At 45.7% G+C, this 144,179-nt stretch overlaps 1 protein-coding gene and 1 long non-coding RNA gene across 5 annotated transcripts; one reads left to right on the forward strand and one right to left on the reverse strand.

The window, feature by feature from the left end:
• Positions 1 to 14,085: 14,085 nt before the first annotated feature.
• Positions 14,086 to 83,058, forward strand: LOC144142142 (uncharacterized). 4 transcript variants are annotated; one of them, XM_077673533.1, is made up of 7 exons: positions 14,086 to 14,204; positions 18,066 to 18,263; positions 19,110 to 19,194; positions 26,732 to 26,956; positions 30,646 to 30,723; positions 68,697 to 68,754; positions 82,878 to 83,058. In XM_077673533.1, the coding sequence occupies exons 3-7, from the start codon at positions 19,124 to 19,126 to the stop codon at positions 82,959 to 82,961; spliced, it is 516 nt and encodes a 171-aa protein (XP_077529659.1). In that variant the 5' UTR covers positions 14,086 to 14,204; positions 18,066 to 18,263; positions 19,110 to 19,123; the 3' UTR covers positions 82,962 to 83,058. The 4 variants fall into 4 exon arrangements, with proteins under 4 accessions (XP_077529659.1, XP_077529662.1, XP_077529663.1 ...); XM_077673536.1 differs by having other exon boundaries at positions 18,066 to 18,253; XM_077673537.1 differs by lacking the exon at positions 18,066 to 18,263 and having other exon boundaries at positions 14,122 to 14,204.
• LOC144142141 (uncharacterized) lies at positions 42,894 to 45,405 on the reverse strand. Its single transcript, XR_013316857.1, has 3 exons — positions 45,278 to 45,405; positions 44,423 to 44,623; positions 42,894 to 43,016 (listed from the first exon to the last, which is right to left on the reverse strand). It is a non-coding gene; the product is annotated as an uncharacterized LOC144142141 (long non-coding RNA).
• Positions 83,059 to 144,179: the final 61,121 nt, after the last annotated feature.

Raw genomic sequence — 144,179 nt, forward strand, 5'->3', positions numbered from 1 at the left:
CGAAAAAATGCCATTTTTTTACTAGTTGCCAGTAGAGACCGAATGCGATGTTTCTAAATTTATCTTACCGATTTTATTCTACGCTTAAATAAAAAAACACTCGACTGCTTTTGGAATAGTTATTTTGTGAACTTTTATGTTGTTCGTGCAATAACAAAAGTGCCAGGCACCTAATTTTATTTTAGCTAAAACTATTTTATTAGGGCAAAAACTTGACAAACCTATATTTTAGAAATGCTGTTGCCATAAAGCAGATATTTTTATTCGTCGGTTTTTTGCTGCAGTTTTTATTTTCTTGTTTCCATTAGAAAGCCCTGTTGGTCAACAAATTTGTGTGCCTAACTAGACCACATCGTTGATAATATGGCGTTTCTTTTATGAACAAATGCTCGTTTTTGATTACTAACTTGCAAAAAAATTATATTCACAAACGTCAATATACACACTAGATACACACTACACACTAAATATACACACTAGATAATTAAAAGCCTGCGCCGGTGTGCTAAACATAGTTACTCCGAAAGTCTTGTAGGCGCGCGCAGTTGAACGAAATGTCTAGAAAAAAATACATAAAAAAAGTCATTCCAACAATTGATACAGAGGAACAGCTTTTCTTTCATCCCTACGTATTCAAAAACTCCTATTTTATAAGTAAACTAAGCATTGTAAAACGCAAAGGATGTCCTCACAGCAAAGCAAACACAATTTTTAAATCACTATGACGATGATGATCATTGGGTTTTATGGCGCAAGACGGCTAAAGGGAAAAGAGCCTCCAAGTAAATGTATTTTGTGAGGACGAAGTGATAGTAAATGCAAAACATTTGAATAAAAATATACGTGAAAGGACATAAAAAAATAGTAGTGGCTTAGCTCTGCTATGCTAGGATATACGTAGCGTGAGCTAAGGTTCATCAATTCAGTCCAATCCAGTCCAGTCCAGTCCAGTCCAGTCCAGTTCAGTTCAGTCAAGTCCAGTCCAATTCAGTCTAATTCAGTCTAGTTCAGTGCAGTCACTCAAGGCTCCTGGGGCATGCTCAGCACGGATCTTCACAAGCCACGCGAAACGGCTATCAAGCGGCTCCGGTGCAGTGTCAGACTTGGCTACTGCGCTATTACGGTGCACACCTGGGCACGCGCCAGAAGCAGTGCGTCTGCCGCGGCTATGACGCAACACAATCTAACACAATCCACTTTAATCCAATTCAATCCAAATCCCATTCAATCCAAGCCAAGCCAAGCGAATTCAATCTAATGTCCCTCGCGCTTGCGTAGAACAGCCGTTCACTGCACATGTGAAACGGCTCAACCTCGGCCACTGTAGGTTACGCTGCAAAAACAATCGACATGAATGGTGTAAGCGGCCAGAGTGTCAACAAGTATGGTAAGTGATAAGGTGTAAAAACTTTACATCGCTAAGAAGCTTAAAAGTACCGTTGTGGGTAATTATAGGGTTGTCTCCTAAAACGTACGATGGGTGCAGTAGAATTTGTTCTTTGCATAGTTGCCAGAATTGTCTGTGTCGTGCTGTTTCTAGTGACTTCCACGGTATCAGGAAGTGAATCGCGGATAGGCCTCCTGCACACCTGCTACACAGAGGTCTTGGAGATTTAGACAGCAGGTAGAGGTGTGTTGCATGTGTATACCCTATCAGTAATCTATCTAAGGCGACTTCTGTGTATCTATCGCGTGTGTCAATGATGTATTGTGCAAGTGCTGCTTTATTACCTATAACCAGTCTGTTTATGCACTCCAGGGTGTTAGTATTTTTTGCGAAGTTGTCTTATGTGTGCCTTGATGTCAGTCTAGGGTAGTGTTGTTATGTCTACCCTATTCAAGAGTGTAGCAGCATCGGCCCTTTGATACGCGGCTTCGTTCCCGGCTATACCACATTGGCCAGGGTCCCAGCAAAGGACCAGTTCAAATTTGTGGGCATAAACCGACGTAGTTGCATTAAAGACAAGATTGAGTACGTGGTTTTTGGAATACGTTTGTGACAATAATGCACAAACAAGTCTAGGGGTATCTGTATAGATAACGGATTTAGGACTATTGCTTCGAAAGATATGATTAGCAACAAGAAGTGTACCAATTACTATTCAGATTTCTACTGACAATAAGGTCGGGTCACAAATGGCCCGAAGAGGCTGTTTTGGTGGCATGAGTATAAAAGTAGGAACACTGACATTTATGCTGCAGATCCAAGAAGTGTGCATGATGGCACATCTGGGCGCTCGATTTTTCTCTATATGTGCAAAAAAAATGTGTCGCATAATGCAGGGCGGAGATGCCACAGTGCTATAAAATCGGTTGAAGATGTTTTGATGGTACCTATAAACGCGACAACAAGCTCCAATGCTTCCCCTTTAACTCTGTAAGAGACGGGTGTAGAGAATGTCGGTTCATTTACAGCAGTTCAGTTACACATGTACCGTAACAATCTGACTTAAAAGAATATGTGCGGCATTGATGAGATTTTGAAAGCATAATTCACGTACTTGTTTGCCCGGTTGCGTTGCAGGTTTCATTTTTAACCTCCAAATATAGGGTTTCGACCGGGCTAGGGCGGAAGACGCCATATGCCAGGCTGAGCCCCACAGGAATCATAGGGTACAGCATTTTGAGGGATGCTTACTTGCTGACCCATAAACAACACTGCAATAGTCCAATCGTGAACAAAGAGGCAAGTAGAAACACGTAAAAGAAGTTGTTTGTCAGCACCATATGAAGTACCAGAGAACGTTGAGTAGCCATAGCCTTTAAGAATTTATGTTTAAGTTTCTTGATACGTGGGATGAATGTGAGCTTTTCGCCAAGGACTACACAAAGGAACTTGTGTTTATTTCTCACTGGAATTGAAACAAAATTTAGTTTGATGTCTGAATCCAGCCGAATGCCACGCCATTCATAAAAGAATACCTAAGGACACTTTTCTGAAATAAATTTTAAACCTTTGCTATCTGCACAGGCAGCGAGCTTGTTCTGACCAAGCCAGACTTGGTGCTCACAGATGGACCGTTTACAAGATTTAGAGAATAATTACATGTCGTCAACATAGATTTAACAGAAAACTCATGGTGGCAAGACCTTTCTGCATGAATTGATTTTTACAATAAACAAAGTGAAACTCAAAGCTTTGCCTTGCGGCACACCATTTTCCTGCACATGAACCATTGAGACTGCAATTCCAATACTTACAAGAAAGGTTCTTTCAGATGGTTAACGGGCACGCGTGTTTATTACGTTACCCGAGATGCAAAAAGACTCGAGGTAACTGAGGATGCCCTACCACCACGCGGTATCATGCGCTTTTTGCAGATCAAAAATTACTGTCATTTATTACCGCTTGTGGAGAAAATCATCTGTGAAATACGACTTTATTCCAACTAGTTGTTGCTTAGTAGAACGTCCGCCCTGAAGCCTGCCTGCAGCTCTCGAGGAGATCACTCTGCTCAACAAAGAACATCAGTCTCCTGTTTATCATCTTCTCGAAGAGTAGTTGTTGCTTAGTAGATCGTCCCGCCCTGAAGCCTGCCTGCAGCTCTCGAGGAGATCACTGTGCTCAAGAAAGAACATCAGTCTCCTGTTTATCATCTTCTCGAAGAGCTCAGACAGACAGCTTCTCAGGGCAATTGGACGATAACCTGTCGGAGAGGAATGTTCCTACCCCTCCTTTAAAAGCCACTATGATGGCCTAACTCCAAGACCGTTGAAGGCGCCCCAAAAGAAATATTTTGTTGTAGAAGTAAAGGAGTGTTGAAAGTGTGCCTGCATGCAAGTGTTTTATCTTAGTGTACGTAATGTTGTCTCCTCCTGAAACTGAAGGCTTACAATTACTAAGTGAAATCTTCAGCTAATGAAGTGAAAGGGGGGTGTTGTTAGAGGAGGTGGACTTATATTATTACGCACTTGTTCCCACAGGATGTTTTGTGTTTCATAAAAGTGTCGGTGTATTGTGCGGCATGTTGGAAGTGTTGTGCAAGTTTGTAAGCCGGGTCTTCCAGTGTGCCCCTGTTGTACAAACCAAGGGAAGGCTATGTGTTTGCTGCCCTTTCAGTTTTCGTAAGTGTGTACAGATTATGAGAGTGTCGGTGTATGAATATATGGATGTGAGGAAGGTGCGCCAACTCTCCCTTTTTGCTTCATGGCGCACGCGGTTCTCAAGTGTTTATGGCGTTTAAAAAGGCAAGGTTATCTGAAGCGGGCTTCCTTCGAAGGACACCAAATGCCTTGCTGTGGACCTCCCGGGCTCACCGGCAGTCCTCGTTCTTTCAGGGCCTCCTTAAGTGGCGCACGGCAACGGAAACCCGGGCAATGGACTTTTCGGCAGCATCGAGAATGTGTGCCGTGAGTAGTTGGGAAGCTTCTTCCTTGCGTAGGTTTGTAATGAATGTAGCTTTGATGTTTCTGTAAATGTACTCCAGTTTGCTCACGCTGCATGTAATTTTTTTAAGAAGAGAAACTGTTCTGGCATTTATCTAAGTGGTGTAATGTGGTTGGGAAGTGGTAACTGTCAACGTCACCCTCAAGAGATGGAAAGAGTACTGCAGAACCAATAGCCAACTCAGGATATGAGTAACTGTTGTGCCCAACGTATGTCGTGTAGTTTTTGTTAAATAGGCATGCTCTCCAATTTCAGGTCGCCTATGAGAATGAGAGGCTCGGGAAGCTGATATACAAGGCACTCGAAATCAGAGCTGAAAAGCTAGAAGTCAGGGGAGATGTAGAGGGAGCACACCGTTATTAACCTAGTATATATTACCGTGCGAATGGCTACAGCCTCAAGAACAGTGTTCAAACAGAGAGCATGGCATGCCAATGATCTCCGGGTGACAAGGCCACACCACCGGAAGAGTGTGTCAGCCAACCTTGTCCTCCAAGAATACAATGTACCTATATAGGAACTTTGTTCATTTCGGGTTGAGGTGTGTTTTTTGAAGAGAAATAACGCAAGGTTGATTAGCATGTAATATCTTGTAAACATCGCGACAATCTTAAGGAGATCTCTGTAGTTCCATGCACGATATTTTATATTCTCATTATTTACTTTAACTTTTAAGGATGACTGGCTTGTGTGTCTATGTGTTCTGTTCGGGGCTGTTATCCTGGGATTGGGCTTTTTTGGGCCATTCTGTTGGCTTGGACGTCGGAGGCCGACGTCCAAGGAGGAGCGCTCCTTGCGCTCCTTTGCAGGCAGGAACGACCCGACATCCATCTGCTCGTCAGATGTCAGAGGGGTTCCCGACGGACCGGGCCCTCTGGACTTGGCCCTCCTTCGAGGACCCTTCGTTTGAGCCGCCACCGTCGAAAGGCGTCAGGGGCGCCAGAGGTAGCACGGGCGTTGCGTTGGCGGTCGGAGTCATTACGAGGCCCTCGGGCCCTTCTCCCCGGCACCCTACAACGCACTGAAGGACGCGGAGCTTGTGGCGCACACGGATGGCTGACAGGCATGCCGATCCCAAAGCGCGGCCCGCCAGATAGTATTTTATTGAGAGTATGGTCAATACACGTGAGGTAGACAGAGCGCTAAGCGAACAACATGAATGGTTACCAATGCTAGATTACCTTGTTTAGCCTAAGAGATTTCAAATTGTGTTATCGCAAAGGGTTCGAGTGTTATGAAATTTTTTATTTATTTAAATCACGGTAACCTAGTTTTTGTTTCAGAAAAACGGTTTTAAAGAAAAAAATAAAGCGCGGTCAATAAACAAATCTGCAGACAAAAGCAAAAATGTATGCTTTGTTTTATGAAATTTTAAAACCTCTTCCTTTTGTGTGTATCAGGTGCAGGTAATATCAGTTTATATACACGTATCAAACTTGTGTCCGAATCCTTCATATATGTTCCAGTTATCGCAATGAATATAAAGCACCGTAACATCTAGCAATATACCCAGTCAAAAAACAAAGATTTTGCTAATGCTTCGCACATTGGATTGTAAAGCTGAAACAGTTTTTTTGTTTCCTACAAGCTTATAACGTTTGTAAATTAACTAAGGCGTTTCATTTTTTTTAACCGGGAAATTTTATTGTTCGATCAATGGCGTCCTGTCAGAAAAACAAATGCATTCCGTATAGAGTGGTTGTACACTCAAATATCTGCTTTCTGTGTCCATTGGGCGCGTACGTGAAAACAAACTCCCACTGCGCAAAAATGTCACTTGAAGAAAGAAAAAAAGGATTGGTTCAAGAAAAAGAATGCACGCATCGAATGTGGTGAAAGAGTTTAATAGTATACCTGTATCTTATACGCCAGGTATCGGTATACTATTGTGTCGTTCACTTATTGCGCAAAAATGGTCGCATTGTATATTTTGTTGTTTAAACTTTCTGTATTTGAATGTTTTACGATCAGTTCAACAGATTTTAAGCAATGTTTGGATGAAATTTTAGATTTTCCCTTCTCTAAACTTTCTTAACGAAGCGGTTGTAATTTTTTGGCAGAGGAGGTGTCTGCTATCTTGTGAGCTCATTTTCGCCAGCTCATCTTGAGACACGACACAAATTGCAGGCCATTTCTCCAGGTTCCACGTAGTTTCCAGGTATTCAACCAAGATTTACTTCAATTCTTTTTTTGGCGGAGTTGGCGAAGATTGGTTAGCAGATGTATTGGTTCGATAAAAAGGTGCTGATTGGTGCAAACATGCTCAAACCTTTGTACACCAAGAGCTCCGGAATTCCACCTTTTTTTTGTTAGTACCAAGAGAGGTATCTCGGGAAGCTCTAGAGAAAAACATCAATATTAGATTTGTTTTTTTTTTGTATTGTATGAATTCACACAGTGCTCAGCGTCAATGACTGCTTAAGTAAATGAGGAATCCTTGCAAGCAGAGATAGCGTTGACTGCCTTCCGTAAAAACTTCGCCTTCAAAAAGCTGCAGTCACTTCACTTCAACATTGATGTTACCACTATACAGTTTCAATTCTGAAATCTTCACAAATTTAAAAACATCTCGCAGTGTTTCATCGCAATGGGCATCCGTACCAATGTAGAGCTTCTCCGCTTGTATTCATAAGTTAGTGAGGGCTGTAAGGGCACGAGTCTGCCCTAGACGTTGAATATTAAGGCCACAATTTACATAAAATCGTCTTTTGCCCATGCAATAAATTTGTACAACCCTCTCAGCGTCCACCATTTTTCATTTGATTTTGTAATAAGGTTTCTGAATTAGGACCTGTGCTTCTACCCTGTTGTTATTTTCTTATGCGCCAATGATATTGTACACACACCGGTTGATAATGAGAATACAATTTCTGTATGCATTTTAGATTATTGTGCCTGTCGGTACGATTTACAGAAGTTGTCATTTGCTGCCGCTTATCAAACGGGGCCGGTGGGCCAGCCAAGCTTCTATATTGCGGGGTTTTGTTTTATGTTTCAACCTACGTACTGCACGAGCAAGCAAGCTAATTACAACCTTAACCCAATAGAAATAGAATATGCGTGCACCCAATAAGGAATGTGGGTTCTGCCAGACTGAAAATTCTCAGAAGGCGAGGAAGAACACCCCCAAAATGTGGAGAATGCACCAAGACTAAAGCGGCAACTGACTTGCTGCTCTTGGCAGGATCAGCCAGCGGGAGCATGCACTACGCGCAGCTAATACGGGTCTGGGGTTTTAAAGGGGAGCTAGCCGTCTCTCCCTTGAAAGAAGAAAGACGGTGAGCCGGAGGACCATCGGTTGCTTGAAGGAATGCGGAAAACCACGTTGTATACTTTTCTCCGTTTTTATAAAGTGTGTTCATTTGCACTTACTCAACAGAGTAATGGTGTGGATCGATGGACGACGAGGACCAGAAAGTTATTAGCCACCTTCTTCCACTATAACAATAGTGTTTCGAGACACGCCTTACGCAATAAAACAACGTTTGACTTGATAGGGTATACTTAAGTATCTTTGCAAACGGGATTGATAGACAGGAAAAATGAAATACGCTAGCTTCATGGCTTCTTACACTTCGTACAACACTATATCGACCGCTGCCACTCTTTAGGGGGCCTAGGCGACTTGCTACATAGCTTCCATCTTTAGAGGGGTGAGCAACTACATCCAACTACATCCAACATCTAACGTGAGACCACATCCAGCGAGTAACTACATCCAACGAGCAGATATATGCCAACGTATCTCACCACATCCATCGTGCTGTCTCATCCAAGGAACCAGCATATACAACGTTGGATGTAATTGTATGTTGGATGTACTTGCATTGTTTTTTCTGTTGGCACGTAATATCCGCGTTGTGAGTTTGGGGAAGGCTACGAGTGCACTCTACTTGCACTGGATGTGCAGCGCGATAAACGTTATCGGTGTTAAGACGATTGAGAAGAGAGGGAGAGAGATTAACGTAGAAGGCGAGTGTCAGTATAGCCCTACCCAAAAATTGTTGGGTTAGTTAGGACACAGCGGCGGCTTAATTCACGGGCCATCTGTCTACAACGCTCCATTCAATTTCACTCATGGCATGCCGTATGTGTACATCTACATTTCTCTACACCACCGCCGAGGAAGGAAGAGGCATTCGGCACCTTAGCCATCCTCACCACGCCGACGCTCTGTACAACATGATCCCTGTCTTTTCTGCCGTCCGACCGTTCTGCGGCTTCCCGCTGCTTGCCGTGAGTACAGTTCTATGTCACCCGGACGCGTACACTAAAAAAACACAGTAGTTATTTTTTTTTGTTTATTTATCAAATACTGCAGGCCATACAAAAATGGCCCAAGCCGGAGTGGTCGGTTGTACAGAGATAATGATACGGCCAATTACATAGTCGTATACGTGCATAGAAAAAAAAGAAAAAAAGAAAAAAAAGAAGAAAAGAAAAGAAGAAATAAAAAACAGACGGGTATACAAAATATTCACAAATAATGTAAATCACGCGTGAAAGTAATTTTTCAGAGATTTTAGTATATTTGCAGACTCAAAATGTGTTCCGGCTGTTCGTTCCAGTCTGTTCTTTGCGACGAAAAACAGAGTACCCAAAGGTGTTAGTGGGTGCAAAGATAGGTTTGAATTTGTAAGAATGGTATCGTCTGGTAGGACGTGAAGATAACAGAGTGAGGACGTGGGAAAGGTCTAGAATACTGTTTTACCTGATAGGTAAAAAATAAATATGTCTCGCTAGTTACTTTCGGGATTCAAAAGTTTGAATATTGTTATTATCTATTAGTTCTGTCGGGGAGTCAGACTGGCGGAAGCGACTGTAAATAAACCGAAAAGCTAATCTTTGGACCTTCTGAATATTGTGAATATATTTTGAGTGTGTGGATCCGAGACTTCAGACGCGTACACTAAACAAGGCCGGACTACTCTGTTAAATTCGAAGAGTTTAGTTCTAGGGGGAGAGCTTTGGAGGGTGTGCCTTAGTAACCTGAATTTTCAACAGGCAGATGAGCACATCGTTTCGATGTGGCAGAACCAAGTTAACTTGTCGGTGATTGCGACACCAAGATATTTATGATTGTGTCAGTAAAATGGGAGTTCCTTTATAACTTTACGAGTGAATTAGTGGTTGCTTTTTCTTAATAATGCACATAAATACAGTTTTCTCAGGGTTTATGTGCATGTCCCAGTGCTCACACCAGGTATTACTGCATCAATACAATGGTCCAATAATACTTGGTCATCTGTGGATTTGTCATTTGTGCTATGTCTAACCGAGACATAGCTCGGTTAGACATAGCACAATTCCGCTCAACTTAACGGTCTGTGCTGGGTTCACACGCGCAGAAAGTGCGGGCCAACACCCGCCCTTAGTGACACCACCTACCCATTTTTCCAGTCTGTGTACGTGCGTTTTATGTATTTTGTTTTTCGGTTTCCGCTTCATCACAGCCAGAGCAACCAGTTTTACGGGCTGTACAGACGTGCATTTGGCAAAATCGATATATCTCATTCGTCTATGAGAAGAACTTGAGGAGATTGAGTAATTTTATTTCGTATTTACCACTACCACTTGTTCTCATTTGTTAATAATTTTTTACAGGTTTACCATGTGCGCTTGGCACATGTTCTTCCTGTGAAATAATGTGAAATGTGAAATAATGTGAAAAATGTGGAATAATCCCCTCTCAATAAGAGAAAGCCTACAATTAAAGATAAACCATTGATTTTAAATTATTTATGCATGTTTAGATTTGCGTACATTTCGAAAATATCAGCCGGGTGGGGCGACTCTAACCCTACTTAGAAATTGTCTAAAAGCGACAATACGAGGGTCTTGCTTTGATGACTCTGGTATTGCATGTGATGTATTTTGAGTAATGGCATATCAAATATACGCTGCCGATAACCACTTAGAGTAGAGGGGAGTGGGCGGAAGATACACCTTTAACAAATCAAATAACCTCCGTTGTGCCGCATACGAAATGCGAAGAATACGCGTGTTTCGCGTTGTAGCCGGATAATTTGGCTGAGTGGTGACACACTTTTGAAACACAACATCAAACCGATTCAAAGCATGTTAACGGCCGCACATCACTGATATTTGAATACAACCAGCCTAAGCCACAAAAAAAAGCATTATGATAAAAAACTACGAATTTCTGCTATGTTGTAGCATTACTTAAGGGGAGGTTACTTGATTCCCAGGTATAACGCGTCAAAGCTTACCCTTGTCTTTAAGACGCGCCGTACACTAAATCAAAAACGACGAAACATTCGTATTCAGGCGAATCAACGGACTTTGCCACAATCACTTCAACGCCTAAGGACTAAATTAGAACAGACGAATGGTTTGTCCCCAACACGGTTGTTACGTTCCGCTGATCCCCTAAGGGAGCTGCTGGACACAACAGATAAAAAAAGAGCCCCAGCAGGAACCACAAATTCCCGCAACAAAAACCAAGTATTCCAACCACTACGTTACGTGGCCAGACAGGAGTTAAAGTAGATAACAATATAATAAAGTGTTATGCCCGCGGAGCTTTGCACCAGGAAACGTTTATTTTAAATTGAGCCGGAATTTCTATCCATGCAAGTGATAGGCAAGATGAGTGTGATTTCGGCGAGTACGTGAACGTTAATGATTGAAAATCAGCGGGGAAAAACGAAGCAAAAAAAAGGCAACGATTTATGTATATCACTAGTGATTCCTTCAAAATTAGGCAGTTGTGAGTGCAGCGGTGTCCTGTCTACTTGTCGTTCCCTTTTTTGTGATTTGTTTCTTTTGCCCAGATCTTCAATTTTGAAGTGATAGTGACCACACCCAGCGCTTTGTGCTCTGCTTGCGCTATGGAAAATCGCTAAGCTCGACTATAAGGGCAGCATCGCAAGCATAGTGTTTTAGTAAAGAACAATTAATTGAGTGGTCGCATAGTTCCGACGGCCGGGTGGATCAGCGGACCGATCACTTCTTTCGTTAAAAATTAGCGCAAAATAAGTATATTCGGTTTGTTAGCTACATATGTAAAGGGCTCTCGGTATCGTGCGGGAAAGCAGTCGATGTGTGAGCGTCATAACACGGAACCCGAACAAATTTTCCTACGTTGGGGAAAAAAAATTCGGCGTTTCTCAGCCTGAGTTTTCAAGTGGCTGTTGCTAGATGGTCCGGATTGGGTAATGAGGCCGGGTCTTACAGCAGTTGCAGCATTTTAATGCTTTTTTACATGTGGGTTTTGTGTACGGAGAGCAAATGGTAAACAGGAGATGCTTGCCTGTTGCGCGCATTTTTATTTTGTCGTTTGTTGTCATAAGCGCACTAATAGGCTTTTCTCGCCTGATTGGCATAACCATGTTTATTACGGTTAGGCAGCAACATTTCGTATCTCCAATACCACATGTCGCATCGTTGAAGTGCCTGAAATCTTCTATTGGCCTTTATAACCTACTGCGAATTACATACAACACAGCGTACATAACATAACCGATTAGAGTTCGTCCATCGCGCTTTGCCCTCGGTGCTTTTCTTATAATTACCGTTCTTTTTTCCCCATGGCACTACACCAATGACGCAGCGATTGCAATCACTTGTTTATTGGAAATCTAAAACTGTCGAAAGACTTATCATGCGAAAACCTCTGCATAAAAACTGCTCACCACTCAAAAGCAATATACCCACCTCACGCACGCACGACCGCCAATCTAAAGGAATTTCCCGTTTTGGCAGCAATCTAATGGAACTTCCTTTCCAAAAGTGTCGTTATTCAAACAAACCCGGCGCTGTTCAAAGCAGTCGTACAAAAACTTTTGCACTGGTTATTTTTGGGTCATGTATGCAATTATCTTTAGTGGTGGTATCTACTTTGTCGGTTGGCATTTTATGCCTTTTCTGAACATAGCGTGCTTGAAGCCCTCTGTATTCGTGATATGCTTGTTAGGTAGTTTTTTTCCTGTTGTTTGTTGTTCGGTGTTTGTGTAATTTTTGTGCTTCACCACCCTCATGTAAAACCCCACCCATTGGGGTCTTTGAGGTATCTGTAAATAAATAAATAAAAATAAATAAATAAACACATAAATAAATAAATAAATAAATAAATAAATAAATAAATAAATAAATAAATAAATAAATCGCAACGACGGCTCTATTACAAGGCATAACTGACGCAGCAATAGGAATAAATGTTGCATTAGGTCTTCCCATTGCTCTTTATACATCGGTGTGGGCCGCAAACCCTGATTTGCGGACGGGGCACACACTTTCCCGCACTCACTCTAATCGAGAGTGAACGGCTGCCCCCGGAGATTAATGGCTGTATTTATTCTCAATTTTGCTTCATCTTGCCTAAGAGTGAAGGGAAGGGCTCCATAATAATTTTGACCACCACGGGGTATTTACGTAAGCCAACATATATACAGACGTGCGTTCTGCTTGCCGCCTTATTAAGAAAATCTGACGCAGCAGCCAGGATAAAGAGCACTATACAAGCTCATCGGAATCAACGCCGCTAGATGAAAATCCAAGTAAATATAAATTTTACAAAGCATATTTACGCGGTGTTTCGCTGAAATATTATTGGCGCAACTTGTCCACAAAAATTATGATGATAAGCCTGAAAAAAACAACCAATATATGTAAGAAACTGTCTAGCACTTTCAGGGCAATTTCAATACATCTGCGCGTAATAAAAGCACTTAGAAAATGCTCAGCCGACATGCGCGCGGTGAGGGTATTTTGAGCAATCCGCTTTATCAGTGTGACGTTGGCATGATGGGGGATTGCCAATTCAGGGTGACCACTTCGCTTCTCCCTTGGTGTACCGCTTGTGCAGTGATGGGCCGATCTTCTAATGGCTGAGGATTGAAGGAAAAACTTCTTATGTGCACCTGGGAGACGTGCTTGTGCTTCACAGCTGAATATATGTTTTTAACTTTGTGCACTTTCAGTTTTGTAAAATTTTCATCAACCATCTTGCCTTAGTGAATTGCTGGAATTGACAAAACTCGGTACTGTTTAATATTTCTGCTGGCGAATGCCTGGTTGTAGCACTTTTTGGAAACAGGTAAACACAGCGGCACTCAGCTGGAGGAAACGTGTAAGGCACACAGAGTGCAAACATTTTGTTGCAAGTTGGAGGCTTGGTTCAAACACAGAAGCCACATGAAAGATGTAGGGTGTAATTCGTTTATTTTTAAGAAAACATGTAGAAAGATGACCGACGACAATCTAAAGGACAGTCGAACAACATAAAACTTGGTTGCCAATGTGAAAACAGGCCTACACAAGAACACTCGTTGTGCATTGCTATGGCATGCTCTCCAGATTTTGCTGACACAGTTTTTGTGAGGCCAAAGCATAATAATATTCAATCTAGTCAAAGCGCAGAGTTAGACAATTTTATCCTTTCATGTAGGTGAAAAATCAAGTACGTGACAATTATAACCATTGTTTAACTACGCAGGCACTGCACTCGAGCAGAAAATAAATATAGAACTGAAAACAGAATAACGCGACTTGGCATCTGTGGTTGCGCCGGTGTGACAGCACCTAATGAAGACATCCTACTATACGCAAACCCTGCATGTTCCTGTTTCCCCGCACGTAGACAGCGATCCAGCAATCCCCGTTTCAACACTTGCGGCGCACATTGTCTGACGTAGCGAAACAGTTTCAACGCCAGGACACATGATCACCGCCAGCGCCGCCATTCCCCATTGTTCCTTTCGGCCACTTAAAAACAACGCATCGGACGGATCGCCACTTAGCCGCTGTGATTGCGGCGCTGTAACAGCGCCTAATCAAGAGAATCTGCCGTACGCAGGTCTGTTTTGTGTACTTTGATTTGAATTCTTTGGTTTTCATTACAGCCGCTTCCGCTGCTGCCCTGTGCTGACGCGTTGTGTTGTCGCGGGTTTACGAATACAGAGTTAGCGAAGGATGTTGCTGAGTTACACAAAGAACTTGAAAGCATGACATCTAGCCTCAGCATGTTCAACACCATGGTAGAGACAATCAAAGCAAAGCAAGCTGTTGTAATAGAAGAAAACCATAAGCTGGTGCGTCACGTCGCAAAGCTGGAACAGTACTTCAGCATAAAAAATGTGGAAATCAAAGGCGTACCCTCAACGCAGGCTGAAGAATTCGCGCCAATTCTAAAGAAAATCACAGAAAAAATTGACTGCGCTGTTACAGCGTCCGATTTTGAGGTTGTCCACCGCATACCCGCAAAAGACGGTCCGCACAATCCCGCTCTGTAGCGCTCGCGGACAAAAAAAGCGGATTTCATAGCTAAGGAAAGAACAGAATGACTCACGGCTGGTTCTATTGGATTCACGTCAGAAATTAACAGTGTCAAGCCAGTCTTCATGAACAATCACCTGACAACCGAGAACATGCGACTGTTCGCGCAAGCATTGGCTCTCAAAAACGAAAAAGAGTGGCAGTTTCTCTGGGTGAAAAACTGCAAAATTTATTTTTTGATTTATTTATGATTTAATTACAAGCACCTACATCGCTCACATTCAGCCACATCCCACATATCCGTTATTCACTTTAACAACCATAGCCTACCTAAACATTACGATGGTCTTGTCAACTTCTTAATAGTCTCCAACTACAAATTTTTCGTAATTTGCATGTGGGAAACGTGGTTATCTTCTAGTGCTGACAGGCTGTTCTTGTTGTCGAATCACCATTTTTCATTTATTCACAAGCCGAATGACCCTCATGACAATACAGCTATATTCAATTCAAACGCATATAATTACAAATGCCGCAATGACATACCTTTTAGCAAAGCAAAAATTAAATCAGTCTGGAATGAATTCAATGGCGTTGCCTTTTCATTCGCAAGAAATACTATCATATCATTCATCTACCGCTCACCGTTCGCCGGTTACACTGACTTCTGCAAACAACTCCAAGAAATCTTAAACACATGAAATTTATAAAACAAAAACATAATAATGTACGTGACATACCCATTGACATTCCTGATGTAACAGATGGCAAATTCTCAGAGTACTCTAACTGCTTCGTTGGTACTGATTTAGGAGCTTTAATACAATCAGCTACACGGTGCATTCCACAAAGTCCGTACACGCCTATTGATCACATCTTATCTAACTTAGCTTCACCTGAAGTTAGAGTCTTAGTTCGTCTGTAGTTATCTAACTTTGCTTCGCCTGTAACTTGTAAATTGAATCGTATGAATTCTTGACTTTAACATGAACGACCATTATGCTTTTTTGTGTGCTAGAAAATAGTACCCAATCTAAACATCAGTCCTTAATTAGACACTCTTTTGACTACAGTAAATTTACCGAAATCATATCGCCCATTGACGGGAGGGACGTGTTGTGGGACCATTGCCAAGAAACGGCGTTCAACATGTTCTCTTCTAAAATAGAAGAATCAATTCAACTATGCATGTCACTGACTCCCGTCCATAAGCGATGTTCTGCCCCCAAAAACTCATGGATAACCAATAGTCTCCTACAAAACATTCGTAAACGAGATAACCTTTACGAGAAAGTAAAAGCTGAGCCCTTCAATATTCTTCTCAAAATATTTCATAAAAAGTTTTCGCCAACCCTCGATGCAGCGTTGAAACAGTCTAGAAAGAAGTACTACCAAAATAATATTCTTCAAGACGGAAATAACGCCCAAAAAACTGGCAACTGATCAAAAAATTTCTTAATCTGGACGACCAGCAATCCTCTATAACTGAAATTAACGATGATATGCAGACTATAACGAGTCCCATGAACATTGCTAACAAATTTATTACATTCTAAAATGAATGTATTACAGGCTAGTAACGTTTCATTCTACCTTTGATGTCCCCATAATTTCTACCGGCCTGCTACCTCAGTTGAAGAAGTTCATATAGTAATGTCAAATTAAAGTAGCACTGGCCCTGTGTTAGATATATATTCACTCTTTTAAAATTACGCTTGTTTCCTGTGACGTGTCCGTTGTACTTCCTAGAATAATCAGTAACATAATAACGACCAGCGTTTTTCTGTCTGAACTTAAACGTGCCAACTTGTTCCAGCCTTCAAAGGGAGACCGTAGTTTTTTCGCTAATTACTCTCGTATTCTTCTATTCTTCAGTAAATTATTGAGAAGCTCATTTTAGACCATTTATGCCATTTTTCACTAAATTCAACCTTCTACAAAAACTGCCAGTTAAGCTTCAGAAACATTTCCGGATATCTCAATACCAATTATTTATTCACACAAATTTTAATTACGACTTATCTTCATGGTAAAACACAAATTCTACTCATTTGTCTTGCCGCTATCATTTACAAAACCAAGCAGTAAACCTAATTCCATTCAGCCTTTACAACACATCAGCGCGTCCAATCTACACCAGTCTGACGAACCTGCCACTAAAATTTGCTTTTTAACTAAAACTGGGAGTCATCATTTTTCGGTGTCGAAAACACGACATTATCATTAGAACCTAACAAACACCACCCCTACAAGATTTGCCCAAGGCCTTAATTTACTGCTGCCTAAGATATACACTAATTAAGGCAAACATACAGGTATTTTTGCACGCATTCAACTTAAGAATGCATTTTCATTACAATTAAATTGTCTTATTTTATGCCTTTCTTCTTTAGTAGTTAAGAATCGTTTTTGCTTACAATCTTTCTCAATAATAAAGTCTCGCTTACTATATGTATAGCAGTTAGGCTTGTTTTTCCCGAGAATGTTGTATAATTTCTTGTTCTAGTGGTTGCATATTTTATTTGCGTTTTAACTGACCTGAGCCTAAATTCTATAATTTAGTACTTTACAGTTTATTGCTTTTACATAGTAAAGCAGTTTAAGGCCATGGTTGCTAAACATTTTTTATGCATAATCATTTTTGTGCTTTCCACTGTTTATTATAATGCTTTCCACTGTTTATTATAATCAAACCTCTTTTTCCAGAGAAAAATATTCCATAATTTCTTGGTATGAGGTTGGCATATTTCATCAGCGTGTTAGACTGACCCGTAACTCGACTGCCTCAGTATTTTAAACAACATTTTCACATTTATTACCTGGAGGTCCCCCCGGCAGTTTAACTTTGGGACTTTCTGTAATAAAATCTCTGAAAAAAAAAATCATGAAATCTTTATGGCCGCAATAAGACTGCTTAGCTAGTTCCTTTTTTCACGTGACTGTGACCACTGCTGACTGCAACGCATTTGACCTATTTTGCCTTTCATCGCCGTGGTGGACGGCAACTCCTATTATATAGGCATATATTATCTAGGCATGCATACCACAAACCGTGTTTGAAAGAAAGCAAAAGTATTAAAAATGGAAAAGTTGATTTCCGAGTACGTGAAAACCATAACCAGCGTTTAGTTATGCCCGCGCTCACGCGAGAAGAAAAAAAAAGAACCTAAAACAAAAGACTTTGATGCCGGCAGCCGCCCCCGGACTTTCCCAGCCTCAGAAATTCTAAACCGGTAGCATGAACACAGCTGCCGCAGAAAGGAACGCGCAATTACAAATACCTGACTGGCGATCAGCTGACTTCTCTTTTCTAGACGTCTGCGACGCGCGCCGTCTAGCATCGCAGAATATAAAATGTATCTATGAGCAAGAGGCCTATTATGTACGGGTTCTTACGTCATGTGGAGTTCTGGCCGAACTTAGTTGGTCGCTCTGGTTACAGGTGCTTTCCAGGCACTTTGTATTGTACAGCTTGAGGCGATAATAAAAAAGGCCATTCTCTTCTGAACATACAGCACAAAGAGGACAGTTGTGCTACAATTGGCACAGTATATGTGCATTTGTAAAGGGAGAAACGTTCTTACACCTAAAACGTTGTCTCTGATTGCCGTCGTGTATATACAAGTCTAGGTAAGCGCCGGTAAGTCATTTGGGTTGTCAATATGAAGATTTACGCTTTTATTTCGGCAGAGAGTTTGAAATACTAGAAAACTATCCTAAAAATAGGTAGTCTGTTCTGCTATTAACGTAGTTAGCGTGGACATTTTAAAAAAATTTGTTCTTTTAGGCATGCTTTAAAGCGATGAATGAGTGAACGTTTTGATGGGCAGCTGCAGTTTTTAATTTTTTTCAGTGGGTATCGGAAATGCTTTGTTTACTTCGGTACCTATAATATGTGTATCCAAGCACTTGTGTTAAAACAATGGTAGCCTAGTAGTCAAAATTTTGATGTTTACTAGTTGTTTGGCGGCTAGAAGAATCAAATTTTGCTGGAAAGTTTTTAATCATAATAACGGTGATATTAACCCGCAATGCATCTTCTGTAAGCAGATAATTTACCACTAATAAATATTGTTTCGTGTCGTAAGAACAACATACTGCTAAAAGTGCTGATTGAAGGAGAACTAGGTCACATCACTACCACCTAAACAAGCACGACAGCTAATTTTACTTGAAATCAAATTGTAGAGTTTTTAGTTAGCATTGACGCATCTGAAAAGTTTGAAATAAAACAGGCTATGAACAACTATTTATAAAAAAATTCTTGATGGTTCAAGCGCGAGAGCATTTAGTGTGCCACGATTATTCAGGCCAAATTGATGATTACCTTTTTCGTACAATGAACCGGAACTCTAGTTTAAAACTGTGTATTTTGTACCTAGAAAGCTTGAGATATTCTCGCAGTACTGCAACAGACACATTCTTTTTCCATTGCATTTGAAGAGATTGAATAGTAAAACCGCACATTTTTACTGGTCTTTTCAAGCTTGAAGATCGAAAATGAAGGTCAAGAATGCTGAAACATTATTTCATGTGGCTGCCATTTTCGCCTTCGTGGTTACAAGCGGCAAGTAAGTATTGCAAGTTTCGGTACCTGGTCTTTGTGCTTGTCTATTGCTTTCACTTTTAGAAAATAGACTGAAGTAAAATCTTTACACAAATGTAATGTAATAATCAGGCAAAAAATGCCAATGAGAAAAAAACTGGCTTACGGGGTCATACTATGATTTAGCAGATAATCCCTGCTAGTCGCATAAGAAGAAAAGGTATCATTTGAATCTCGAAATTGTCAGTTTTAATATCAACATATTCATTCGAAAGTATGTGTTATTGGCTTTTATTTGCAGCTGGACAACGTCTAACATTTCACCAGAATCTTGGTTTAGAAATTATGAAGTGTCGAGGCGTGCGCACAAAGGCGCTGAATTCCTGCCTTCACAAGTTGTTGAGCACTTGAAAAGCCTAACTATTGCTTTTGTGGTACTCTTTTTCACAATAGGCCTACCAGTGGCATACATTTTATTATAGCAAATACGTACCACTTTTGTACCAGAAATAGCCCAGAACTTGACTTGTGTGCAACTGTCGAGTGGTGCTCGTCGCTTTAATATACCGTACGATAAGTTGAGAAAAAAATGTGTCAAGGGTGCCCCACGCATCTTCTATTTTATTTTTTGTACTGCATGATTATTAACCGTTCCAACCCACCTTTTGCGTTGTGTTATCGTCGCCTGGGAAACACGCCCGTTACTTCTCGCTTTTGTTATTCCGATGTTACAGTACATGTTGTCCTTCTGGGAACTACGTCCCCACCTGAAACACGTCGCTTTTAATTACTGAAGCAGCACCCTGACGTCTACGCGTATAATATGTGGAGAAGTATCGCAATTCCTACATTTTGCTGTGCCGGAAAAAATGCATACAAGGAAAGGCAACCTTACACAATAGGTTTTAACAACGCACACGGGATACGTTTACAGTGGATCAAGCGCGAAGCCTTCTCAAAGAATACAAATTTAAAAACAGAATACAATCAGCCACTTCAGGAAAGGGAACATTACGCAATCAGTTTCCAGAAAAGGAACTTGTTATGACGATAAAGCGCAAAGATTTCTGGGATATAAATTAAAAGTCGACAATCTAATCAGGCAAAAATTAAATCAACGCCAAGGCTACGCTAACCGAATGATCATGCTAAAGAGGCTCAATCACAACGGAGTAGATAAAAAAAATTAATATCACATTTTTTTACATCAGCGCTGTCGTTAATTTTGAATTTGGCTGATTGCATTGTTGAGTTCGCATTTGGATAACGGAAAGCTTAGCATTTCAGCCATCTTCTTAAAAAAAGGCGTTCAGTTTTTACCTACCAAAGAAACAACAAGCAAACCATCTTTCTTGCAAAAAAAGTCTGCCCCACGCACGTAAACTCTTCAAAACCACCTTCCTTTTCTAATGGCAAACATCAGCCGGAAATGGGTATTCTTTGTGTGAGGAGGTATTGAGTACTCATTACTGATGATGATTTTGATAGGTTGCTTTGCCTCGTGTGAGGCGACCAAACGGCAAAGACCGCCAAATCATCACCTGTTTACTAATATGTACGCAATAATATTCAAAATAAAGAGACTTGTCTCCCCGAAGAATGGACCAAAATTGAATTTTCCACAACACAGAGGGAAGGTCCGCTTCTTATAGAGTCTCAATTGGTTCATTGAGTCTCATAGAAAATGATCAAATTTACCCATACTGACAAAACACTACACAGCTTTCTCACGCACCCAAATGGGGTCGTTTACTGCGAAATTGAATAAGTGGCGGATCGGCCGGCTTTTGCAGTGCTATCCAAGATGCACCTTCGGGGAACGAAGCGAAAAAAACTGGCACCTAACATGAGCAGTTGGCTTAAACTGTTTACACGCCACCCCTAAATGACCTTGGGGCCTCAGATGACTTCTTGTTTCATTAGTCTAGCTTCGCACTGTTTAAATCATGCCAACAACAGTAAGAGAGGACGTCTGCAGAGTATTGGACCAAAAAACACCATCGTGCAGAATACCTCGCTCGGCTCACAAACTGCGATCGTAGGCCAAAGACACATGAACGTCTAAGGCCGAGAGATCGATGCAGAACTGCTGCAGTTGGAGATTAAGAACAAGAGGGTTTTTCGACTGACGGCAAAAATACGTCTCCTTAATAGACGGAGAACAACACTAAAACACGGGTGAATTTCAGCTCTCCTTTCCACAGAGGCGTTTAATTAACGTTTGAAGGAGATAAGCCACAAGCGCAGAGTGTTAATATGGGTGGTTCCCACAGCTAAACAGGTTCATGGGGATTGTGCTTGATTATGCGCACCAGTATATTACAGAGAAGACGACAAAAATGAACATAATGTTCATGTATATTTCATTGTTTGTATATTTCTGGCTATGAGAACCTTAGAGGTAATATAACAATTACAGAGAACCTGTTGGCCACTAAGAACGAAGTTACTTCTCAGTCAGACTAATGTGTGCAAATGAAATATCTATTACAGGTGGCAGCGCGAAACACAACGTAGCATACCGTAGAACTTTCTGGATACCTGTTTGTGCAGAGTGTTTATGTGTTTATCGATATTGTAGTTTTATTTTAGGGGCGAATCTCCTCTTTCTCGGGCCTTGTCCCGGACGTACACGGTATATTGATGATCATTGTGGCAGGTTCCCCCTAGGAATGGCCAACCAAAGAATGGCCGAAAAGGTCATAACGTTCAACGCGTTCGTTGCTACACAACAAGGAATAGAGGAAGAAGAAGATGTCGTCGTTCGTCACCGTCGAGCTGAAGACACGTACCGGGGGTACGCGACACAAGCCGCTCTGCGGAAGGCGACGGCCAAGGTGGCTAAAATGTCACACACCGAATTCGCCAACTTACCCATAGAGATTCTCATCGTCCCAAGCAAGCCCTACATTATCACCACAAATATCCACGTCGTCGACGGGCTTGTCAACGTAGCGGTGGAAAGCTTGACGTGTCGAGTCCTAACATATTGTGTGGGCAAATGTCTCGAGGTTTTACCGATAAGCATTTTAGCTTCGCCCCTGTCATGATTATTCACTTTGTAGATGGCGGAATCTTTTTTATTTTTGACTTCTCAGTTAACCTCCCAGCCGTGATTTTGTCTAAAGATCAGAGGGTGTGTGCACTTTGTATGTTGTACAATAGTGGTAACTGAGTAAAATGGTAAGGGTCCCCAATCAGCCGCGTTCACAAAACAGAATCGCTTCTCAGAACATTGTTGTAAAAACACATATCAAGTGAGACCAAGCTCTCTCGACTCCACTTCGCAAGCATCTTACGTTAAACTAGCCATCGCGGCCTCAAAACAACGACAAGCAAGCAGAACAGCACAAATATTTGCAGTGAAGAATATTCTTATATATTATAATTTATGCGACCGAAATTTACGCATGCGGGAGCTGGCTTCTGATAGTTCGCTTGTTTCAACACTCTTGTTTAGCGGGAAATAAAAAAAGAAGCGTCTTCTGTCTTCATAGTGGTGTCCACGCAGCGCTAGTCAAGCCAGTGCTTATTTCTGCCAGCCATCTGAGCCTGCTTATCGGTATTTACCCAAGACGCGCACGGTTGAACTAGTGTTTGTGCCTGGCATTTTCGCCATTGTTACTGACGTCAGAAATTTTAAACTGGATTTAAAAGTTAAAACATGAACCAGTCAGGTATCCTGCACTACCTTATACAGAGTCGGTTGTGCCTCGGCCAGCACCATAGAGCTAAGCAAGTGCTCTGCGGCTTTATAGAGCTCTGTTTGCCGTCCTGTATTTACTGCATTTGACATGCGTTCACTGACATCATTTTAAATGGCACCAAAGCGTCTGTAGAATAAAAGATTAAACTTTTGGTGTAGGTTAGGGACAAGGTAGGTCACAAATGCACGGCTGCCTAATAAAAAGGCTGAAGGGAATCCTATATGCGATATCATAACCTGTTATCGCGTAATGAGCGCTATGACCAGAAGAGGTGGCGCGTTACCATCCTCCCAATTGCTTGTGCCAGTAGTGCAACGCAGCGGCTAATATTGACATTCCGCTGCCCTTCATTTCCTGGTTTTGAATGACAAAATGGTATTAAGTCCGGTGTCAAAGGGAGGTATCCTACAAGGCTTCATATATGTTCACCGATTATTCGGAAACCACTTTCAGTGCCAACGCATAGCATATACTTGCAGAAGGGGAATGCCCATACGTAACTCTTTGGATTGTTTGATTGGTGTCCCCCCAGCACTCACACAGCCTGACGTATCATGTCACGAGGTGACTCAACAGATATTCTCTAATGGTTACCAAACTCAAACTCTCTGTGTCAGAAAACATAGCTCGAATGTTAGTATTAGAATGGTACCAACCCCTTGTTTGTAACACAAGCTTCCTCCTATGTGCTCGTGCATGGCGTGGAATAGTGAATCCAAACGTTTCACATTTTCTGATGTTTGTAAGCGCCGTGAGGCTGCAAGCGTAATGTAAAGCACTTTCGGTTCTGCTGCAGCCTCAGCGGCTGGCTAGACCGCCCCTCTGAGCTGAGTGCCAAAATGCTCTGCACAGTGCAATGCTACAATGCTACAAAATGGAGGGCTGTGTTTCGTTGCTCACTCAGAAGCCAGAGTGGGAGCAGAGCCGAAATTGTGTTACGGTCACTGATTTAGCAGTGCAGGAGCAGTCACTTTAAAAGAAGGCAGCAGCGCTATATAGCGGACATCGTCGGCAGAGTTACCCCAATTGCCCTTGGAAAAAATTACCAAAGAATTTCGCTTGCTTATGTCGGGGTAATTTTTCGATAGAATAGAAGATTTACAGTTACACGGCCCTATATTTTGAGGCAGAAATGTCAGTGCCACCACCAAACTGCGCTCAAAAGCCGCGATCAAACAGAAAAGAGTTTTTGAGAGAGCAATTATCAATCACAAGGTAAGTAACCACATTCACCATGGTCTACGCGTGTGCGACCTCAGCCTAAATAAATGCACGCAGCACACAGAACGCTGTATGGTTCAGATCTTCAGATTTTCAACAAAAAATTTCCGTGTTTTGGAAGTAAAGTGCAAATGAAGACAAGAAGCTTTGGTTATCTTAGCAAGCTTCTTTGTAGCGTTTTTGAGAGAGGAAATGCTTATGCTCAAAATCTGTGGATAGCGCGAATTATAAGCGTGCAATATGTTAGCTAACCACTAGCAACGTTGCATACTAATCGTTTGACAAGTTCTCGTCTGACGAAAATGATGCCAATCTTCGAAACAAATGTAGTGTTTTCGAAGTATAAAGAGTTTATTATACATAACAACTTACAATAAACAAAAGAATAGTGTGCACAATAATATCCCAAACAACAAGTCTTATTCTTTGCTTTATATAAAGCTTATCCTGATTTAAACTCCCGGTGTGCAGGTGATCACGTCCGAACGGCTGCAAGGTATTTCTGATTTATGGTTCATAAATGCTGGAAATAAAATGCAGCATGTTTCAATCTTCCTTTACAGAAGTATGTACTTTCAGTTTCAAACACGTAAAGCAGTGAGCATGAACGAGTTTCTTAAATCAGCCTGACAAAACTATTTCTTTTACCTGAAGAAAAACATTGGAAGAAATTATTGGTTTTCTTCGGTTGTGCAATTGTTGCTATTGTGAGAGATTTAAGCTAAGTATCCCACGAGGGAAAACTAGCGAAATATTCAGGATGGCTGAACACTGCGTGCGTTGAGTTTCTCATACAAAATCTGATTATTTTGCATGTTTAAAATTTAAGATACTGACATATATACGCTGCTCTTGAAGATTTACTCCTATAAAAAAAAATTACACTCGATTCTTGTTAGGTTGGAAGGTTTGAGATTGTCTTTTGCGCTAAGGCGAGGTAATTTTTACTAAGCAGTGCTGGAGGACTGTGAAAATAAATTTAATAATATGTTGATAACATGGCTTTCCTGACACAAATATGTGTGCCGTGCCTTACCCAGGACTCAATGGAACATATTTTCCCCAAAAGCCCTCGGCTCTCTGACTGCGGACGAATGCTTCTGAGGGACCCAAAAACTGGATTGGGTTGAACACTTTGGTAGCAGTTGTATTTTATATTTGGCAACTAAACTGTACTATGACGAAAGAGATATAGATATATAGGCGTAGCAACACTTGCTTTTCTGCCAAAGGTCTCTTCAACTGCTATATATTCGATAATTATATGGAAGCCTGGTTTTTATTCACAGTGATCTCTCTTTCACTGGCTTTGTTTTTATTTTTGAAAATATACTTTTATGTTTATTATCAAGTACAAGCAAGAAGTAATCGCAGTCCAGTTCCACCTTGGGGGTACGAAAGAAAACATTGGCTTTTTTTGTGAAAATAATCATTTGTGTTTCATATGACGTACAAGCATGTAATAATCACAAGCCAGTTTCACCTTGTCGGTACGAAAGAAAACATAGAGGACATAAAAATTATCACCAGGGTGCCGCACACACTGGGAGCCGGATTTTTGTGTCTTTCACAAATAAGTAAAACCGCAATTTTGTTGGCGTAAATATTCTGCTGGAGCCTCCGTTCTCGGACTCAATAGGAGCCTAATTATTGTTCTTTTTTTTATTTCTAGAACAAACTAAAGAATGGCGTTGTTGGCCATTATTGGCCAAGAGATTATGTTTTTGAAAGGTTCTCGAGGCATGAATGTGCAATTTGCATCTGGATCTACAATTTCTGCGTCTAAAGAGCTCCCAAGACCATTAAGTGGCACTTTAAGATTGGGGAAGAATAAATAAAAAAACATTGTGCGGCCGCTTGTGCTATTGTGTTGGGTGTAAGATGTGAACGTCTTGCTGGATTAGCAGAGAACTGAAAATCCATACGCTCCAATTCCATAACCTCGCGACGATCTGACAACGGTTCTTTTTTATTCCAATGCCTCCTAAAGCGAGTCATGAAAGTTGGGAGGTCAGCGTAATCAATTCCACCCTTCATTTCCTGTCTGTGTCACGTTGATCCAGTGCCAAAACGTTCCAGGTGATGTCAAGGGAAACTTTTAAAGAAACAGCAAAATAGACTGAACGGGGGGACTATACACCAGATTTAAAAAAAGATACGTGAGGGCGTTTCATATTTTACTGTAGTCTTCGTGTATTTCAGTTCCTAGTGGGTACTAATATTTTAAAAATAACCTCCAGTAAACAGATATGTCCAATTATGCAGAGCAAGAGGGCCTAGTGATGTGTGGCGTATGATGAAATGGATAGGTTCGATAACAGCTTCATTTGTTAATTACCAATTAAAGACCAAACGATACAACTACTTCTTCGAAGGCTTCTATTCTGCCGGTTTGGTACCTCTGACTACCAATGCAGGTTTTGGAACCTTATAGCAACCATGCGCCGCCATCATACAAAAGTTTTATATGATGAATGCTTTACCAACCCGACTGTTTGTGAAACAAACAGGTGGGGGTTGCTCTTGTCGACTTGTTTGCCACTGATCTGTTAGAAGTAGAATCATTTGACAGGCAACAAAATCTTATAATTTTTGCAATATAGAAGCATGATCATTTGTTCGTGTCGGTTGCAGCAACATGCAGCTGGACACTGACACGGATAGAAAAGGAGCGATACATGGACGTGGAGAAGCCGCAATCTGGAACACAGGAAGGACACCCGGCTATATAGATGTGGTACCTGACTATCCTGGAGCAATGACGTGGGGCAGCGGAGCGCATCTGGGGTACCCAGAAGTGGCACCCGAGTACACACGAGGGATACCCTCGCACGGTGCCAGTTCTGGGGTTTTGAGAAGGTAACAAAAACAGCTCACCAAGAGTCACCCACTTTGCTAAAACTATCTCGCGGGACTTTAAAACACACAGAACAACACAAGTCACATATCGAAACTAAAAACACAAACATGAATAAATTTTGAAAAGGCATGTACCTGAAACATAAAATCTTTTCTATCTTCTACTGTAAATCTCAAAAGCAGAGACAGGAGAATTTGTTGTAGTAACTACGTTCTTCGCGTTATGAAATATTTATTTTGGATAATCAGGCTAGATTGTGAGGTCGTATTAAGTTTTTTTTTATTTTTGAAGTGGCTGTTTTAAAAAGAACACTATTATCACTATTCAGGATAGAGTAAAGGGGAAAACAGGCTAACGTTCGTGCCTTCCAGGTGGCCTTGAATTGGCCTCTCTAAACATGAACATTTCTTCTTTCATCGCATTAAAATATCCATTCTGAGGAGAGACTTAAGGAGAAACATTTTGTATATCAGTTGCTGCCTACCTGACAATAATAACGTGTTGTGTGCTAAATGATCTATGAAAGGAATAAGCGTCTTGCCATCATACAAGAAAAAACTACGAAAATTGCTGTAGGAATGGACTGGGAAATGCCAACCGAAGTGCGCCTACTATTATAGGCTATTACACAACTCGAAAAAAAACGGTGTAATTGCTAAAGTAAGTGACCGAGAACTGCCAATTAAACTGCGTATGCAAACAAAAAAATGTTTAGTTCTGCCGTTTGTGCTAAGTATCGTATTTCACCGTGGTAAACAGTAAACATCATTCGCACAAGATCGCAAATTAAGGGAGGTCCTATAACATCCAGCTCCATATCGGGAGTGCACTTTTTCTGCTTTATGAACATATCCATGCGGCTTAAATGTATATTTTACGTTGGCACGCAATTAAAGAAATATAATTTGTTCACAAGAGTGAAATGCGAAGTTTGTGAAGAGACCTTGCAACCATAAACTGGTTTTCAGAGGGAACCGAAAAACCATGACTAAATTTTATACTGTAGGCCCTGAATAATCTAAAGTACAATAAAAAATTGCATAGGCTCATGAAAAATCATTGGCTCTGTTAAAAAGTTTCCGCAGTGTTGGTCTTGTAGAGTGGGAACAAAAAGCAATTATAGTGAACCACGTAGCACGCGAGTGAAGTAAACGTCAAAGTGGAAAACTGGGGTAAAATACTACACTTCATAGCCGAAAAATACAAAATTATGTCTCGAGGATGCCTTACATTCAGCTACAAGAGAATAAAAATAAAATCGTCACGCTACAAATATTTGTATACGTAATTTTCCTCCAGTGTGACTGATACTGTATGTTAGCGAAGCTAAGATGCTGGATAGAACCCTGGACTTTCCACTGGCGGAATAGTTTACGATATCAGAAATCATGTGAAATGGCTGAAAAAGTAATTTTTTACCAATGAAAGCAATCAGCTTTTTAAAACAGAAGGCTTCTTCTAGGTTAACACATGCAGGACGGTTAGGCGATCCGTTCATTTGTGTGACCTTTTCCTCCAGACCATAACAGAGCTGCACTGAAACGAAAAGGTTTTCTGGAACTACCTTTGGTCCTTTGTTTACTGCTTCCACTCATGGGTGAAAAGTGTTTGTAATCCTGAGAAACAGACCACACCCGAAAACGAATTACTTTAAAATACCACTGTTGTACAAAATCTGGTAGTCACACAATATTTTTATTAGTTAGTACTGGAATAATGTCCCAACAAGATTTCAGGCAAAGTCAAACACAGTTGCAGATTCTGCGTGCACGCTGAAATTATATCTTTATAGTATACCGATCCGTACATGCATTTACCGGTCCTGGAACGATAGGAGTAGAACATTAGTTACCTTTTTTGTGCAAGAAATGGGAGTCACAACAGCTTCGTTTTAGGTATTAGACCAAAGTGAGCGATGAATGATTTGCAACACCTCCTAAGGAAATATATTTGAGGGCTCGTTAATCTGGGAAACGTAATACTGTACATCAAAAACAGAATGCTGAAAATGAAGCACTATTATATGGGGCACTTATACTGAAAATCGGGGTCTCTTTATTTGTGGCTCTCTCATAAAAAGTACTTCGAGGTATTATGTGTGTCCTTGTTTAAACAGATGAACGCTCTCTGTAGCTTCATACACATAATTGCTGTACCGCCAAAGTTTTTTGAGGTATCTGTAATAAATGTGGCTTTGTTTTATACTAATGAACTACCCTAAACTGCTCGCATCATTTGATCTTGGGTGGCTGAACAAAACCGGAAACATAAAATCTAAATGTCATAGTACATTTAATTACCTCTTAAGAATAAACAAAAAGCGGCAGACTGTCCAATTTGAACCATTAATTGCAAGAATGTCTGGAATTATATGAGCAAACTATTGCTGTCTTGTCGTACGGTGTTCGAAGATTTTATGCTTGTTGACTAATAAATTGTCTCCAATATCACGATGCCACAAAGTACTGTAGTGCTAACCACATTGTGGTATAGGGCGCTATCGGCACGAACACCAATTTTTTTTATAAATTTAGTGCTCCAGTTGGTGGCTTCTTAAAAATTATTCCTTTACAGCCCTTACACCAAGGCCTGCTTCTGTTTTGTGCTAGGTGTTTTCTTTCTCTTGCATTTCGAGGAAAATACTACGGAGTATTTAAACTAGAAATTTGGGAGAGTTGAAGTCATTGGCATACCACTGAATAAAAAACGACAGCAGTCAATTCGTATGAACGTACACAAAAAATATTTATGTCTTTTATGTCTCTTTTGTTATACGGGCCTAATACAGTCTGGAATAATTGCAGTTTATATGACCCAAATTTGAATAAAGTATACTTGCAGTTCAAATGCCCCAAATTTAGATAAATGAGGCAAACTGTATTATTGCAAAAAATTCAGAGATAGCTCAATGCAGTCACTGAAATATCAGAAAAAGCAAAAGCTTGTTTTAAGCGACATCATAGAGCCCGCACGTAGTGATGTAAAATTTTCAAGCGCCTTCAGAAATTCTTATTAAGGGCGTAAGGATGAAAAGACAAATTTGAAGTTGCGTTCAAGTGATGCCGGTATTAAGCATTTTGAAACAACCTAGCAGAGGTTTAGCGCAAGCTTCCTCATAACCGCGAAAATTACGTATGTTGTTTGTGACTTTTTAATATTGTCGTTGTGAGATATACTAGTGTATATAATTACTCTTCCCGACTGTGCCAGTTTTCTTTTCGGCTTTCTCAGACGGCCCCGTTTCTAAACCCAGTAAATTTACAAAAAAGAAAATATTTTGCCAATATATGCACAGAAATTAGGCAACTCTAATAAAGCGTTACCCTTTTTAAAGCACCAGACCCAAAAGAAAGCTCAGCCTGCTATATGGAGACATCACGGTTTTAGAAATGTCACTGATGCCTCCTTGAGAAGAGCCCACGCCTTTATTTCAAAACACTTAGCTGAAGATGTTTCACACAGGGCAGTGGTAAATGAAAAACCGACCATGTGAACAAGTTCTGATAGAAAAAGAGGGCAACGAAAGCAGCTTTTTATAAAAACCATTCGGGTGTTCACTGGTCTGCACAATATTGAATATCAGCGTGAGGCATGTTGCATACGATATCTTGTGGAGGCAATAACTTATTCTCTGAGAGTTTTGTTGCTACGTAACATGAGGGGTTTTTATTTTTGTTGTTCGCCGCAGCATGCGCCCCCATGGTGAAGCTAGCCAAATGGAAGCTTTGATGCATGGCGAAAGTGCTGCGGGAGCGTTCTACCGAAGGTACGACATTTAACTCGCCAGGTTTTTTCTGCTACTTTTGGGGATGATAATATTTACACTTTACTTCTGCTTACATGATCAACATGGCTGAGAAAGGCTCAGTTCTGCTTATTTTAAGCCATGTTTTGTACAGTTTTGTCTACATTGTTGACTTGATGCCAGTATTGAGTGAGTTGATAAAATTTCCTAGGATGGCCTGAACACCAAACTATCCGCTGGTGTTTTATCAGTGTAGTTGGTGAACCCTTCATTGTGTCTCTAAAGGAAGAAAGAAAAATTGTGTTAGCAAAATTTTAAACGCCAATTTGTGACTATCAAAATGAGCGCCTGGCTGACTGACCGACGGCCCGGCATAGGATGGCGATTTGGGCTAGTCGGTGCATATATATCTGCAATCAAAGCATCCCAAACAATTGCGGGAAAAATAGCAAATACACGTTACTCACTATCAACTGGTAGTTAATTGTCAATCCGGAACAAAGGAGGAAAGAAGGCCAAAAGGAACTACGTTACGAAAATGTTTATAAGGAATCTTAAGTTCAAGCAAATGCGTGATAACACCAATCAGGAGGTGAAATAAAGCCACTTACACGCAGGCCAAGCATTCATTTCAAGAATGAAGACACAGAATTTCCTTATTTTAAATACGGGTGCCACGCGTGCGCAAATATTTTCGGTCGTGGGAATTAGTTTGTAGGTTCCTGCTACCGGCATGTCTTTGAACCCTAGACACTACTTTCAGTAGCGGCACTGTACAGCACGATTGCAGCAAGCGCCAGTTTTGATTGTGTTTGCATGTTGAAGTGACTAATGGTTCTAAAACCACCATGCCAGGCAAATATAGATCGACACATCTAAATAACATGTTGTACAAACCACCGCAATTATCTTGTACACAATGTTTCGTGGGATGGTTTCTGCTTAAACGAGCACTGACACTAAATTTCTCGCTTTCTGATTTTATGCTATAAAAAATACGCGTTGACCCAGAATTACGAAAATCGAACCGAAAGCCGTCAGCCACCAACATGGAGTTAACTATAGCACGTTTATTGCAACCAGAAGAAGAAGAAGCTCCACCTCCGCAGACGTGGCTACTTCGGCTTCTGCAGTGTTCTGTCGCTCTAAACAGAAATTTCGTCCGGACAGGACCAATCAGCTCACCAGGCGAACGCTTCCGTCCCGTATACCGACTGACGACGCGAAAAATTCGCCTCCGCCCCTTCGGCATCGGCGAAGGACACCTGGCCTGGCGGTTAGGCCTAGTGTGGCCGGGCAGCGTGAAATAAATTGCCCGGACGCTCAGACGCGAAAGAGAGAAAAGGAGGAGTGCGAGTGGGAAAGGCGAAGGGCGCTTGGCTTTTCCGCCGTTGTGCACACTCCCTGCGCTCTGGGACCTGCCGGAGCCGCCGGACCTATGCCCTCTGCGCTAGCCTGTGCTCATGTTACGTGAAGTGTTTCAATCATGTTGTATTTCGCTTTCTGCGAATGCCGCGCTGTGGATTGAACGCCTAATCATTCATATTCTAACGAAGTTACGAGTGCTTCAACCGTGCCTGTGTTGGATTTCGCGTTCTCAACAGGTGTTTCCCACCGCTTATGCACTTACGTGAAGCGGCAAGTGTTTGGATCAAGCCGGTCGTGGTTTGGGTCACGACAGCCGGTCGTGGTTTGGATACACAGTGTGCGCTACCGCATTCGCTCCTCATGCTCTTACGTGAAGTGCTTCAACCGTGCCTCTGTGCGTGATTACGCGTTCTCAGGCGTTGCCCGCTGCTGTAGATTTCGAAGTGCCTCAACCGTTCGCCAATTGCCGTGTATATGAACCGGTTGTTTCTCGAGCGTGTATCTAGATCTACACCATTCACCCTGTGGTGATCGACCGCCGCTGTAAAAGTTGTAAAGTCAACCTTTAATTGTCAGGTATTGCCCGCCGCTGTGGATTTCGAAGTGCCGCCTCAGCCGTTCGCAAATCGCCGCGTGGTTGGAACGGCTGTTTGTCAAACGTGGATCTGCACTGTTTACCCTACAGGGAATCAGCTTAACCTATGGCCCGAAAATTGCATTTTGTGCCCTGATTGTTTCTGCGATAGTGTAGAACACGGGTGCAGACAACCGTGTTGCTTCAGATATATTTTTTTTCTAGCGTTCTGTGCTGACGAGACGGCAATTGGAACTCCCTAAAGTTTCGTCAGGCGGAATGATAACTGGCCAGAGTCCTTCAGTGATATACTATTGCTCTATTTCACGCCCTCGGCCGTTCGCAAATCGCCGCGTGGTTGGTACGGCTGCTTGTCAAACGTGGATCTGCACCGTTTACCCTACATCCCTACATGGAATCAGCTTAAACTTTGGCCCGAAAATTGCCCTGATTGTTTCTGCGATAGTGCAGACAACCGTGTTGCTTCAGATATATTTTTTTCTAGCGTTCCGTGCTGACGAGACGGCAATTGGAACTCCCTAAAGTTTCGTCAGGCGGAATGATAACTGGCCAGAGTCCTTCAGTGATTTAGTATTGCTCACATGCGTTGCCTCCATCAGGCAGGATGACCTTTAATTGTGTTATTCAGTAAAACTTGGGTGTTGGGCTAGTTGGTATGAAGACATGAGGAAAAGCAGAGCGCTGAAGTTTAAAATACGACCACAGAATAAAGGAGCAAACGAATCACACCAAGCGTTTGTCCCTTTATTCGGTGGTCGTCTTGTAAACTTCAGCGCTCTACGTTTCTTCATGTCTTCATTGTGGCCTTTGGTGTGTGCTTCCGTTGCTAAATGTGTTGTCCGGTGCTTAATCAATTTCGCCCCCCATTTTCTTTTGCTACAGCCACGGTAGCCATTGTTTTCACCTGTCGTTCAGTTCACATGGCGAGAGCAGAATTGCTTAAAAATGCTCACTTCTGGAAGCATATTTGGGAAACTGGTCATTATAATGCAATAGTCATCACATCAAATGCTATGTGACAAACTTGCTAACACCCACGCTTTGCAATCGGTCTGCTGTACGCTGAATTTGCGCACGAGACACTCTTTTAGGAGTGAAGTGTACTTGCATGTGTTGCTGCAGGCCAGCTAACAGTGCTGAACTGGCTGTAAAAGTTGGTCTGACAGAAAAACCACAATTTTTCAAAGCCTTTTCTTTTAGTCATCGAACTGGCTTTTTCTCTTTCGCTTTTTGGAAACATATCAGGGCACGTCACAAAGCGCCCAGAGCAAGCCAAGCCCGACTATTCAGTTGTTACCGCCTTCTTAAAAACTTTTCTGATTGCCCTTCACTTTTCAAAGTTACGTTCTGTCATTCTGTTACATTCTACCTATTGCTACCTTGGTGTGGCGGCGTACAGCAAAATAGGCCACCCAGCCCCATCTCTTTGCTGGCAGGGCATTATGACATCGGCAAAGCTTCCCTAAGAACGCCTGCAGTGGCACCACCTAAGAAAAGCTGCAACACGAACATGCCTGCGCCATTGATCAAAGCATTTCACATCCGTCTTGTTTCCTGCTGATTGTGCTCATAATCCCCTGCTGTCACTAGCTGCTTTATCTGTATGCGCTAAGTCACTAGCTAGGTACAGTACTACAGTCTCTAGTGCACCCACATGCATGCATTTTTGTGGCTGTGCTTGTAGGCAAGGCAAAACATTCTGATGAAATCGACACTGCAACAAAGTGTGGGATGAGGCATTATATTTTATGTTTGCTAGATGATGTTTTTGTCTTTTAAGAAGCACAAGACCAGGAAAAGTTCTTGCACACATTCATATCCCTGCATCAGTGTTTGCTTCAGAAGAACGCTTCGACTAGTTCCACCAGTCATGTCTTGACATCCGCAATTAGTAATGTCACAAGTTGTCGTGCAGAACAATATATGGGGCAGCCGTGCCTGTTTTCACGCCACTTTGGGAATTATCATGCACTAATAAAGTACTGCTGCTGCAAGTGGCATATTATTTGTATTCACAACACTGTAATTACTGATGCTGGCCAACTTGCTTTTGCACTTTAGTGTCTCTTTAGGCGTCTGTATTGTACCGTAAATCCATTAGGTTCCTCCTGGGCAGATGAGCTGAACTATGCTCCTGTGCTGTGTCGCTTTTGCATCCCAATATATTTACTTCCTCTTTCTCTCTTTTTAAGCATAGCAGCAACCTTTCAGGTGCAAAAAGTGTCGAAACATGAAAACGTTCAGTGTAGTTCTTCGTGCTTGAAATGAGTGAGCTACATTCTGCGCATATTACACCTTGTGGCATTTCTGCTGCCCACAGGCCTGAAAGAAGGACACGACAAGTGCTTGACTTGCAACAAAGTTTACTTCTTTGCACCACAAAGATATGCTAGTACAAAACATCAAAAGCAAGAATCACAAGCAGGAGCCTGCGTTTAAAAAGGTGGCATTATGCGAACCATAAAAACACAACTTCAGTCATATGCATACTCCTATCACTCAGTACATTCACATTAACAACTTCAGCAATTGTAGCAGCACCCACACAAACAAAGCACAGCAACATCTCTCACTAAGTGCATTGGCAAAAAAATTCACCTACACAGTCTGTACAGATGATTAACAAGCAAAGCTGTGACATACAGTTGCTGTTTTATGTGTGATGCGTGGCCTACCCATTGAGCTGTGCTTCACAGAGTAGCTTGCTGCATGAGCGCTCTGCTGCGAGAGACGCCTTAATGTTCCCTTTGATGTGGCATTCCCAAGTAGCACTGTCGGTAGGTGTGAGAGTGTAGCTGCGTCATTTATAAACCTATAAGCCAATCTCTGTCTTTGTCGAGAGTTCGACGGAATGCCATCTGGTCAGGTAAAGGCATTTGTATAAATGTTGCAACAAAATTGACGTTTCGGGATCCGTATGGATCCCTTGTTCATAATGGATTGATGGCTTAGCAGCAGGCTCCTAAGTAGCGTTGAGCGCATGACGTAATGTACGGGAGTACACATGGTTTAGAGTGCCAGATGATCTGTTGATTGTGTTGCTTGTTGTCTGAATTATTAGCGATTCAAGATTGAGCCTCGTTTCAAAATTCTTTCCCGGCGACCACTACATAATTCAGTCACAAATCTCCCATCAAAGAGCGAGCAGCCAAAAAATTGGCACTGCGTGCATAACAAATTGGAAGAACTTCCGAGAAACCACCCCCGCTGATCGGATAAAAGTCTCGAGGAATGGACTACCAAGCTCATTCAAGACGCAAGAAAACACGCCAAGGAACTTTCCCTTACGCAGGATAACCCAGCCATCGATGCCCATCTCCTCCACCTCTGGGACGCCCGTAGAGGGCTAATCAGGCGGTGGAAAAAGAACAAGACGAACCGCAAGCTGAAGATCCGCATTGCGGAAATTACGGCAGAAGCTGAAGTGTACGCCCGTGAGCTGAGCCAGCACAACTGGACGCAGCTCTGCAACAAGCTGCAAGGTACGCTGAGAACCCGCCGCACATGGTACGTGTTCCATTCCCTTATGGGCCCCGGTGAATATAAGGCGGTCGCAGCAGACCAGCTTCGCCAATTAATCCACAATTACCCGGGCAAAGAAGAAGACTTGTTGGACGAACTTATTAAGCAAGCCTTGGCGCCCCCACCTCACGTCCAACCCACCCAGGCACCTGACTACACAGGCGATCCGAATCCCAAAATGGACGAGCCGTTCTCCATTGCTGAAATCGAGGCGGCAGCGTACAACCTCACCCGCAACACCACTCCGGGTCGAGACAAAATCCCTAACCAAATTATTGCGAAACCTCGACCATGCCGTCCTAGAAAATCTTCTAGTCTACATCAATGAGTGCTGGCTGGCGGGTTCCTTGCCCCCACAGTGGAAACACGCAGACGTCACTTTCATCCCCAAGCCCGGCAAACCCTTGAACTCCAAGAATCTGAGGCCTATTTCTCTGACCTCATGTGTCGGCAAATTGTTTGAACACCTGGTTTACAACCGGCTCTCGCCCCACGTTGAAGACAACGGCTACTTCCCTGACACGATGTACGGCTTCCGCCCACATCTGTCAACCCAAGACATACTACTTCAGCTTAAGGAGGAAGTGCTGGACGACTTTAATAGCCACAGAAAGAGGTCCATCTTGGCCCTTGACATTAAGGGGGCATTCGACAACGTTTCTCACCAAGCCATCCTTCAAGGCCTCGCATCTACAAACTGTGGCGAGCGCACATTCCAATACTTTGTCTCCTTTCTAACCCAGCACACAGCAACAGTGGGCATCGGGCACCGTAGATCCGACGCATTTAAAACGCTGCCAAAGGGCACTCCGCAGGGGTTGGTAGTATCCCAAATACTATTCAACCTCATAATGAAAGACTTGCCACCCCTACGAAAAGCCATCCCGAATCTTCGCCACGCAATATACGCGGACGACCTAACGCTCTGGGTCCCCACTGGATCTCCGGGCGACCAGCAAGATGCACTTCAAGCAGCCATTCAGGTCACCCAACAATACCTGAAAGCCCGAGGACTCGATTGTGCCCCCGAAAAATCTGCCCTTCTAACCCTGTGCAAAAGGACATATAAGAAGCGTCCAGATCCAATACCAGATCCAGAACTTACCATTAATGAGCAACGCGTCCCCAATATCCCACTCCTACGTATATTAGGCCTCACCATACCAAAAGATGGCTCAGGCGCTCAGACTATCCTTCCCTTGCAACGGACTCTTGACCAGCTCGTTCACCTCATCCGCAGGATCTCCCATCAGCGACTTGGGCTACAAGAAGCTGACACCCTGCGCATCAATCACGCCCTCCTTATTAGCCAGGTTACGCCACCGTATTTGGCCCTGAAACCCGCAGAGAAAGAAAAGCTAAACATCGCCATACGCCAGGCCTACGAGGCCGCCCTTGGACTGCCTCCAAAAATAGCAACAAAAAACTTCTACAGCTCGGCATCCATAATACATGGGAGGAACTGGAAGAAGCTCATCGCATCTCCCAATTCACGCGACCTAAGCTCACGCCAACCAGCAGGGCTACACTTACCCGGCTCAGCTACAGGCCTCCCCCAAAATGCAGAACAGAGGCAACGCATCCCTCTAACCATCCGACAGTACATCACAATCGCACCCATTCCCATAAATATGCACCCCATCTATAACAAGGCACGCCGAGAATCCCGGATACGAGCCCTTAGAAAACGCTTTCCCAACTCTCCCTGTACTCGTTACATGGATGCCTCTCCATACCACCAACAACCGGAACATGCCGTGAGTGTCACCGGAGCCAACAGTGCAGAACTGACGGCCGCTACAGTACACACGACATCTATTGAGGCAGCAGAAGGACTTGCCATCGCTCTAGCCGCCACCACTGGAAATGACTACTTCACTATAATCCGCCTGCCGCAACTTCCTGCTAGGTCGAATAACACCCACGGCCTTAAAAATTCTGCAAAGTGTGCACCAGCTCCCGGAAATGCACATCATCCGGACCCCCGGACATGAGTCCTTCGAGGGGAACGAGGCGGCACACGCCGCTGCCCGCGTTCATACACACCGGGCCGTTTCTCAAGAAGGCGAAGTCATGCAGCCCCTTCGCTCTCCCAAACCCGCTACTCTGAAATCATACGCGGACATCATCGCCCATTACCGCCACGAACGACGACGCTTCCCGCCACCACATCCCCATTTATCCAGAGCACAGGCCATGTACCCCACCTCCATGCCATGTACCCCACCCTCTACTACTCAACGTGTAATTTCTGTCACCAACCAGGCACCCTGTACCACATGGTATGGGAGTGTCAGAAAACCCCATCTCTTACTCCAAATCCTCACCCAACGTACGAGCAGTGGGCGGACCAGCTGGCCAGCTCCGACCTCTCAGTCCATTGATTGATTGATTGTGGGGCTTAACGCGCCGACGCAACGCAGGCGATGAGGCGCGCCGTAGTGGAGGGCTCCGGATTAATTTTGACCACCTGGGGATCTTTATCGTGCGCCGAAATCTCGTACACACGAGCGTTTTTGCTTTTCGCCTCCATCAGAAAAGCGGCCGCCGCGGCCGGGAACCGAACCCGCGACCTCGTGCTCAGCACCTCTCAGTCCAGCGTATCCTGGTGGAGAGGGCTAGGGCAGCCAGCGCGGACCAGGGCTTCCCGGACTACAGGAGGCCCCCCACCTGGCGGGCACCTGAAGCTCGTCTTAATAAAGTTTATCCACTCCACTCCGTGGCTATGATGCGCGCGTGGTCCCACTCTATCTTGTGGCCCATCTTCTCGGCATGCTCTGCAAGTGCATTCGTCACGGTGTGGCCCTTGGTGACGTCATTTTTGTGCTGTTTAAGACGGCGGCAGAAATTTCCGCTTTCACCTCTGTATACCAATTCGCAGTCGGCGCATGGGATTTTTTAGACCACACCAGGGAAACGTTGCCGAGGGAGGATCCTTTATGTTAAGCAAGTCACCCTTGAGCTTGCTTGCTTGCACATGCGCGATCTGCACACCACGTTTTCTGAAGACACGAGCAAGGGCTCCACTTCCAGGCAGTTCCTCCACAAGGACATGACATTAGTGTATCGCACGCCGTTCGATGTCACTGAGCTCTGCACCTTGCTATGGTTTTGCCTGTCTAACACTTGCTTCTCGCACAAAAGCGAATTCTACAGGCAAGTTTTCGGTACCGCTATGGGAGCATCTATTTCAGTCACGATTGTAAATATTACAATGGAAGCAATTTAAAACAAGGCATTGGAATTATTTTAGCCGATACCCAAGGTGTTCCCGAGATACTTCGATGACTGCTTCTGCGGTAAGGTGTACATCAGACAAACCAGCCGATGCGTAAATGACCGCCTCAGGGAACATGATCTTTCCATGAAGAATGGCACCAGGTCGCATTTGCCTCATCACTACCGCGAGTGTGGCAAAGGATGCCTTCCGAGACTGACAATCATTATCGGAAAGAGTCGTGACACCGTGGCGCAAGAACTGCGCGAAGCGTATTTTATCCAAAAAAAACAGCGCAGGCTGTATCAGTGAAGCATCGCTATCCCTGTTTTCGAAGGAGTACCGGATCCTAGACAACATGCGATAAAAAGGTGTGATTGTTGCCTTCAGCTGTGGCTATTTTGTTTTTATAGTATCTTTTTCAGATCTATTATCCTTTGTGTATGTTTGTGCATTTGTAGACAAGCTACTTATATCGCTGTCTTTTCTTGGAATAAATCAGTTGTTAGTAGCGCATCTGTCTCATCGTTCTTCGTTTTTTCTGTCCTCGTTTGTAGCGCTCGATTTTCCTTAAGCAATGAACCAACTAGCCCAACAGCATATTTTACTAAAAAAGCGGACCCTGATTTACAACGCTACTTGCCCGTACGATTTCGAAAAGGAGCTTTTGTTATAGCCGACGCAGCTATCACGTCTCTCTCTTTGAAGGGAACAAACCGCACGCGGGCTGCAATCGATCACTATTTTTACCATACATTATGTGCAAACAGCTTCGTGAATATCAACCCAGTATTTTTTGCCTTGCTGCCCATCGGGAAAATTATTATAAAACGGATCTAAAACGATAAGCCAGCTTCCACAGCTAAATGATGCACTAAAGCACGAAAACATTTCCTATCTGCCACTGTTTTCTACTTTAACCAGAGACAGGTGCTGCTGAAAACATTTTACTTTCAAATAAACTAAATCTAACACTCAAAGTAAATACTTCACTTGGGAATTGAACTTTTAAAAATCTAGTCTATTATTTAGGAGAGGAGAAGTTTCGTTAGTTTTCGCACTTGACGAAGACGACGGCCGATATTTGTGCTGATGTATTTGTTACTTAGAGAAAGGCTGATCTTGGCTCACTTAGCGAGTGAGGCAAAAGTCACACAAGCGTTTATAGCCGCGTGTACAACAACTCTATTTAGGTCGTCAAACTTTTGAAAAGGTCTAAAGGATAGAGGTGGCGTTGGGCCAGCCCAAATATGGCCCATATTGGACGCGGGATGCAAGCGGCCAAAAAGTTATAAAATATCTTTTTTTTTTCTGTGGTAAACGCAATAGGAATGACAAATGTAAGGCATGTGCTCATTTCGCGCTATTTTTATCTTTGAGAAAAAATTTTATTTTCAAGTAAAAAGAGGTTTGCTAACACCAAGACATTCGCAAGCGCGTGAATAGTTTGTAGGCTTCTCATCTTTCTTTCTTTTTTCGCAGTGTCTAGAGTTACGTCCGACGGAACCCAAAATTGAAAACTAGAGTTACGTCCGACGTAACTTTAACGCGGTGTCTAGAGTTACGTCCGACGGAACCCAAAATTGAAAACTAGAGTTACGTCCGAGGGAACTTTAAGCCAGTTTCTAGGGTTACGTCCGGCGGAAAACTAGAGTTATATGTCCGACGGACGTTTAGGCCAATGTTTTGAGTTACGTCCGGCATAACGTAAAGCACAAAAAAATTACAGCTAACGGCAGCTACCGTGAGGCTCTAAATGTGTAATCTATACGCAACATTAAAAGAGAGTTATAACAGATCGGAAAAGCGGTTCCAGTGCGGTGACGTCTACCGTCTGGACGCCACCCCACATGAGCAGAACCCTGCCGTAAACCGGAGCGACTTGGCCGGACGGTACCGAGACGCACCGTGTCCGTCGTTCCAAAGCGGACGGCCGCTTTGGAAGAGTTTGACAGACGTACACTTGGCTCGCGCCTAGTCGAACGGATTGTAAATATGAGATCGTTTAAGAAAAATTATGTTGCAACAAGTGAAATCCGTGCGATTCTTACAGCTCAAGCAGCAAGCGAAACACGGTCCCGAACCAACTGCCGTGGCATGCGTCATCGAGCGACGCATGTACGATAGCTTCTTTTAGGTTCAATAAAGGCGATCTGGCTACATAACTAGTATTAACAGCAACATGGGGCCCGTCTACAAATCGGCGAGTGAGGAACAGGCGGTGTCAATGCGAGGGACTCTCAAATACAACTAAAAACTAGGAGCAGCCAGCCGTATGTATTGAGAGCCCAGCTTGACCTGCTGGCGCCATCTTTTGAGATGCAGTAGAGGTAAAATGCCCGCTTCATGTTCACGCAGTCGCTAGTTGTAATCTCCGTAATCCGTTTCCGATCTGTTATAACTCTTTTAATGTTGCGTATAGATTACACATTTAGAGCGTCACGGTAGCTGCCGTTAGCCGCAATTTTTTTTGTGCTTTACGTTATGCCGGACGTAACTCAAAACATTGGCCCAAACGTCCGTCGGACATATAACTCTAGTTTTCCGCCGGGCGTAACCCTAGAAACTGGCTGAAAGTTCCGTCGGACGTAACTCTAGTTTTCAATTTTGGGTTCCGTCGGACGTAACTCTAGACACTGAGTTAAAGTTTCGTCGGACGTAACTCTAGTTTTCAATTTTGGGTTCCGTCGGACGTAACTCTAGACACTGCGTTCTTTTTTTTACATTGAAAAAAAAACGGCGGATACGCCTGCCTATGCGGTTAGTTTAAACATGTGATGGCGACGGCGGTACAGTGCGCTGGTGTAGCAGAGAAACCCCGGGCGAGCACATCCCTGCACCTGGCGGAGCGCCCTGCAAGTCGCCGGAGAAATGCGAGCTTCACGGGACAGGTTCCCGAACCTCCGTCACAGGCAGCTCGGAACTTGTTTCGGCAACTCTCCACCAGGTGCAAACGTCGTCTGCATGGAGCTACTTTGAACGATGGTACCTAGTGTGCAGTGTGCTTGCGAAGCTCAGGATTTCGCCAAGGTGATTTTAAGAGCTTAGACTGCTTATTTGGACAAAGAAAAATTTGAGTGCAGTTGGCCTTTATTGCCGAGACATGTGCATTTAAAAATATTGGAGTTGATTTCCCGTGAGTTTTCACTATTCATTTACGACTTGTAGTGCCATTTACACACCTCCGGAGAAAACATAACCCTAAATGAAGAGGCCCACACAAGGGGCACCCTATTAGGTGCCTTCTGTCCCTTCTGTAGTCCGAGAGCTTGGGCGTGCGGCACCCCATCTCTGACGCTGAGGTTCAGGGCGTGAAGACCGCTTGACCTTCTTGCTAGCCGAGCTCTTGGCCAGCAGGCACTCTACCTGGTCCCCGGTTGACCCCAGGGCGACGCCTGGCAATGCTTGTGGGCTGGACCTTGACGGTACAGCCGCACCTCCGGGCGCTGGTGAAGCCTGCCTTCATGGGCAGGCTCCTTCCTGGGGTTGCTTTCTGATCTTGTGCATCTGCCGCAGCAGCTGCTGAAGGGCAGTGGCATAATATGGGTTGCCAGCAGCTAGGGAAGGCTGGCGCCACCACTCCTCGTAGATCTTCTGCAGCTCCGCAGTGTCCTACGAAAAATTTGTTCAGGATATACCACAGATTTACTCAAAATTTGTTGCATCTCCTATCTTTACTATTGTCTTCTTTGCACTGCTGAAGTAATAAGGGTGTTCCGTAGGTATTCAACTATGGGCCTACCGGGAAACCCATTAGGGCAGAAAAATGTTCACAGAACTCACCTTCCCCTGCCAAGCTTAGATAACTAGTTTGGACCAGAGAATACTACGCAGGTATTTACAGATTAGTTTCACAAACATTAATGCATTCATTGAACTAAAATAAAACACAAGAAAAAGCTTTGTTTAGTGCCATGTTCAGTTACATAATAATGACTGATTGATTGATTCACTGCGAGTTTTAAAGTACCGAAACTACACCTTGCCTATGAGGCGCGCTGTAGTGGAGACAGCTGGGGTTTAATTTTGGTCACCTAGGAACAGCTAGGAAGAGTTAACGTGCGCCGAAATCTCGACACACAGACGCTTTCGCTTTTCACTTCTATCAGGAAAATTGCTACCGCAGCCGGTATCGAACCCATGTCCTTGGGCTCAGCAGCACAACACCAAAGCCACTTTATTCTCACAGAACCCAAGCAACGCCTCTTCAAAATCCCAGGGTTCCTCAAAGCCTTACTTGAGAGCCCCTGACCTAGCGCTTTCGCAAGGCACCTTTTTATTCACAGGGCCTTAGTGGCATACAAGGACTATTCAGCGAAACACAGAAAAAAACATTAAGACCAGAATGTAAAATTTTACATCAGAATGTAAAATGTTACATCTCAAAAACTTGCACTGTGCAACTGACTATGTATCTAATGGTATGAGATTGGATCCTGGCAGAGTCTGTTTAACACTTCTAGTCTGTTTAACACTTCTTTTAAGCTGGGCTGAAGACTGTCCCACCTGGTGGGGCCCCTAACACCAGCACAGTGCTGTTTAATGAAAGTTTATTCCTCCTCCTCTTAGCATCCTCCCTATGTCAGAAAGGGCCTCGGAAGACATACGACAGCCAGCATACAAAATTTCCCACTAGCTGTGACATATGAATACTAACTACTTCATTCTTGCTCCCCTTTACATGCATTGGAAAAACTTGTTCATCTTGCTTCTGCTATGATGCTACGCAGTCATGTTGGATTGCCTTAATTTTTGGAGTGTCTTTTTTGGCAGCCTGTAGCCTGCTTCTACTTAGCTCCTGCAATTGTACCTTCGTAAAAATAAACTGTACTTCAAGAGACCCCTGAAAAAATGCATGCACGTGGTTATAAAATAGGTAGCTCTTTACAAAAGTGGAGTGTGTTGCTGAGCAACAGATCTTGTTCAGGTGTCTAGTTGCTACCTAGGTGTCCAGTAACTGGAGTAAGGGTCACAATTATTAGGCTTTGCTAAAATAAATGCACGAGCACAAGCCACACCTCAACACCTCACGTTGGTGACTGCTTCCAGTTGAGCCCTGGGCCTCCAGCTGTGGCTCGGTATCCATAGGCAGCTGCTGCTGTTCAGGCTCTGCTGCCACCGGTTGGCCTTGCCCTGTGGGTGTGCTGGTGCTGGCTACTTGGGAGTTGTCCTGTGTTTGCTTTCCCAGTCAAGCTTCCTGAATGCCCCCTCCAGACATGCTGTAAACAGTTAGGAATAGTGAAAACTGACTGTGAATCAGATCGAATATTCTCAAATACGAATAGTAGAAACCAACCGCGAATTACATATATTCGAATGTAAATGGCAAAAGATTACTGCAAATGAATTATTTTCAAATGTGAATAGTGAAAATTCACTTCACATTGAATTTGATTCAAATTGCGCATTGCTCCCACGCCAGGCTGCTGTTAGCTGTGCCACGTATAAAGATGTATTATGAGCTGCACTGTTGTGGCGAATACCACACGCCCATTTATTCCTTCTAAGTGGAACAAAGATAATAGAGCGAAGGTATGTACTGAGACATATGAACGTCTGGGCCATAATTTAAAAGTAGTTTTACAAGCACAGGCTTTCAGTCAGGCTGTGCCATCTTCATTAGGACAGGTGCATCAGACAAGTCTAGTTAAGTGCGCCGTGGCTGTGCATGTGCTCATCGCTGCCTTTCTCCCGAATTAGAGAATTCAACACTGCAGAACAGAGTTTCTGCGATACCTTTCCGTCTACACTGCATGATAGCTTGCTTGAAGCTGAAAATTAAACTGAGAGAGATACCATGTTTGCATAAACGTTGGCACAGGTCACATAAAAGTAGCAATATATGGAGTGTGCTGGGGTACTTAGCTACTTACAATGTTCAACGTGATTTGGTGCTCTTCTGTCCAGCTTAGTGAGGGGGCTCACTCCTTCGTCGCCATACTGCCCTCTCCGCCACCCGCAGAACCAGTGGTAGACGGTGCTGACTGGGGGATTTACAGCGCTCCTAGCGAGCAGGCCCTCACCGTCCTCCTGCCTTGCCAGCTTCGTTTTATGAGGAGCTAGTGCGGCTGCTGGGGTGGTATCATCTTGAAAGTAGCGGAAGAATGCGGCACTTTTGTCCGATGTGGGTTTTAGAAGGCGAAGCCCATCGGCGCAGTCGAGCCCGTGGTTGAGCACCTCATGCAGCTTGATGACAGCAGTCGGCGAGACTGGCCAGTTGAGGAATGGGTCGTTCTGCTGAGTTGCTTTTGTGACTTCCTAATTTTGACATCTACAAATGCTTAGCAGTAGTAGAATGCTTTCCAGCAGTTTCGTTCAAGCTTCTGTGCTGACACCTTCACTCCTTGTGGAACACAAACCTGTAAAAAGAGAATATCACAAATTATCTCAATTCTCAAAATATTATTTAAAGCTTGATATACAATGACTAACCTGCAATATATTTTTTACTTAAATTACAATTTTATGAAACACAAACGTGTTAAACGGTAATATTATTAATTATTTTAGTTGTGAGAATATTATTGAGAACCAGATATGCAATCTGTAACCTGCAAATGTTTTTTTACTTCAATTACCCACTTCATCTGACAAGTTTCACAATCAGACAAATAAGAAATGCTGAAGTTCCAAGGTGATGCGCATACTGTATTAAAGATGTGCCTCCAAGTCATGTTTTGATCTACTTCGCGGAATGAGAAATTGTACAGGTTTAGCACTCGCCTTTCACTTAATTTTCCCATGTATGAAAAATGTCGTTTTAGGAAAATTTGTGTTGGTACCAAGCAAAAAAAAAAACTTGCTCAATCGCTCACGAAATCGAAGCGGAACAGTTGCATGTTATGCTCTTGCATAAAACACAATTCTCTCCAAAATAGGACAGTTATATGCTTCCCACATTTAGGTTACGTTTAAATCCACTGAACACGTAATAACACGACACGTTTAAAGCCTCTTTTAAAGCATTTTCAGTTTGTCTTTTTTTCCTCCTCAGCAAGGGGAGCCCCTTTATAGACCGAAGGGGGCAGGAGATTATTGGCTAAAAATCATTCATCTGTGAAAATGTTAAAAGCATGGCACACATGCTTGACTCTTTTTGCTCGGACCATACTATGAAGCGTTATTTGTTTGCGAATTAGAATTACATCACACATTATTCTGATATTGTTTAATCTTACGTAAGGAAAAATAAATTAATTTGAACATGAAGTGAAATGCGGATTGTTTTTGCACGGGTGCTTCAAATCGTGGTCAAAAAATCCCAGCCCAACTCAATGTAATGTAATTTAAGCTATATGTTCTTTCACCTCGGCCAAGAGAACATACAACGACGAAGTTCAGCTGTTCTTCCCTTTGAAATTGAGCGTGAAAGACGGCGGCATCGATGATTGACCCGTGGCGTTGTTCAGCGTGACGGAAGCAAGTGTGATCAGTAGTAACCAGATTTTTAAGCCACCGCTACTGTAATAAATGCGTAGCAAAAAAAAACTCGCTGGTGTAGCTTCGCAACTGCAACTGATCAGTCTGTCTTGATTTTACCAGGTCGGGTAGGGGGGTGATTTGGCAACGCCTCCGAGGACCTTGCCACAATAAATAAAGACACTGCCGAAGAGCATCTATGGTACCTCGTTGGGTTGGGGGCTCCCAGTCGACGATCCACGACGCATGGTTGCCTCGCCGTAGTAGTCAGCCATGCGTACGCATCCCCGCACGAAGCACGTCCACGTTATCGACGCTGGCTTTGCAGTCTAACTCGAAAGGTTGGTCGCGCCCGCGCATGTCACAACGGCTGAAAAAATTAACTGCTACTTCGCCGTCGAACTAGAAAAAAACCGTAATATTGCAGCAAACTACGCCACTGATGCTGCTGGTGCCGTGAATGTAAGGTCCCAGGGGCCTTACGTGAACGAGCCCTAAACAAGAGCAGAGGAGTGCGGAGTACGTTTACTGCTTTGTTCGCACGCCGGCAGAACCAGCCTAAACATCAAATAGCAGGGAAGGAGTGCGGAGTATGTTTGGTGCTTTGTTCGAACTTCGCACACCGCAACGTTTTTATGGCGCAAGGTTTGTTTTGCATTCAACAGGTGGCGCACCGCAAACGCGCAATTTTTAAATTGTAAGCCGCGGCATTCGCGCTCACGTCTCCGGCTACGGATGAGATTTCTTTTTCTTGGAATGCATTTTTAGCATTTCTGCGAGTACTGTAGCACAATATCACGTTACTGTGATCGCCTACAGCATCAGCAACCATGCTTAAAATAAGACATATTCCCGCTGCATTTTTTATTCAGTGACAAAAAAGTAAATTATCAACAAGAAAAGTGGGGGGAGGGTTCATTATGAGAGTAAATACAGTAGCTCTCATTTTAAGCACAAAAAACTACACTGAACTTTTTCATGTTTCGACACTTTTTGCACCTCAAAAATTGCTGCTATGCTTAAAAAGAGAATGAGGAAGTAAATTTACTGGGATGCACAAGCGACATAGCACAGGAGCATAGTTTAGTACATCTGCCCAGGAGGGACCTAATGGTTTTACGGTACACTATAGACGCCTAAAGAGACACTAAAGTGCAAAAGCAAGTTGGCCAGCATCAGTAATTGCAGTGTTGTGAATACAAATAATATGCGACTTGCAGCAGCAGTACTTTATTAGTGCATGAAAATTCCCAAAGTGGCGTGAAAACAGGCACGGCTGCCCCATATATTGTTCTGCACGACAACTTGTGACATTGCGGATGTCAAGACATGACTGGTGGAACTAGTCGAAGCGTTCTTCTGAAGCAAACACTGATGCAGGGATATGAATGTGTGCAAGAACTTTTCCTGGTCTTGTGCTTCTTAAAAGACACAAACATCAGCCAGTAAACATAAAATATGATGCCTCATCCCAGGCTTTCTTGCAATGTCGATTTCGTGGGAATGTTTTGCCTCGCCTAGAAACACAGCCACAGAAATACATGCATGTGGGTGCACTAGAGACTGTAGTACTGTACCTAGCTAGTGACATACAGATAAAGCAGCCAGTGGAAACAGGAAAATTAGCACAATCAACACGAAGCAGGACGGCTTTCAAATGCTTTGATCAATGGCGCATGCATATTCAGCAGCTTTTCCTAGGTGAGTAGCGCCTGCAGGCGTTTCTGGGGAAACATGGTCAAGTAGCGCGGTAAAGACGGCACAAAAGTAGAGACCACAAAGGACTAGCGCTAGACATCAACTGAAATTTTTACTACACACATCAAAAGATATACAGGAAGGGCGCATGCGTGAACATGCTCAAAGCACAAAGAAAAAAGACAAGGTCAAGTGGTGCATTTTGTTACGCACGTGGCAAGTTCGCATCCAGATAATCTATTTCTTTTTTTGATGAACTAATAGATGCCGTGCTTACACACTTTTCACGGGCTTTCATGATGCACCACGCTTCAAACAATTCACGGCTGGCTTGGTCCTTCAAACAGCACAATGTTACTGTCTTCTCGTAAATTGGAACACAGTGTGGAACGCACCGGAAGCGGCGGCAATGGTCAGCTAAATGGCCCCCCGCAGCGAGCGCTTGAATAGCTGTACGGTGCTCCCAGAGCCTGTCATTTATGCACCTACCAGTCTGCGCAATATAGCATTTTCCACCAGATAGAGGCACTTCGTATACAACACCTTGTTTGCAACCAACAAACAGCGTGGCATGCCTCTTCTTCGGTTACCCTTCTTCTCGCCATTCACAGCAGAGCACATTCGTGCTAGTTTTTCTGGGGCGGAGAACACAACGTCGGCACCACATTTCCCCGCCACCTTTCTAAGGCGGTTGGAGAAATTGTGCACGTAAGGGACGACTACAGGCCTCCTTTCTTTGCGAGGTTCATCTCGCCCTTGACGCCGTGCCCCTGACTTGACGTCACGCAATAGGCTTTCAACCACTGCTGCTATTACTTCCCGAGGGAAGCCGGCATCTTTCAAACGTGCAACTTGGTGCTGAACACTATCGGCGACTTGGTGCTGACAAGACTTCTCGAGGGCACCGCGAAGACAGCTAACGCCAATACCCCTTTTCACTATCTTCGAATGCGCTGAACGATAACCCAAAATTGCCTTTTTTGACCGTGGCTGATACGCCCAACACACGCGTGTTCCACAGAAATTAAAAACACACATCAAGGAAATGCAAGGACCCATCATTTGGTAATTCATGAGTGAATTCCAAGCCGTCAAAGCACTCCAGAAATGTTTTCTTAACTGTCTTGACTAAAAGGTTTACTTCTTCTGGCTTCACCGACCTAGTAACAATCATGTAATCATCGACATATCTAAATATCTTTGCTGCCTTAGCCGTATCAATATATGCCTCAATGCTGCAGCGCCAGACAAACGTCTTCAAATTTTCCTTCTTCCCACACACCATATCCGACTGGAACAATCTGCCTGTATCTGTTGTCTGCAGCATTGATGGGATTGAACACGTTGAAAATTGAGACAGTACGTTTTTACAAGTTACTGTATTTTACCCTGTGTTGTCGGTTTGTTTATATTTGAGTGATTCCTGCTTGGGTCCTGGGTGGGGCCTGCAGTATGTCATAAATAAATAAATAAGCTGGTCCGCAGCAACACATGCAATGTACACTTAACTCTTATGCCAAATACAGCCACCATAGCACATTGTTTTCACCTGTTTTGCAATTCACACAGTGAGAGCAGAACTGCTTAAATATGCTCCTTCTGGAAGCGTCTTTTGGGAAACTGGTCATTAGGAATGCAATAGTCATCACTTCAAAGGCTCTGTGACAAGCTTAATAACACCCACGCTTTGCAATTGGTCAGCTGTACACTGAATTTGCACACCAGACACTTTCCGAAGCGGTCGCCAGCGACAAAGAAAAAGGGGGGTGGGGGGTCACAAGAGATTTGAACCCTGGAACAACACATTTAGCAACGGAAGCGCACACCAAAGGGTCATCCTGTCGGACTGAGGAAATCGTCCGAGCAGTAGTAAATCATTGAAGGACTCAGGCCAGTTATCATTGCGCCTGCCGAAACTTTAGCGAGTTACAACTGCCGTTTCGTCAGCACGGAACGCTAGTGAAGAAAAAAAAGAACGAAAGCAACATGGTCGTTTGGGCTATCACAGAAAAACATCGGGGCACAAAATGCAATTTCCGGGCCAAAGGTTGAGCCGATCACATGTAGGGTGAACGGTAGATCTACGTTTGAGAAAGAGCCGCTCCAACTACGCGGCGACTGACGAACGGTTGAGGCACTTCACGTAAGAGCATGAGGAGAGGATACAGTAGAGCGCACACTGCGTATCCAAACAGTTGCCGCTTCACGTAAGAGAACGCGAAATATCCAACACAGGCACGGTTGAAGCACTCGTAACTTCGCTAGAATACGAAGGATTAAGCTTTAAATCCAAAGCGCGGCCGTCGCAGAGAGCGAAATAAAACACGCCGATTGATACACTTGTCGCTTCACGAAAGTGCCCGAGCAGAGGCTAGCGCAGAGCGCACACTTCTCCGGCGATATTCAACGCCGGCAGGGCGGTCCCAGAGCGCGGGGAGTGTGCACAACGGCGGAAAAGCCAAGCGCCCTTCGCCTTTCCCACTCGCACTCCTCATTTTCTCCCTTTTGCGTCTGAGCGTCCGGGCAATTTATTTCACGCGGCCGGGCATGCCCTCATCCCTGATGGCTCACCGGTGACGGCAGCAATGGACGCTACGGAAGTGCCGGCATCGGCCTCCCTCTGCACTCAAGATTCAGCGTCACTGAACCAGCCAAGCTGTTCCGACATCCAGTTGACCCAACAACAGCAGCCAGTGATGGGAGACCCCGTGGTTCAACAACCCGCCACCTCATCGGAACATACCCAGGAGATGGACTACGATTCTTCTCTGCCTGGAAGTGAAGTGCCAGCAGCCTGCGCAAAGAACGCAACGGTCCCCGCACAGGATACGCCGCCCACTAAGAAGGTGGGGGCCACCCCAGATGCCTCCACCGCACCCGCTCCGCCTTGCAGCAGTTCTCGTACCGCTGTTTACCCAATCCCACCCCCCGACCGCTCATTCCGGGTTCACATTAAACCAATCACCAGGTTTGATGTCACCACTATCCCAGTTAAATTAGTGCAACAAGTGATAGACCGGTGCCTAGGCACCCAGGGTTATCAGGGGTTCGTGGTCCATAAGGTGTCCAATACAATAACCGTCCACCTTGCCAGCCTGGATGATGCACAAGGTCTGTGGTATTACCAGCATCCCTATCTCCACCGATGGTACCGTTACAGTGCTCTCTTACTTTGCCTCTGTGCCCAATGTGCAGCGCTGCGTCCTGTATGACCATGACGAAAATGACTCCCCTGCGACCATTCTACCTGAGTTACGGTCCCCCACACGCCAGGTGCTGGCTGTCCGACGTATGGGTAAGAGCAGGACTTACCTAGTCACCGTACGAGGTTCTTCTACCACACCAGAAAGGTTTTATTACAATGGCTTTGTACTGCACCCAAAGCCTTTCCGGCCACGAGCCATGTACTGCTACCGTTGTTTTAAACAAGGTCACCAGCAAAACTACTGTGCGATGGCAACTGTGGACACAGAGAGAATAAACTCAGAAGGCAAGCCACGCTATCGTTGCGGGCTTTGCAAGACGGATGACCATGAAATAACATCGACAAAGTGCCCCACTAAACAGCGCGCCACAGCCCGCGCTCGCCGTCGGGAAACCAGTTCAGCAAGGGCTACACTGTACAATCGATTCCAGGTCCTGGAACCCATTGAGGGTTATGCAGTAGAAGAGCCTGGGGAACCCGATGCAACAGGTGGTTTGTATTCGGACGTTCTCAAGGGGTCCGAGTCTAAAAATCACAGACCTCCAAAGCAAACGCCAAAAGACTCCCGGGAGTTGAATGAAGCTGTTTCAGTTGACGAAGACCTGGATACTCATACAGCCTACCTATCTAAACAGCTTGAGGCACTGCGGCAAAGGAAGACACGCGTAGCAGCCCTCCGCAAAGAACGCGCTGAAGCGCGTTCACTGCAAGGAACACAAAATGTGCCTTTACGGATGCGGCTCAACGTTCAAAAGACAACCCCCTGTGATCCAGCTATCTGGACCGTTATACTTGAAACCCTATCCAAGCTAACCCAACTAATACACGGTAGCTTATGCCATGGATAAGTGTCCGTCCAACCGTCAACCGGCCATCCTACAATGGAACTAAATAGGTCTTTCGAACAAATTAGGAGAGCTAAAAACCAAAATTCACTCCGGTAAACTCTAAGTGTGGGCACTCCTTTTACAGGAGTCAAACAAACTATGCCCACTCCCCAACTTCATCGGTCATCATACTCCTACCATCCCGGATAACCGCAGTGGTGATGCACCTGGAAAAGCGACAGCATACATTGTTAGAAGTGTTCCTCAAACACCAATCAACCTTCATAAATGGTGTAACCAACATCAGGAGGTGGTTGCGGTTTTAACACGCCCAGCCAAAACCCCCCTCCTTCTGTGTCCTTTTATGAAAGGCCAGGCAGAGCACGCCTTAACCTAGGCTGCTCGACCACCTTAGGGCAACGTACCCAGGCACTCCCATACTCGTAGGAGGGGTCTTTAACGCCCCACACACTGTGTCTGGATACGAGCACGTCACTAAAAGAGGAGTACAAGTTCCCGACACATTCACGGACATGAACTTTTTCTTGCTTAACTTTACCGCACCTACCATCCCTTCAACTCGGTCTCATGCACCGGACCTTACGTGGTGGCTTGGCCCCGGGAACCCTTCCCGGAATCCGGAGCCAGATGCATGGGGAAGCGACCATTCGCCAATTTTGGTTGGCCTGCACGCGAAAAAGTTGCAAAAGCTTCGTCGCCAGGTCAGAAATGTTCACTGAGACAAGGTCCGCTCTGATGAACGAGCTTTTTCGCTAACTGCGGAGAACCTCATTTCTACGCTGCAGTCCGTCCTCACAGACTGCACTATACATACAACAGTGAATGAGGATCAGCCGACGCCCGATATGCACCTCCGTACACTCTGGGCAGAGCGCCGCCGAGCAGAGCTCCATGCTAATCGCCACCCGACGCAACTCTACGCCAGTGTCACGGGAACCCGTATCGCAGCACAAGCTCGACGCTACGAGAAGCAGTTGTCACGACGCCGGTGGAATGACTGGTGCGCTGGTCTTGGCTCTGGTACTGGCAACAAGGCCTTATGGCGAACCTTCAACGCCATCGAGTGGGGTGGCAGCGTGATGGATCCATCAGCTAGCATTCGCCTGGCTCTCAACATCAGCCCAGAGGAGTTTGCGGACAGAGCGGCCGTCAGTTTCTTTCCGAACTACCGACAACCTCCGGCCGCCCCTCCCTGTGTTGATGTATCGGACGTCTCAAGAATAACCGACCCATTTACGATGACCGAGCTCATCGCGGCCATTGAAGAATCCAGGGCGCTCTTCTCCAGGGAATAATAAAATCCCATATGAGCTGTTCAAGAACTTGGAGGGGAGGGCTTTGGAAGCACTACTATACTCATTGAATGATGTATGGTCTAAAGGTGTCATTCCACCCGAGTGGAAACACTCAGTCGTAGTGCCAATCCCCAAGCCGGGAAAACCTCCCACGGGTATTAGTGCACTTCGCCCGATTTTCTCGACACCTACAATATGCAAGATATTTGAACGAATAGTGGCCACTCGGTTATCCTGGTGGCTGGAGCACAATAGAAAATATCATCCCGCTCAGATCGGATTCAGACAGCACCTGGGTACCGAGGACGGCCTGTCTGTTCTGGTTGACGATATTTTGCATGTTTCAACTCACAGCCACCTTGTGCGAGCTGTGGTGGCTATCGACATTGCCAAGGCTTATGACAACGTGGAACACAAAACAATACTTAGAAACATGGAGTTTTTGGGGGTTCCACTTCATGTAACCAAAGTAGTACACTGCTTCTTGTGCTCAAGGACGTTTTCAGTACGAGTGGATGGAAAGCTTGTTAACCTGTTCGAATCTAACCGTGGGGTACCGCAAGGTGCCGTGCTAGCGCCTCTAATGTTCAACATCGCGTTTGCACCGTTGGCATGGAATCTACAAGACATCCCTTGTATGAGATTTCTCATCTACGCTGACGATGTCACACTGTGGTCTACAAACCGAGACCTCGGGTTGCAGTGTCGTCATCTGCAGCAAACCCTAGATGTTTTCCATGCCTTTGCGCAATCAGCCGGCCTGGAAATTTCCGCTGAGAAGTCTGGCTATGTACAAGTGGCTAATAAGGCGGGGAGAAAGTTAGCCTCGAAGGCTAACTGTCAACTTAAGATTGGTTCAGCCGCAATACCAGCCATGGAAGAGCTGCGGGTGCTTGGACTTCAGATCCACCAGTCGGGTTCAGGTATCCATTGGCTCCGAAAGGCACGGAAAGACTACTCGCCGACCTTGCACTTGATCCGCAGGATTGCCACGCGGAGTAGAGGAGCCCGCATGGAGGTGGCTCGGCAACTTGTACGCGCTGTTCTACAGCCGTGCTTACTCTACCAGGCGCCGTTTCACAGACTGACAGCACAACAATAGGCGAGGCTTGAGGCTATCAACAGAGAGGCCATGCGAACCATCACGGCACTTCCTCGTCTCACTCCGATTCCTATCTTACAGGAGCACGCTCAGCTCAATACTATCACGGAGCTTGTCAATCAGCGTGACGAAGCAAGAAAGCTCAAGCGTTTTTGCATACCTATGATCGGAGCTCTCCATTCGTATTTCTGTAACGAGCCTCCCGTGACTTCAACCATAGATGACCTTCCACCCTGGCGCTATACAGCAATAACAACCGAGAAGACAACGAAGCTTCCCCGCCGTGAACAGCCAGCGCCAACCTCAGATACCACAGTTCCTGAAGGTTACTGTGCACAGACGCAGCCCTTCTCCCGCACGGAGGACGGACCGCTTTCGTCAGTTCCACACACCCAGCACTAAAGTTCTCGCGCGGTTATTCCACCGTCACGCCAGACCCGCTGCTACTGGAACTCAAGGCTGTATATGACGCAATCAAAGATGCAAGTGCCCTCCCTAACATTAAAGAGGCGCATATATACACAGACTCACTCAGTGCTGTGAAGCACCTAAAGCAAGTGAAAAAGTCTCCCCTGATTTCCCAGCACATTCACAGCCTCCACATGACAGCACAGCTAATGGTACGCGTACATTGGATACAGGGGCGCGGTAACAATTTTTCCAACCAATTAGCGGACAATCTTTTGCACTCTTTGGCACCACCTGAATCTGAATCCGCCCCTAGCCCTCTTCCTAGTGATCCACGCTCCCGCCTTTTAGCCATGAAATCTCTTCTGAGAAGGGACACACGTGCCTTAATTCCCCCTTGTGTCTGCTCCCTCCCACCTAATCTTTCCCGGGTGGAGGAAGTTTCTCTGAGGAGGCTTCGGGCTGGGGTGGCTCTCACACCTTCAGTCACCTGGACTTGGAGACCCGCACCAGAAGACCCAGGAACATGTCCCAAGTGTCCGGCTTCGGCGGCTGAAGCTGATGTCAATCATCTCTTGTAGACGTGCACAGGAACCAGAACAGCTCGGGACAGTGCGCTAAGAGTGGTTGGTCTTCGGTGCGATAAACCGGGGGACTTCAACCAGTGGGTGCACGAAGACCGCTACGGCAGGGCGCTGCTGAACGTTTTACACGAGACCGGACTCCATGCCTACCTTTAGACTTGTACAGGGTCATCAATTCCCTGACTACCTGTGCTTTTGTACCCGGTATTTTTATTCTACCTAATGTCTTATTTTTTATTTATATGCCGCAAGGCAAAAACGCGAATTAAAAAAAAGTTTCAAATTCTGTCGCCGGCCGAGAAAATGGCCGTTCGAAGGCAAGCCTGCAAGCGGGACAGTCTTACGTCACAGTCTCACCCGTGACGTCAGGGACGTTCGCCGTATCTTCTGCTACGATTGCACATGGTGCGCAATCACCCGCAGAGTCGACTCGTCGTCTAAATCGTTAAACTCGGATGAGTCGCTGCCACCCGACAGACAGGACAACCGTATTTGGCCAGGCGATTAGGCCGGCGATGTCTTCGCTGTGGTCCGTTTTTAATATCACTGCGGGTCGAGCAGACGCAGACCGTTATAGCAACACCTTTTTGCCACTTTTATTATCAATCTGATCGCGAAAGAGAAGTTTCACATGCGAGACAGTACATCTTAGTGTGTTGAAAAATTGTGCTAGGGGTTGTCATCAGAGCTGAATTTGAAAGCGGCGTTCAGATATTTGCCGCGATGGTAAGCCTACGCTGACCGGCAGCGTAGGTTCAGTGCTCCAACAAAGTATCGCCAAAATAAAGCTTCATATGCAAAAAAGTGGATGATAGTGTGGTGAAAAGATGTGTAAGGGATGGTCATTTGCAGTTGTACAGATACCAGCGATCAAATAGTCGCCACGATACTAAGCATAAAGTTTCCAACACCCAAGCTTACCCGAGCAACACCGAGCCCTCTGGCTTGGGTGACAGTTCTTGCGGCCGCCGCCGTGCACGAACTCTGTCCGCGTTTAGCGCTGCTTGTCGTCGCGTGGAAAATAATGCATCTTGGCGTCGTCGTTGATTTGCTCGGACAGGCTTCCACGAGCAGTACTTCGCATTACGCGAACTTGGTAATGCACAACATGGGCAGCTCGGCGACGCGCACCGCCGCGTCGCCGCGGTGCCGGCACCACGCAGTTTTCAGCACCAGTGCAAGGGAACACCATGCGCTGGCCACGAACTGAAGAGCAAAGACATCGAACACACAAAGTTCCCAAGCATTGCCCACACATCTACTCCCGCGTCGCCTGCCCAAACGTATACCACCGACAACACCAGCGCAGGATATCGTTTACGGTTCCGAAAACGAATATATGACGGCACCCTGAAACGGCAAGACACGCCCGCCGATGTTTCGTCACGCCAAATCAATTTCGCTAGTGCTGCCGATTTGTGGAAGCTCGCGGCCGGGACAATCAAAATCGATTTTAGATGTGATTCCGGCCTGAGATCGCTGCAAAAATTTCTGTGAGTCATCTGTACAAACTACTGAAGCCAGTTATATCATTTTTAGGCGTAAACATTTGGTGTCAGTGCTCCTATAAGGCATCTCTTGGAATTTCAATACGGATGAGATGAGAGACGCAGCAGAGGGTGCTAAGAATCCCTGGATCCGGACAGGCCGCCAATGGAATCTGAACCTGGCAACGTTTAACGCGCGAACCTTATCTAGCGAAGCAAGTCTCGAGGTGTTGTTCGAGGAATTCAAGGGCAATAAATGGGATGTAATAGGGCTTAGCGAGGTTAGGAGGGCAGGCGAAGCCTTTACGGTGCTGAAAAATGGACACGTCCTATGTTATCATTGTCTAGAGGACAGAAGAGAACTGGGAGTGGGATTTCTACTCAATAAAAGCATAGCTGTCCACATAGATGAATACTATAGCATTAACGAAAGGGCAGCAGGTGTTGTAATTAGGGTCAAGAAGAGCTACAAGCTCAAGGTTGTGCTGGGCTACGCGCCCACATCCAGCCATGACGACCAAGTAGTGGAACGCTTCTATGAACATATGGAATCGGCAATGGCTAAAGTAAAAACACAGTATACCGTAGATATGGGGGACTTCAATGCTAAAGTAGGCAAGAATCAGGCTGGAGACAAGGCAGTCGGGAACTATGGTCTGGGCTGTAAAAATAGCAAGGGGGGACCTACTAGTTCAGTTTGCAGAACGGAATAACCTACTTATAATGAATACCTTCTTCTGTAAACGGGAGAGTCGGAAGTGGGCCTGGAGGAGCCCGATTGGGGAGCAAAAAATGAAATAGACTTCATATTATGCGATAACCCTGCCATCGTATGGTAAGATCTCGAAATAAGCTAGATTTGAGGAGGGTACGCAACAAGCTAGTACTAAAGAAGCCGATAAATGAGCTAATAGTAAGACATAAAGTAGAAGAATTCAGGATCGCGCTGCAGAAGCGATATTCCACTCTTAACAAGGAAGCTGAGCTTACGACACAGGATGCCAGCGACAACCTTACACGCATTATCACGGAGTGTGCAGTGGAAGTCGGGAAACTATGGCTAGACAGGATACCGGCAAACGTTCACAGGAGACGAAAGATCTAATCAGGAAATGGCAAACCATGAGAATCTCTACCGCAGCTGACAGAATAGCACTAGCCGAGCTCTCGAAGTTAATCAATAGGCGTAAGACAGCTGACATACGGAAGTATAATATGGAGAGGATCGAATACGCTGTAAACAACGGAGGTAGCCTGAAAGCAGTGAAGAGACGTCTTGGCGTGGGGAAAAATAAGATATATGCACTTCAGGATAAACAAGGCAATGTCATCACAAATAGGGATAAAATAGTCAGAGTGGCTGAGGAGTTCTATAGGGATCTGTACAGTAGCCGGGACATACGGGATACTGCCGAACGAGGCAGTAGTTCAGAGGAGATAGACATCCCACCAGTAACGACCGAAGAAGTAAGGAAGGCTTTGAAAGAAATGAAAGGGGGCAAAGCACCTGGTGATTATCAGATAACACCAGGCCTCTTGAATGATGGCGGAACAATTGTACTTGAAAAACTGGCAAACCTGTATACGCAATGCCTAATGACCGCAATGGTACCGGAATCTTGGAAGAAAGAGAACATCATTCTAACTCATAAGAAAGGCGACATGAAGGACTTGAAAAATTACAGGACGATCAGCTTACTGTCAGTCGTCTACAAGGTATTTACCAAGGTAATCGCTAACCGAATCTCTGCAACCTTACATTTCAGTCAACCTAAAGAACACGCAGGGTTCCGTAAAGGTTATTAAACAATGAACCATATTCACACGATCAATCAGGTGATAGAGAAGTGCGCTGAGTATACTGAACACCAATCTATAGCCGTCATAGATTATGAGAAAGCATTTGACTCGGTCGAAACCCTAGCAGTCATTCAGGCATTACGGAACCAGGGGGTAGACGAGCATTATGTAAGAATACTAGAGGATATCTACAATGGGTCTACAGCTACCATCATGCTCCATAGGGAGAGCAGTAAAATACCTATAAGGAAGGGTGTCAGAAAGGGAGACACCATCTCTCCAATGTTATTCACAGCATGCTTACAAAAAGTATTCAGAACGTTGGATTGGGGACAGGTGGGGGTAAGGGTTAATGGAGAATACCTCAGTAACCTCAGATTTGCTGATGACGTTGCCTTGCTAATTAACTCGGGGGACGAATTGCAAAGCATGCTTTCCGCGCTGGGCGAACAGAGTAGAACCGTGGGCCTGAAAATTGATATGCAGAAAACTAAAGTAAAGATCAATACCCTGGGGACAGCACATCAGTTTGAGATAGGTGGCGAGGTAGTGGAAGTGGGAAGCGAATATATCTACTTAGGCCAAGTTGTGACTCCAGATCCGAACCATGAGGCAGAGATAATTAGAAGGATCAGAATGGGGTGGGGTACATATGGCAGACATTCTCAGATAGTGAATAGCAGCCTACCATTGTCGCTGAAGAAGAAAGTGTATGAAAGCTGCATCTTTCCGGTACTCACCTACGGGGCAGAAACATGGAGGCTAACTAAGAGGGTTCAACTTAAATTGAGAACGACTCAGCGGGCAATGGAGCGGAAATAGATAGGTGTAACATTAAGGGACAAAGAGAGAGCGGACTGGGTCAGGGAGCAAACTGGTGTTAAAGACATATTAGTAGAACTTAAGAAGAAGAAATGGACGTGGGCAGGGCATGTAATGCGAAGGCAAGATAACCGCTGGTCATTAAGGGTAACGGAGTGGATCCCTAGAGAAGGCAAGCGTTGCAGGGGGCGGCAGAAAGTTAGATGGGCAGATGAGATCAAGAAGTTTGCGGGGATAAATTGGTCACAGTTGGCACAGGACCAAGGTAATTGGAGAATAATGGGAGAGGCCTTGACCCTGCAGTGGGCGTAGATAGGCTTCTGATGATGATTGTGATGATGATGAGATGACACACGCCCCTTAGGTTGTTAGGCTCAGAAAACCCTACCGTAGTTCAGTGCGGCTTGAGGTTGTGAGATACAGCGGCGGAGCACCTCACCACAGAAGGGTCATGTACAATCAGTTCAGAAAGTTACCTTTAAAAATCCCAAGATTTCGCCCCGAGGAACCCTTCTAGGTCATGACGCGCCACGGCCAGCCTTCCTTGCATGGCTTGGCCCTAAAGACTGACTGTATGTTTCCTCATCGCCCATCATTCGAATGATTACGTTAGCGTGGGAACACTTTCTTTACGGTAAAAAAATACTGCGCGTGAGAGACAAGGCAATAAGACAGTAACAGGACGAGCGAAGATTCACAACTGCCTTTATTGAAAAAACGAACATGAATATTTGCACAGGCACACAAAGCGCACAGTTTTCCATTTCCCTTTTTTTTCTATGCACCATGCTGTTAAAAAATTCAAACTCACTTCTGTACAACGTAACAGAAGGTTCGCTCACACAGTATGGGTTTTAGAGATAAAAAGGCTTCAATCAACTCCCGCCCCACTCGTTCGGGGCTTCTACTCAGTAGTTTCGTTTCGTTCAATGGCGGCTGACATGGCTTGCCTTCACAGGCACTGCAACGGCGAGCGATGACTGCCTGCAGTTTTTAGTTATTATTCATATGTTTTATTGGACCATGTTTGTTCGTTTTACACGCCAATGATAGGCAAAAACGTGTTCCTCTGAGTCCACAATCAAAGATCGTCAGAAGAGTGGTTGACATGGCCTGTCTCCAAGGAGCGCTTATGAAGTCCTGCCATCACATGTTTCATAAGTTTCGTCACCCAGTTGTCTAGGTTGATGACGGCTGGCTTCTCTTCGACGGTCTTGATACGGGTGGCTGAGTCGGTGCTGCAAAGGTCAAGTGCAGCGGAAACAGTGATGGTGGCGCACGTAAGCACAAAATCCAAGTGGCATCACAATATTACAATATGTCCGCACAGTGGCGCACAACATCAAGGATGTAGCCAACAGGCACGCAAAGCATTCAGTGTTTTCTGCCCTTCACAAGTTGGCTACCTTGTGCCCCAACATCCTCAAAGCAGCAAACAAGTTCACAGCGTGCATAAAGGAGCATGCTACATAGTTTGTGCAAGGCACTACTTGGGTTGAATACTCTATACCCTTACATGCGGTAAGGTATACGTAGGCCAGACTGTCCGTAGTATAAATGGCAGTTTGAGGGAACACCAGCTATCAATAAAACGCAAAACAGGGTCTCATCTTCCACACAATTCTATTGGCTGTGAAGATAAGGAATGTCAGCCGCTGTTGAACGAAATGAAAGTGCTGAGCAGAAGCCGCGAACTAGATGGCCGTGTGTTGATTGAAGCCTTTGTTTATACGTAAAAACCATACAAATTGTGTTAGCGAACATTCCTACCTGTTGCACGGAAGCGAATTTGATTTTTGTTTGAATTCAATTCAATTCGATTTATTCAAGAACTCAACGATGTTTGAAGCACAGGAAAAAGCCAATAAAGGTTTGACAGGGCCTGCACCCCAATGCATGGCAAAGAGCATGGTCAAAAGAACAACGCTACATTGTCTTGCGAAAACAAGGATAACTTCACGGTCCTTATCGACCACAAACACGCTAGTAGACATACATACATACAGTGCATAAACACATGTCAGGGTGCAAACAACATAAAAGTACCAGCAAGTGCGCATAAGAAAAGGATGGTGCATAGATAAAAAAAGTGAAGGGAAAACCGGCCGCTTGTGCGCATGTGCAATAGATGGTATACATTCATGTTCGTTTTTTTTTTAATAAAGGTAGTTGTAAGTCTGCATCCGTCCTGTCTCTTTTTGTTGTCTTTTCTCTCACGCAGAGTTTTTCTACTCACAAAAGTAAAACACTAACTAGCTCAAGAATACTCTGTAAAAAGGGAGGAAACACACTAAAAAGCAAACGAATACAAATGGCAGCGCGGGCATATAACCGAAGCCCACCGCAATCGCAATAGAGAAAGCAAGTTTTTTAAAATGGCATCTCCATGCTTACTAAAAAATATGTATGTACCTATTTCGAAACCACGCAGTGCTCGCCTGTGAGTCGCCTTGACTTATCCCTCGCGGTATCATTTCCACGCGTTTAACGTGCCTATTGCGACATCATAGACACCTATATATTTATTTCACGAATTTCTTTTGCCTATGGGGTTTTATCGCTTCCATTCATTGTCATTATTTGCATATTTGCATCTCGCACAATAAGCAAAAATTGCTAGGCACCACCGGGGGTTCTTGTTTTTTGTCTCGTTAGCAGATATGTCAGTTTCGCTGGGCCGCCTGCTTCCCTGAGTGGCTGGCTGCACGGCAGAACGATTAATAAACGCGCACCGGTACTTCTAGAGTTTTAGGTAGAGCATTATTTTTATAATAACCCACGAAAAACCACACATTTTTAAAAAACACCCAACTATTTGAGCGACAGCGGAAAATTGTGTTTGTAGAACAATATTTTATTCGGTTCTCCTTTATCCCATATATTTAATTTTTACTCGCATATTTAATTGCTTGAAGCGTCTAAAAATTATTGTCATGGTTTACCCGTAAACAACTTCTGCGAGCCGAATCTGCGCCTAAGGATAAATTATGCGATATCATGACATCGTGAATATCTTCTTGAATCGTGTGTAAACCAGAGTATTTTTTTCGGTGATTGTTTCTTATAAAACACATAAAATAACCCGTTTAGGCTTTTTTATTACTGAGCTATAAGTAGATTCCAAATTCCGCAATTGCTCTAGTTACTAACGGGTAAAATTGAAGTCGGCTTTTTAAAGCCGAGCCTAACTGCCAGACATCGATGCTGCAATATTTTAGAGTACATTCTGCTCTGGCAATGGCAAATCGGTCAGAGTAAATTTTGAGAAAATGCCCAACATAGAGAGCGGAAAGAACGAAATTCTTTTTTTTCTGTTTCAGAAATCGCTTATTATCTCAACCACCTGAAATTACATCACACAATTTTTGCGGGAGAAACCGCACAAAACGGTTATTTAGGGATTTTGTACCCTCCCATAACCCAACATTTAACACATTCTTTGTGCTTCAGCCTCTGATATGCTCAATTTGTTTTGAATTTCATGTAATATTTATACACCTGACTAACTATGTAAAACGATCTTTTAAAAACGTTAGCAGGAAATTGTAATCCAGCCCTTAATAAACAAGGTTAAGCTAAACTTAGGTAATAAACACAGCCCAAAGCAATCATTTGAAAATTGAAAATTTGTACCACATAGCAATAAATTTGTAGGAGCTGAATTAGGCGAAGATATTTACTTTAGCTTTTGGAAAAGTTACCAAAAACAAGGCTGTGTATTTTCTACTCGCTGGGTATGTCGGCATAAGGCGATATAATTTGTTTCTTCTTTCCTGAATTATCTCCTCGTTTGAGCGATAAAATGTTTGATTATTTTTCCCACGCGCCTCGCAATTACTTGTTGGGATGATATTAGGTCGATAGAATGTATGTTGCGAGAAATTCGAACCGCTTGACAAGTGATGAAAGGCTGCAGAAACAGCACAGCTGACGCACCCTGTTCCTCCTAGCAGTCGTAGACACGGCTGATGCACCACACAATTATATAACAACTTGCCGCTAGAAGTTCTCTATTACGACGAGGCACAGATAGTTTTGTCGGCAGGCTTTCACATCTCTCTAAAGTGGACCGTAGTAACGCCCGAGAAACCACAACCTAGTTCAAAGACAACGCCAGCGCTACGGACCCAAAGGAAATGCTGTGCGAACGGAATGCGATGATAGTGTTCGTCTCTTAAATGGTGATGTTTTAGGACACGAGAATTCTCAGATGGTTTATTGTTGACCTTCACAATGTAAAAAAATAGAATTCGTAAAATTGGAGGAGTGGAAGAGGACGGCAATAAGGGCACGTTAGAAAATCCTTGAGCCGTAGAATGGCCAGCGAAGTGCTCACTGTAAGAAAAAAAATGCTATTAAGAATGAAATTGAGAGAATAGAATACGAAATATCTAAGTCCCTGGAACCAACGGATATTTAAACAGCTTTTTTTCGAACTTTACAAAGATCTTTGTACCACGAAACAGTCAGAAGAGCAGTTTGAAGCGTTCTTCGTTGCCTTTTGCGGGAATTTGAAAAAGAGACTACCGAAAAAACCAAGACTCGCTAAATAATGAACAAAGTAGAGGAGGCATAGAGAAATTAAAGAACGGAAAACCTCCAAGAACAGGCGGGTTACGCGCTGCGTTCTCTAAATTATGTGTTCATCCTATGGCGCTAATATTTATAAAGTGCTTTACGAATCCTTGAGTTTTTACCTCCCTACTTCTACAATTGTAAATCATAATAATGACGATACAGAGCAATTGTCCAAAAGCACCTGGTATTGACCCATTACAATTATAACACGGATTACAAAATATTTATGAAGATACCAAACAACGTATTCAGGGTGTTATAAAACATTTGTGCGTCCCCATCCAGCGTGCGGGATAGGAGGACGAATCATTGTACTAACATCCATATTGCACGGACGATCCTGGAGGCATGTGAGAGATTTTAAGAAGGTAGCAAATATTCAAATTGACTTTGAGAAGGCATTGGCAAAATGCCTCACTCGACTATTTTCAAAATCTTGGATTATGTAGGACTGGGAAAAGGTATAATCGAAGCAGTTAAGATGGCCTACCATGACTGAACAACTAAGATTTTAGTCGACCAAAAAATAAAACAGAGCAATGATATGTTTCTCAGTACGACAAGGCTGCGCAGTTTCATCCATTGTTTCGTTTTTAGTTGGAACCATTTTGTATAAAATTACAGTACCAGAAAAGTGGGAGTTGCAATATAATTGTGCAAAGTCAATGTTATAGCGCATGCCGACGGTGTTGCTTTTTTGCCTAATCCAAGTGTTTTATTACATCGGGCTTAACACAGGAGTACTGTGTTGTCACCAACAGTTCCGTTAATTTCACAAAGTGTGTCGGCCTCTTTCGTGGCAAGTTGTGGCACCTAGCATGTTGTGGCACCTTTCGTGGCACCTAACAATCTCTAGCATGTGACGTGGTCATCAGAACCAACGTGTCTTGTCAAGATTTTCCACTTCGGAGTTACTGGGACAACACGACCTACTGGTGCAAAAAGGCACAAGAAATGCGAGAATAAGGTAGAGACAGGGTGGTGGTGGGGTAATCTGTACTTCTTCACTCGTGTAACAATCTGTACTTCTTTTCTAGTGGCCAAGATTTGGCATGTTATGCAGGCTCTGCATTGTTTTTGTCAGAAGCTTTACCGCAGTTTTGCGGTGTCTGTCGGGAATTCAACTTTCGAAAGAGCTAGCCTTAGCAACCTTTTTAGGAAGCTTATGGAGGAGGGGTAGCTTTGCCCCATATTTTCCTTAGACAACAGGTGTAAGGTTTTTTTCCTTTTTCCGGGACCAGTTGATTTCATGTTTTCACACCCTAATGAAGTTTTGTTTCTTTGATCCTTCACTGATTTGATATACTACTGCTGTTGCCCTCGTTACTGTGCCAGTCCATTTCTTAGCAATTTCGCGCGTCCCACTCTTCTGGTAATTTTATTTTACTTCTTCTCGTGACAAGCAAGAAATCAAAGGGGGATCTTATAGAATGTTTATTTTCTGAAACCTTGTATGACACCTTGTATTATGCGGGCATAGGAGTGCATAGGAGAGATTTAAAAAGTTGCCAGTTCTGGAGTAGTTAAGCCTTTATTTTTTAACATGGTCGTATAGGCTTATACAGGGTCAATTCTTATTACTTCATCAGCATAGTTTAGAACAAATGCTTGACCTGTGTTACTTCCAACGAAATAGCCGACAAACATTGTGCTCTGGGAAATATTTGTTATTATGGCGAAAACTGCTCATTGCAAGGGTCGTTTTTTCCACATTCACGTAAAATGAAGGATGAGAACAAGCAAATGAACGGCTTAACAGTCAACACAAAACCATCTTCTTTTCAATGCTTTAAGTCTGGAAGTTTTACCTCAAGCCACTCGATACTTTTGTGTAAACATTGAGCTGCCCTCAATTTGGCGGAACGTGCTCGTACTTTGGAAGGCTTCATTCTTTATCTGGAGGTTTGCAGCTGAGACCCCTTATCATTTAAGCTTCGGATTGACTCTGACAGCAGCAAATCCTTCGTATTTGACGGTGCGAACCTTTGCGGACGTAAAAAATAGGCTCGGAATTCTGAGTCAGAGCAGCACCAAAGCTTTTTGATGCAGAGTGGTTACTTTTAGGAATATGAAGTAAGCACACGAATGCGCCAGGTGATCTTATTGAAGCATCGTAGAGAATAGTACACCGCTTTTCTTGACAGCCAAGCAGTTTGTTGTAGTTGGGTGTGGTATATTTGTTGTCCGGTGTTTTTTTCCAGCAGTGTTTGTCCTAGGCCAAATTCTGTAACGGAGAAGTATGGGCTGTAATAGAAGAGGAACAATCACTAAGTGATCCTTGAATACTCGAAGGTGTCAGAAAATACGCTACCTTGACTGCAGATATTTTGTTTTTGGCAGAAGAGAACGACACCCTAAGCGCTTCACAACACCGCTGAGGCCCATTGATAGTAAAATTACGGATAAATTCTTATTCACGATGTCCTGCACAAGTGTATGTCTCTCGAACCTGCTGATAAAAGCATCATGCATGTGTGTGCATGACATAATAGTTAAACAACCTTAATCAGCTGGCCCTTAATGCTGGATTCCAAAAGCCCTTGAACGTTACTGGCTTGAGAGATAACGGCAGTCACGAGCAGGCATGCTCCAAAAGCGCCAAGTTGCTAGTTCTGTAACCTCCACTCCTGGCACGTTTGTGGTGCTACAGGTGCTGAATCTTGGAGACCGCCGGTGTACCTGTGATCGGCGGGCGCCTGCGTGCATGACACAACCCTAAAAATGTCGTGTGTCAGATCATAACGTAGTTATCTACCTGGAGGGGTCTTTGACGTTGAGAGAGAAGGCGTGGATCGGCAGGATTAGGTTCTTTGGTGGCTTTTGTTGGTTAGGAATGGATTGCATACGTCAAAAAAGAATTAAGGAGCCAGCACGCAAAGGGGTGGTGTCAAGGCCAACCGGCGGCAATGGTGGTCGCGGTGTCATTGCGTAGTCGGGATAACTTTTAAGGTTATCTTGGCAGCATCGTTTAGCGAGGTTTTTAAAAAAACCTACACAGGGGCCGTTACCAGAGCTTTAGAGATAGAGATAGGAGTGCTTCCTTCTCGAGGTTGTCTCTTGCATGATAAAACCATTACACAAACCGTAATATGACGCTGCTGCTTCTTTTTTTGCAATCCCAGAAATCACCTTCAAATTTATCCCGCCTGTACAAGCCGAGTTGCTCGGGATGTCAGGTGGGGTTGCGGCAGCTTGAGTATGGTTACGAGGCACAGGCGTGTTCGGAACGGCGCGCGGATTCTACTTCAAAAGAACGTGCGGCGAGGTCCGATTTCCATGCTTCTTGAGTTATAGCACTCCTAGCAGAACATGGGCTCGAAAACTCAAAAAAGGCAAATACGACCGAACAGAGCCCAAACGTATCCTATACTGACTAATGCAAAAGTCGTGCGTAGCGTGAATTGAAGACTTTTCAGTAACGGCGCATATGTGCAGCAGGTCAGTAAGTGATCCCTTCATCAGCGAACGCAAGGTGGCACGCCCTACTCTACCTCCATCTCCCAGCAGGTCGCCGCCGCAGAGTTTGTTGTTTCAAATAGTCTTTTAACCTCCAGCGCCAATGTCGCAAGGTCCGGATGAGCACCTTCTCCGTGCTGACGTATGAGAAAGTATTAGAGGGAGGCAATCAGAGAGGTGGCGCCATAGCCGCTAGTGCCACCTTCTCCCTCGAACTGTCGCCAGATGCTCCTCTCCGTTTTGTTTCTGCTTTCGCTGCCTCGCCCGCTAGCTTTGTTACGCAGATGACGGCGCCGACACCACCACAACCACCAAATCCAGATACCGGACGCTGAAGGGCTGCGCCCTAAAGAGTCGTTTTTAGGGCTTTTAATACATAACAAAGGCATTTTGAGCGATGAAAAGGGGTTAGAGGCAAGTGTGTTAAAATATACACTGATGGGCACAAGAAGCGATTGCTTCAAATGTTTCTCTTCACCTAGTTCATTCTTATATGCTAAAAAGCCTTGATGCGGACTGGAGAAAAAACGAGAAATTAGGCTAAAGTTCCATTTCTATGCATCACCAACATATGGCCATTTCCTCTGCAGTGCTTACCCTGCTATGCGATTTGCTGCTGCTCGTGTACGTCGCTGTCCTCGGCATCGGGTAAGTGTTATTCGCAATATCAATGTATATTGGGGAAAAATATATATTTAGCCACATTAGGCGAAAACGCGCGACTTTGACGCGCCTGTCACTTCCCGAGTTGGCGAGGACCGAGAGGGACAATGTGGTTAAGGTAATCTACAGGGGCGTACATCCTCCTTCAAGATGTGACAATTGCGAACGTTTGTTGGGAGAAACAACCGAACGTCGGTGAGAATGAGATATTGGCATAGAACAAGCAAACATTCCACGCCCCTATGGTGTCATACGTCTGCCTCTTTAATTCCCCTTTGTGAGATGCGTATGACAAAACATTGTTTCAATAAAGTGAAGTGGTTGGGATCTTTGCTCGAAGTATATGAGGAGGTATAACACAGAATGGTTCTGGTCTGTGCTAGTTGGTACAACTTCGACGGGAACAAGCATGAATAAAACGAACACAAAATGAAGAAAAGATACACGACACTCTGCTGACAACCAACTGCAATTTTTCTTAAGAAAACAATGATATATACATACGCAAAAATACGAAAAATATTAAAAAGCTTGTTCAAATTAGTCAGTGAAATTATTAGCGAAGATCGCTGCGAAGAACCTCTTTTTCAGTACGTGACAGGGCCTCAGACGGCACACTGACGCAGCTATTTCCAGCTTCGTCCATCGCCAATGCTTCAACTATCTCACGTCCGATTCTACTTCTCTTCCGTCCGATAACTGCGACTTTGTGCACGTAGGCTTCGCAGTGGCAGTGTCGAACGCGGTTAGCAAGGTGGCCGGAAGGGGTTGCTTTGAGCGGAGCAGCATGCTCTCGGGCTCTGTCGTTCAGGCATCGGCACGTTCGTCCGATGTAGACGGACCGGCACTTCAGGGGAATTTCGTAGACCACATTTTTGCTGCAATCTGTGTACCTTGTCTGGTGGTTTCGTCACAAACTGGCAACAGCACTAGCCTGTTCACCTTTCGGCACATGCCGTAGGCCTTGTTGGGGGCGGAAAATACGACTTTGATGCCTTGTTTCTTCCCCACTTTTTTCATGGCACGCGAAAAACCATGCACGTATGGCAGAACTGGCAACCGTCTTCTGTCCTCTTCAGTGGGTTGAGGAGGCCGTCTCTTTTCTTTGCCCTTTATCCTTTGCAGGAGCGCTTCACAGACAGGTTTCAGCAAGCTTTTTGGGTATCCGGCGTTCTGTAGGCGGCTGGCCTGTCTTTCGAAACTGGTAGCCGACTAGTGCGGACAGGACTTCTTGAGTGCCGATAGCAAGGCAGTAGTGGCCACTGCTCTCTTCACTGTCTTGGAGTGGCCAGACGCGTAGGGAAGAAAGGCCTTTGACAAACGGGGCTCGTACCTCCAACAGGCGTGGTACTCTAGGAAGTGAATGATGATGTCTAGGAACCTGATTGACGCGTTTTCAGGAAGCTAGTGTGTGAAGGAGAGGTCCGGGCAGCATTCCTTGAAGACTTTGAGTTCAGTGTTCAGGCAATGGTTTGTAGGAGCATCTGTGGTTGTGTTGCACAAGACGAGGAACTCGTCTACGGAGCGAAAAATGGAAAGGACGCGGTAGAGTTTCTGTGTTCCGAAAAAAAAAGCAATGAGCATTTTTTATTGCGTGCTCAATTATTTTGCAACTCGTAGTAAAATATGAGCAGATGTTTCGTATTTCGTTTACTTGTTGACGCCACATGTTTGCCACTCCTGCAAAGCCGCATTTTATTTATCACTTTGATCATAAAATCTTTTGCACTGTTGCTAGAATATTGCGGCAAAGCATGCCCCGTTTTTTTTACCTATGCGTTTTTCATACAGTGTCTGGCGGTGCCCGGCGGTGTTATCTCGAATTCGAAGCGGAGCGTACTTACGTTCCCTTTCTTTTTATGCCACGCAGGCTATATGATTAGCATGAACACCGTGATTATGTTCCCTTGCTTTTTACGCCACGCAGGCTATATGTTTACTATGAACACTGTCAGACCCGGTCGTTTCTAGACCAACAAAAATCACTACTGTTGTCGATGTAGTTATTCTCGAGAAAATGTAAACTGCAAAGAAGATAGTCACCGAGTCAATGCAATGGACAATCTCCTGTTTGGAGGTATGCGTCAGTGCGACGACGGTGCAATGGAGAATCTTCCGTCTGTGGGCATGCACCAGGGTGAGGACACTATCATGGTTCAGTTTTGGTCACGTCCTATCGCACCCGCTTGTCTCGTGCTCGCCCTTTTCCGACCGGCTGAAACGACCGCTTGGTTTGGCCCAGCTCATCGGCGTACCCCTATCTGCCCTCCCAAAAAATACCATTTCATTTGGTGGAGTGTGCGGGTTCACCCCATCCTGACCCTAGCTTGGCACCTTCGCGGTAAACACCCCTAGATCCGCAAGCCTGGAACTGCGAAACCGGACACTACCAGCACTCTCTGCTCCCGCCATGCCTGATGACAGGAGAAGCGCACCACCGCCTTCGCCACCGGCGATCGTTTGTTCCGGGGCGATTCGACAGCGTGATCCTGCAATCTTCAAAGGCACCGGCGACCAGGATGCCAAAAACTGGCTTACCTCTTACGAAAGGGTAAGCGCGTACAATTGGTGGGATGACGCGATGAAGCGATATAACGTCGGTTTCTGCTTTCGCGAAGTCGGCGAACGTTGGATTAAGAACAACGATGCCAAGATGAGCACGTGGGAGGCATTCAAGACCGATTTTATGGAAGTCTTTGGCCGACCAGCCCTGCGCAAACTTCTCGCAAAGCAGCGCTTAGGTGAACGGGCACAACAGGCTGGTGAAACCTTCACCAGCTACATCGAGGATATTGTCGATTTGTGCAGGCGCGTCAATGACGCAATGCCCGAAAGCGAGAAGATAAGACATATCATGAAGGGCATTGAAGAAGACGCTTTCCAGATGTGAATGAGCAAAAACCACAAAACATCGGTGAAGTCGTCAGCTTATGTCAAAGCTACGACTAGCTGCGAAAGCAGCGCGTCTACGCTCGCCACCGCCCAGCTGCAACCGACGCATCCCCTTTAGCGCTGTCCTTCGACGACCCTTTAGTACAAGAGAGGATAAATGACCTCGTGCGCGTAGAGGTAGCCCGGCAACTTTCTCTTCTCTCGTGTACACTACCGACTTCGTGTACTCAAATGCCTGGCGGGGCTTCAACGCTTCATCAGGTTATTCGGGAACAAGCCGCTGAGGCTCTTTCTTCGACCTGTCAGCAGAGAACTGTGACGGGGCCCCTTTCTTATGCCGACGTTGCATGCGCACCACGCCACCCAGGTTTCTCTGGGCCATACCCTTTGTCAACGCCTATTGCTTATGATGGAGTCATCGCCAGACCTCGTTACACCGGCCCCCCTTTGGTGCGCTCTACCCCGGCCCCAGCACGTCCTCCCCTTCGAGCCACAACGTCCGCCAACCCTGACCCCTGACGCACTGCGGACAATCGCCCTATATGTTTTGCTTGCCGCATCCCGGGTCACGTTGCTCGTTTCTGCCGTTGTCGTGTTCAGCCACCCGATTACGCCTACCGAGGTCATGCCTATGACAGCAATCCCTATGTGACGCCCACGTCTTCCGGGCAGCCGCGTAGTTCTTTTGCTTCTGACAAAAACAGCCACCACCGGTCACCTTCGCCTCGTCACCGTTCCTTGTCGCCGATGTACGGTCGTCCCAGCGCACCACCCGAGGAAAACTGATGAGCGCAGTTCCGGAGGCAAGAACTGCGGCATTGTCGAACTGCCGAAGTTCTCCTGTTTATTCTACGAATTCGATCGAAGTCAATGTTGAGGGAGTCGTTACGTATGCCCTTGTCGATACAGGAGCTGCCGTGTCCGTCTTGCATGCGAAGCTCTGCCGCAAAATTCGAAAAGTAACAACTCCGGCACGTGGCCACCGTCTGCGCACTGCCAGCGCTCAACACGTGGCTCCTTTGGCTGCGTGCACGGCCAGAGTGTAATTCAAGACGTTCTTTACTTTGTCGAATTTTTAGTGTGGCCGTCATGTTCACTTGATATCATATTGGGCTGGGACTTTTTGTCGCGTAACGAAGCCGTCATCGATTGTGCCCGCGCGGAAGTTGAACTGTTTCACCCTGTGTACAGCGCCATTGGCCGATGTGCCACGTGTTCATCCTTGTAAGCTTGTCGCCGCTACATATACAAATATACCGCCTTTGTCTGCCGTTCTGGTTCCCGTGTCTTGTGCTTCTGTCCCCGACTCAACGATTCTCTTGACGCCTTCCGAACTATTCACACGACGCAAGAATCTTACACTTCCTACTGCTGTTCTTTGCCTCAAGAATGGTTGTTCCACCTTTTCCGTCGGCAATACTTCCGTATCGCCACTGACGTTGACTGCCGGACAGTGCCTTGGATGCGTCGAAGGTATAGACAACACTTTCATCGTGGACGTGTCTGATGATACCCCTCCGCCTGCTGTCAGCGCTCTTACTCCAACCTGTGAATCGACATCAAGCGCTTTCCTACCTTCCATCGACCCTGGCCTCTCCTCCTCGCAGCGCGATCGCCTCATCACGCTTTTGGACCCATTCCTTGGCTCCTTCGACCATGAGCAAACTTCTTTGGGCTGTTCTTCGAATTTTCGTCACCACATTGACACCGGGACCCGTGCTCCTTTACGTCAGCGACCTTACCACGTCTCAGCTACTGAGCGCAATGTCATTGAAGCACAAGTGACCGATATGCTGCAACAAAATATTATTCAACCATCCAGCAGCCCCTGGACCTACCCGGTTGTCCTGGTCAAATAGAAAGACGGCTCCATTCGATTCTGCGTCGATTACCGACGCCTCAACAAAATTACCCGCCAAGACGTCTATTCCTTACCGCGTATAGACGACGCTCTTGACTGCTTGCAAGGCGCCGAGTTTTTCACATCCTTAGACCTGCGATCGATCCACTGGCAGGTTCCTATGGCGGACGCCGATCGCCTTAAAACGACTTTTATTACACATGACGGATGATACGAGTTTAACGTCATGCCATTCGGCCTCTGCAACGCTCCAGCTACATTTGAGCGGATGATGGACAGCATTGTGCGTGGGTTGAAGTGGAAAATAAGTTTATGTTACTTAGACGATGTTGTCGTGTTCTCTCCCGACATCGACACGCACCTCCAACGTCTGGAACCAGTTTTGAAATGCCTCACTTCAGCTGGGCTTCAACCTAATCTAAAGAAATGCCACTTCGCTGCCCGCAAACTTACCATTCTTGGCCATGTGGTTTCCAGAGAAGGCATTCTACCGGATCCTGCTAAACTTGGAAACGTCGCAGAGTTTCCCAAGCCGATAACCATGAAGGAGCTGTTCAGTTTTATTGGGCTCTGCTCTTATTTCCGCCGTTTCGTTCGTGACTTTGCCTCTATTATTTCTCCCTTGACGCACCTTCTCGGGAGTGGCACTGACTTCACTGCTTGGGCGCCAGCCTGCGACGATGCATTTGCCCGACTGCGCAAACTGCTTACAACGCCACCTATACTTCGACACTTCGACCCCTCTGCACCGACCGAACTCCACACTGACGCCACCGACCGAACTCCACACTGACGCCAACACTGACGCCACTGACGCCAGCAGTGGGAGCTGTTCTCGCGCAGCGTAATCCGGGAATTGATGAATACGTTGTTGCATATGCCAGCCGCACCCTTACGAAACCAGAATCTAATTATTCGGTGACCGAAAAAGTGTGCTTGGCCATCATATGGGCCATCAACAAATTCCGCCCGTACCTGTACGGCCGCCGTTTTGATGTGGTTACGGACCATCAAGCCCTTTGTTGATTGGCGTCGTTGAAAGACCCTTCTGGCCGGCTCGGCCGTTGGGCTCTTCGCCTCCAAGAATTTGACGTTAACATCGTCTACCGCTCCGGCCGCAACCATCACGACGCCGACGCCCTATCACGTTCTCCTCTATCCGTTGATAGTGCTTCGCTCGACGAGTCGGATGGCAACCTGAACACCCCCTCGTTCGAGGACATGGTCAACGAGCAGCGCAAGGACTCCTGGACAGCTTCCATCCTGGCATATCTTTCCAACCAAGCTACTGCTCCCGTGTCCAGAGCACTTCGCCGACAGGCCTCTCACTTTTTCATCTGCGATGGCCTGCTTTACCGCCGCAGTTACGTTCGCAGAGGCCGCATGTGGCTACTAGTCATACCTCGCCACTTGCGTTCCAGTTTTTGCGCTTTCTTTCATAACGACGCCCAATGCGCTCATGCCGGAGTCCTGAAAACGTACCAGCTCCTCCATCTACGGTACTACTGGCGCGGGATGTACAGCTTCGTCTGCAAGTTCGTCCACTCATGCCCTGACTGTCAGCGCCGCAAGTCGCCGCCTCAACATCAGGCCGGCCCATTACAGCCCTTGCCTTGCCCAGAGCGCCCCTTTGATCGTGTGGGCATTGACTTGTACGGCACACTGCCTTGTACCGCTGCCGGTAATCGTTGGGTCATTGCCGCCACTGACCATCTCACACGCTACGCTGAGACGGCCGCATTACCGGGTGCCACAGCACGGGACGTGGCTTCTTTTATTTTACATCGCTTCATCCTTCGCCATGGTGCCCCTAGGGAATTACTCAGCTATAGAGGCCGCGTTTTCCTGTCCGAAGTTGTTGAAGCTCTCCTTACTGAATGCCGCATTGTTCATCGGACCTGCACGGCATATCACCCGCAGACCAACGGTCTCACCGAGAGATTTAATCGCACTCTTGGTGATATGCTCGCCATGTACGTTTCTTCAGACCCTACTAACTGGGACTCAGTCCTCCCATTTGTCACGTACGCATACAATACCGCGACGCAGTCTACTACCGGCTTCTCGCCGTTTTTTCTTCTGTACGGCCGCGAACCGACTCGCCCCCTTGACACCATTATCCCGTACAGAGCTGACGCCGCTGAGGATTCGACTGTGTCTCCAGTATCCTCTTATGCCGAAGAATGCCGTCAACTTGCCCGCTCATTTACATTCGACGATCAATTCACGCAAAAGAATCGCCATGAAAATTACCTCCCAGATGTGTCTTTCTCCCCCGGTTCACTGGTGTGGCTGTGGGTACCATCCACACCTTCTGGACAATGCAGTAAATTTCTCTGTAACTATCACGGCCCATACGGGGTCCTGGAGCGTACGTCGCCGGTAATTACCTTGTCGAGCCAGTACAGCCTTCACCCCACCAATGCCGACGTGGAAAAGAGAGAGTCCACGTGCAACGCCTGAAGCCTTACTACAACCCCCTCATCTTATCGGGCCCCTAGGCAGCCAGGATGGCTGCTCTTTAGCGGGGGAGTGATTGTAAAGAAGATAGTCACCGAGTCAATGCAACGGACAATCTCTTGTTTGGTGGTATGCGTCAGTGCGAGGACGGTGCAACGGACAATCTTCCGTCTGTGGGCATGCACGAGGGTGAGGACACTATCATGGTTCAGTTTTGGTCACGTCCTATCGCACCCGCTTGTCTAGTGCTCGCCCTGTTCCGATCGGCTGAAACGACCGCTTGGTTTGGCCCAGCTCATCGTCGTACCCCTTTCTACCCTCCCAATAAATACCATTTCAAAACCATCGCAATGCAAACACCGCGGAATTTGTTTTGCCGATGCTTATCTATGCACGACAAGCTGGGGACTGCTATTTTGACATTTGAAGTTCCTTGACGTGCACGAGAACGATCCAATAAACTTTATTTCTCCAAGATCAGGAGCCGTCTTTGGGAACCTGATAATATTTTATTTATAATATTGGTAAGTAACCGATTTTCTTCCCAGCTAACGATCTCATTGCAGAAAAATTGGCCGTTAACAATATGGGACTTCGCAAACAGCAGGCACTGTGGATAATAAATTGTATGGTTATTTTATTTTTATTACGGTAAAATATAATTCTCGGTTATTTCAAATAGAATGTAAGCCCTAGTTTTCCATTGACTATTTCTGCATTGTAAATTATTTATTTCCATTATTTCCTTTTGATAAGCCTGCTTCCAGTCCTTTTTCTTTTGTGGTCCGGTGATTGCGCTATAGCTCATGCTCCTTTGCCATGCTTCAGCCAGTCATTGTCGTTTCCAAGGGTCACTGCTGTTCGTTTTACCTCACTATACTTTACTGTCGCTGCTAACAAGTGGTAACTAGGAGTTGGATGAGGGTGTTATTGAAGATTCGTTCATTTATCGTTTATTAAAGAGTGGCTCCTGTCGTCTTCAGTAATCAACATAGAGTTATGGCAAGATAACGTGGCACTAACTAGATGTTTGTGAAGATAACTCGCATTAGCAGCGAGAATAGGTTGGTCTTTCTTTTTTGGTTGAGATGTGGGTTATATTCCCCAGGTTTATGACATCTACCCAAGAAACTACGAAATCCCCACGAGCGGTGACAGTAATAATCAGCGTTTGCTAGTCGTGTTTACGTTGGAAGGGCGATGGCGTAGAATAATGTATGTTAAAAAACAAAACTCGTTTTAAACACCCCAATGATATAAGTTTGTGTAGTAAAAGTGCTCAGTTTTATTACTGGTGTGTGCATAAGCTTTTCCTTGTTCGAAACCAGCAAGAAATATTGGCTGGTTCGCTGCATGGCAGACCCTCCGCATGTAGACACGACGTGGTTCCCGATTATAACTATTGGACGGGGATTTTCTTGCCGTGAAATGACCTCAACATCAATACAAATAACACTGGATGTTTTTTATTTGTTTTGACTATGTAATACACCCCATTACAAAGAACAGGAGGTGTTTTGACGAGAAGGAATTTAAAGTATGCATTTGCAATACAACGCTAACTTGAAAGACCTAGTCTGTAGCATCTGGCTCGACAAACTCAATAATTATAGAAAAAACGTAATTTTTGCTGCAGGGAACGCTAAAAGGGACACACTACAGGAAGCAGCGACACAGTGTAGTGAAACCTTAAAAACTTAATTAGTTTAGTTAAATCTGCAGCATATAGTTACACAATCAAAGAGGATTAGCGGCACCACTAACATCCCACAGAAATGTGTCTAGGGTGGCTTTCGTCGCTGGCTGCCAATAGGATTGGAGATTCTGATTATGATGATTGTGCCTAATGGTGCAAGGGCTTCTAGGCCAAGGAGCCCTAAAACAAGGGTGTGTAATGTCGCAGGTGAGTTATATGCTGCATGCTTTCGTTAAAAGTTGGTTATGTAAAATTCGTGTATAGGGCCAATGATTGTCAGTAACAAGTGAATAAAACTACTTGTTAGAGTATAAAAAATTTGGGCTATAATTCAGGGTGCCTCGGGAATAGTTTTTGCCTAGGACAAAAAGGATGAGGCCCCTGAGTGTCACGAAAAAGTGCCTCAGCAGTGTCCGTATTACTGACGAACAAGCTGGGGTAATGTGCGATACCAAATTTTTATTAAAAAATCAACCTCGGCCAAGTAGTCTAAAACTTTTTTGTAACAGGTTTTTGTTTCATCCGAGAGAAAGTGCACCGGGTGTAGTGGTATGCGTTTTGTGTATGTACTGGCGAAATGCCTTTGTCTGATTTTTTCGAGTGACTTGCATTCAATTAGGGTATTGAGTACCGAAGATCTCCTCCACATTTGTCACATGTCGGCCATGGCGTTCCATTTAAAGGTGTCCACCTGTGCCATGTGTGCCATATCAATAACGACACAATGAAACTTCTACAGACCTGTGTAGTTTTTCAGTTATGTGTCTACTTATTTGTGGTGTAATTGTATTGAGTTTGTTTTCTTTTTGCGTATCCCAGTGTTTCGGCTAGCTTTCCTGGAGTTTCAGGTCACAGTAAGGCACTGGCATTACGTGCACATTTCTACAAAAGGCAGCGTAAGCTGAATCCCTATCTGCAGCCTCATTTCCTGCTATTCTACAATGACCAGGGACCAAAGAGACAATATATTTGAGTGCCATCGAATATGCTGCCATGATAGCGTTTATAGCGAATTGAACACTGCGTTCTTATGCGCCTTCGCCAACGAGAGGGCTGTCACCACACTGAGAGAATTAGTGTATACGGCCAAGGAAACTATTTTTGTTCTCTGTTATGTGTTCTATTGCCAGTGCAATGGCTTAGGCTTCACCTGTGAAAATGTTGCTGCGAGGATTTAGGATATTTGAAGCCCAGAGGTTCGGTCCAAGTACGGCACATGACACAGCAGAATTTGTTTTGGAAGCATCTGTTTAGAACTCTCCACATTGATATTTACGCCGAAGACTTAAAAAGCGCTGTTAAAATATTGAACTAGTTGCTTTGTTTTTATTTATGCTTGCAAAAGACATAGCGCATGCTACAGGCGATAGCTTCCATGGGGCAATTAAATCAGCTAAAAAGTGTTTGCGCGTGTCTTTAAAGGAAATGTACGAGATGGAGGCTGCAGTATTTACTGTTATTGCATGGGGCTGCGGAAGTAACGGCCGCTTAACAAACAATGATACAGTGGATGTGTCAGGAATTAAGATGTTGGTTGGGTGCTTTTGTCAGGTTGTTTTATACAGCATATAACAACGAGGTGATTTCATTCTAGTTTTCCAATGACCCCATGTCAGATTCTACGTGCAAACTTTCAATCGGGCTCTTAAAAAAGCACCCCTCGCCAACAGCAGGCCTAAACGATAGACAGGGTGCAGTATAGTTAGAGCAGTTTTTGGGCCTGACTAATAGACTAGGCTACGATAATCAAGCCTCGATCTTACGAGGCTTTTGAAAATTTTCAATAAGCAGGCTCTGTCCGTGCCATACGACAGACGTGATAGAATATTTAGAATATTTAGTTCTTTCATGCATTTTACTCGTAATTGTTTTATATGAGGGCAAAAGGATAATTTTTATCCAGGAGCACTCACAAAAGTTTGTGCTTTTATGCTAATGGGCTTGTAGAGCGCATGCCACGGAGGCGTTGAAACAGAGACGACGAGACCACGTTGCCAGGCCGGTTTATTCCGAACGCCGTGGGGTCTCTATCTACTGATGTAAGGGGCGCGCGAGCCCTCCGGCGGGTGAGCACGCCCGTGGGCCTGCATCACGCTGCTGCCGCTGGCACTGTGGCTTGCCGCTACAGGGCTCCCCCCCAAGAGAGGAACTGGTGTGACGGTCACAGCAGCAATAGGTGAAGCTGTGCTGGCTATTTCTATTACCTTGTCGGGCGAAGGGAAATCCATGGATGCGAGCGAAGGGAAATCCATGGATGAAGATGTTGCGAGGGCCATTTGCACGTTCGCAGGCAGTCGCTGCAGAAAGAGCTCGCGTCTCTGGCTGGCGCTGTCTGTTCGCGCTGTCTGCCATCACCTCCCAAGAACGCACGTTCGACTACGTCGTGAGAGCTCTACCAGCGGCTGCTGCGGAAGAGGTTGCGGACATTCTTGCCTCCTTCACACGCAATCCACCTGCAACGGCCTACGACCAGCTCAAAGAAGCGCTACTCGAACGCAAAGCACCATCTCAGCGCACGTGCCTACAGCAGCTACTTTACATCGAAGTCGAGTCAGCAGCTGGGCGGCCGCACGTCAGCACCGCTCCCACTCCTGGCCGGGCCAACGCGACCTGAATAAATGTAGAAGCATCATCAACCACAATGACCAAGTCTGCTTCCTACAGGCGCTTAAGAGTCACACACGGGTCTGCCCGCATGCCTCGTAGCTTGGTAAAAACTACGCAACTGCTTTTGTCAAAGTTTAGTGTAAAACCGTTCGCAATGGACTACATTGAAAGGCTCTTCACTCCAAGGTAAAGTTGTCTCTCACAAATACCCATATTGGAAGATTTAAGACTTATCTGAACATCATCCACGTATACAGAGTAAAAGAGAAAGCGGGGTAGACCATTCTTTAAACAAATAATTTTGACAATGAAAAGTGGACAACTCAAGACAGCTCTCTGAGGTAGACTGTTCTCTTGGATGAAAGCTCGTGATAAGACGTGGCCAATTCTTACTCGGAATGTCCTCTGGGTCATATAGTCTTCCATGCCATTTACATATTGCCCCAGATTCCGAATGAACAAAGATCAAGTAGAATGCCGTAACGCCACGTAGTATCACAGGCCTTTTCTATGTCCCAGAAAATATACATACAATGTTGTTTAGGCACGAATGCGTCACGCGCGTATACCTCAAAGGTTACAGGGGCATTCGTTGTACACCTTCCCGAGCGAAGGCCCGCTTGAAACTTGTTCAAAATCCTGTTATGATGCAAGCAGTAAAAATCCTTGACATCGTATTTAATTCCCCTAGAACTTTCTGCGGATTCGCAGCAACTTTATCTAGTTTTTATTTACCCTAGAGTGTTTTATAAAGCTCGCAAATATTTTCGAATAAGTGTTGCGGGACAATAGGATTAAGAAATCATAGCTACGTTATCATAGCCTCTTAAGTCTTAAGGTCGGTTGTGCTGTTTTCATCACTGCTAAGGCTTGAGTGTGATAAATAGTTGCGCGTTCACTTTTCTTAAGGTCGTCTTGTGTAGATGGAAAATATCTAGTTAAGCTTGTACGGTTAGAAAAAAACGGGTGCAAGGAGATAATAACAGTAATAAATCAAGTATTTTGTGAGCTCTTCCCCTAATACAGTTTGTTTCATGTTGCCACTAGCTGCTGTTCCCTCAATGGACCGGGTGACTATTCTACACAATTGAAATGGAACACTTGTCAAACCAGTTTGCTTGCGTTCTCCTACAGCTCTGCTGCAGCGGCATTAAATTGAGGCCCAAGGAGCCATCGGTTATTCGTTGATTCCTCTTTCACCTAAAGTGCTCTAGTACACTTTCGAAGGGTGTTCCGGTTTTCCTGTTCTCCTAGAGCTCAACAAAAAACGCGTTGCTTCTAACTACGATGTGAGCAGCAGTACTGTGGGGAATGGCAGTGGCGGTGCATTTCGTAAGCTGTTCGGGGTGCGAATAGCTGGGCAGCAACAGCGAAAATGTGAGCATGTGTACATACGAAAAGTCTTGCCATAGTATTCCTTTCTGCCTGAACTGTGCTCTTCAGCAGATAGAGTTTGGACATGTGCTGTTGTAGACACAACGGTGACAGCCTCACAAGCATAAAAAAATTAAGGCCCTCTAAAAAACGCAAAACTAGTAGGCGCATGTTGGCCGGGTATGCATGTAGCTTTTATGCAGACGACGACGTTTCTGCTACTGACTTATCCCAGCTTTCTGTCTATGTTAAAAATACTTATGCTGGTCTCCACAGTTTCAGCTTCATTATTAGAAAAGTATTAGTTTACTTACTCCACTGGCGTATTTTTGGGTCACCAAAGATGACTGTGGGAAACAAGGAAGGTGCGAAACCTCGGTGTGTAAAGAAGATTGATGATATTTGTACGAGGCAATCGCAATTTACGGCAATATCCAACTACAAGTGATTCCCGGCAAATGTGTATTTTCATAACATGAAGCGTGGAATCAGCGTGATAATATTGAGAAATGGTACCTACTAATGTTTAGCTGCAGTACACTACTAAACAATGTGGGGCGACGTATTGAGGGTAAATATCGTCGAATTACGCCCAAAATCATGCACCAAATATTCGAAAAACCAACATTTGGCATTACGTATACGTAGATTTTCAGCTTGAAGTTCCTTAACTACCGTGTACTGATGTAGGTACCAACGCCGACTTGCACCATCCTGCATATATTCTGGGAAATGTAGGCCACCACGTTGTTGCTGGTGAAATTAAGAAGCAATCGAACTACTTGCTTTTGAGAAAACATTAACAGTTCAAAAACAAAAGGCTAAAAACTTGGCAGGCTTCTACATCATGGTGTTCAGAAAAGATACACACGTTAATTCATTTCTGCCTTGAATAAGTGGTTTCGGCGAATGTCCAAATTTTATGCTACCGTTGTTCATTATAGTGTACGGGAAAGTAATACATAAATTTAAATTTTTTTTACATACGCTTCTGGCGAGATGTTGTTTTCAAAAAAATGCGTTTGGGTAGTCCTTACATTTACTATACCAACCGCAATTTAAAAAAAATCATTTTGTGTCAGTTGGTATACTTTAAATTTTGAAGCTTTTTACCTTCACGGTTAGAGCAAACGCCTTTCATTGTGATGTGTGATGCAATGAACGTCTGCAAAATTTCTGCCTCAATGACTGAGCAAAATTTTCAACTTTCGTTTTCAGTGCAGCCCATATGTCGCTTGGAGCTGTCCCTATGGGTGCAGCTGCTACGGAAGACGGTGTAAACCATGGCCCCGTAGAGGCTAATGCGGCAGTATTACATAACCTGCAATAACGGCAAAGCGAACGGACGCAGGGGAATGTAGCGTGTACGAATAAAATTGCCAAGATATTTGAGCTCAAATGTGAAGTGCATTTATTTCGAACAACCATCACACTTTTCCCGGTCGCCTAATGTATCGTAGGCTATTTGAATATCACGTGTGTAAATAATGTCAAGATATCTTGTTTTACCAATTCCTTGCGTCGGAAAGGTTGGCTGGTAAGGTGAGCTATAATCTGTAATTTCAAGCGGAAAGAGGAATAATTACATTGTGGGGCTGGCTTGGGGCGTTTGGATCACTTCTCATTCTTGCGATTTGCAGTTGTCATGGCAAGGCATTTTTCAAGAATAAAGTTTTTGGTTCGACATTGTAAACAAATGCGAGAGATAATTAACAGAGGGTGGACCGCTGCTTTAACGCGAAAATCGAGAGAGTGTGCCTAATGGGAACTGTTCAAAACCAGCAGGCCCATTGGCTCAGACTGTTTTTTGGGGCCTGTGTGCAATGAGTCTTGTTTGTGCACGTTCCCCAGGATTCAAACACCATTAAAAAATCCAGTCGTCCGTAGAGTGCAGTGCATAAAAAAAGTGACATCTCCATTCGGCGTCCTTCTATGTCATAAAAAAGGTAGTACAACACTCAAGAATCCCTCAACGGCGCCCCACTGTTTGAAGAAAAAAATACCTGGACAGAAATTTAAAGCAGCGTATTTTACCACAAGAATTTTTCCACTTCCTACTAAAAAACCCAAAATGCAAACTTCGCCGTTGATTAAGGAAGGGAGACCTGTGACAATTCCTGCTGCGTGATTTGGCAGTGCTGAAACTGTTTTTTCAAAATCAGCATCTCCATACTTCTTACCATTGGATATTACTGTGAGCATTTGCTTACTGTGACTAAGGCCTTCTGTTCCTGAACCAAAGGAAGCTGGTTTACGATGGCCGGGGCCGCTGTTCTATCCGCGTGTCCGAATTTCGCGGCACGTGAAAAATGCGCCTTGGTCAAAAAAATCACAGCCCTCTGCTACGGCGGGCGTCATGCTACATAATCAACTCCAGCACACGAAAACGGGGTATCTAAAAACGGGGTGCAGAGTCATGATATTTAACCAATACGTGTTTCTGGAACCCACCCACTAGTCCCCGGGTTCGCAGGCGTTCCTAGTGGTGCGTATGTCTGGGAACGTTTGTAATCCTTCAACATGCACCTAGTCGTATTGCTACTTCAAACGACCAAGGATTAAAATTTTTTGTCTTAGAGGGTGATTGCTGTAGGTGTTTGAGTTTGTGTGTGTGTGTGTCGGTGCGTTTGTGCGACATGCAGTCAGACGCCCCACAAGAGATTACTCGACCCGCTTTAAGGGGAAAAAGAATAGCATAGTTATATTTACTCTTCGACCGCCTGCTAGGTGAACTTTCTAGGCGTTCCTTGTCCCTCTGTGCATCCTCTCAAACAAAAAACTCGCTCCATAAATCAATGAGAGAGCTTCATATGCTATGATTGGCCTCCGCGCGGTGGCGCCACCATCTCACTGAGGTCACTCCTCGGGCGGTGTTGCGCTGGCTCGAACGGTTGAGACGCGGCGGCTTGTGTTTGTTTTGTGCAGGGAAAAGTAACGTGCATCTCGCACTGTTGTGATCCGACTTAACTTGTGCAACGATGATGCCGAACACGTGTTGCGTGCCGGGATGGCGTTCCTTGTACAACGATACAACAGAAAATGTTTCTTGTTCGGTTGACCAAGCTACAGGGAGCTGCGTAAAAAAATGTAGGCTCACCATTTCAAGGCAAGAAACGGGAGATTTGAATGAAAAAAGCAATGTACCTTTTTGAGTCCATCCTGGACCTACAATTGCACAGGCTAACATAAAGCCGAATTTTTGTCAGATCATTCAGGTAGCAGCGGTTCTTCGTTACCTGTTCGCAATCTTGTAATAATTTGCGCTCATGCTCGATATAAAAAAAAGCTTGTCGCTAACCTGATCATTTGCTTCTACGACAATGTTCTCGATCCTATTTCCATGGATCTGAAAATAACGTTCCGAGTGTAATGCTTGCATAGCAAACGCTGCTCATCTCATTTATCGAAGTTCATCTGTGCACGTCACACTGTGGACTTCTTCTTCGACGTTTGTGGTTCATTCTAGTCTTTTGTAGAGCAGGAGCTCGCTTTAATAAACTTTGTTCAGAAAAGCTTTCCGTCGTTCTTGGCTACGTGGCAATATTGTTTACTTCGTGTGCTGCACATCGCAGTGCAAAAAAATAATTTTTTCTACGCTTGATTACGCTCTTTTTTTCCTTCGTAATATTGAAAGTTTTTTGTTGCCTGTGATAAAAACGATTTTATTGTTCTTTTTTGTTTTCTTTTTTTGCAACGACTATCAAGCGTGGAAGCGGAAAGACACACGGTGCAACATATATCTCCTCGTGTTTTGATCCTTCGCGTTTCTGCAGCGTTTTTAAATGTAATCATGTATGTACCCATTCATCAAAACGACAATACTATTAGGCTAACTTTTTTAGCGTTCTGTGCATTCTAGAGCAATCAACGGATTCATTAAGCGTAGTCTGAACGACGCATACTCTGTTTCTTTAATTTTTTTAGGGTAATATGGATAGGATAGCAGCGGTCCGTGTAAACGGAGCTACCGTATGCGTGGTATTTACAAAAATTGTCTTGAGAAAACAGCCAATACCGATTTAAAAATTCGTGAACACGACGGCGCAGCGCTTGTGCCAGAGGATGCACAAGCCGTTGCCGTTCACGGCCGAAGTCTACGGTAATTTACTTCGAGAAATAAAACCCCATTGAAGGCAAGTAATATACACCATTACTGGACTATTCATCGCTAACTACTGCGAAAAAAAAACACACTGAATCAGAGAGCGTTTGCACGCCAAGAGCTGGCCAGTATGCCGCACGCGCGGAGGCTGGATGCCCTTTGTGTGGCGGTGGCGGCTGTAGTGGCGCCCGCGGTCCCTATACAAAACGACCGTCGAAGTTTCGTGAGCAGTAAAGCATTGAAGGACTCTGGTTTTACTATACAGCCACTCCATAACTCTGCCGCTGCAGCTGTGTTAGGTTGTCGCCAAAACTTGACCACAGTGTCGAACGTTGAGCAAACTGTTCGCGCATTGTGGGCCTCTAGGAATTCCTGTTTTGCTTAATATTTCTTTACTCTGCTGCAACCAAGGTAATATACAGCTCTATCAAAAATGAGGGGTTTACAAGATCTGTGTGCTGGAAAGAGTACCTGGCATCTTTCGTCTTCCTTGGTCACACAGCGATTCCATTTCTTCTTGGCAGGCTGTACAAAGAGGAATGTGTAACAGCGTGTTGATATGCGTCAAAAGCGATGAATGGGCTCATATATTTTCTTGCTGGTCGGTAAACCGTAAGCGCGGGCAGGCAGTACACAATATGTCGACATATCATTAGCCTTCTACGTTTTGTGAATGGTAACATTGTCGTATTCTCTCAATCTTTGTTGCCGGCCATCATGGCTTCTTTCATCAGGAAAATCACCAATGTTATCTAAAATGTCCTTTAGAGGAGCGTAACTCTATCACTCAGCCTGGAACGCTGGTGACGATTTCGGTGGGTGGGCTTCTTCATTTCGGCTAACCTGTAACATAACTGAATCTTTGCTTGCCCCGCAAGTTCGGAGAGTTGAAACTGAGCAGCATTGCAATCGCAGAACCACTGAAGCGAGAGAAGGCGCTATTCATTGCTACACATTCACGCGTAGAGAACCTAGACAAAGTGTAGCGAAAATATTTCTTTTACTGTCTATCATACGCTAACTTTTGCGCCATGAAAAGGGTAAATTAGGATTTTTTTTTTGTCGCTGTACTTTGGTAGTTTTTGCATGAGATCCCACGTTAATATAAACCAACCAGAACGCTCATTCCGTGTTTCTACTCACATGGATTGGTAAGTGTACGCGTAAGTCACGGCTTTGCTCTCGAAGACCAGGCGGGAAAACGCATTATTGCTTTAAAGCCATGTTTTTGTTTCGAAATTCCACGCACCAGGAAGAATTGCTGTTCTAGAAGTATGCTCTCATGTTCAGGCAACGAATCACTTTAGGTACAACATATTCTTGCTTAAAAGTTCGCATAGCCTCAATTCCTGATCGGCACGTATATCCGATTGTTTGTAGGACTTAACGCGGCGACGCAACGCAGGCGATTAGGCACGCTGTATTGGAAGGCTCCGTAATAATTTTTACCACCTGGGGATCTTTAACGTGCGCCGAAATCTCGTACACACGATCTTTTTTGCTTTTCGCCTCCATCAGAAAAGCGGTCGCCGCGATCGGTTATCCAACCCGTGACATCATGCTCAGCAGCGCAACGCCTTAGCCACTGAGTCACCGCAGCGAGTGGTACGTATATCTCGCCAAAAACATTGTACTTTTACGTGAAAGAGTGAATGTATGAGAAAAATTTGTATATATGTCGTTATTGAAAACTATTTATACTTACTTGCAATGCGACAAAACCTTTACACTACCACAGAAATTGAGTATTGGAATGTCTCCCACATACGTGCAGACGGATACTTTCAGTTTGGTAAAGTATATAGACGCATCTCGCATTGCCGAAGCCGATCCGCACTATTCATTTTTAATGAATAGCAGTCGGCTTTGATTTGATGATAGTTTGTTATGCAGGTATGTAATCATTGTTCGAGAAAATTTCTAAAAAAACACCAACCTGATAACAGTGACCATTTCTGAAAAACTCAATGTTTTTGCAGATTCTTCAGTAACAGTGCAGTCGGCTGTTATATTCGTTTGTTTTTGCTTCCAAACGCCGCCCATACAGTTGGGGATAAATAAATTTGGCGGTTTGCTAGTGATACGCGTATAAAGGGGTCACTGTTTTTTTTGTTACATTGCCCACCTCTGAACGTGGAATTCTATTCAGTTTTTCCCCATTCGCATAACTCTCACCGTTTGTTGGGACTTTCTGCAACCACGCACCTCCCTAAGGAGCCCACGTTATCTATACATATACCGAGAAGTGCCCGACTGACTGACTGATTGACGGACTCACTGATTCATCAATACACAGCCAACACTGCAAGAACTAGAACTTCATATTTCTGGAGTGCATTCCTTTGATGATGTAGGACGCACTAAGGCGGTCTAAGCGGAAAATGAACTCCGAAGCAAGAAAAAAAAAGAAAAGGTGTGTTTGTATATTCGTAATTTTTTCCTTCTCCTCTTCACATCTTTATGGGTATTTCCTGATATGTGTGGCCTTTACGAATATTTAAAGAGTAGTTTTACGGTTTTCCCCTGACCAGCAGTGTTGGGCGGATTCTACAAACCGTAACCAAATCCAGCTTCTAAAATATTCACCAATAAAAGTTTCACTGATTGATTTATCATATTGGTTCTTGCTAATATATGTTACTAATTCGAATACAAAAAAAACTAATTTTAAGGATTCCGCCTTGCAACGGTTGTAAAAGGGCGAGAAAGTTGTTTGAAAAGCATTTCTTTAGAACAGAAAAGCCCTAACAAGGTAAGCCAACGCCAACCAGACCGCCTGCTCAAACGGCTTGAGATTTCTCATAAGAACAATCTGATTATTGAGTAGGAGCTGAATATTGCTTAACTTTAAAACATCTCCCAGGGATAGAGGGAAAACAGCCGAAACTATATTTGCGATTTTTTTTATTTTATGCCAGATCAGATACTGAACGGCTTTTTTCGTATGGGTTACTTAAACAGGTATGTAAACACTGTTTTAGAACATGTTTATTAATACCCACCTGATAGAAAAATGAGTATTTCGATAGAACGGTGTGTTTTTACTCATTCTTCAGTAACCATACAGCGCATTGATATGTCCACTTGGTTGTTACTTGCAAAGGCTTGCGTTGAAGTGGTCAAAAAGCGAATTTCGTGGTTTTCTCTTCACACGCGTCTAAACAAGGCTGTGGGATTTTTTACCTGGTTTTCTGTGAACGTTGAATTCATTTCAATTTTCCACCGCTGGCATAGCCCTCGCCAACCGTTAGGAGTTTCTCCTACAACGCACCTCTCGTAGGAGCCATTAAGCTTTGCAAAAGTGCGATTGATGAGTGTCGATTGTACCTACTGACACAAAACTCCCCATGCGTAAATAGTCCTTTTAGCAGGTATTTAAGCAGGTATGAACATCTTGGTAATATTATTTTCTTGGGAGTTCTAATAAAACACGAGTTCCAGCCACTTCCCCTTAAAACATGCGTCCGGTATGCGCCCAAGTATTGTCAGCAAACGCGGTAACAGGAGGGAGTTCCTTAAAGTATAAAACTTCACCGTGAACTGCCTGAGCATAAAAAGTATAAAATAACGGAACAAGTGCTTTAGCCAATAATGCCATCAGTACAGTGGCCGACCCGGGCGTCGATTGATATTGCCGCTAGTGCACAAATAAACAAGTAATCGTTAGTTGATATACGTGTTCATTCGTAAACACCTTCTCCTATTGACGTGCACACGTTGTACACTCTGTAGGTTCGAACAAGGTGGTGCCCGGTGTTAAAACATTGTTACATTTATTTAGTAATTACATTGGTTTTAAAGTTCAATTTATTCTTAGTATTTAAAGGAAAGTGGGGGTAATGCTCGGGTCCTTGACTATAAGTTTGGTTTTCAAAGAACCAGATAATGCTAGTCTCAAATTTATCGGAGGTTGGCGGCCCCACTCCTCTTTCCAAAATGTTTTTGAAGCTGCATAGCTTCAGATGCATCATTCACGGATACGTTTTTCTAACTGATTTTATCACTTGAATTACTTTCCTCTTCTTATTTATCTGATTTCGTCACTCCCCTGACAGGCTGGACACATGTTCTATACGTCATTGGCTGTAGCATTTTTTTGGTTCTGTTTGAGTGATTTTTCTCGCGCATATTTGAATTCACCTAGTTACTTCCACTGAAGTACACGTGCCTGCTTTTTCAGTTGTATCTGTTTTATATCATGTGTTTCCCCATTGGGCCATTTGAATGCTTTGTTCTTTATTGCCTAGTGCACGAATACAACTAGCCCAATCTCTTCTGTGCGTCCCCTGGGCAACAAAGACGCTAAAGGAAGCGGTCAGATAAAGCAAACCGCACCTTTTACGGTAAGATAACGATGTAAGGCCTAACAACTAGTAACAAGATGCCGGGGAGAAGGGCGATATAAGAACTCTACATGTCGCATCAAAATCAAGAAAAACGCAATTTAGAGCGCCCTGAGCAGTGTTACAACGATACAGGTTGAGCGCGAAGACGCGAGTTCGATTGCCGACCGCGGCAACCGCTTTCCTGATGGGGCAAAATGTGAAAACTCCCGTGTGTACTAGATTTAGGCGCACGTTAAAGATCTCCAGGGGGTCAAAATTAATCCGGAGCCCTCCACTACAGCGCACCTCATTGCCTGCGTTGCGTCTGCGCGTCCGCGTTGCGTCTACCCTACTATCAATCAACGGTACAGGATGTGTAATAAAAATTGCAAAAACTGAACATTATACAAAAGAGGTCATGAACAGAGCACAAAGTAATATGAACAACAAGCATATAAATAATGCAAAACAAAAATTGAATAGAAATAAAAACATGATCGCAATATGGTTTGAAGACATTCCCTGCGTAATGCATGTGTACAAAGCTACAAAAACAAAAATATACCGAGAACAATCCACTTGTTGTGAGATCGGGACTTAGGGAACGGGCCAGAAGATTCATTTAAAGCTTTTGAAGTGGCCTCAATGGGACACTGGTCGGCTAATGATGTCAGGCAGGTCTCGTCGGGAGCGTTTTCCGTAGCTTGCAGTCAAGGCATCTCCGGATACAGTGGGCGACGTAGGATGCAAGGGGGGGCCAGTAGCACTTCGTCTTGCTTTTTCCAATAGTGCGAGTGTCACGACATTTCCGGAAGATACATGGTCGTTTCATGCTTCCAAAATTTTGTCACGAAGGTCTGTAGATGACATTCAGAAGAACTGCGAGCTGGGCGTGTTGGTACATGTTCTAGGTGGGATAAGCGCTACAGTAACAAGGACAAGTGAGTACACGGGACAAAGCGCTTAGTCCGAAACCATCCTCGGGACAAAGCGCTTTGGGACAAAGCGCTTTGTCCCGTGTACTCACTTGTCCTTGTTACTGTAGCGCTTATCCCACCTGGAAGGTCTGTAGGTATGACAAAAGATAATTCGTTCGCTTTCCAGGGCTAAAATTCTTCACGAGGTCGGAGTTTTTCGGTCTGAATGGCTGTAAGTTCCGTTTGAAGGCCGCACGGAGACGTTGCGTTCTTCGAAGTAGTCGATCATGAAGCGTAACCCGTGGTCTCCACGCTGCTGGGTGGCTTGGTCGCTTTCCTTCACGACTCCGAAGAATGCGCTGTCTTCGTCGGAATGTTGTGGTGGTGAGTCGACGGGGGCGCGAGACAGGCAGTCGGCGTCGGAGTGTTTCCTGCCGGTTGTATAAACTACTGTAACGTCGAATTCTTGCAGGCGACAGCACCACCTACCCAGACTGCCAGAGGGGTCCTTAGAATTAGCGAGCCAGCACAGCGCATGGTGGTCTGTCACAATTTTGAACGGCGTTCTATAGACGTATGGGCGAAATTTCGAAATGGCCCCGATAATCGGGAGGAGCTCTTCCTCAAAGGCTGAATAGTTTTTTCTTTTTTGGGCAGAATACAGCTCGATTGGGTGATTACTTTTTCGCAGTCGGTTTGCTTTTGAATGAGGACGACCGCCAAGGCCATATGACTCTTGTCCGTATGCACTTTTCTTTCAGCGTTTTCGTTGAATTTAGCAAGCACAGGCGGGATTTGCACGCTTGTTTGCAGCTCGCAAAATGCTTCCTCTTGGGCGCTTCGCAGCTGAAAGGGCTGCTGTTTTTCGTGGCTCTGCAATTCGTGGGAAGTTTGCGGCGCAGTGCCGCTAGTACGAGCATAGTCCAAAAAATCTTCGCACGCCCTTCTGGTCTCTCGGTCTTAGAAATTTCGATATGGCTGAAGTTTTCACCAGGTCAGTGAGGACTGCGGCGGCATTGACGACGTAGCCCAAGGAGAATATTCTAGGCTAGTGATGTTAGCACTGGTCGGCAACTTTGGCTAGTTTTGTTTTCGATTATTGGGGCGACCCTAGCGTCAGGGTGCGGCGGCGTGCACCTCCTTTTCCTTTTCCGCAACCTTTCTTTCCGTCCGCACCATCCATGCTTCTGCGCGTACTGATGCATGCGAACAGCTCAGCGGCGCCGTTTTGTTTGTTCTTTCGGCGGGCACGGGCCAGTTCGGTACGCGCGCGAGCGAGCCGGTTTCCGAAGGGTTACGCTGGTTTCCTAAACGTCTCCGCGGGCTGAGAGATTCGCTGCAATATAAAATATATTTGAATGCATTGTAAACGTGGGGCCGAGGAGCGAGGAGCGTAAACAGTGCTGGGCAGCTCTGTGGGGCAGCAGCAGAGGGGGAAACAGTTCGTCCAAGTTTTTCTTCTTTTATTTGCGATAGAATGCCCGTTAGTATAAAATAACTTAATTACAAGTAGAGATGGGCACCCGTCTCTCGACCGAAGTCAAAAAGGGAGCGGGGGGGGGGGGGGAGGGAGCAAAGGAGGGGGGGTCCCCGAGCAATCGCTGCAGGACGGGGGGTCTTCAAGAATGGAGGCCTGTGCCTCTCAGGTGTCGCTTTCAGGCTGAGTCTAGTGAAGAACACGCCCATACTAGATGGTGAGCATCAGCTTGTTCGACCGGAGCTGTGCAGAAGATGCAGGTGTCATCGAACGGAGGGTGGTAGCGTGGTGGCCATGCCATGGTCCCAGTAGGTGAAAGCGCTACTCACACGCGAAGTCTGCGCAGCGAAACTTCTTAACCAGTGAGCAACATTTTTCGTCTTCGCCAGAGATGACAAGTAAGAAAATAAGCTTTGTACAAGCTGTGGTGAATTTTAAAAAAGCCGACTGAGGTCACTGTAACGTGAAGTAATGAGACATGTCAGTTGTCTTGAAGTGGAAACTAATGTGCGAATATTTCCCAACCATTGCAGGTGCGCGAAGTTTGAACAACTTTGAATGCGCCTTCGGCGCGCAGACTATTGCTCGTAAGGTAAATTTGTGACGGAATTCTCGTTTCAATATTGCGGTGTTAACTGCTCAAACGTCCATTCGTGCTTCTTGTCGATCCATTTTTTTGCTTCGTACAGCATGTTAGGGCCGCAGGTCGAGGATGGTTTCAGACTTCATTGGACGTTCCCTCCGGTGACTCTCCTGAACCGCTCCAAAGTCATCACGGCGCACCTGCTCACAAAGAAGGCAAGTTGAACTGTAAGCGCTTTTTGGCGTTCACTGCGTACAGCCTACCAAATTTTAAAGCAAGTCTTTTTACCTTTACCCCCCAAGAGTTCTTTCGCGACCGTTCGTGTCAACCAAAAACTCCTGCGAAGAAATAAAATAAGTCCTGGCACCAGCAGGAATCGAACCTGGAATAAATAGACTAATGGAGCGAGAGCCCGTTGTCTCACCGATTGCGCTTGAAACCCACGTGGATACCGGAAAGACAGGCGCTACACCCACCAAGCGCATCTGCAGGTTTACCGCCTGCGTTCTCGCGGAATGCCACGGAATAACGTTCCGCGACCTCTCACACCGCTGTGTGTTCCGCCCACGGCACGTGTAGCGCCCGTGTGCGTGCCTTGCGCATACGCTAGGCGTAAAAAAAATTACAAGAAGCTGACATTAAGAGAGAGAGAAACACTTTAATAAAATCGGGCCCTGTTGGGCGGGGTTCGGTGGCGAGCTGCCGCAGCTGCTCGGTAACCTTGGCTGCACTGTCCCTCAGGGATTGTTGCATCGTCAGGTCATAGCAGCCCAGCGCCGCCTCACTCGCCACCTTCGGAGTGGTGATTGGGGGTAGGTCGTCGGGTCGTCGGCGTCGGCGGGGGAGTTGCGCATGTGGTGCTGTACCGTGGCCATCGTGCCGCGAGATGTGCCGTTGGGAGAGTAGAATAGGGAGGTGTGAATACAGTGAAGGAGAGCTCCTTTAGGTAAAGAGTCTGTTTCTAGGAGTCTCCAGAGCTGTTCTTCTGTTTTGCTGGGAAATGGTGGGCAGGGTATCGCAGGAGAGAAAGGCGGTAATATGTGGTGATCTCGTGGTAGCCCAAGATGCTCTCGGTAGCTGACCAAGCTCCGTGCTGGGGTATGCATGGGAGGTGAGCGCTCGGCCACTGCATTACCCACCTCATTGTCTTCAAGTCCAGTGTGGGCAGGAGATAGATCTGGTCTACTTAGGTTGTGGGTGGATTTTGCATAAGAAGTGTTGGGATCTGTAGTGAGGTGCCACCCGCATCAAAATTTGGAATGGCCGATTTTGAAGCGAATTACTTTAATTGTGGGGTTGAACGATGCGACAGGGCTAGTGCGATTGCCGCCTTTTCCACTGTCTCGGGTTCCAAGGTACGAATTTTGAGTTAGTTGATTCGGGGTCCGGTTTGGGGGGGAGGTACTGGGGGATTATTATTCAGTAGTGCGAAACCGTTCTTGTGACGGTACTCGGCTGGTTTTACGTACAGCATTGCGGGCCATAAGGGGTAGCGTTCTGCTAAGGCTTTGGCTCGTTGCTCTCGGCGGCGCTGGTGATTATGAGGGAGCATATTGCGGGGTACGGGACGTACTTTGAGGCAGGCGTGGGTGTATATAGGTATGGGGAGTTTTGGATCTGTAATAATAGGTGTATTAATTTGTATGCGTTAAAAGAGGTGTTGGTGGGGGGGTAGTTTTGGCTAGGTTGCTTAGTTGGCTCATCCGGTGCACCTCTATCAGCTCTTGGGCCGTGTTGTGCACCCTTGTTTCTTCTATTCTGGCAGCGGAGGGGCCGGGTGGGAGTGGCGGAGCCACTTTATGTATTGTGCGTATAAGGCAATAATTTTGGCCAGTTCGGATTTAGAGGGGGGAATGTACGGGAGAGCATAGGTGATTCGGCTTACAACACATGGCTGAACGAGGCGGAGCCTATCTTCTTCCTTGAGCCCATGTTGTTTGGAAGCGATGCGGCCAAGGAGTTCGATGGTTTGGGAAACATGTGAAGAAAGGCGAGTGATGTACTTTGAGTTTGAACGATTACGGTTTATAAATAGGTTGAAGATTTTGATTTCTGGAATGACTGGCACAGGCTCTGATTCTATGTACGTTTGGATGTTTGATCTTGTGCGGTTTGCACACTTCGGAGGGAAGAGAAGTAGTTCTGATTTATATAGGGAGCTTGGAGGCCGCGTATAGTGGCTCCCTCAACCACGGCTGATGCTGCTGCTCTGAGAGTCTCCTCGACTTGCGCATCACTACCCCCGCTTTTCCGCAGTGTGATGCCGTCTGCGTGGAGGATAAGGTGTGCGTTGTGAATGCAATCGAGAACCTTTGGAATATCATGGAGGGTTATATTGAAAAGGATAAGGCGCAGAGGGCCCCTTGCTGAGTGCCTGCTGGTTGCAGGTGAAGCTCGCCTGATTATGGGGTGCGTATTCGGAGGGTGGCGGTCCGTGAGGAAAGGAAAGCTTTGGCGTAATTGTACGTTCGTAATCCAGGGGAGATAGAGGAAAGGCCGTGAAGGATTAGCTTATGTGAGACCCTATTAAACGCTTTAGTGAGGTGTAGTGCTAAAATCGCTTTTGCGTCAGGGTGGGAGGGGGAAGCGCGAGGAGGGTGAGGGTGAGAAAGGATGTCGTGGCAGAGTTGGAGGCGAACATCCTTTGGAGAGAGTCTGGCCAGGAAACCGAACATGGTGGGTAGCAGGGCGTTGGTTTGGCTTGTCTGTTTGGGGAGTGTGGAATGTGTGGCATTCAGCGGCGAGAGAGACGGAAAAGTAAGATGGTCTAGCAACAGGTTTCAGCTTCCTTTATTTTATAAAAAAAAAGAGTTTCATTTATGGGCTCCACCCATACAACACAACCAACCACGTTTCATGAATCATGCATTGATTATATCTTAGCAAAGTAAGTAATACGTTTCGCTTATTAAAAAAACAAAAGAAGAACAAAACAAAGTAGCATGACCAGCTTTGCTCATCAATCTGTCCTGCGCGCCCGCGCCTTGCCATCTTATTCCGAGTTAGTTTTCAGTTCCATAGTTTTAAAGTTAGAACCGTCATAGAGTATTGGACAGGATGAGATAAGAGGCGCTGCCCAGTGTAGCGTCTTAGATCCTAGAGGGTACCTTCTTACAACCTAGCCAATATATGCAAGTAATGAGCACGGTAGATGCCGCCTACAATACAGGAACGCTTTTTATTCTGCTTGTCGGCTGGACCCGTCCCCCCCCCCCCCCCCCCCCGCCCAATTCCCCACTCCTGGTAAGCAGACCTTTCACGCGGCATTAAAAAAAGGCGGGCATATTCGATCTGTGTTCTGCGAAAATACATGTTTGCCCATTTCTTTTTGTACGCAGAAGAACCCAGAAATGAGTTGTCAATTGTGCGCGTATGGTGTTCCAACACTTTTTTCTCGCTGAATTTTTTTGGTATGAACATGGTTTCAAAAAATGTATGGAGGTAATGGTCGAATCGACGATATCTTTCCGGGTTTGCATAAACTTTACCAAAGGCAGGCTTTCAAGCATACCTGTGCATGCTTTTTTTCTAATTACATATTCCCGATTATTGTAGTGCTGAATTGAAACAGATTTTCCTAACATCTAAGGAACATTGCTGTCTCGGGGCGGGCACAAAAAATAGGTATACATTGAGCGGAACATTCAAATTATTTTCTTCTCCTGCCGAGGCGTGCGCGATACAAAAATCTGTGTCGTGACTGGAACTTTCGAAGTTCTTTATTCTTTATTCTTTAGATTGTGTAGCTAAATGTGTAGGTAGCACGTTTTTTTCTATTTTTGCAATATTGTATGCCTAAATTTGCATATATTATATTTTGCTGAGAGTGCAATATTGTGTAAATAAAATGTGAATACCGGTGGCCCCGAGAACGCGAAAGGCGGAGGCAGGTGAGGCGGCGCAGGTGCGAACACGTCGTACGCGCTACCGGAGGGTAGGGTGTTCCCTTTCTTCCGGGAGCACAGGACACCGCGAGTTACACCAGGGTTTGTTTAGATTCAGGTGGTGTCGCATGTAACCGTATACGTTTTCGTGCGACGGTTGGTGCGTATCGCCCTGGAAGAGCGTTCCCGCATAATGAACTGCGCTAAAAGAGGATTGTGAGTTGTTTGCCGCACGATCAGTTGTATGAATGTTTTGCTTTTGCGTGTTAGAATTGCTCAGGTTGGGATTATTGTTACTTTTACATGAACTATCTCTCCACTTTTTGTTGTTAATTTTTTTGTGCATGTGTTTGTTGAATTCAGTTGTCGTCAGGCGTGTGATATGCGAGTAGCATAGCTTGGCAGTTTTAACTCTGTCTTGAGAAGTAGAGCTGCTGGTACAGCACAGTAAAGAGCTTATATACACGTACAAGGACGAGTAGCTTCCATTATTTCCGATTGTTTGCATGTGGTCATGGTGGGCCATGGAATTTACGAGCGGGGTCCCACCCGCGTGGTGTTTGTGCGTGTCGCAGTGAATGCTTGTTCCGGGAACCGAAATGGAGTTTGAGTACGCAGCAAGCGCACAGCAAGGGAACCGCAGCAGGTATGAATAAATCTTTGGTACGCATTCTAAAAGAGCATTCATCTGCGAGTGCGCGAAGAGACGATGCGGACTTTCCTAATTATGTTGTTATGGCTATAGAAGTAGCCTGAATTCTTATTTTTTGGTTTGTTTGTGTCTTTTTCCCTTGTTAGAGTGAAAGAATAATTTTGATTGCCTTTCTTGTGGTATTGCGGTTGGTATTATTACTTTGGTTACTTTTTCTGTGTTCGCACATGTGTGCTGGGTATAAAGCGAAGTCGCTTGTGGGGGTCTAATTGATGAAAGTTTTTGCCTTTTTCGAGGCTAGTTGGTAGTTTGTTGATTTTTTTTGTTAATGAGTGTCCTCTGGGACAGGCTGAAGTTTTACTTCTTTGTTGTTGAGCGTACTGGTTTAGTGTTTGAGTTTGCGGAAGGCACACTGTCTTTCGTAAGGTTAATGCAGAGTTTGTTGTTGTATTTGCCTTTCTTTGTTACAAGTGTCTTTTGGGACAATCATGACTTTACGCTTTGTTCCTGCGTAGTGTGGGAGCTGCATTGCGTCAGGGAATGTTGCATTCTGTGCATTATGTAGCCATTTCTACGAGTGATTATCTAGGTTGTTCTACGTTGGGTTAGTAGAATCCACAGCTAGAGTATATGTTGTACTTACAGCTAGTGTACGGAAAACATTCTTGGTAGGGAGGTATTAAGTTCGGGCCCCTCACTTAATAATTAAAACGACCCGGTAATTATATATATTTTGCTGGTGTAGCTTGTTTACCTGTATCGTGTTTGTTCTTACGCCGGCCGAGCCAACAGAACTGACTTAAGCGTGAGGAGCGTAAGGAGGAACCGCGGAGGCTTTTTTGTTATTCGCCGCACATTTGTGCCCACCCGGGGCGCGGGGCCGGAGGCGTATTTCCAAACCATACCCCGTAGGGGCCCAGACCGACCACACCCCTTTCAAACAGTGACATCACAGCGTGACGCCACTTTCTCTTCGTGCGCGACTTCATGCGACGTGGATTGTTTCCTTTTTTCTCTCGTTTTGGGTGACGGCCGATGGTTTTACTCCATGCGCGAGGCTGGGGCTGTTGCGCTGGGGAGCTGAAGCACATTTACGGAAGTTAAAGGCCCAACCACATGTAGCGTACTTTCGGCGTTTTCTCGCGTGGCGACGCGAGCTGACGCGCGAGCAACGCCAATGTCTACGCTCGCCAGATATCGGCGTTGACGCAGCGCGAGAAAGCCGGGGAAAGCGGGCAGCAGCCGTCGGGTTTCACGTCCTTCTTGTGCTTTGGGATCATTCCTTTCAGCAGAAACGAATCAATTTCTTTGTAACTTGTGGTTATCGGCTGCCTTGAGAAAAATTGCAAGCTATTTCTGTTCGAATGCGCTCGTTCATTTCTGGCTTGTTTGGTTTTCTTCGGTGAGATCGGGTATGTACGATAGCTTTTTTTCGTTAAATAAGACAGCTCTGGCTAAGTCGCTTGTAGTATTAGCATGATGGGGCTTGGCTGCAAGATTGGTGCGTGACGACCAGGCCTTATCAACTCCAGAATGCTAGCGCTGCATGCCATTCCATTTGTTGCTACCGTGGCATGCGTAGGAGACACCGAGGTTTTGCGATGTCTTTTCTTGACTAAAATAACAGGGCTGTGGTTACATCGCTTGTAGTAATAGCATAACTACCCGCATGAATACTAGTTCTTTTCAAACACGCGAGACGCCGACCAGTCAAAAAATCGTTCTTGACGTTTCAGCTTCCAGTACAGAAGCCTTGTTCACAATGAATGTTCACAATGACGCGGAAACGTCAAGAACAATTTTTTGACTGGTTGGCGTCTCGTGTGTTTGAAATGTATTCTGCCGGCCAAACGGGATTCCGTCACTGTCTCGACTGCAAAGAAGTTCTATTCGGAACTCGAGTCTGGACGGGCGTGTACGAGTCGGAAACATTTAGCGGTGCCGCTGTGATGCTGAACTCTCAAGCATGGTAAAATGAGACAACGAAAACTGCACCTCCCTCCTTTCCCTGTCCCTGTTTGGCGCTGTTAGCGTTTTTCGGCGGTCGCTCGTTTAGGGGTCGGGGTGAAAAGGAAAAAACGAAGGGGTGATGTCCCGGCGGGAAGTGCAGCCGCAGTGACGCTGTTTCTACGGCACGTGTTGATTGGCGCAATTATTTTTGTTTACAAATACGCGGCATTGGGACGCGTAGCTGCTTCGTTCCGCTTGCTTCGTTCAAGTTGCTTTAGGGTAGGCGGTGAGGGCTGCTAACAATGCATGCACAACGAGCACCAAAGTCGCTCCTTTCCGGTCTTCAGCAGTTTCCGCAGACGCATGTCACGCTGTGTAGTCGTTTTGTGAGCTTACCGCTCATTTCAAGAGCCGCCGCTAATTTACGTGATTCGCGTCAAATCGCCTCATGGTTTGTGTCACCGAAATTGTCCGCACCATGCCGCTGTGCATTCAAGCGATCATGTGGGTGATGTACGTGTGCCTTTGTGGTTTCTTTAGGTTCCTGTTAAGAAACGTTTTGCCCAGGTTAGGCAGACTATGGTCTCGTGCCATCCATTTACATATGAGCAGATAGCCCCGCCGTTCCGGCGCGGTGGTGTAATTTGTCCCTGAATTGGAAATAAAATATACCAGTACACCTAAGCAGGTTTGTGGGTTGTTAATCGGACAACATAACGCATAGTTAAACGCGTGCGACGCCTTGTTTGTTCTCGCATAATTTGTCGAAGAGCTCTAGTATCTTGCCGCTGGAGGAGCGTTTTGCTTTCGAATGGCTTTTCTTTCGACTGGCAGCCGGATGTGCCGCTTTTCGTTTATGCCACCGTGTAATGAGGAAGCTGACAACGATGATGAATTCCGGGAGTTGTTATTCCCCTATCTTCATTTGCTGTTTCTTGCGCGGCGACTACCCTTCGCTAGCAACTGCTGCCGAGAGTAAGCTAGCACTGTGAAAGGCCTCGTGAAGGGTACGCTTTTATATGATGAACGGCAACGCCAAACGTTGCGTTTTTAGCTTACGCTCACGTCTTGGAGCGTCTCGTAAACCTTGTTGGTTGCCAATAGCGACGCCACCGCACTTTTTCATCGACAGCTGTCAGCTTCGTAGCGCTGCTCATGACAAGAGCGGTAGATTTCCACTGTACAACCAAAGCACCAACGCGGCAATAAAGTGACGTCAGTGCAAGCCATCACACCTCCAAAAAACGCGTCTGCAAACTTTCTTTTCGAGTTCAAAAAGCATGGGTGAGCAGTAGGACAGTGTGTAACGGCTGCCCCCCAATCACCCACACCCACACCCACACTCACACACACACACACGCACACACACACGCACGCACGCACGCACACACGCACACACACACAAACACTCACACACACCCACTAACACACACACACAAACACACAAACACACACACACACGCACGAACACTCACACACACACACACAAACACACACAAACACAAACACGCACACACACACAAACACTCACACACACACAGACACACACACGCACACACATAAACACTCACACACACACAAACACACATACACAAACACTCACACACACAAACACACACACACGCACACAAACACACACACACACGCACACGCACACACCCACGCATACGCACACACAAACGCACACATGCACACGCACAAACACACACACACAAACGCACACACACAAACACTCACACACACAAACACACACACGCACACGCACACACACACACAGACGCACACACAAACACACACACGCACACGCACACACACACGCAGACGCACGCCCACACGCACACACACAAACACAGACACACAAACACACACACGCACACGCACACACAAACATTCGCACACACACACGCGCGCACGCGCACACGCACACGCACACGCACACTGTTGGGACTGGGCCATCCCAGCTCAGTCATCACTGTTGCGACGTTATCCTACCCAGTCCGCTATCGACGCGGCGCAGAGCAGAGCGACGATGTAATCGAGGCGACGGTGATTTGAAGCTGTATTTATATACAATATTTACAAATGTAGCAAGAGCGTTACATGGCGATAGCACTTCTCAACTCAGTGCCTCTGATGAGATGCCGCCGCAACACCGCTGCTTTCGGGGAGGTGTTTTACCCCCGGTGTTCTGTTGCAGCCACGTGCCGTTCGAATCCCCACAATCGGGCTATCACTCGCCGCAGTTTCAATCAGCCAAATGGAGGCGAAGCGGTTGCATCAGCCGAGCCGCCAGGACAGGGAAAGGAAAGATGCCTCAGCGGCGCCGTCTCCAGGCGCCGGAGAGCAGACTCGGCGGCGCCTTTCCCGCCAAGTTGCGGCACTTCGGCCGCGGAAAGTTTGACCTAAGCGCGAATCAACTCCGCAGTCGGCACGTCGGTGGGTTCAGCGAATTTGTGTAGGCCGCGGTGGCACAACACACACAAGTAAACAAAAATGAGTCATTAAAGTCAGACCCGTGTGCCATTTGCATAATGGCAATAAGGGTAACGACGCGTAGCGCCCATGTGTGTTTATTCACGACTGTGCCCACATTTAGTTCGAGAACGAGGAGCGCACCCTGACGAACAGTGTGTTAGAGAACACTGAGTGTTTCGAAAATTTTATGACAATGGTAAGCCACATCCGCAATGGCCAAGTCCCATCCGCTCAATGGAAAGGAGGTTCGTAATGTTGAATGGTCTTCTCCGCCGGTGACGGTATTAGCTTCTCTTTCCGCCGCAACGTCGTTTGCTTGGGCGGCCTGTGGCGGAAGCTGCTCCGATGCGCGCGGAGGTACCCGCGTATCCGAACGGCTGTGGTTGATTACATCGTAATTCTTAAACTGATGCGATGATCCGTGAGCGTCGCAGAATATTTGGAATTTCAAATGTAGACAAAGCGCTGCATGTATTTGCCGCGTAGCAAGACTTGAAAAAATTCGGTGCATAAAAACGTCCTGCACGAGGCGGTTCATTACTTCAATATCTTTCTCCAGATTATGCCTGTGATGTTGGTCGCGTCGTGGTATTCTGTTTATAAGAACTCTGCCAAACCCTGTTTGGTTGATGTTTCACCAGGGGCGTGATAACCAAAATATTTACAGGTAGGACCATAGCGTCTTTATTATTAGCGGGATCCAGAAATCACTAAATTATTAGATATGGCGTATCGCCCACTTCTTACGGCGCGTTTTACAACTGTGACTGTATTTTCTCCTTCTTCATTTGAAATGTTTTTTTTTTAAAGCAAAGCTTTCTACCTCTACAAGCCAACGGGTATTTCGCAGCGTGCGGGACAAAAAACTCCAAACGCGGTGGAGGAGGTGGCACCGGGTGCGCAGGATTTCACTCACGGAACACCACGTAGACGGTGCGGCGAATTTACTTAGTTTTTCTGCGCTGAGGTGCCAGCTCGCCAGAAGGCACGTCGTTGGTACGGCATGTGGTCGCCTTTAGCGAAGGTTGTTGTTGGCCTCTTTTGGCGAACCTTCGCATCCATTGCGAGAGCTTCTTTCGCATGGCTTGATTAACTTGTTCGACAGCATTTCCTGGATAACCCGCATGCCATGAAATCAAGTGGTAGTACGTCAAAAATACGTTAAATATTTGTTTATATTGCGGTAAAACAAAATGTAGAGATCACATACAGACATCTGGTCGCTGGAGAACTGCACCTTTTCCGCACTGCTTGCCAGTTATGGACTCCGTTTTTTAAATTGATGAATGCCTATTGTATTGCGTTTTAAGAGGTATGAAAATGCGAAAGCAGTAAATGGATCTTATAAAAGTTATGTCAGCTTTCTGGCAATTCTCAGGCTTACAAAACTAACCAGTTTAAATCGGTATAAACGGAAACCACTAAGCTCATACGCCGAAATGTTGCACTGTCTAGGCTTCTGTCGCGCGGTGGTGTAGCCGCGATCTAGCACACCAGGATGGCTAGGTTTCGCTGTATCGCCCTTCGAAAAACGGTCGTCTCCGTTTCCTTTCTACCCACGCACGGACGGGGTATGTGGGCGGCGTCCACCACTCTAGCCCGTCTTTGGGTGACGCTGTTGCGTTGGGGACGCGGCCTCCACGAATTCGAAGTAACGGCTGGCAGCATCTCTCGTTTCGGTCTTTGTTGAGCCGTGTGTAGAAATTCAAGTGATGAAGCAAGGGCAATAATTTTTAAATACAGAGCATTTCAGTAACTCACGATGTCACCCGCGTTGACGTCCGTAGTCACAGTCCGCATTGCTCCCCCTACACTATATAAAAAATAAATACCAGAGTCTTTCAATGTTTTACTGGTCACGAAACGTCGGCGCTCGTATCATATAGGAACCCCACGCGTCGCTACGGGCGCCACCGCCGCACGAAGGTCATCCAGCCGCCGCGCGTGCGGCGTATTGGCCAGATCTTGTCTTGTGTAAGTGTGTTTTTTTTCGTAGTAGTTAGCGATGAATAGTCCACTCATTGTGTATATCACATGCCTTCAATGGGGTTTTATTTTTCGAAGTAAATTACCGTTGACTTCGGCCGCGAACGGCAACGGCTTCTGTGTGCGCTGGCACAAGCGCTGCGCCGTCGTGTTTACGGATTTTTAAATATATATTGCTTCGTTTCGTAAAGCAAAGCTGTAATTACCACATATACGGTAGCTGTGTAGTCACGGAATGCTGCGGGCCTATCGATAATACAATAAAAAACTAAAAAAAACCCAGTACGCCTCGTTCAGACTACGCCTAATGAATCTTTTGATTGCTCTGGAATGCACAGAACGCTAAAAGAGATAGCCCAATAGTATTGTCGTTTCGATGAGTTGTTACATACTTGAGAACATCTAAAAACGCTGCAGAAACGCGAAGAATCAAAACACGAAAAGATATATGTTGCACCATGTGTCCTTATGAATCCACGCTTTGCAATACTTGAAAAAACAAGAAGCGAAAAAAGAACAATAAAACTGATTTTATCACACGCAACAAAAAAATTCAATGTTACGAAGGAAGACAAAAGAGCGTGATCCAGGGTATAAAAATTTATTTTTTCGCGCTGCGATGTGCAGCACACGGAGAAAACAGAATATTTCCACGTAGCCAAGAACGAAGCAAAGTTTTTCTGAACACAGCGAGCTAGCGATCTTCTGCACTACAAAAGACTAGAATGAAACACAAACGTCGAAGAAGCAGTCCGCAGTGTGAGCCCTCATTCCCACAGCCGTTTTTCTCCCCGTCACGTCACCGTCCCGTCACCGTCTTCCGTCATGGGCGCCGTTTTTCGACCGATTTCTCGCCGAAAACGGTGCGATGGTGACAAGAGGCCGAGCTCTACGCTTCCGTCACGTCAACGTGACGTGAACACGCCCCGCGCTAAACCAGCTATTCAGAAAACAAATTTTTACGGCTAAATTTTGCGAAAAGTGAGCCCAAACCATTTTCCTTACTTTTTAGATTAAAAACGCTTAAGTCTAGGCTAAACTGTTCACTAGGCAGACGACCCTCTAATCTGACGGAAAGCTCCCGTGTAGATCCACTCTGAACACTTCTCCGTTCCGTCCACGTCGCTTTTTGTTGACGTGACGGTGCCGTGACGGAGAAGGTGACGGCTGTGTGAATGAGGGCTTACGGGCACAGATGAACGTCAATAAAGTGAGTTCAGCGGCGTTTGCTATGCATGCATTACTCTCGGAACGTTAATAATTTCAGATCCATGGAAATGGGATCGAGAACATTGTCGAAGAAACAAAAAATCAAGTTAGCGACAAGGTGGCACCCTTTCCATATCAAACAATATTGTCTGACGGGACGCACGATAGAGTAAATGGGCGCTCCGGTTGAAAAGCCAGATAAGAAACCGGAATCAGCGACGCGCGGTTACAAAACAAACAAAACGAACCCTAAGGGATAATTCGCGGAAATATGAAAAGTAAAAGCCCAAGGGCGTCCCAAAGCTTTTTTACACGCGAGCCTGAGCGCAAGAAAATACAAGTTTGCAAACAGGTAATGGAGCACCGCTACAACCTGACTGATATGACAAAAATCCGGCTTTAATAGGCCTTATACAATTCTAGGTCGACGATGCTCTCACAATGGTGCATTTCTTTTTCCATTCTCACACACAGTGCATTTCCACACACTGCCGCACATTTATAATCGAAGCTGAAATCTCCCTTTGCTTGCCTTGGAATGGCGCGCCTCCAATTCTCACGCAGCTGCCCGTCGCTCGGTCAACAGAACAAGGAAACATTTTCTGTGGTATCGTTGTACAAGGAACGACATATCGGGAAGCAACACATGTTCGGCATCGTCGTTGCACTACTTAAGTCGAAACACAAGTGTGCGATATGCACGTTACATTTTTTTCCCGCACAAAACAAACACAACTCGCCGCGGCTCCGCCATTCGAGCCAGCGCAACGCCGCCCGAGGAGTGACCTCAGTGAGAGGGTGGCGCCACCACGCGGCGGCCAAACGCAGCATATGAAGCTCTCCCATCGAGTTACGGAGCAGTTTCGTGACCAGTAAAGCATTGAAGGACTCTGATAATACTTACCGGTGCCAGGTTTCGATCCCACGGCTCTGCGGGCGGAACGTAAGGTACATGGTGCTCTGCACACTGGGCCACAAAGCCGACACGGAACGGAAGGTTACGAACGCGCCTTATATCCTTGAGTCATTCAACCGTCGGCCACAGGTGCGCCCTCTCGCACGCGTCCTCCTCGCCTTCTCTCCGCTCGCAACACCCTCTCTCTCCGCGTTCGGTTCGGGCGCACCACAGGTGGGGACGTGCGCAACACCCTCTCTCGCCGCGTTGGGTTCGCTTGTGCAACAGTCGGTTCGCGCGCAAGAACAGGTGGGGGCGCTCGCATCGCGCTCTCTCGCCGTGGTCGGTTCCCGCTTAAACCAAATATGTCGTTCGCGCGCGCTCCGGTCACTAACATCTGTGGCGTGATCGTGACATCAACATCACGCGTTCGTGTGGTGGCGCGATTTCGGCGCTATAACACTCTCTCGCGAGGGGCATTGGATTGAATTCGATTGGATTGGCTTGGATTGGCTTGGCTTGGCTTGGCTTGGATTGGTTTGGATTTGGATTGGATTTGATTAAAGGGGATTGTGTTGGATTGTGTTGCGTCATAGCCGCGCCACGTTTCGTCATAGCCGCTCCACGTTGCATCATAGCCGCGGCAGGGGGTTTACGGCACGTTTCACGTTTCACCATCGACTTCATCGACAATGTCTACGCTGGAAGACAACAATTACAACAACAACAACAACCAATACGTAATTCATACGACTTGCAGGTGCGCCCCCCGCGGAAATGCTCTGCATTTGATCGTGCCCCTCGCGAGGGGGATGTTTCTTTTCCGTGTCGTTTAAAGATACGCTTTCCAACCACCTTCACAGCGTGGATTGGAGCCATTTTTAAAGCGAAACTTTATATTTCTACCAGCCAGTTGTTATTTCGCGGCGTGCGGGATAATGAACTCCAAACGTCGCGGAGGGGGTGGCGGGGGGCGGAGATGGAGAAGGAGCGTTTCACTTACGGAGCACACTGTGGATGGCGCGGCGATGGCGCGGAACCTCCCCCAGCGTTTGGGGGAGGTTCCTTGTTGCCGGAGGACGCATCGGCGGTAAAACTTTGTCGTCTGCTTTACCGACGGTTGTTTCGAGCCTGTATTGACACATAAAGAAAATGTAACACACGATACGAGGCGGACCTAAATCGCCTACAAAAAGCGGAACGTGTCTTCGTTCCGTCCTTGCGCCGCGGTTTCTTGCCCTGCGGCCGTCAGCTACACCGCGACTGGCCCAAGTGCTGAATTCAAGGCGAACGCTGCCCTACAAATTTATCAAGAGTAGCAAGCATCCGCGTGAGAGCGAGGGGAAGTGTGGCGTCACTCGTGGAGCTGTCGTCCTGAGCTTGCGCAGCGAGATAACCGCGCCGCCGTGCCCCCAGCAGACGCTCCGGCTGCCTGAGTGGTGGCCCGTTTACTTTTCCGGCCGATAGTGCATAAGGAAAACTGTTGTAGTGCGCAATTAAGGCCTTCCTGAGCTTACTTATGCACCCTTATTTCTTGTTTATCTCTGTAAGCTTGATGTCTTATGTTAATATTTTATTGTTTGGAAACCTCCCTTCTGCGGTTTGAAAACACTGTAAGATGCGGGAGTACTTGCGTATTTATTTAAAATTTCGGAAATTAGGAAATACAGAAAGTGCTTTGCTACCTCGTGAAGTATTCCCGCGGCTTTTGGATATACTCAACAAAATAAAGCAATTTTTTTTCTTTCAGCACTCCAAGCTCAAACGCAGGCAAACAGGAAAAACAAGCTTACTTTAATCCCTGCCCTCGAGCTGCGGTAAGCATTGTTCTTCTTTTGCATTTTTGTTGCTTTTAACCTTAATTCTTTAATGTGGGAAGGGCTCCACAACACTTTAGATATACTTTTTTGCTCTTTCTTTTAGGTCTGGAAGCAATACAACTACTATACGCCTCGAGCTTTGCGATCGCTGCGCCGCCTACTGCCGCTTCTCCGCGGAGTTGACGGGATTAGCGCTGCGGGGCCCATAGGGGCTCATGCAGTGTTCTGGTTCTCTTTCGCTTCTTTTTGCCCTTCCAATTAAGTTCTAAAACCTTATGGTGACGTCTGTAAGTAAACAGTACGTTTAGCCAACAATAGCTATCCGGGAACGCGGCTCTGCGTCCTTTTCGGCCGCTGTTATGGGCGTCGGCGACGGCAGCAGAATACCACCGCCGTCACCTCCGAATACGTCCAGCACAAGTGAATTTTATTGTCGCCTCGTTTAAACCTGATACTGGCACAGTGAGAGGTGTGTTTTGTTTTGTAGCGCGGACAACGAATGCGGCCTCATTACGAATATATACGTCGTTGAAAAATATATTTCGGGGAAGCGATTACCCAATACCTGATAATAGCTTGTGCCTTTCATAAGAATATAAGCCACGCGAAAATGTTAAGTATATTCAAAGGCTCTGCGTCGTAAAAGATGTGCACTCATGCCTTATAGCAAGAACTAAGAAAAGTGAATTAAACCGCTGAAAAATTAATGGTCTGCAAGTCCGAAAGAAACAAAATAGCTCGTGCAGAAAGGAAAAAGAAAAAAAACTCAGTGCAGCTTCTGAAATGCTAAAGACGTTCGTATAAACTTAAGCCAGGTAGGATTTACGAGACCAACTAGTGTGCGAAATGCGCTGCTATTTCGCGAGAAATGGGGAGGGGGAGAAGGACGCTTACGTATTGTTGCGTACGATTGTGGAGCGAAATCAAGGAAAGAACATTTTAGTAATCACACACACAAACTACTCGTTCATGTCACTCTAGTTTTTAAACTTTAACTAACAGCTGATCCCACGGCGAACGCATGTTTTGAGGTATACAAGTTGAAAACTGATAAAACGTGTCGTTAAAAGAGTGGGATATCTGATAAGGCCTTCTGATTTCCGTTTCTGCTAGATTCGGCAGGCTCCCTGCGTCATATGACTATGCATCGAAAAACGTGTAGTCGCGAATGGGCATTACTGTGGAAGCCCTTCTCCGGTCTGCTCCCGGAGGATATATATAACATATAGGAATGTTTGCGGGCGCTCAGCTCAGGACAAGACGTCCCAGCATTATTTTTTTTGTCGTGCGCTCATCTCGGGTATAATTTTGGATTATCCATCGTACTTAATTCGTAGAATGTTCGTGAAATTTATGTCCAGGGTAGTGATCAATATCTGAGGTACGATATTGGCAAGCATAACTGGCGTGCTGTCAGGTATGATCGCTCCACTAGGTTATATAAGCGCACAAAACTGATTTACAGTCTAATGTATTGCCATGGAATGACCATCTTGGGAAATTATGCTTACGGAGACACTGTTAGTAAATTTCAGGGCAGTGGAATCACAATCATCTCCATAGCATATCCCTGTTTCGCGACGCCGACCTGTGACGCACACCTGGTGCTCGCACAGACCGAATGTACCAGACTAAGATCGCGTCACACACATTTACACTCTCGTAAACACACCACATTTGCGAACAGAGTGACTGCTCCACATAAATATGTATTTTTAACGCCTACAAACGGTAAATCTCCATTGTGAACGGGCCCCGAAAGCAACAGTGACAGTGGGGAGCGGGCCGGCTACTCCAGCGGCTGCTTTCGAAACGGGCCGCTGGGCGGATTTCAGTGGCGCCCCTACAGGCCGCGCTCGAGGCGTATATTATCGCCACCACTAAGCAGCAGTGCGTGATGTGCTTGTCGCCGCAGATATGCATTGGGTTTCAGCATGGCTTTTGTGAATTTTTTGAAGTGGGTATGGAATGCGTTTATTGCCATAAATGATTTAAATCCAGCAAAAAGAGGCTAAATCTGGGTAATGACGTAATTTCCGGACTCAGAGAATGCCACGACATGGGAAGACTGAAAACATTTTTGAGCACATTTTTAAGTTACCTGGTGGGCGTAGAGCAGTAATTTCGGTCTGATGTGCTTTTAGACGAGTAATCTGTCTACTGCATTTATTGGCGGAGAACTTTGCCAGCAGTGATGCTTTCAAATAAAATTCAAAAATGTGTGAGAGGGTCTCATCAAGAAGCACGTGATCCTCAAGTTATTTGTGATAATGTAATTATTATTCTTAGCTGTTAAATGTACTCATTTCCTGGCAGAAGCAAGAAACTTTGGATTACGGACGAATTAAATGACCATACCAATGGTTAGACCTTTACTTTCTAAACTCCTAAGACCTTCCCCCCTGCCCCCGGCGAGTATAGTTTTTAAAGAAGCGCTACAATTTCTTCTTCCACTAATTCCTTCCACTTCTTCCACTAACCACGCCTTTCACTGGTTTCCCGAGAGGAGGACAATAAAATAGCTGTAACACAGTAACACATGGTGCTACGTGACATAGCTACGCGACATAGCTACGTGACAACGCCTAATGTAGAAATAACGAGAAATCACAGAACAAGTACTCTGCGGCTCAGCGTTAGTTTCAAATTCGCCCAATTTACGCTTGCATTGTCTCGTGGGCTCTTCATTACATAAACACCCGTGTTTTAGATGTTGGTGGCAGAATGAAGTATCTCTGAGCACGAGGTCGCGGGTTTGATTGCCGGCCGCGACGGCCGCTTTTCTGATGCAGGCGAAAAGCAAAAACGCCCGCGTGTACGAGATTTCGGCGCACGATAAAGATCGCCAGGTGGTCAAACATAATCCCGAGCCCTCCACTACGGCGCGCCTCATCACCTGCGTTGCGTCGGACCACTAAAGCCTGCAATCAATCAATCAGAATGAAGTATCTTGCGTCATTATACAAGTTTTCTGTTTGCACAAAAAAAATAGACGGCCGTCATCAGACTTTTGGATTAGTAGCGATAATTGGTGAGTTTTGTTTAGGCTTCGCGCACTACAGCGGTTGATAAAATGTAGCAATTGAACGGTTATGCTACATAAGATGAATAAACAGTGTAGCTGGAGATTTATTGCCTGAACCTGAAATATTGCATTCGAGAGAACACTACAACTCCGTTTTAGGTGACAGCCTATATTCAGTTTGGAGGGACACAAAATTAACCAAGTCTAGATCCTAGATCCAACACTAGCACTTGTTTATTCGTCCTTTCTAAAGTTATGCAGCCTGTAACTTAGAGCATATTGTCGAATGCTGCGAAACAAGTAGCCCCGCTTTGCTTTTTGCATTTTAATGGCTACAATGTGTAGATAAAGACAACAACACATAGCCTGAACTACTAAGCGACTTTTTTGTTGGCATGCGGCTTCGCCAAATTGTCCGGGCAGCCACATAAACTACACATTATGCTCGGCAAGATAGCCTGGGGACGTGTTTTGCAGGTACAGTCAAAGCACCTTACGCGCTTTTACGAAACTGACGCTTTCTTTGCTACCTGTCCTGAATACGTGGTTTTAACAGGGTGGCGCAAGCTTTCGAAATATAACGATTTCCCGCAAGGGCACTTTGTCTATTCAAGGCGATGGTAGTGGCGATACCGCGGACCCCGAGCCCTTGTGGGTTTGACCCACCCACACTATAGGCTGTTCGCGGCTTTAACATTCCAGGGAAAAGGGATACCTGATGACTGAGCCAAAGCCAAGGTTGTTCTGGACCTTTATGGCCCCGTGGCAGAGGCAACACGCAACTGTGGGCCCCGCTTCTCATTGACGGTGCCCCCATTGTGGCCCTACATGGGGGGGAATCAGCCAGTCGCTTTTTCCTGTCCTCTCGTCCATTCTTTTCCTTTCCTATTCCCTTTCATAACCCTATCCTGTCGTCTTCTCCCTTCCTCATTTCCGCATTTTTTTTAAGGCGGTGAGCATTAACCCTGTGCGAAGGCTTCACCTTAGATCGTGAGCATAGGGTTATAGGGGCAACGTACAGTTAGCGTGGGCTCCAAAGCCACGTTCTCCTGTTGGGCCCCGTGGTGGGTGACTGGCTTTTCCACCAAAATAATTCCATACTTTACGGCTTCCTTCTCCATTTCAGCCAAAAGAAGTGATCAGCCTCCGAAACGAGGCCGCACCAAAGATCTTTTCAAACCAATTTCTAACCTCGTCTTCAACAACCCTGACAACTTCCCACGCTTCCTAATGATGCACTCAGCTGATAAGGCAACCCTTGTTACCAGAAAATCTGTGTTTTTGCAAAGTTCTTTGAAAGTTTGATAGGAAAAAATTATGAAGCGAAAATGATCTCTTTTGTGGACCTGCTGATTGATTGATTGATTGATTGATTGATTGATTGATTGATTGATTGATTGATTGATTGATTGATTGATTGTAGGGTTTAACGTACAGACGCAACGCAGACGATGAGGCGCGCCATAGTGGAGAGAGAGAGAGAGAGAGAGAGAGAACAACTTTATTTAGTCACACAAAATTGCGGCGACGACGTGCCGGATGGGGTGGTTCCCTCTTCACGGAACCCATATGCTTGCGCGGCTCCCTGGCCCCTGGAGATCAGGAGGAGCTGGTCTTCTAAGGCGGGGTTGGTTAGCAAGGTCTCCCATCACTCATTAAGGGTTGTGGATAGGGTGGTGGAGGGTTGGGTAAATGGTGGGGGGTTGTCTCGGTGAAATCGTATTCTACGATGACGTGCCGGAGCGTTCCCAAGGGCTCCGGAATAATTTCGACCACCTGGGGATCCATATTGTGCGCCGAAATCTCTTACACACGGGCGTTTTTGGTTTTTGCCTACATCAGAAAATGGGCAGCCGCGGCTGGAAATCCAACCCTCGACCTTGTTCTCAGCAGCAGAACGCCGGACCGGCTGATCAAAGTCAGGAGTAGAGAGCAGTCCAACGCCCTTTTGAAGCAAACCAAGCCAGGCGACCTTGCTAGCCAGTCTGAATATTGTGTAGGAGCTGAATATTGCCTAACTTTAAAACATTTCGCAGGGATAGAGCGAGAACAGCCGAAACTATATTTCAGGGGTGTATTTTTATCTCATGCCAGATCAGATATTTAACTGCTTTTTGGTTTAGTTTAGTTAAGCAGGTATGTAAGCAATATTCTAGAAGATGTTTTAATACCACCCACCTGATAGAAAAATTAGCGTTCTGAGAGTACTCTGTGTTTTTAAACATTCCTCAATATGCATACAGCCCTTTGATATATCTACTTTGTGTTTGTTTGAAAAGGCTGCCCATGGCGTTTCCCAGAAGCCACTATAAGGGTTTTCTCCAAACACCCGTCTAATGAAAGCAGCCGGATTTTTGATTTTGAACCCTGTGAGTTTTGCAGCATTCGCATAGCCCTCGCCAACTGTTAGGAATGTCTGCAACAACGCACCTCCCGTAGGCGCCGTTAGGTTCGCAAAACTTTAACTGATGAGTGTCTATCGGACATACTGCGACAACAGTTCCCATGGGAAAGGCGTCCTTTTAGCAGGTAAGTAAGCAGGTATTACCATGTTGGCAAAATTCATTTCGGAGGGGTTAGAATAAAAAATGAGTTCCAGCTGCTTCCCCATAACACACGCGTCCGGTAGGAGCCAATGTATTGATAGCAAATGTGGTAGTAGGCGGGAGTTTAAAATTGTGTAAAGCTTCACAATTACCTCCCTGATTAAGGCAAGTAAGAAATAACTGAACAAGTTCTTTAGCCAATTATGCCTTCAGTACAGTGCCTCACCCGGTCATAGTTTGGTATTACGGCTAGTGCACAATAAAACATGTAATCATTAGTTGAATACGTGTTCATTGGTAAATACCCCTACCTCCTATTTGGGCACACACGTTCTATATTCAGTAGGCGCGACCAAGGCGGCGCGCGTTTTTAAAACAGGGCATAACTTCAAAGTAATAACGTTGCGTGAAAACAAATTATGCCGGCTCTTCAATTTAAAGAATGAAACATCGGTTAGACATAAAAAAAGTAGGTTATTCACACTATATTTTCTATGGAGCGCAAAAGTTTTACGGTGTGTTTATGGGAAGTCTCAGGCGATTTGAAAAAAAAAGCTTTCGGCAGTAGCACTTTCTTTTCATGCGTAAAGTACTCAGGGGCTCGGGTGGTTGCTTTTAAATGAGTTACGTTTGCAATTGTAAGAGGCAGATATCTCTTATTCTAAAGTTCTTTTTTCTCATTGTAGTTACATATAATATGGTGATGTGGTAATTGGTAAGTATTAACAGTTATCAAACTGATTTTCGCTAGATTAGACAAAATGCGATTGAATGCCAAACCGAGGAATCAGGTAAATAGTCCTCCGGAGGCGCCCATCTGCACTTCGGTGGCAGCTGAGCGCGGCAAAGCGCACGTCTTGATAAGAATATCAGCTGTAGACAACACACTTACGAGGTTGTACTTTCCGCTTTGACAAAAGATAAAGAGCGGTGTGCGTTTTGCATTTACAGCTCACCGTGACCCCTGTGAGTATTGCCTTGTTACCAAACTATGTATATCAGGTTGACTGAAGATTCCCTACAATTTCTACCTTTAAATGAGGCAATTAGCTCCCATATATGAAAAGGTTAATAACAAATACTACCTAGTTGTTTCCCTATATACCGTTTGGAACCCATACACTAGTGTCCAGTATGGCCTTTCATGATTTCTCGCAGAAAAATGTCTTTTCGGGATCGAATTTTGTGCAGCGCAGCTGTTCTTGGTCGAAGCTTTTGTAGGACAATGTGTGGTGACCCGATAAAATAAAACAATGAAGTTAGGGACACACATGTAAGGGTAGGTTGTTCCTGCCATTACTGGTATTACTGTATGCCCAGGCAGGCAACGGGGTAACGGTTTCGCGGACGTAGAAATCCTCTCTTGGGTATTAAGTTTTGGCCCTGAGCGCTTTCTTGAGAAAAGTTGCACGCGCGGCGGCAATGCGCAGGCTTGTCAAAGCAAGCGCTTGGTTAAGGCGACGTGTATTGTTGCGCGCGCTTGCACACTAGGTCCGAAACAGGCACATGCGTGGAAAGCATATTCGGATGGATCGCGCACCAAAGGTTGAGTCGTGGCTCGTCTCTCACGGCTTGGCGCGGGCACATAGCGACCAATGGGCTCAAAGTATTCTCTTTGTAAACAACTGTAAAGTGTGTATATATAAGTTTTCGTTTCGTCTCAACGGGTCGTCGCCTTCATCACTACCGCAGCGCTGCACCAAAACACAGCGCGTTTGCAAGCAGGAACTCCAAGTGTCATCACCGCCCACCTCCCGAGTAGGCGAATTGGAGAAAAAAAAAACCTCACTACTCATATATAAAGATCCTTAACAACCAAGTGTCAGAAATCGCGGCGAGAGTGGAAAGTACCATGTTCTTCCCCGGAAACCATTCAACGTGCAGAGCTGTAAACCTGATAGTAGTATACGGCCAGCCATCATAGATGAAATCGTATTGTTTTGTGAACCAGCGAACGGTACGGGGCCCTCTCGCAATTCTACTCATTTCTTAACAACGTAACGCTTAAAAAATGGTCTTTACACGCTATCTATTCGGCAACTACAAATACCCTGTTGCAACCACACTTTCACAATGCTGCTTCCTACGCGATGAAAAATGCTTTGGAATAGTACAGCTCCAGAAAATTTCTACTGGTACACCGCAAGCAGGTTTTGAAGGTTTAAAGGCATTCACTGTTGAAAGACAAGTACCTGTCAAAAAACTTGTCAAAAAAATTGGTTATAAAACTTCCAGAACCAGCGCTGGTTTAGTATATAACCTCTGTTCTTTTGAACCACACAAGAGCTTGAATGTTTTTATTTGGTGCTTAGTTTTGGGCTTAGTTAACCTTATAAACTTACAACTTCACCACGCGGAAGTTATGAAATTCCTAAGCTAAATGACGTCATTGCGCGCACAATTTTTAAATATCTGCCGCAAGTACTTTTGCAGACCATCAATCCTGGTTTCTCTCAGTGGAATTTTGTTTCTTTCAACAACAAAAATTCCAGTTTTTATGGTATTGACATGAAGGCTTTCTTCAGTAGAACCTTGTTATTGTTCTCGGCGCCATAGGGATCGATTATGTTAATAGGTAATTATTCTCTAGCCCTACAACGCAGACAGTGTTCCTAAGATTTTAATGGTATTGCAATAAATTGTTCATAATTTAGTTAGAAATTCCATTGCCCCTAAAGTTCCGGTTATTTTTTATATTTATAAGGAAACGACGTGTAACATCCGGGTCGTTGACGTTAGTTCGGTTTTCGAAGAACTAGATAATGGTAGTGCTACTTCAATCTACGTTTACGGCCCGGGTTCTCTTTACAACATGTTTTTCAAGCACCGCAGCTTCGGATCTAACATTCCTGGATACGTTTTTCTAGCGTTTGTTTTCAGTTGAGTTATTCCTCTTTTGTTATTTATCTGCTTGTGAAGCTCCATGGAGAGGCTCGTGACAAGTTTTATACGTCATTGCTTGTTGCATTTTCCTCGTGTTATTTGAGTGATTTTCATCGCGCGTAGATGAATTCACTTGACTTCTGCTGAAATAAATGTGTTGGCTTTTTTATGTGTATGTTTTTTATACCATGTGTTTCCCCATCCGGCTGTTTATTGTACTTTGTTCTTTATTGCCTAGTGCAAGAATACACAAAGCTCGTTGCCTTTAGTAATGCCCCCTGCACAACAAAGGCGCTAAACTAAGTGTATTGTTTAAAATTTGAGTCGGGTTTTGCTATTGGTATTGTGGAATCCTGCATTTCAATGTAGGACCCTCAGAGCGTTCGCCAAGAGACTGGGCGTCTGCCCCCTGGAGTGTACTCTGCTGTTCGAAGCGTGACATAAACTCCAGTCCACTGTTTCAGCCTGGTATTTTTTCGTCTCATTTAGCAAATACTTTGGGGTCCAGCTGAGTGCTACCAGTGGGTTCTCTGTTTTTCAATTGCGAAATCAGCCGGTGATCTACTGATATTTGACGGGAACCAAAAAAGCATCGCGGAAGACAACGTTAAGCTGCAATCTTAGTTTTCCGCTCCATTTGTGCATGATTGCCGGAACCACATCGAAAGCTACGGAATGTACCAGCTACTCCACTCCATCTGCCTGCTCCAGTGGTCCGGGCCGCTGCCGGACTATGCAGTCACGGCTTCATTTGTTAATCCTTTTCTGCGTGATTTTTTCTTCATTTATATATTTATTTTTATTCTTCCTCATTTCTACTGATATGTCCTTAACACGCGTTTGTTCCCTGACCCACTCCCCTCTCTCCTTGTCCCTTATTGTTACACCTATCACCTTTAGTTCCATTGTACGCTGAGTCCTTCTCAATTTACGTTTTACCCTCTAGTGAGTCTCCATGTTTTTTCCCTGTAGGTGAGTATCGCTAAGATGCACCTGTCATACACTGTCTTCTTCCGGGACAATGGTAGGCTGCCATTCAATACCTGGAATGTCTGCCGAATGCGCTTGACTCGAATCTCATCCTTATTCTTATCACTGCCTCATGGTAGGGGTACGGGATTATATTTTGGGCTAAGTAGGTATACTTGCTTACCACTTCCACTGCCTCGCCACCTATGCCAAATCGTTGGGCTGTACCGAGGTTATTGACAAAACAAAGGTTGTTGACAAAGGAACACGAAGAGAGCGCAATGTGTAAGGGAACAAAGTCTTTTTAAGGACACATTAGTAGAAAATAAGAAGAAGAAATGGACGTGGGCAGGGCATATAAAGTGAAGGCAAGACAACTGTTGAATAATAATGCTAACAGAATGTATTCCTAGAGAAGGCAAGCGTTGAATGGGGCGGCAGAGAGTTAGATGGAATGATGAGATCAAGAGGTTTGGTGAGAGGAAATGATCGAAGTTTGCACAGGGCCGGGATATTTGGAGATTAATTGGAGAGTCCTTTGCCCTGCAGTGGGATGAGAAAGGCTTGTAAGGATGATAATGATGATGATGATGTTTTTCCTAGGTGCTGACAGGCGCATGTGCACGGCATTGCATATGTGGTGAGATAGAGGAAAGTGCAACTTTGAAAATAAGATAAAGAAGTAAGGCCTAAAAATCATTAAGAAGGAACATCGGAGTAACGTTCTTTCACTTCATCACCAGTTTACTGTAATTACAATTCCACTTCCCCTCTTTCCCACGTAACTTCAAGCGTACCACAAATGTGCGTCCTCGTCCTCATATTGTTCTTAATCTATAAAAAGGTCTGTCAAGAAACATTTTGGTCACCACGCGAATTTTCGCAGATTATTTTATAATATATCGATTGATTGATTGATTGTGGGGTTTAACGCGCCGACGCAACGCAGGCGATGAGGCGCGCCGTAGTGGAGGGCTCCGGATTAATTTTGACCACCTGGGGATCTTTATCGTGCGCCGAAATCTCGTACACACGGGCGTTTTTGCTTTTCGCCTCCATCTGAAAAGCGGCCGCCGCGGCCGGGAATCGAACCCGCGACCTCGTGCTCAGCAGCGCAACGCCTTAGCCACTGAGCCACCGCGGCGGGCTTTTATAATATATCATCCTATATCATCCTCCGACGACCACTCAACCCTGCAAAGCGACCTTCAACGCATTAATGAGTGGTGTAACAAAAGGCAATGTTCCTGAGCACGGAAAATTGTAAAATATTCTCTTTCACGCGCAAGGAAATCATTTACACCTTCCCCTACACTGTCAATAATTCACCACTGTCACAGGCATTTTCCTATAAGTACCTAGGAGTCTATTTCACATTCAATCTCTCCTGGTCTCACAATATTGCCACCATTAGCGTGAACGCTTCCACGTCTTTAGGATATCTACGTCGTAATTTACATAACTGTCCCTCTGACGTCCACCAACTTCCCTATCAAACCTTTTTTCCACCCAAACCTTGAATTGGCCTTCGTGTTGCCGTTCATGTCTGGTCCCCTTTAGACAACTACTTAACCATTATACTTGAAACGATTCATAAAAGTGCGGCCAGTATTTCTTCACGCCATCATGACTATCACAGCAGGGTAACGCAAATTAGGCACAGCCTTTATTCTCAACACCTGAGTATTACACAGAACTGTCTAAAACGAAATGTTTGTAGTGTACAGTGTCACATTTGATTATAAAAGCTGCCAAATGCCTTCGCAAGTCGAAAATAAAGGTATCCGAAACAATATTTTTGTCGGTTTCTTAATACTTTCTGGCATGCACTTGTGTATTATTCTGTTTGAGGGCAACAAGTTGGAAAAATAAAACGGCGCTGCATATACAAATGTTATTTTACACAAAAAACATGATTTTCAAATCAAACCATTTTTCCCAGTACCGAAATGACACTGAAGGGAACACACACAAAGAGTCAATAAGGCATCACAAGGACGGCACCCCTTGAACTCAAAGTCACTACAGTGGGAAATATAGCAGCATGTCCTAAAAAATCATTTGTACAGGTGGAAATTGCTAAGAGACCATGTTTATTCTTGTCACCAAAATCAAACAATCAAAAGGAGAGAGAACACATACGGGAAGTCACAATTTCACCAAAGGAAAACGCGATAACGGAGAAAAACGCACAAAAAACACGGCTCACCCCCCTTCTTCTGCCCCCCAAATGAGCTCTTTTCTAGCTCCTTTTTCATTCACTCGAAACATTTTCCCTCGAAAGAACTCTGTTCACAACAGCCTGGCGATTCGTGGATAATTATTTCTGTCTTGCCTTGCGTTCTGCTGGTACATTGGTCCTTTTGTGGTCACCTTTGCCGTATAATTAACTGAATGGTTTGAAAAGTTACATTGACGGTTACAACAGGACAGATTTCAATTGATAAAAAATAACGTAAAATATTTTTTATCTACATGCCGTCAAAACGAACCAATATTGCAACACGAATTCAACCGTATTTGCCATAACTCTTCCTATTTCCCACACAAAGAAACAATAAATCGTCATTAGTTGGCGGGACTTATTCGATTAAGCTCGCATTTGTAATATTAAAATTTAAATCAGCTTTGCTTCAAAAATTTGGCATGGGCTGAATATTTGTCGTTAAATACACTATATATGTTTCAATGAACGCAATTTTTTATATAAAGGTTACATATTTCGTTAGGGTAAAGCTAAAAACGAACTGTCGTCACTTATTTCAGATTGTCGGCAGATTTACATTTGTTCGAACTCTAAGCTAACGGAACAAAGTATTCACCAATCGTTGAAGCCTTCAACTTCAAACTATTTTTAAGACCGCAAGGTAGTCATTGCACTTAAAATAGTTCGTAGCCGATGGGTGATGGTTTTTCCGAATGTAAATATATATTTAAAGTTTTTTTTCATGTTCGAGGGCCAAGATGTACGTCTGTCTTAAAAGCGCTTTAACACCAGGTGTTAAATTGTTGATTTTCAGCTTAGTGACGTGCACATGTAGGACGGCATTAAACCCACTACTTTGAAAAACTTGACTGCACTGAAAAGCATAGGTACTCTTGCCACCGGTCTCAGTCAGTAGAGGGTACATGAACTATACCAAGCAACACAAAAATTATCCCGGTGGACGTCATTGCGTTGGCTATCGACATTAAAAAGAGCAAGTAAGTTGCTTTCATTTCGTCCTGTGGCGCCGCTATGCACTTGTGCTCAAACTGTGAGCAAAACATCGGCCTGGGTATGTTGATAGCTATCTACGTTAGTACAGTCAACAAGGAAGTATTACTACGTGCTGATAAAATGCATGCTCTGGGGTAATAGATGCTTTGGATATTCAAACGCAAATATCGCAATATTTATTTAGGATTATGAGGACGCCTTATAAAAAAAACGGTGATTTATTTGTAAATGTTTATCATACAACACAGACAAAGGCAGACTTTGAATGGCGGCTATATCATTGTGACCACTGCATACAAAACCTAATATTGAGATGTTTCCAGGTATTACGCCACTTTAGAGATATTAAGTCCATTGATAATTTCATAAAAATGGTAATGTACAACTAACGAAAAGCTTCTGTTTAAAATGAATTGAAATGATTCGGGGGATAATAATCTTGTTGTTATTTTTAGAAGTACAACAGTGCCAGCAAGTTGAAAATTTTGAAATACACGTTCTAATGTGACGTGAGATTTTTTTTTTATTCGGCGTGTTTAACTGCGATAGTGAAGCCAACATACATTTCTAAAGGCAAACAATTCATGGCCGCTTGAAAGGATACGTAATTCTGTACAGAGTGAATCAACGCATGGCTGGCGACATACCAATGTGCAAGGAAAGCAGTAAGAAGGTTACCGAATTCCCCCTGTAGATTTCGTCTTCCCTTTTGCCTGTATAGCCTGTTTTTTTCTGAATCCCCAACATGGCGAACAAATATTCAAGGGGACGCTGAATGGTAACACCACTCATTCCCAGACTCCGTACACCTGCTGGAACAATATCTAACAATCTGTTTAGAGATGGACGGAAAAAAGCCTCAAAACCCTGCAATTCGAGCACTCGTGAAGCTCCGCCCGATCGACTTCCTGTACATCTACAAAACGAAAGTACTGGGAACGTACTAGACCATCAGCGAACACTCACTGGACTTAGCTATAGAAATGTTTCCTAACTCCCGCAGCAATGAAATTCTACGGGGTTTTTAAGTATTACTCCATTACCATGCGTACACTTTCGCTTACACGGGTGCTTTCAGGTGTTCTGCCACGACCAATGTTCCCATGTCATGCAATTGGCCAGCACGACGATATTAAACAAATAATAGGTGTATTTTAAGCAGTAGCTTAAGTTTGCCAGCCGCTATGTGCTACAGGCTATGTCGCCGTGCTGCCTAGCCGAAGGACACGGGTCCCATTCTGACCCTGGTGACTCCTTCTGATGGAAGCGAAAAACGAAAACGCCCGTGTGTATAAATTGAGGCGCCCTATAAATATCTCCAGTTTGTCGAAATTAACCAGGCAGCCCACCACTACGGCTCTCCTCATATGGCAGGTGTAGCTTTGGCACTCTAAATCAATCAATCAATCAATCAATCAATCAATCAATCAATCAATCAATCAATCAATCAATCAATCAATCAATCAATCAATCAATCAATCAATCAATCAATCAATCAATCAAACAATCAATCAATCAATCAATCAATCAATCAATCAATGAACCAACCAATCAAGGGGAATCCTATGGCATTTTAAACTACAGTAGAACACATAAACAAAATAAGTATGAGATTCTATTTTCTTGGGAGACTTGTTAATTAGAGTTACAGCTCATTTGAGAAACATTGATGCGCGGTACAGGCTTCGTTTCTATTTGGCCTCTGCAGCGGATATTGTGTTTTCTTCATGTTGGAAATGATATCAACGTACACGTGAAATGCAAGGCCATAAGTACCTACCAATTCTTACTTTGAACAACCCCTCTGGGGACTATCACAGCTCTGCTCATATTTGGCTACGCTCATTTTGGCTACCCGCCGCTACGCAGTCAGTTCTCCCGCCACTGCTCTGGCCTGGGAGCCTGGGGTCGCCGGCGAACGCAGCATCTTTGTCGAAGTTCGGCGGGGATCTCCTTATTCAAGATGGTACTCGGACCTCCTTGCAGCTGCTACCAACCCCTTCTTGTGATGCCCGCCAACAACCAGAACCTCTTTACGAAATAGAACACGACGAAGGGCCCGTTTCACCCAGCTAGCCTGCGCCCTCACTTCTTGCCAGTGCAACAAGTGGAGTGGAACACCCTCTTCACCAAGACTGATGGGTAAGTCGCCCCCGCTCACAGTTAGGGCTAAGGCCACTCTCCAAAAGGAACATTCGCGAAATACCTACGCGTACTTTCGTAAAACTTATAAGCACTACGTCCCCACAAGCATTTCATTCCGAGATTGCTCCTCACAAGTACAGCGCCACGGGCAATGATCTTTACATCAGTTTACGATAATTGGATATAGCTCACGCATCCTGACTATGGTCAAAATCCCGCTTAAACAAAATGGCAAATGCACCTATACCTCAGTTGAGGTCAACAAATCACTGCACCTACAAATTACAGTTTAGTCTAAATACTCCGACGAATATATTTCCGACTGGCTTCGCTGTAAACAAGCAGAAATTGTCTCGGCACATTGCATCAGCAAAACCAACCGTGCGGTAGCTACGTTCGACTCCCCAACTTTTGCAAAAGCTGTGAAATCTTACAGTGCAGCATTCAAGTGAGCCTATCAGCGCCCAAGAGAATATTTTACAGTTGACCCCAGATTGGTCATATGTCCAAGTAGCGTACGAGCCAGACGTTGGGAAGGACATGCGGTAGACCACATGATGCAGGTGAAACTTGCGGCCCCGCATTAAATTGTACTGTATGTGACGAATTACCCCCACATTGCTTTAGTCTAACTTGCCCCAGCAGGTTCTCCTCCAATGGCACACTGGCTAAGGATTGCACCAAGGACATCGGATGGGAAGACAGAATACGTAAAGATAAAACTCAGCGCCAAACGAACAAAATCCACGGTTCTTGTGACACTCAACAGGCCCCTCCTTACGCCGGCTTCTTGTGTGGGTTGGCTGCCTCGCCAGAAGACACCCAAAAGCTCAAAACCAAAAGCTGAAAATGGCCCTGGCGCTACAATACCGACCCCGGCATAAATGTACTCGCACATCACAAAAAAAGGTTGACCCGGAGCTCACGCAGGCTTTCCACGCCATCCGAACAGACATCCTGCGAGAACGTACAACACGACAAGATGACATCGACAATATTCGAAGTCTTCTCGAAAGTCCCGTGCAACAAACAACAGCCTTACTGCAACATTTTTTTCTTGGGTTAGCCACGAGAGAGGCTCCTGGGGAACCCTTGTGTAAAGAGTTTACTTAGCTATAATGGCTGCTCCTGCAATTCTACGGTGGAATTGCCGCAGCTACCAGCAAAACTATCGCACATTGTTACACCGAATTCGACAAACTCAATGGATATTTATATTACTGCAAGAAACTGGCACAACTCCTAACATTTGTGGCGTCACGACCTAGACTTGACCCTCCATTGCCTCCAAACCAAATCTAACCTCAAAAAGACCCACCCTCAGCCTGGCTATTCAACTGTACTGGCCCCTGCCGCACTCTATAGCGGACAGTCATTGTGGCGGGCCTCACGTCTACTCCGCATAAAATCATGCTCGCTCATGCTTGTCCACTGAGTATAAAAAACCATAGTTTTTGCCTCGGCCTACTGTAGCCCTATTCCATGATCTGTCCGTTATGTTAGTTTTAATTGTAAATGGCAAATAACGTCTGAATTTCTCTGCAGAAATATGGTAATTGGAGGTGACTTTGTTGCAAGAAGCCACACGTGACGCTGCATCAAGACAGACAAAAGAGGGATGAGTCTAGAGGAAACCACTTATCTATGCAAACGGCCCCTAGTTAACGAATGCGCCTACGCGTCAGTGATGGGGATTCATTCATGTTAACAAGGCACCATTCCTGACGTGACTTGGACCACTGCAGGCCTCAATCCTCAGTTGTCCAAGTACAACACATGGGGTAGTATCCACCGTCCTATACCTATACATTACGAGGAAAACAACTGCACATGACAAAAATGATCACTCGAATCGACTGGGGTGCCTTTCCACAAGCTCTCAATGCACAGGAGGCCCAATATTATTTGACATTATTTGCTGGCGTCTACCATGCATCGCCCATGGCTTCCGAAGAAGTCATCAGTAGTAAACACACCCCTGCCATTGGCGGGCATCTATTCTATTTGTGGAAGTGAGCCGAGTCGCTCACCGCCCGCTAACCGTATGATGGTCATCGCCATCAGGACCTATGCGGGTCAGGTATCAGTACAAACTGATTATTTCGTATAAGAAGCAACTATTGAATGAACATTGCAATAAATTGAGCTTTTCACCTAGCAAGAAACGTGGCCTCTCCCAGCGGTACCGACTTTAGAGAGGCCTCCCCGGAAGTAAAAAAACATAACCACTGTTCCGCACCCTTCCTCTAACAGATGATGAAGCCACAGCAGAGCATCAAATTATCCCTACCTTCTCCCCACGGCACCACATTCCCATCCCCCGCACTATTTGTCATCTGGGTCCCCAATTGGCGCGAGGGCCTAGACTTTCCCTTTACTCTGGCAGAGCTCCGGGCGAACATATAGCAATGAAAGTTACGTTCTGCACCTGGTCATGAAGGCATTACCTGGCAACAAATTACATACATGGGCGATTTGCCCATGCCCCATTACTAGCCCACGTGAACCAGCTACGGGAGACGCGTGAGGCCCCTGATTAACTGAAACTCACCCTCATCCATCCTACTCCCTAATCAAACAAAGACATAAATGTTTACACAGACTTGAGGCCAATTTCACTCACTCCAGCTCTGTGTAAACTAAAAGAACGTCTCATCCATGCCCGCCTACACTACTGCATTGACACTACTAAAGCTTGGTGTTCCCCATGCCTAACCGGCGTTCGCCCTCATCTCGTTACACATGACTGCCTGTGGCCTCGTATTCGTATTATCAATCGCTCGTAAAAGAGTCGTGGCCTAACTGACTACGTTTTAGCCGTCGACATCCTCAAGACATTCCACAGAGTCAGTCAAAACGCCGTTCTTGAGGAATTATCCCCAGCGTATTCCAGCCAAAAAACGTAGGTCTGGGTGCGCCACTTTGTACAGAGTAGGCCCATAAAAAATAACAGTTCCTATCCGGGCTAGTCGATCCGTACGTACTTTCTGAAAAGATGAGAACCTAAAGGGTCGATACCCGAACAGTTCTCTTTTATCTGCCAATGACCCTTATAACTCGTCAAGTCAAGCCCGACACATCGGCCTATTTCGCCATCTACGCGGGTGATATTACAATATGGACCAAAAGTAAGGACTTCGAGAACGCGGAGAGTATGATTACTGAACTTCATTTGGCTTCCGCAACCCTTGATTACCATTTGCATCAACTGGGGCTTGAGGGAGTGGCTGAAAAAACTAAACTCCTTCTTGTTCACGGTACCAAGTGATCATATTCGATGAAACCAGCCGCCCTCAACGTCGCAAGTAGCACTATATACTCTACTTGGAGCCCCTTAAGACTGCATGGCATCCGGTGCTCCATCACAACAGTCAAAAGATTTGGATAACCAAATTGAAAAAGCAATAGAAAATGTTGCGACGCCTCACTAAACGCCTCCAACAACTACGCTGGCGCACAACAAAGTTTAGGCGTAGCTATGTTTCGAGCTGTGGCTTCAGGTGCGCTCGATTACGGTGCTTTGTTTTATGTCTTCAGCAAGACTAATCTCAAGTTCCTTTGACCCTTCATAGAGCCATACTCTGAACTATCGCCGGTCTTCCTCGGCATACAAGAATTACGGCACTGGAACAAGCCGCCCCACTTCCGCCCATAGATTTGTTAATGAAGAAAACTGGAATGCAAGTGACCTTCTAGAGAATGCTTACCCTGCAAAGATTGGCGCTTTCACAATAGGACAACCAACGGCCATCCGCGTGCACAATCTGCTTGGCCCAATGGCCTCATGGGCGCTCCCGGACTTTGCCCCAAATGCATCTTCAAAACCTGTCCCGCGCCGTCACCTTAAGCTATGTAACGAGCACCTACAAAAGCTAAACCAGTCCCGCCTGCGACGTGATACGGATGCCAGCGTAGAAACCACACCGTCATTGTGGCTTGTCCCAGCTCGAGGAATCCAGATCTCAGTGGCACAGGTACGCTCAATCTCGCTCACATCACACCATTGGAGGCCGAACTCCAGACCGTGATCAGTACCCTCAACTACAGAAGCTTTCGCGTCTCGCAGCTGTCCATTTCCAACAATCGCATCCAAACGAAACCCTTCGGCATAGTTCAACAACGCATGCATCCATGCTCTCTCTACCACTTCACGCCACAAATTCTGACCCATGTTGCCCAACTCTAATGGCACGGGGAATCTCTACGAATTGAGTGGCTTTCCCGCCAACGAGACAGCTTGCACATGTCATCGGGCTGCCAATTCTACTGCATAAGAGGGAAGTACCACTCAACCTCCGCTGGTCCTCAGCTCACCAACTCCGTCACCACTACCGCAATTTCTGCAGTTATTTTGACATATACGTGACAAGAGGAACCGCTATACTGCTTCCACCGCTGAAGAACACTTAACGGGCGCTTTCCCCTTGCCATGAGGCAGTGAGATATTTTATAAAGCCAAGGACAACGTACTTGACTTGAATGACAAAAACGTTTATTGGAGCTAACTTGTGCTCCCCTAACAAATCAAACGAATACTGAGGCGACGAAGCAGCGGTCAAAAAAGTGACTTCCGCAGGCGAGTGTCGCCGAAACGAACGCCGCGGTGTCTGCTATGCAGGCTTTTATCTTTCGGTGGGAGTGTTTCTGGAACCGTCGATTCACATCCAGAACATTGTAGATCACAGAAGATAATTCTGGGCTAGCGACGGTAGGGCGAAACAGTCTGCTTATCTGAATGGGATAGCCCATGCGGCATAAAAATAAAGAATGAAAGAGGTGCTCTGCTTAAAACTCAGATAACACAGCTGGGAGTGGCGTGGCAGTAAAAACAAACAATAAATACACAAACCCATACATGGTTCGCGGCATTACGCCTTTCTTAGAGTGCATCGACCCGATGCTAAAATTAAAGGCAGTCCGAACAAACAACAAAAATGTCCGTTATCTTGCGTAGTAGAGTTTTAAGCAAACCACGTGGACGACTTCGGGCCGCGTGCGTTGTCGTGATGTTCCGGAATCACCATCGGGAATCACTTCGTAGGTAAGTAGGCGGACACCTCGTAGAATCTGGTAGGGGCCGAAATACAGTCGCAGAAGCTTCTCACTGAGTCCGGGTCGCTGGATGGGAGTCCAAACCCAAACAGGGTCCCCTGGGTGGTACTCGTCGACATCTCGGCGTCGTAGGTTGCATCGCCTGGCATCCACCAGCTGGTGGTCCGTTGTGCAAACTCGAGCGAGGTGGCGGGCCTCCTCCGCCGGCTGAAGGTATCCTTAGACGTCGGGGTTTAGGTCGCTGTCTTCTACATGCGGAAGCATGGCTTCAAGCATCATAGTCGGCAGTCTTCCGTATACAAGCTCGAACGGCTTCATTTGCGTAGTTTCCTGGATAGCCATGTGGTACGCAAACCTGACATAGGGGAGCACTTCGTCAAACGTCTCATGTTCAACGTCGACGTTCATTGAAAGCATATCCGAGATCGTCGTCAGTCGTTCCGTTATTCCGTTCATTTGGAGCTGGTACGCCATCGTTCTTCGGTGATCCGTGTTGCTGTAGCGCGAGATTCCTTGCATTAGCTGAAGCAGTGAAAGCCGTTCCACGGTAAGTGATCACATCTTCAGAGGATACATGTCGCAGCACAACTTGCTTTATGAAGAACTTTGCGACTTCTTGTGCAGTCCCACTTGGAAGAGCGGCGGTGTCTGCGTAGCGCTTCATGTAGTCTGTCGCTACAACAATCCACTTGTTCTGTGATTGTGTAGGCGATCGGTTGCAGAATGCCGGCGGGTCTTGTCGGCAGCGTTTTCTGTCGCTGGAAGTCAAGGCAACTTCGAACGTAGTGAGGGATGCGAATATATGGCGGGGCCAGAAGTAGTTCGCCTTGAGTTTTGCGATAGTGCGAGCTTTCCCGAGATGTTCGGAAGACGCGTCGTCGGGGCACGCTTCCGTAATTTCGTCACGAAGATTCGCGGGTATGACGAGAAGGTAATTCATTCTTCTTGCGGGACTGAAATTCTTCCGAGGGTGGAGTTTCTCAGGGTGAATGGTGGTAAGTTGCTTTTGAAAGTCGTAGGAACGGCGACGTTGCATCCCTCGAGGTAACCGGTTATTACGCGTAAGTCGGGATCGGCACGCTGCTGGCCGGCTAGGTCGCTCTCAGTCACGATTCCAAAGAATGGGCTGTCTTTACCTGAGTCTTGTATTGGTGGGACGACGGGGGCGCGGGACAGGCAGTCGGCGTCGGAGTGTTTCCGGCCGGATTTATAGTGAACTGTAACGTGTACCTCTTGCAGGCGCAAGCTCCACCGCCCAAGACGGCCAGAGGGGCCTTTCAGATTTGCGAGCCAACACAGCGCATTGTTGCCTGTCACAGCATTGAATTGTCTACCATACACGTATGGGCGAAATTTTGCAATGACCGATATAATTGAGTGGCATTCTTTTTCAGAGGCTGAGTATTTTTCTCCTACTTCGACAGACCACGTCTGGCATAGGTGATTACTTTTTCGCTACCGCTTTTCTTTTAGACGAGACCGGCAACCAGACCTACATCAATGGCGTCGGTGTGCATTTCTGTTTCGGTGTTTTCGTCGAAATAGGCGAGCACAGGCGGGTTCAGCAGGCCTTCTTGCAGCTCGCAAAATGCTTTTTTTGGGGGTGTTCTCCCAGCTTAAAGGGGTGCTATCTTTTTTCACCCGCGTGGGTGGCTCTGCAATGCGTTCCAAGTTTGAGACGAACCGCCGGTTGTATACCCACCGTGCGAGAAATCTTCGCACGCTCTTTTTGCCTTTCGGTCTTTGGAAGTTCGCTATCGCTGATGTTTTCGCCGGGTCAGGCAGGACTCCCGCGGCGTTGACAACGTGTCCAAAAAACTTGAGTTCCTCGTAAGCGAAGCGGCACTTTTCTGGCTTTAGGGTTAGGCCGACTTACGAATAGCCTAGAGTAGAGACACAAACCTCGCAAGGTGTTCGTCGCACGCCCGCGCGAATACCACAACTTTGGCGAGGTATACGAGACAGGTGCGCCACTTCAGGCCAGCTAGTACAATGTCCATGACTTTTTAAAATGTTGCTGGCGCCGCCCATGTCCATGTCTTTTTGCAACGTTGCTCGGTCTCTCTCGTCAAACTTCAGTTTGCAAGTAGCCGGTCTTCAGATCCATCATTGAGAAGTACTTGGCATGGCAGAGGTGGTCGAGGGCACCACCGATTTGTGGCAGGGGGTACACGTCCTTTTTAGATGCGACTACATCTCATTCATTCGCCTGGTCCCTCCATACGGCGTTGTTGTCCGTCCACACCCCTCCCCTATTCTCCTCGCCGCGCGAGCTGCGCTCTCCGCCGCTCACCCCCTCTTCTCTCCGATAGCGAACACTCTCTCGCGAAAGGCATTGGATTGGATTCGATTATCTTGCCTTGGCTTGACTTGGCTCGGCTTGGCTTGGCTTGACTTGGCTTGGCTTGGAATGGATTGAATTGAATTGGATTGGATTGAATTTGGATTGAATTGGAATAAAGTGGATTGTGTTGGATTGTGTTGCGTCATAGCCGCGCCATGTTGCGTCGTAGCTGCGGAAGGAGGTTCAGGGCACGTTTCACGCGATGGGAGAATCAACCTAACGGAAAAAAAAAACGGAACCCCCTATGCGTCGCATCTAAACAGGGGTTCCCTCGAGGGGATATGGGAGAAATTTTTGGTGATTTCGTTCATTTACCGGTAGTCAACGCAGAACGTAAATTGCCGTCATTTTTCTTCACAAGTATGACCGGAGCACCCCACGGACTTCTCGATGGCTGTATAATGTCGTCGCTGAGCATGTCGTCGACTTGAGTCGCGATGGCTTCGCGCTGGTGTGGAGAGACGCGGTGCGGTGAGTGTCTTGTAATTCAGGCTCTATCTCTGGGTACTATTCGGTGCTTCGAAAGAGGTGTCTGACGTAATCTTGAGTTCAACGAAACACACTCGCTGTAGCGACGAAGCAAAGCGGATACCGTGTGCCTTTTTTTGTGCGGGAGCACTGGATTCACATCGAAGGGATGCGGAAGCTTGAAGGTATCTTCGGGTGTGCGTTCAAATTCGGCGACTGCGATCACGCCACTTGGTTGTTGCGTTTGTTCGAGGAGCGCGATTGCAGCGTCCTTATTTTTATGCTGGTACTCCTTGGTGAAATTGTTGATCAAATGTAGAATTTGCGTTGCGCAAACCGCGCGATGCCTCTTGCCACAGACACACCACGGTTGAGAAGCAACCTTTTGTCATTCTCCACGATAGCGTCGACTTCAGGAGCAGTACTTTACAGTAAACAGTGGTCCTCAAGCTTGCGCGGGGTGGCAGGGTGACGTGGTTGTCGGCGATCCTTACAGCAGCAGGGGGTTCGGGGTTCTGCTGCGGTGTCGTGGAGTGACCGATAAGAAACTTTGTCGACTTGGTTTGTAGGTCAATTATTGCACCGTTGTCCGTGAAAAAGCCCATTCCGAGAATTCCTGCGCGGGAGCAGTTACCAAAATGACGAACGCCGCAGAGTACGTTGTGCCGTCTATGGTGGCGCACGATGTGTACGTTCCACTTGGCGTCACGTGGTGGCCTCCTGCTGTGCGAATGTGCCTACCGTCCCATCTGGTCATAAAGTTCTTAGGCTTACACGCAAATGGTCTGCTCATTACTGAGTAGTCGGCTCCCGTGTCCGTGAGGGCGACTACATCAACGCCGTTGATGGACAGCTGAACGTCGGATGGCGCTTTCCTCGAGTTTTTGGTGCGTCATGGTGACGTATCTCGGCTTGTACGTATTTACGGTCGGGCACTACACGTCTTAGTCTTCATCGTTTTCTCAGCTGCAGGTTCGGTCATGTCGGGTGGGCGTCACGCTGTTTTGCTGTCGTTGTGTTCTGGAGTCCGGTCAGGGTCAGATATGGTCGTCGAGCAAGAGGGCATGTCGTGAATCATGGTTGCGAGTGACTGCGTCGTTGGAGGGTTTTCATTTTCCCCCGGTTGTGCAACTTTACCTCCAGAAGTTGCTGCTTTTAGTTTCCCCCGCGTGAGAGGGGGGACCTTCCACGTAGGAAGTCAGCAGTCCTGCGGCGGTTCGGTGACTGATACTGATAGGGCGACGGCGAACGGTTGAAGCGGACTGGTCCTCCGTTCATGCTGGAGAGGTATTCTTCGATCTCAGCTTAGTGCTGGCCGTATCGGGGCCATGGGGCGTCCACGGAGAACCCTCGCAAACCTAGCCCCTTTTAGGAACAGCGATGGTAGATGTGCTCGGCCTCTTCACAGTGGTAGCACAGCGGGCAATTATCGGGCGTTCGCCACAGGTCGGTCTTCCTTGGCGTCTGGTATTGGTCTACAGGGCGTCAGACGGGCGGCATTGGACGGCGGTAAGGCTCGGCCTCTTAACGACGGTTTGGACCAGGGCGGGGTTGAAGAAGAGCTGTGGAGGAGGTCGGGGCTGTCGGGCTGCTTCAGTAGTCGTAGAATTCCCCAGTGCCTGTTGAACCTCTTCTCGGATGACGTCAGTTAGGGAAGCCACTTGAAGTTGCGGCGTATTTGGAAAAACCTTCTGAAGCTCTTCTTTGACCATCGCTCGGACGGTCTCGTGCGATGTATCGGAGCTTACAGTTGCGGCACAGATGGTCTCCGAGATCAGCGCGTTGGCAGAGCGGTCCTACTGCCTCGGTGAAATTTCTAGCGTCTTCTCAATCGTGGCCGCCTCAGACGCGAATTCAGCCACCATCTTCTGCGTGTTACGGACTAGACAAGCAAAAAGCTCTTGCTTGACTCCTCGCATTAGAAGGCTGAGCTTATTTTCTTCAGCCATTTCAGGGTCCGTACGGCGAAAAAGGTGCTTCACCTCCTCAACGAAAATCACGACTCCTTCGTTGGGGTGCTGCGTTCGAGTTTTAAGCAAAAGTGCAGCTCGCTGTTATTTCTACACGGTAGTGAATGTCTTAAGGAACTGCCTTTTTAATTGAGTCCTGTCGGACAAAGAGCTCTCATGGTTCTCGAACCAAGTTCGAGCAGCATCTTCTAAGTAAAGAAGACATGCCGGAAAGTTTCTTCGTCGACGCACCTGCTGCAGATCCGGACGCGCTTCAGTTTCTCCCCCCATTCATCGGGGACTTCAGCGGGGGCTCCCAGGAACGATGGCGGTCCCCAGGGCTCTGCAGGACGATTGACTACGTTGTTTCTTTTACCATAGTGTTGGTTGCAGCATTCCTTTTCATGGGCCCTTCTGGGAGACGAGCAAACTCGTGTAGCAATCCTTGCAGTCGGCGGCTTTCTCTGGTTGGACTGCTTTGTGGCTTCCAGGTGTCGTAGAGCATAAAGGCCGAGTACCCGGCACCTAAACCAGATGTAACGAAGCCAAGGAAGACGCAGTTGTTTTGAATGAGAAACAAGTTTATAGGAGCGAACTTGTGCTCCCCTAACAACTCAAAACAATACAGAGGAGGCGAAGCAGCGGTCAACAAAGTTACTTGCGCAGGCCAGTGTCGCCGAAACGAATCCCGCGGCATCTGCTCTGCAGGCTTTTATCTATCGGCGCGAGCGTTTCTAGAACCGTCGATTCACATCGAAAACATTGTAGATCACAGAATAATATTCTGGGATAGCGAAGTTGGGGCGAAACAGTCTGCTTATCTGAATGATATAGCCCGTGCGGCATAAAAGTAAAGAATGGAAGACGCGCTTTGCTTAGAACGCAGATAACACAGCCGGGCATGTTCCGGCAGTAAAAACCAACACTAAATAAACAAACCCATACATGGTTCGCGGCAATATTTCTCAACAAACTGGTAGCAAGTGCCGCCTACACCCGCTATATATTCGAAAATATCTCTCACCCAACCTGCCACTCAAATGTAAGTTAGGCAATACACTCCCAGATGGATACCCTAAACATCCCCTTTGCAATCGCAGCCTCTTCTCTCAATATCACGCAGACATCATCACATCTTTCACGTGCCTACAAACACTCCTACAAACGTGCCTACAAACACCAGACTATGGGAAATCCTTTAAGGCATGAATGAAGTCTATTTGCCATCAAGAGTGGCCTATCACGGGCAAAGTAGGTGGGGTCGACTCTCTTTCCTGCGAAGCTGCCACGTCCCTTAAGAAATCTTCGCTCCCCTCCTCTTCTCCTTTTCTTCTTCACCAAACCGGCCTTTAGCCCTCCTTAACAATTAGGGTGTTACTACTACTCTGCCTGGCACAATTCTGGTACTCGAGTCCAAGGTTGGACAAAATGTTATGGCCTTTGAACGTCTCTAACGCCACAGTAATGGCTGGTCGACACCAACGATGACACACCGGTTACCAATCCCGGTGCGAGGGAGGGGACAGTATTGATCGATGCAGATGCAGTCGGATGGTCTGTGTGGAAGAGCGAACGTAATGGCGTGCAAAGCTCTACATGCCCCGCAAGTAGTAGGGAATCCGAAGACATCGGTGTGTTTTCAGGACGCCGTCGTAGGCGCAGTGAGCGCCACTGTAGAATGAACTGCATGTCTGAGTTAACATGGCGGGACATGACGGCAAGCCAGTGTCTCGGGTCGGAGCTGTAGCTGCGTCTATACAACAGGTGGTCATAAATGGTCAAGTGAGATCTTTGCACAAAAGGTCGCCAGACACTTTTGGTCGTAATGGTCGTAAATAAGGTCTTAAATGGCAGAATTCCGCGCGTACTTGCGTTGCTCGGCTTGCATGTAGTCAGGGTTGAGGTCGGCTTCATAGCAACGTGTGCTGGAGATGCTGTCGGCATCAGATGCTAAACGAGAACGCGAAAGAAAATCAGCCTCTTTCTGCTGGCGTCCTGAGCGAATATCATACTCCTGACGACAAAGAGACAACCGTGCCATACGACCCACTAGATCTCTTAACGAGGACAGCCAGCAAAGCGCATGGGGATACGTTACAACACCGAACAGGCGGTAATATTGGTGAGGTCTGAATTTTGTAAGAGCCGAAATGATGTCTATACATTCTTTCTCAGTGAAGTTTGAGTTGGTCTTATTTATCGGGTGCGCGTGACTGGCGTATGAACTTCATATGTATCAAATCGGCACTTTATCTGAACTAGGACTGCTCCCATTCAAATACCGGTGGAGCCTGTAAACATTTCCGTCGGTGCCGTTATGTTAAATGGCTCTAGATAGGTGGAAATGTCATCTTGCGATGTATTGCAGCAAACGCGTCTTTGCAAGCCTGGGACCACGCTCAAAGGCAGAACCCGAATTTGCGAAATTTGGTAGATTACGACAAAAAAAATACTACATGAAACGAGGACACTAGGCCGAGGAGCAAATGATTTTGAATTGAGTAAAAAACACGTCATATAGAAAATGCAATCGACGCATGCCTGATAACCTAGGTCATAAAACAAAAATAAAAAACCGAAAACCATCAAAACTACAACCAAAAAACTGAGCGCCACACGGGGGGGGAGGGCAAGCAACTTGACACTAGGCATGCTCAAATGATTCGTACATCAACAAAACAAAACAACGCCAGGGCCGTAAAGTAATAATCATCATCATCATCACCAGCCTATCTACACCCACTGCAGGGCAAAGGCTTCTCCCATACGTTTCCAATTAGCGCGGTACTGTGTTAACTGTGACCAATATTTCCCCGCAAACTTCTTGATCTCATCTGCCCATCTAACATCCTGCCGCTCCCTGCCACGCTTGCCAACTCTACGAATTCTCTCTGTTACACCTAATTACAAACGGTTATCTTGCCTCCGCATTTTATGTTCTCCCCATGCTTATTTCTTTTTCTTGATTTCTGATACATCCTTAAAACGCGTTTGTTCCGTGATTCCCTAAGCTTTATTTTTGTCCCTTAATGTTACACCTATCATCTGCCATTCAATTCCTCGCTGAGTCGCCCTCAATGCAAGATGATACCTTTAAGTTAGTCTCCACGTTTCTGTCTCGCGTGTGAGTACCACTAAGATGCAGCTGTCATAAACTGTCTTGTTCGGGTTCAATGGTAGGCTGCCATTCATTATCTGAGAATGCCTCCCAAAAGGACTCCACCTCAGTCTTATCCTTCCAATGATCTCTCCGTCATGATTAAAATCTGGGGTCACAACTTGGTCTAAGTAGATATATTCACTTACAACTTGCACTGCCTCACCACCTATCTCAATAGCACAGTGCTCTCCCAAATTTATTCGCCTTCACCTTAGTGTTCTCGATATTATGTTCCGGAGCCTGTTTCTGCTCTGCTTGTCTAGTGTGGTAAGTATGCTTTGAAATTCGTCCTCCGACTTACTTACCAAGGCAACATAATCACCAAATCTGATGTTACTGCAGTATTGTGTGTCTACCCATACGCGCACCTCATCGCGATATTCGGATTATTTCATGTAAACATGCTGGGAATAAGGTTGGAGAGCCTGTGACTTCTTGTCTGATGCCCTTTCTTATAGGTATTTTATTGTTCTCCTTGAGTAGGACGGTGGTAGCTGTGGACACATTGTAGATATCCTGTAGTATTCTAAATTGTCATCTACCCCCGGATTCCGGGATGCCTAAAACTCTGCTGAGGCTTCCACCGAGTAAAATTTTTTCTTATAATATATAAAGGCTGTATATAGTTGTTTAGTATGGTCCGCGCACTTCTCTATATCGTCACTGATCGTGTGAAAATGGTTCTTTGTTGAATAGCCTTTACGAAACAAGGATTGTTCAATTGGTTTACTGAAATCTAAGGTTGAGACTTCCGTTATCCTTTGCCTTTGTTAGCAGCTTTTAGAAGACTGACACAAAGATCATCTGCCTGTAATTTCGGAAGTCCTTCATCTCACCTTTCTTGTGAATTAGTATGATATGCGTGTTCTTTCAAGGTTGTGTTACACACGCTTTCATTACACATTGCGTATAGAGGCTTTATAGTTTGCCTAGTACAATTTATACGCCATTGTTAAGGAGGTGTGCTGTTATATGATCCTCACCATGTGCTTTGCCCCTTGAAATTTCTCCCAAAGCCTTCGTTACTTGTTCTGCCGTTACAGGTGGGAAGCCTATCTCCTCTGAACTACTTCCATTTTCTGTATAATCCGGGAGATCTCTATAGAAGTCCACAGATACCATAATTATTTATTTCTACATATTCGTGATGGCATTGCGTTGCTGGTCTTTAAGAGCATACATCGGATTTTTCCTCACGCTTAGACGCCTCTTCACTGCTTTCAGTCTGCCTCCGTTTTTTACAGCATATTCAATCCTCTCCATAATATACTTCCGTTTGTCAGCTGTCAAAACCTATTGGTTAATTTTAAAAGCAACGCTAGTTCTACTCTCTCAGCTGAGCTGGAGATTGACATGATTTGCCGTTTCCTAGTTACCTCTTTCGTTTCCTGGAAAATTTTTCAGTATCCTGTCTAGCCATTGTGCCCCGACTTGTACTGCATACTCTTTGTAATACATGAAAAATTGTCACGGGCTTCCTGTGCTTGAAACTCTGCTTCCTCTTTAAGAGCAGAAGGTCGGTTCTGCAGAGCGATCTTGAATTCCTCAATTTTACGACTTACCGTTAGCTTATCGATCGACTTCTTACGTACTAGCTTGTTACGGTCCCTTTTGAAACCTACCCTAATTCGAGATTTTAACATGCGGTGGTCACTTCACCTCACACTTGCGAGTACTTCCCTTTCCTCCATGGCACCAGTGATATTGGATAGTACGCAGCATACTTTATATTTATGCTTCCCATCCGGGCTCCTGAACATCCATTCCCGGGTCTCCGCTTTGCAGAATAAGGTATTTATGGGGCGTACATTATCCGAAAGAGCATGCATAGTCTTTGCACATAGCCGCTTATAGGCAATGACTGTGCTGGTTGGTCGAAGAAATGACAAGGGAACCGGAGTGTTGCGACATAAGCGAGTTCTGCACTGGAAAAGGACAGGTTGGTCCTCAGGGACTATCGAACAGGCAGAAGATTCACCTGAATGCGGTGCACCCCATCGAATGGTGTCTCGTGATCAGTAAAAGCTACCATGAGATGGCGATGAAAGCGTTCCACCAGCCCGTTGTTCGGGGGGCAATATGCGGCCGTGTGGAGTCGAGTCGTCCCAAGCAGGTGGAGGAGCTCGGTTAATTAGAGATGATTTGAATTGGAGGCCACGAGCGGTGATGATGGTTGTAGGACCGCCAAACCATGAGACCCAAGTGGAGACGAACGCTGCGGCAACTGCGGTAGCCGTGATGTCAGGAACTGGTGTCGCTGCGGCCCAGTGCGCGTAGCTGCCGACGCATGTAAACTGGTAGCGGAAACCATGACAGGATTGGCAGTGGTCCAACGATGTGGATGGGGACCACCGCAGAACGCTCGCTATGTTGGAGGTAGCGTTGACACGGGGTAACTGGCTAGCACGTGAATTTGGCTCGTTGACAAGAGTCACAAGCATGTACCCAGTTCCTAATGTTGGCGTGTATGCGCGGCCATTCGAAGCGCGATGAGACGAAGTGTTGAGTGGCACCGAGCCTCGCGCAGAGAATAAAATGAGGTTCCTGTTGTGGCAAGATGAATGGAGCCGTCTCTCTCGCCTTATCGGTGCTCTGTGTGAGGCCGCGTGTTAAGCAGGCAGGCGTGTGGCCCACGGAGGAGGATCAATGACAAGTGACGACATGGGTCGAGAACAACTAAAAAAACATATATTCTTCTAGGGACACACAAACACTGGGGAAAAAAACTGGCGACCTTATCGGCAACAAAAAGCAGCACACGCACCACGCTGAGGATTGGCTATAACACTGAAGTCTGAACCAAAGTTCGCGCGGAAGGGAAAAACGAGGGGACACGCTCACATTCCAGTCTATTCGACGCTGGGCGGGATGACGTCGGTGGAACGCGTGGAACGTCGGTCGAACGTCGCCTGTTGAGACGTGGTGGTCGCAGGTACGGAATGTCGATGCCCGCGCTAGTTCTTGGCCACTCTAGGCCTCGCCCCGAATATTGGCACGGATCACGCATCGGGATCTCGCCAGCGGGAACAGGCACCCCTCGTTGCAGCGGAGGAGTCCCGGAAGAGCTCCCGGGGCGATTATCGGAGCACGGCGCCGAACGCTCCTGGCCTGCCCTCGAACCGCCTCCCGAGAGGAATCCTTGCGCTGTCCCGTCCGCGGTCACTGCCGGCACACACCCCCCTCGTGCTCTCCGCTCGTCGTCTTCTTCTCTTTCACCGCCATCTCCTGGCGCACTCTCCGAACAGGGGACGTCAATCATCACATTCACCCCCCTTCCCGAGAGGTTTGTTTAGCAGAAACAAAACTCGGCACAGAATGTCACCACGGAAGCGACGAGACGTATCACACGGAAGAACGTTCTGTCGTGTCAGACGTGCTAGCACCACTAGCACCAGCACAAGAGTACTGTCCGAAACAGTCTTCGAAACAAAAGCCTAAAACAGTCGCTGTTTCAACGTTCGGTACACCAGCAAAAAAGTAGCATGATCACGACGCGGAGACACGGCTCAAGTTATCTGCACCTACGTTATCGCTAAAGTGCTGTAGCCTCTCGCTAAAGGCAGAGAGCTAAAGTGTCATAGCCACTCCAAAGAAAAACTAATACCTGTATTAGGAACAGTTTTCTAATGCTGTTTTCCTGCTGAAGTAGAACATTTGGGGAACTTTCGGCATACATTCGCTCATAGTCCCAAAGTCCGAGGAACGACCCTGCCTTCAGCTTTATCAATGGGCGCGTGTGTCACCTTGAACCCTATGGAGGGGTCCCTCTTGAAGGGTCTCTCTCTCTTGAGGGGTCGCGGCTGAAAAAAGACCGGGGGGCCTTTCGTGGGTATGTGTTGAGGAATGTCATGCTTGACCAGGTTATTCCAGTCGGGCTGCGATGTCAACTCCTAAACTCCTGCAGTAAGGCCAGGAATGGTCCTTCGGCAACAGTGGCAAAATACAAGCCACGTCTGAAGTCGCCGGTGCAGCAATTCCTTAGACGGAAACGAATGTGGTGGCATCTAGGAGACGTCGCCACATGAAATCGACAAGGAGGCCGTGATGCCTGAGAAAATTGGCGCCGATGATCGCGCAGCCAAAGTTTGCCACCATGAAAATCCATCAAAAACCTCTGCGGGGTCTCGCGTTCAGCTTGAGTGAGCGCTGTGTGTAAATGGGGTTTTAGTATCGTTGAGTGCTTGGAGGTACATGGTCTGACATGTTTTTTAAATTGAGTTGATGTCCCGCTGGCGACATGCATGTCAGTAATTGGTCGAGGCCAACTAGATACTTAAGCAAATCCTGAAAACACACGGTGGCAGACTGTTTTCTGCGTTTTGCACGGATGTTTTCCACGTCAAGCCATAAAAAATGTTGTCCATAATTTTTTTGAATATTACGGGCGTTGTGTAAAGACCGAACAGGATGACGTTAAGGTAGGTCACCACCTTCGAAAACGCAATTTTTCAGAGACATTGTTTTAGCATTTTGAACATTCCTGTGTATTGAAGAATACTTAGCAAGAAGGTATGCGGTTATCATTATTGGTTGAAAAGTTGTGATCATTTTAAGCTATGAGACACATCCTAAATCGAAACTGAAAGTTTTCAAATTTTTGTCATCTGTTATATGCTCATAAATGTGTCTTCGTAAATATTTTACCTAATGCTAATTTATTTAGGTACATTCTAAAGCTTTTGGACGCATTTTGCGGGATATTGTACATTCAATGTATTTGAACATTTTCACTAGAGGGCAGTGGGTGGCACGCTTTTTTTAACGTTGAGCGCGTTTTCGTTTCCTTGCGTTTGCGTCTGGTGGACCGCCCTTTTTCGTATACCGTTTTAGGCTCGCGGATTCAGGTCTAACCTTACAAGGAGACCGTTACAGTACATTATGGTCAACAGTTACAGGTTATACGAAGATGGCCTGCCTGGCCACTGACTGTCGCCGTATGACTAAAGCCGCAAGTACGCCAACTGTAATACGCAAAACAGGCAACAAAAAATGTTCGTTTTAGCTCAGTCAAAAGCAGATGGGCCCGGAAAAAGTTTTGACGCATTGACTGTTTTTGATTATAAGTACAAGAGGGCTAAACCTGCACCAGTTACACGAACAGTGATAACGTTGCTTGCATTATCTCATTACGAAAAAAAATTGCGTGGTTTTTCTTTGTACAGAGAACTATTCAATGAAGTATAGGGAATACAAAATGTTGGTAACTTGTTATATTACAGCCGGATGTGTAAAAAAAACCTGGGGAATACAAATTTTTCTGTTTTTTTATGCTTACTCTGCGTAAAGGTGTGTTAATCGTGGAGCTTAGATGCACATGTTACTGTACTCAATGCATTCCTACCAAGTCGCCTTTTAATCGCATTTCCTATTCTGTAATTGTGAATGCCTGTGCAACCTGCATTATTTTCCGCATTTTTTTTACAAAAAAATTTTGTTCCACAGTTTTAGCAATTTTATCAGTTTAAAGTTCTAACTCTATAAGCATTAGGAGCCGAAAACATAAATGTAATCTTCGGGCTGCACTTATAACCTGAGCACATCAGAGTCGGGGACACGGAGTAGCACTCTGGCTGTATTCGGTGCTCATCACAGCAGACAGTTTGTGTCTTCGGTGTTCCAGAAATGAATCGTGGCCCCGCAACCAACACCAGTCGTAAAGGAGACAGCCGGCTGCTGGGTTGCCGTTTTGAGAAGTGTTTATTTTTCGACCGTCAAGACGCGCACACAAAAGGCCGGAGCACCGGGTAAGGGAGCTCACGCACCAAGCCCATTGGATCTTGTGATTTTTGACACCGATTCACTTCATCCCAGTTTGAGCGGGTAGCGCCGGGTTTCTTCTATTTGTTCTGAGGCGTCCGCTGAATCAGAATTGGCAATGAGGGGCTGGTTGACCCAAGACTCAAATGACGTTAGGGAGTCAACAACGCTAGGCGTGTTGAACATCTTCTCAAAACACGTCGCCCATAAAGGCGACTTGGGGTTGTGGCGTTGTTGGGACGTTTCTGTAGTTCCTCCCTGACGACTGCATGGATTGCCTCGCGTAGTTTATCAGAACAAATATCCCTCGCTTCAATAGTGTCCGAAATCAGCGCCTTAATGGGACGGTCGTACGGCCTCGTACAATTTTAAGCATATTCATACAATTTTGTGGGGTTGCGGACAGGAAAATGAAATCCTCATTGCTTTACCCCTCGCATCAGAAACCTCAGTTTTTTTTCTGTCATTTCCCGGTCCGCACTGCGAAATTGTCGCTTCATTTCCTCAAAGCAGATAACGACTGCTTCGTTGCGGTTTTGCGCTCGGGTTTCAACCAAAATCGCAGCTGGTTCTTTTCTCACTTCGGTAGTAAAGGTCTTAAGGAACTCGCCTTTAAATTGTGTAGTTGGATAAAGAGCCCTCGTGAACGAAGCTCCAGCTGCATCTTTCATGTGAACAAAAACGTGCCGGAAAGTTTCTTCATCGTCCCGCCTGATGCTGAGATGGACGCGCTCAAGCTTCTCCAACCATTCTTTTGGGTCTACTGTGGGGTCTCCCCGTAACGATGGTGGTTCTCGCGGCTGCTGCAGGATCAATGGCGACGTTGGTTCTTCCAGTATTGTCGTAGTTGCAAAGGCCGTTCCAATGGGTCTTTCTACTAGGAGATCAAACTCGAGGTGTAAACCTTGCAGACGGCGACTGGCTCTAGTTGGACTGGCTTTGATGTTCCAGAGGTCGTATGGAGCATAAAGGTTGCATACCCAGCACCTTACAGCTTTCCCGTAGCCAACGACGCCGCAGCTGTTCTGAAGGAAAAGCCTGTTTATTGGATCGAACAAATGAACTCACACTTCTCGCGAACTTTAACCCAGGACGAAGAAATAAAAGGAGAAACACGCGCTAGACTTTAACTTTGTTTATGCAAAAGGGAACTGGAAAACACGTGTATATGTACATGATTAGAAAAAAAAACACACAAGCAAATGATTCCGCGGAAACAAAATGGCACAATGTTTGCACTCGCGCTTATTACTTCTATATTGAAGCACAAACAACGCCTGGTCACAATACAGGACACGATCATTACTGACACGTGAGCACACCAGTCACCGATTGCCCATGATCAACGGACACCTCTTCTCTAACCAAAAAGTAGATTTCTCTCGTTGAAAGTGACAAAGATGGGGCAATGACGCAGTTTTCGCCCTCCGTGTTTCCCACCAAATCCTAGAAGATTTCCCTATAGGTTTGAGAACAACATCTAAACAAGACACTCGTCTGCATGAATTCGGGCCTGCACCCGCGCATACTGCAATGGTCATCAATAGGGCCATCTCCCACATATGCACTCACAGCTGCGCGGTGCTCCCTAAGCCTATCATTGAGGCACCTGAAGCTTTGACCGACGTAACACCGTTTGGAGACCAGATGAATCCGGTAAACCACCCCCTTCGCGCACTACACAAACTTTGTTGCATGATTTGTGGGAAACCATGGCTTATTGCATGACTCATTGATCTTTCGCACCATCTTCGAAAGCTTCGCAGTAACAGAGAAAACCACCTACACACTACATTTGCCATCGACCTTCTTCAAGTGGTGGGACACCTGGAGCTCGTATGACACAGCCACGACACCTTTTTTCTCTCTCACGCCATCCACAAATTGTGCTTTAGTGCTCTTACCCTCCTTCAAATAAGTCTCCGGTACAGAAACCTCCATTCATTATACATAGCCAGCCATTTGCAATTTTTAGCTTGCTTCAGCAAGCTTGCCTGCATTTTGTGCGGGCAGGACCTAGTGAGCGCCGCCTTCATAGCATTGTTTGCAATTCTCCGCTGCACGAACTTCGAGTGGGCCGACCGGTGGTAGGATGCCCTTTTGGCTACGAGCAGCATAAGGGGAGACGATGGTGCGAAAGGTCAATGCGCCATGCAATGAGCCCTGCTGCCTCAGAAAACATACAACAAAGTTTGCGGCGTGAGCGACGGGTGTGGTTTACCAGATCCCTATGGACTGCGAACGGTGATATGCCGCATAAACCTCCAGGTGCCTCAATGATAGGCTGAGGGAGCACCGCGCAGCTGTGAGTGCGCAAATGATAGCTGGCCACCTGGCTGACCATTGCCGTAGGTGCGGGTGCACGCCCAAATTCATGAAATATAAAAGGGATAAGAGAGAGTTCAATCATTGTGCCCTTTCATTTCCGCGGAATCACGTGCTTGTTTGTTGTTTGTTCGTTTTTTTTCCGAATCATGTACATATATGCGTGCTTCCCTGTTCTCTTTTGCATAAACCAAGTTTAAGTCTAGCGTGCGTTTCGTCTTTGCTTTCTTCGTCATGTGTTAAAGTTTGCTAGAAGTATAAGTCAGTATAAGTCAGTAACCAACTCACCCAAATATCCGCTTTGGTTGGAGTGAACGTGTGCCCTCCTAACGACTCCAAGAATATACAGGCGGCTAAACTGCAGTGACCAAACTGACCACGGCAGGCTGCTGTCAGCGAATG

This window comes from Haemaphysalis longicornis, unplaced genomic scaffold (assembly GCF_048455015.1).
Source record: "Haemaphysalis longicornis isolate Haplotype H1 unplaced genomic scaffold, Haemaphysalis longicornis Haplotype H1 scaffold_6, whole genome shotgun sequence".
Lineage (NCBI taxonomy): Eukaryota > Metazoa > Arthropoda > Arachnida > Ixodida > Ixodidae > Haemaphysalis > Haemaphysalis longicornis.

Bases quoted from the DNA above. Each gene is read 5' to 3' on its own strand.
- LOC144142142 (XM_077673533.1), top strand. From the start codon at position 19,124: ATGAAGGTCAAGAATGCTGAAACATTATTTCATGTGGCTGCCATTTTC. The intron at 30,724-68,696 runs GTACGACATTTA...TTTCCTCTGCAG, and splicing joins GCGGGAGCGTTCTACCGAAG to TGCTTACCCTGCTATGCGAT. The intron at 68,755-82,877 runs GTAAGTGTTATT...TTTCGTTTTCAG, and splicing joins GTCGCTGTCCTCGGCATCGG to TGCAGCCCATATGTCGCTTG.